This window comes from Setaria viridis, chromosome 8 (genome assembly GCF_005286985.2).
Source record: "Setaria viridis chromosome 8, Setaria_viridis_v4.0, whole genome shotgun sequence".
In the NCBI taxonomy this organism is placed as follows: domain Eukaryota; kingdom Viridiplantae; phylum Streptophyta; class Magnoliopsida; order Poales; family Poaceae; genus Setaria; species Setaria viridis.
This window is the reverse complement of record NC_048270.2, coordinates 34,525,170-34,660,938: the sequence shown is the minus strand read 5'-3', so window position 1 is coordinate 34,660,938 and position 135,769 is coordinate 34,525,170. Positions and strand designations below refer to the sequence as shown.

At 44.1% G+C, this 135,769-nt stretch overlaps 7 protein-coding genes, 2 long non-coding RNA genes and 2 pseudogenes across 12 annotated transcripts; 3 read left to right on the top strand and 8 right to left on the bottom strand.

Annotated features, from left to right (window-relative positions):
• Positions 1-28,782: 28,782 nt before the first annotated feature.
• LOC117833354 (disease resistance protein Pik-2) lies at positions 28,783-33,112 on the bottom strand. Of its 4 annotated transcripts, none has more exons than XM_034712812.2 (4): positions 32,774-33,099; positions 31,723-32,544; positions 29,444-31,392; positions 28,783-29,258 (listed from the first exon to the last, which is right to left on the bottom strand). In XM_034712812.2, exons 2-4 carry the CDS (start codon positions 32,529-32,531, stop codon positions 29,206-29,208), a joined length of 2,811 nt encoding a protein of 936 aa, XP_034568703.1. In that variant the 5' UTR covers positions 32,532-32,544; positions 32,774-33,099; the 3' UTR covers positions 28,783-29,205. The 4 variants fall into 4 exon arrangements, with proteins under 4 accessions (XP_034568703.1, XP_034568702.1, XP_034568705.1 ...); XM_034712811.2 differs by having other exon boundaries at positions 32,911-33,098; XM_034712814.2 differs by lacking the exon at positions 28,783-29,258 and having other exon boundaries at positions 29,477-29,648; positions 29,753-31,392; positions 32,911-33,111.
• A 3,967-nt stretch (positions 33,113-37,079) lies between these two features.
• On the bottom strand, positions 37,080-40,275 carry LOC117833555 (eudesmanediol synthase). Its single transcript, XM_034713103.2, has 7 exons — positions 40,089-40,275; positions 39,736-40,009; positions 39,098-39,470; positions 38,792-39,010; positions 38,384-38,519; positions 37,999-38,247; positions 37,080-37,538 (listed from the first exon to the last, which is right to left on the bottom strand). The coding sequence occupies exons 1-7, from the start codon at positions 40,191-40,193 to the stop codon at positions 37,245-37,247; spliced, it is 1,650 nt and encodes a 549-aa protein (XP_034568994.1). The 5' UTR covers positions 40,194-40,275; the 3' UTR covers positions 37,080-37,244.
• Positions 40,276-44,253: 3,978 nt separating this feature from the next.
• On the bottom strand, positions 44,254-45,428 carry LOC117834765 (uncharacterized). Its single transcript, XR_004635760.2, has 3 exons — positions 44,950-45,428; positions 44,784-44,872; positions 44,254-44,693 (listed from the first exon to the last, which is right to left on the bottom strand). It is a non-coding gene; the product is annotated as an uncharacterized lncRNA (long non-coding RNA).
• Positions 45,429-49,287: 3,859 nt separating this feature from the next.
• Positions 49,288-51,653, top strand: LOC140223642 (uncharacterized). The gene is made up of 3 exons (XR_011899006.1): positions 49,288-49,753; positions 50,247-50,296; positions 51,306-51,653. It is a non-coding gene; the product is annotated as an uncharacterized lncRNA (long non-coding RNA).
• A 558-nt stretch (positions 51,654-52,211) lies between these two features.
• Positions 52,212-56,057, bottom strand: LOC117866366 (disease resistance protein RGA5-like; annotated as a pseudogene).
• Positions 56,058-75,349: 19,292 nt separating this feature from the next.
• LOC117866454 (BTB/POZ and MATH domain-containing protein 1) lies at positions 75,350-76,719 on the bottom strand. Its single transcript, XM_034750660.2, has one exon. The coding sequence runs from the start codon at positions 76,598-76,600 to the stop codon at positions 75,548-75,550; it is 1,053 nt and encodes a 350-aa protein (XP_034606551.1). The 5' UTR covers positions 76,601-76,719; the 3' UTR covers positions 75,350-75,547.
• A 6,249-nt stretch (positions 76,720-82,968) lies between these two features.
• On the top strand, positions 82,969-86,589 carry LOC117866363 (uncharacterized). Its single transcript, XM_034750563.2, has 2 exons — positions 82,969-83,222; positions 85,627-86,589. The coding sequence occupies exons 1-2, from the start codon at positions 83,141-83,143 to the stop codon at positions 86,400-86,402; spliced, it is 858 nt and encodes a 285-aa protein (XP_034606454.1). The 5' UTR covers positions 82,969-83,140; the 3' UTR covers positions 86,403-86,589.
• Positions 86,590-101,970: 15,381 nt separating this feature from the next.
• Positions 101,971-104,564, bottom strand: LOC117866409 (uncharacterized). The gene has a single exon (XM_072295779.1). The coding sequence runs from the start codon at positions 104,458-104,460 to the stop codon at positions 102,328-102,330; it is 2,133 nt and encodes a 710-aa protein (XP_072151880.1). The 5' UTR covers positions 104,461-104,564; the 3' UTR covers positions 101,971-102,327.
• A 4,236-nt stretch (positions 104,565-108,800) lies between these two features.
• Positions 108,801-109,912, bottom strand: LOC117834563 (putative wall-associated receptor kinase-like 16). Its single transcript, XM_034714112.2, has one exon. It carries the CDS (start codon positions 109,872-109,874, stop codon positions 108,819-108,821), a length of 1,056 nt encoding a protein of 351 aa, XP_034570003.2. The 5' UTR covers positions 109,875-109,912; the 3' UTR covers positions 108,801-108,818.
• Positions 109,913-116,643: 6,731 nt separating this feature from the next.
• LOC117834562 (BTB/POZ and MATH domain-containing protein 2) lies at positions 116,644-117,240 on the top strand. Its single transcript, XM_034714111.1, has one exon. It carries the CDS (start codon positions 116,644-116,646, stop codon positions 117,238-117,240), a length of 597 nt encoding a protein of 198 aa, XP_034570002.1.
• Positions 117,241-132,468: 15,228 nt separating this feature from the next.
• On the bottom strand, positions 132,469-135,412 carry LOC140220295 (uncharacterized; annotated as a pseudogene).
• Positions 135,413-135,769: the final 357 nt, after the last annotated feature.

Below are 135,769 nucleotides of genomic sequence, written 5' to 3'. Positions count from 1 at the left end.
GCTCGACTTTCACCACCTCAGTAGCCGACACCTTCACCACGCCAGCAGCCGCCTTCGTCGCCACGCCAGCAGCCGCATCCTTGACAGGCGGCGCTTCGACAACATCTACCCCCCCCTCGAAGCCTGCACCCTCGACGATCATGTCTTGGCTTGGTGACCCCGAGACAAGGCCAGAGCAGGTGGATTGCTTGATTCAAGCAACGGGGGACATCAACGCCGATCTGCGCGAGTGGGAGATGACGGCGGCAGTCACCTGGGCTGTGCGAGGCTAGGAACCAGTGGATCCTCGCGATGTCGAGCGCGCCATCAAGGAGGAGTTCAGGCTGCAGCACGGTGAGGTAACGGTCTCACGCCATTTCCCTGAGACTTGATCAAATTTAAGCATAGCCGCCACTGCGCCGAAGCATTCCAGAAGGGGAAGGTTGCAGGCTCTGGTGTCGAAGTCTTCTTCACCAAGTGGAGGAGCCTCCGTGACGCGGAAGGGGCGGCGCTGCTCTTCCGGGTCAAACTCTGTCTCGACGGGGTGCCGATGCATGCATGGCAAGCCGACATCACGGAGCAGATCATCGGTGGCACCTACGCCCTCGAAGCCATCGACACCAACCTCGAACAGTCGCTAGAGACGAAGACGATCAACCTTTGGGCTTGGACAGCTAACCCAAGTTCCATCCCCAAGTGCATCTGGCTCACGTTCACCGGCCGGGCGCGCAATGCTAGGCTGGAGGACGTGCTGGTGACCAAGACACCGCCTGGACAGTGGCAACATGGCGTCAAGCACTGCGTCATCCTCCACCTGGAAGAGATCTAGGACTACACCCTGGCGTCCGTCAACCTTGACGATAGGATGTCCTGCACGCCGTCAATCCGCCGGCTTGCTCCTTGGCACCTTGGGTGCATTGATGGGGAGTCGAGGCCTCGTCCGGCGGTGGAAGGTGCTGCACGCCAACAGTTGCCCCCGCGCTCTGACCATTCTCACCATGGCCGGAGCAGTGCGGCGGGGGAGACTGAGCGGCGCGATAGCAAGGAGGAACGCCAGCGGAAGAGCTACAACAACGATCACTCTTCGAGCAGGTGGAATGTCTGGCGTCGCAGGAAGGATGACAACGACGATAGTGGCCATCACGGGCGAGGCGACCGTGCTCGACGTGCTCACGACGCCCTGAAGGGCACGGGTGGGGAATCCAGCCGCGAGTGCAACCGCTCACCCAGGCGCTGGACCTGGGGCGGCGGGAGCAATTGTGGAGAGCTGCAGCACAGCACCACACATCATCAGCCCAGCAACACCAGGCCTCATCAGCTCTCTCTGTTCGGCCCCACCCACGACGCGAGAGCAGTTGAGATGCAGTTCCTGTTCGCTAACCACGCTTCCACTATGAAGGAGGCTGCTGCAAATTATCTCTGCAGGAAATCCGGGAATGCCAAGCCCGACGACAACACCCCCCAGCTGCCCAGCCTGCACGACTACATCAACAAAGCGATCAACTTGACCAATGCTCTCCGCCTTCCGTATGAAGGGGATGAAGCCTGGTCCGGGGAGTGTGGCAAGGACAGATTCAGCCTGCCGACGGTAAAGGTTTCAAAGGTGTTCGACCGCATCAAAGCTGACTTGTCTTCCTCCTGCAACCTAGAATATTCACTGCTGCCTTCTTCCTCGCCTGCATCTGCTGCTCACACACCAAGTTGCCTTCCTTTCACTGACCTGGTTCCTCAACAGATGGCGCTCAATTCCACCGACGACACAGGGGGTGCAAACAACGGTGTTGCTGATCCTATCTCCGTCCAGGAGGTGGAGTCTGCACTGAATAATCTCCAGGTGCACCTGCAGAGCCTAAGCCAAGAAGTGACGCTGCCAACCTCGGTGGACAGCGATGTTTTCTTATCTAACATTCCCCAGGTTGAACAGGTGACGGCCGTTCAAGGTGCTGAAACTAACGTCAACAGCACAACTTCGGGAGATGCCTTCTTCACCAGGCCGGCACTGATGCTCCAGTTATCACCGATGGGAGCAGGCCAGAAGGACAACACGCAGCAGCTGGAGGACCACACACACTGCCAACAGGCCAATCCGGCCAAGATTCGCCACCCAAGGCGTGTTTTTGACATGTCGACGGTACGTCGCAGTGCAAGGCTCTCCAATCGCAGGCCGATGCCGATGATTCAAAGAGCGCAACACAATGTCTGTCGCAAATTGGGGCTTCTAACTGATGAACTCCAGCCCATCGAGGCTGCTTTGCAGGATTATCTGGCCATGTTCCAAGGCCCGGTGCCCCAAGACATCATTGCAGCACTGACGGTGGCGTTTAACCTTGATGATCCGGTGGCCCAGTAGCTTGACGAGGCCATGGCTAGGGTTGCAGGTGAAGCCATCGAGGACATCCAGGGAGAATTTGCTCAGGAAGGAGGAGGGGAAGGCGCTAACAGTAACCATGTGGAGGTGGTTGCTGCCACCACTGCACCGGCGCTGGCGGCCAACTGATGATCACCCTGCAGCCACCTAGAGCTTTGCAAGCTATCATGTTATCCACATCATCTATGTTCGCTACTCGCGGCTTCTCAGCCGTCATCCCATTTATGCTTCGCCTCAACTGGAATGTAACCTGTGAACCTGAACAGTGTTATGTTACTTCTTGAATGTCTGCAATCTACCCGGTCTATGCTTTGTCCAAGCTCTGGCTGCCTCTGTTGCTATTATTCTACCTGCTGTGTGCTGCTTGCAGCTCCTGTGTGAGATGCCTCCCTTGCTGTGCTGCCTGCACCTGTGTCACTGCAAGCATCCAGGAGGCAAACAGCCTTGGGACAAGCACGGGGACAAGAGATTTACAAGCTAACCATGAATCTTGAAATCATCTGCTGGAATGTGCGGGGCCTGAACCAAAGAGTGAGAAGAGATACAGTAAGAGAGACCATCTCCTCTACTTTGTGCCATATTGCGTGCCTTCAAGAAACAAAAATTATGCAATATCGACTACTTCACGGCCAGCTACTTAGGAGGCTCTGTACTTGACAGCCATTCACACAAGCTGGCAGGGGGACCCAATGGAACTAGGGGCGGCATCCTGCTGCTATGGAACAGCTCCCACGTTGCACTCACAAACATTGTCATAGGTACTTTCCACATAACAGCAACAGTTGCAATGCAAGAAATGGAAAACACGTTCACACTAACCGTAGTTTACGGCCCGACACATCATAGTGAGAAACCTCAGTTCCTAACAGAAATTCAAGTGCAGCAACCGCAACGCGGCTCTCAATGGTTAGTCCTTGGCGACTTCAACCTCATTTACAAAGCGAGTGACAAGAACAATAGCAAATTGAATTTGAGGCTTATGAACCTGTTCAAACAAGCACTAGATGACAGCGATCTACGAGAGATACATCTCCAAAATAGGCAATTCACCTGGAGTAACGAGAGGCAACGCCCGACACTTGTTAGATTAGACAGAGTATTTGCTAATGCGGAATGGGAAAGTGCTTTCTGCTCACACATCCTGCACGCACTGTCAACTTCCCTTTCCGACCATTGCCCTCTCCTTCTCTCTAATTAGAGCAGCCCCAGACGTCCCAGGTCCTTCAAGTTTGAGAACTTTTGGACAATGCTCCCGGGGTTCCAGGAAACAGTAGCACGAGCATGGAACACACAGTCCCCTCATCATGAACCTTTTCACAGACTTTACCACAAGCTTCATACCACTGCGGTAGCTCTTAGAGAGTGGAGCGGACGTCTCATATCAGATGCGAGAATGCAACTGCACATGGCCCTAGATGTGATTCTACGTTTTGACATAGCACAGGAACATCGTCAGCTTTCGGAGGCGGAGCAAACCCTGCGGAGCCGTCTAAAGCTAAGGGTCATGGGGCTGGCGATAATTGAGTGCGTGTAAGTATCAAGCTAGCAGAATCTCTAATCTTAAATTAGGAGATGCCAACACACGTTTTTTCCACCGGTGACTTAATTCGAGGAGGCGCAAGAATTACATTCAGAAGCTTAAAAGAGAGAACGGTTGGGCATGCACGCACGAGGAAAAAGCAGCCGACATACAAAACTTCTATACAACAACCTTGCAGCAGCCCCAGCCACACGTGGTGGATCTTAGATGGGATCTTCTTCATCTCAACCATCAGGACCTGTCATCCCTTGACTCCCCGTTCTCCGAAGATGAAATCAAACAAGCAGTCCGCAATATGCCAGGGGACAAAGCCCCTAGCCTAGACGGTTTTACAGGCCTTTTCCTAAGAACATGCTGGGACACCATCAAGCTGGACCTCATGGCCGCAGTTAATGCGTCCTACTGTCTCCGATGCAATAGCCTTCAAATCATTAACACAGCGAGCATTCTACTCATCCTGAAGAAAGAGGGAGCGAACACCGTCCAAGACTTACGATCCATAAGCCTCGTACACTCGTTCATTAAGATCATCACAAAGGCTATGGCACTCAGGCTGCAGCCCCATATGAATTCAATTGTCTCCAAATGCCAAAGTGCATTCATTAAGAAGTGGAGTATCCATGACAACTTCATGTCAGTACGGAACACGGCCAGAACATATCATAGGAACAAGGTGCTGGCGGTTTTTCTGAAGTTGGACATCGCTAAAGCCTTCGACTCCATTCGGTGGGACTACCTTTTACTGCTACTGCATCGACTAGGATTCCCTACTCGCTGGTGTGATTGGACTGCGGCGATCCTCTCTACTTCTTCCTCGCGCGTTCTCCTTAATGGCGTCCCAAACCCACCAATAAAGCATGGCCGAGGGTTGAGGCAAGGTGACCCGCTGTCACCACTGTTCTTCATTATTGCGATCAACCTGCTGCAAAGAATTCTGGAATTGGCGACGGACATGAACATCTTTACAAAGCTGCGCGGAAGAGTGCCTTTGTGTTGTATCTCAATGTATGCGGACGATGCAGCTTTATTCATGGTGCCAAGAAAAGAGGAATTTGATGCTCTTGCCAACATTTTGGAACTATTTGGGGAAGCGACGGGGCTCAAAACGAACTTCCACAAATTGACCGCCATCCCCATATGTTGTGAAGGTGTCCAACTAAGTGGAATTCTTGAAAACTTGCCAGTAAGAAGGGACGTCTTCCTGATTAAATACCTAGGGCTTCCGTTGTCCACCGTGCGACTTAAGGCGGTAGATTTCCAACCACTATTAGACAAGATTGCGGCGAAGTTAAGTGGTTGGAGTGGAAGAAACATGATGACAGCAGGGTAACTATGGTGAAATCGGTCCTGACTGCTCAACCTGTCTATTTATTGTCAGCCCTCAAAGCGCCAAAGGAAATAATGAAGAGTATCGACGCTAAACGAAGAAGCTTTCTATGGGCAGGGACAGAGCAGCTCACAGGTGGCAAAAGCAAAGTGAATTGGACGCGGACAGCTAGGCATAGAAAGGGAGGCGGACTTGGCATTTTGCACCTAGGAAAATTCTCCAGGGCCTTGCGCTTAAGGTGGCTTTGGCAGGAATGGATGAATGAAGGTCCACACTGGGCGACTCAGGAGATCCCGTGCTCCCAAGTGGATCGCAAACTCTTTGCAGTGGCAACACAAATCACTGTGGGAGACGGCAACAAGATTTCTTTTTGGGACAGCGGCTGGGTAGGTGGACAAAGGCTAAGGGACTTAGCGCCAAATTTATATCACATCTCAAAAAGGAAAAATAGGACACTTCATGATGCAATCAACAACCACACGTGGATAAGAGATATAAACCTGCTACATCAAGGGTTTACTGCTGAACACTTCATGGAGTATCATCGGCTTTGGGTTGAGACCTCCCGGCTCCACCTTACACCGGGTATACCGAATACCATTACATGGAAGTTCACGCAGAGCGGGAAGTACACTGCACAGTCAGCCTACAGAGTGCAATTCATAGGGTCCATGACTACTAACCTAGATGACCTTATCTGGAAAGCTTGGGCGCCACCAAAGTGTAAATTCTTTAGCTGGCTAGCCATTCAAGATAGAATATGGACAGCAGACAGACTGCAATGTCGGGGATGGACTAACAACCCAACTTGCGCCCTTTGTAACACAGTTCAGGAGACTGGATACCACCTATTCGCCGATTGCAGCTTTTCACGCGCGGGTCTGGGGTGAAATCAATATTTGGACTCAATGCCCTAACATTGAGCCAAGCCGATGGGACAGGTACGAGTCTCTACATAGTTGGTGGGCTGCTACTCTTGCTACCCCGAGGGGTGGTGGAAAAGGGTTGCGGACCCTTATCATGCTGGTCTTCTGGGAGATTTGGCTAGAGAGGAACCGCGGGATCTTTCAACGGCAAGAAATGACACTTGCTCAGATAACTGATGGCATCAAGAGCCAAACAGCACTGTGGGTCGCTGCGGGGGCTAAACACTTGCAGGAGCTACTCCCTCCTTCTCCTTAGTTTTTTTAGTTGACATAGCGGAGTTTTGGCTCCCCTTGTTCTGGGATGCGAGTGTACAGTTTGTATAGAACCTTTTTTTCCTACCCGTCAGGCTCTTCCTCTATATTAATATAGCGGCAGCTCTCTTGCTGGCTCGTTTAAAAAAAAAGAAAATATTTATCATCGTTTGAAAAGGATTTAGGCATTTGGCAGGAGTTTGGAGATATCAAAATGTAAAATAATTGCGGTTTTTCTTCAGACGCATAACCATTGAGTTAACTGAACTATATATATGACTGAACTCTGAAGATCAGATCAAAGGTGATGGTTGATACTCCGCCGCACAGTCCCTCCCAAGTTTGTGCTGCCGCCGGCGCCGCTCTTCAAAGCGTTCTCGTGCTGAACACCAGCGGGGGATGAGGGAGGAGGCCAGCCAGTAGCATGCAGGAGGGTACAGGCCTACGGATAGGCAACGTGCGCTGTTATTTAGATTTTTGTTGTGACCTCCTATATTCAAAATATCAAATTAATATACTCAACATTTTAAATATTAGATTCAACATTTGATTAATCCATTTCAATATTTGATTAAAAATGTTGAAGTAGCGTACTTAAAATGTTGAGATAGATCATCCAAAATGTTGATTTTTTAAAAATAGTAAAAATATATTCATATTAGATCTCATTATGTTACATTAATTCTCAGCAAGATAGTGGTTCAAACGGATTCAAAAATAAATTTTTGATTTGGGAGAAAAAGTAGTTTGAAGTTTGAAATCCCAAAGAAAGACCCAGCAACTAGTAAACCATGCCTCCTTGGTCATCCTGCACCATCAGTTGCGCGCATGCGTGAACTGGTGAACCATGCTAATGGCAATGGTGACTGCGTGAACTGGTGGTCTTGTGTTGTGTGTACACGCAGCAAGGAATCCCTCCAGCGATCAGAAGATCACCATGTTACTGAGAAGAAGAAACGCATGGCACATCTGTGCATGTAAATGATTCACACAAAATTCAACCGATCTTGGAATTAATTCCATTTTCTTGCGTTATCTTTATTTTCTTTTTTATGACACGAAATAAGAAAAGACCACCTGTAAGGTTTAGCTTGTCGAAAATCATGAGACCACGCTGAGAAGAAACACATGGCACGTGTAATATAATGATTCACAGAAAAGTCGACCAATCTTGAAAACAATTTCATTTTTTTTGTGTTTTGGTATTGTACCCTAGCTATTAGAAATTATGCTGCCAATTCACGTAAAAATCATGAGAGCACATGGACCATGAAATATAATGATTCACGCAAAATTTGAATGTTCTTGAAATTAATTTCAATTTCTCGTGTTATTTTTATTTTCTTTTTTATGATGGGAAACATGAAAACACCACATGCAGGGCTTAGTTTTTGAAAAGAAAATGTGCATCCATACTTGCGCTCATCAAATCTTCATTTTTGATGCAAGGTTGTAACATTTAACATTATCCTACGAAAATTATGCTGTTATATCAGAGCACCTCGGAAGTGTGAGTATGAATATCTCCTGTCCATAAGAAGCGGCATCTTCAGACTTCCTGGCTCAAGTCTCTAAAACTTAACCAAACCATACAAGCAGGAGTAAATGCTTAATGGCGGGTTTCTCCTCCAGTTTGTTCGTCAAGCCGTGAGACCAGAAATCCATCATACCCGCCGGCACCAATTAGATACCATGGGCTTCATGCCATTGTTTAATGCAACCTTAGATACAATAAAAGGCACCTGCCATAATGACATGTACCATCATATGTAGAAGTGTCTGATGGCTAAACAGGTTTGTTTACTCTGCTGAGAGTAGATAACTGCGAAAAAATGATTTAAACGGGCGGAAGATGGCCACTAAGAATGCCGAGTTACGGCGGATGCATTTGGCTACACAAGTCAAGACTCATCATAGTAATTTGGTTTCCTCCAACACTTCAGAGTTCTCTGGCTAATGTGCACAGCTGCTTGCAAGAGAAATACATGTTACTCAGTGACATCCAAGACTTTGGGAGTATATATAATAGCCTTATGTCACACCCAATTTTAAGGACAAAATCGAGTGCATTCAATACATGTGCGCCAGGATCAAGTTACACACATGTATGACATAAGTGAATAACAAAGACCGTGCTAAAGCGAATAGAGAGAGTATTAAACATTTATTACATGACCGAAAGTCTCAAATAAGCACGAACTTAAATAAATACGCAGCAAACTCCGAAGACGATGACGACACCACAAGCAGCTGACTGAAGAACCGTACACCTAGAACTCCTCAAAGTTGTCAATGTACTCCACCAAGTTATCTTGGTCTGAACATCGGTTTTGCAAGGGTGAGTATACTTATGGTTGGTACTCAACAAGTCGTGGGGAATAGTGTAGTGTAAGGCCAATTAAGGTATGGTCAAGGCTAAATCAGCGTCAGCTTTTAATTAGGTTGGTCAAATTTTATTAGCAATTAACTAAGTGTAAGTTTATACCACCCGAAATTAAACAAGAACATGAATAAAGTAAACAACATATGCATGAAATGACAACAATTTAAGTCCATCTTTCGGTAGTATTATCATGTGAGGGTCCAGACCGCTCTTAACCGTGAGCACGGCTAATCGATCAGTTTTACACTCTGCAGAGGTCGCACATCGTTACCCACAAGTCGCGTAAAAGTTCAAAGGAACTTTGGACCCAACCATGCGGTGTTTGCAAGGCATCATACCACACTTCTGAGGTGTGATTGCATAGGGACGCTATGAGGCCTTTATAAAGATTCGCTAGTAACTGGTAACCCGCTAAGGTTTCAGGCCGAAGCAGAGCATAACAGTCCCCTAGTGGGTATAGTATCTTAGCAAAGCTCACTTCCCAAGAGAGCGAGTGCTATACCCCATCAACGCCTCCCCTCTTGCCCTTTCGGTAAGATTACCCCATACTAGAGTTTCTAATTATTCAGCCAAGACCAGAGCCATTTAGTCTTGTGGTAGCACTGTTTTTCTGGGTGGTTCTCCATGTTCCGATTAAACATTTGTAATCTTGCATTAATGAAAGGTATAACAGAAGTAAAGCAAGATTAATCATGGAATTCAGTTAAACCACCATATCCCAAGTAAGCGCTAAGCATGAGCTACCCAACATAAAAGTAAACCTGGTTGGTCAAGGCAAAGGTAATTAAAACTAGTCATCCTTAATTGGGACCCATCAATTTAAACTTATCATGTGCATAGCATAGTTGTTGAGTACAAGAAAGAAAAGGTGTATAGGACTGAAGATTAGTGATCAAGGACACGACTTGCCTTCTTGGCCTTGCTCTTTCTGTTCGTACTCCTCGAAAGCTTGATCTTCAAATCCCTCGAACTGCTGAACGTCTACACACGTCACACGAGCACATACAAGCAAACAAAGGCATAAAGTAAGAAAACAGTACTCCAAACACAATTAAACATCGAAAACAAGCTCAAAAGATTAATCTATGCTTTAAAACAAACACTTGGATATGAAGAACGCGAAAAACGGAGTTAAGATGCAAAAGATATGATTAAAACAAGATCCAGGGGTTTTTCTACGAGAACACAAAACTTCTAGGGTTAAACTGCGAAAAATCAAGGACTTATACATAATTACGCATATAAACCGAAGGTTTAACATGCAAAAACGCAACTTAGGATGGAGGGTTGATTTTAGAGGAACTCAGGGGCTTAAGCAAAAGAAAATAGGACCAAAACACAATCACTTTTGAACTAGGTTGGACTGCGGGTTGATTTGCGGAAAAGGTGAGGGCTTAAGTACAAAAGAGCAGCAGTGCGGCGCGGTTGACCGGTACGCTACCCGATCGGTTGACTGAGGGCCGTCGGATCTAGATCCGACAGTCGCGATCGCCGGCGGCAGCGGAACGGGCGGCGAGCGGCGGTGGTTCAGGCTGCAAGCGGCGGCGATTCGCTGGAGTTGCTCGAAAACGAGCTTCCGGCCACGGTTCGACACGCGAGGAACACGGGTAGCATGAGGGGCACGCGGCGAACTCGTTTGGGGCTTCGGCGAGAGACATGGCGTGGCGGAGCTCACCTTTTGGTGACGGGTTTGCGGCGGCGAGCTCGCGAAGCTTGGGTGGCGGCGCTACTAGGGTTCGGGGTTGTTGCTGATAGATGCCTGAGGCCGGGGGGGGCGCTTATATAGGGGCGAATAGGCAGTGGCTTGCGCGTCAAGGGATAGGGACTGGGTGCGTTCAAATCGGCCGGGAGGCGGCTCCCAAGTGGAGACCTCACGCGGCAGTTGCGGGGCGAAGCAGGAGTCCCGGCCGGAGGTGGGAGACGATGGTGGGGCCCACCTGTCGGTGCCCACGGGCGGAAGACGTGCTGGCGCAGCTGTTGGGCCAGCGCAGCTTCGCGGGCCGAGGAAAAAGGTGGAGTGGGTCGGTGGAAAAGGTAGAGCAGGCTGGTGGAGCTGATGGCGCTGGGCTGCAGGGGATTGGAGCCGGGCTGAAAGAGGAGGAGGAGGAAGAATGCAGCCCAAGAGGAGAAAGAGAAAGGAGAAAAAGAAAGGTTTTGAAAATGGAAATTGAACTTGAGGATTAAATTTGATTCAAACACAAGCAACCAAAAATTATGCACCATGCACAATAAACTCCTATGGTGAATTCACTTAATTTGAGAAAATGCAAATTTAAATGCCTAGAAATTTAAATGACATCCTAATCGAGCAAATTTTAGTGAATTTAAATTCTTTAAATTTTTGGGTGTTACACCTTGTAAGCATGCATTTGTTGGTGCGGGTCATCCAACAAGTTTTCTTCACCATTCATCCATCATGAGTACACACCAGATTCATGCGTGAGCTCGTTTTGCATGGCATCAGCGTGTTTGTTGGCGACACCGAAACGTGAAATGGTGGTGTTTCTTGTTCAGATGCGTTGATGGCAACCATGACGGCGGCGCATGACGCACGGCGGGGGTCGCCGACGGCAGCCGGGCATCGGCGGCGGCCATGTCGCCGGCACGATGTTTTACAAACCAAGGGGGTTTGGATCGCAACTATTAATCGCGATCGAATACTACAAAATGCTTCTAGATTGGATTGCGATTGTTTGGCAGAAAAGCCCCTACTACTTTACAAAGACGTGCCTTTCTTCTCCGTAGCCGTTCATCTCCGGTCCGTCTCCTCACGCCCGTCCTCCGCCACCCGACTCCGGCGTCCTTCCTGCCTTCCGAACCGACTGGCCCGTCCCCGCTCAATCCCTAGCACCAGTTTCCTAACCGCCTCCTCTCTATCACGCCGCAAGGAGCGGAGGCACGCCCGTGATTCACCGCGTCCAAGTGCAGTGATAGGCGACGGCAGCGACGCAGCGCCCTCCGGCACCTCCCGCCACCAGGACGCACCTTTTGATCGTCCACCTCCCACCGTCACGATCGCAGCTAGGACGTGCCTTTTCATCGTCCACCTCCCTTAGCCATCGTCCGGCTATCCGCCATGGCCGGCTGCAGAGTAGGCCACTGTCATGGTTTGTTGAGTGATTGCAGGCGGAAGATGCCCAGGCTGCACTTCCTCAAAGCCCTCTTCGCGCTACCACAGGAGGCGCCACCATTGCTGCTGATTGCCTTGCTTGCACCCGCAGCAGATTCCCAAGGCACTGCCCTGGCTTCTTGCTTGTCAGATTCCCAAGGCTCTTGCTCCAATTCTCTGTAGGAGCAAGCATTCCTGCACATACAGTCCAATACTCCAATGCATCAAGCAATGTGTCATCAGTTGATTGAAGGTTACAACTGCTACTGCTAAATATATAGGAAATCTACATCATCACAATCAGCTAACATTCTGCCAGAACCAAATTCATTTGTACAACATTACAAGTGCAGAGAACATGCACAACTATGTGAGTGTGGCACACAGATATGCCATTTTCAGTTTTTGCTCTAGAAGTTGACGGAAAAGCTGGACAATGTCCAGCCAACATTACAGCCCGTATGATGTTTGATCACCTTCCATGAGATGTAGGCTTCCTTGCTCACTTGCACCAGATTGGAATCGAGCTGCTCCATTTGCCTTCAGTTCATAGAAATCACAAGTCAATTTCACCGCAAAAGTAGTGAAAATGTGAGATCGAGCATCTTCAGCTTTTTGCGGCCCTGAAATGGAAAGATTTATCATGTTTGAATGGGACTAATTTTGCTAGGAGTTTGCAATATCAAAATGTGAAATAGTGGCGTTTTTTCTTCAGATGGGTATTGTATGACAACCATGAGTTTCAATTTAATTTTTGTCTTTCAAAAAAAAAATCAACAGAGTCTGTCTAAGTTTGAGCTGCTTCTTCAAACAGCTCATCCGATCATACAGTTACAAGCTAGAAAAGAGAAAAAACAATGAACATGTAAACTAGACTGCCTATGTGCTTGGTAAAAAACTTCTTAGCCATCTATGGCAACTGTTGTGACGCCGCTGCGACCAAGTGTTAGTTTGATCTCAACCCCGACTCGGTCCAACGACCGAGTCGGAGCCCTTATCTCGCGCCCTGGTCGCAGCGCACAACCAACTCGTGGTTGTGGGCCCCCGTCGCGCAGCACATATAAAAGAGAGGTGGGGGCTGGGGGCACGCACACACAAGTCCGTCGCCGTGCCCACCAGACCCACCTACAAACATAGAACCCGATCTACTTTATGCTGTCACCGGCGGGAAGCTCCACCAACTCCTTGCGCCGCCGCCGCCCACCTCGTCATCACCGCCATGGCGAGCTCCTCCTCCAAGCCTGATGGTTGGTGACCCGCGCACTCTACCTCTCTCTCTTTCTCCCTCTGTTGCTCTTGGTTATACATGAATCACATTGTTTTAATCTTAGTTTAAGCTGTAGACCCGCTAGTTTTTCATCTAGAGATCCTACGAATCTATCAATGGCATCAGAACCATACTAGAATGTAGATCTAGTCAGGGAAGATTGGTAACCAAAAGAATTTAGAAGGAGGTGATTTCGAATCGAATCAATGGGCGACGGCCGCCGGATACAACTCGCTGGCCGCCGCCGTTGATACCCTAACCCTAGGGCGAGTGCGCGCACCGGCGAGGGGATCGGCGGCGGCACCGCCACCTCCCTGAGGGACCACCGAAGGGAAGCTGTGGGCCGGGGCTGCACTTGTCGGCGCTCACTCGTGCTCCGCTGCTCGCCGGCGGTTACTAGCGCACTCGCTCGCACGCGCATGGTTGCGGTGGATAAAGGAACGCACGGATGCTAGGGTTGCGGCCGGGAGCTAGCGATGAGCGGTTTTGAGCGGCCAAAAACGTCGGACGACCGTCCGATCGAGATCAACGACGCAGATCATTTGGGCCGCGATTTGGCCCAGGCAGGAAGGCAGATTCCCAGCCCAGGCCTAGGTTGCGGCCTGGGACACGGGAGCGTGATGAGCGCGCAGGTAGGCCGGGTCGTTTTGCTTCGAAGATCGGACCAATAGTAAAGTTTCGGCCCAGGGAGTCGAGAAGACTGGGCCGCGACGCGTGCTAGGCCGCTTTTTTGCGTCGTGCATGCTGGGCCGGTTTTGCCAGGCGTGGGCCAAGACGGACCAGGCCACTGTGCGGTTAGGCCGGAAGCACAGAAGAATTTGAGCCCTCTGTTTTTTTTCTTTTTCCAGTGAATTTTGCCGTGTTCTTGGAAATTGAATTAGTGGCTCAAATAAAATTAGTTTTAAGGTGTTTTTCCTGTGGGTAAAATTCACAAATTAAGTTTAAGCTTTTTCTGTATTAAGATTAAGTTAATTTGAATTTTTGGCTTTATTTTGCCAATTTTATGCATTAAGTTGAAGTTTTTAGTCTATTATCTAATTAAATCGGAATCAACGAGAAAATTAATCAGAAAATAAGTAATTTCTGAGTATGATAATTTTATCTACTGACCAACATTGTTGATAAAATTGTTGTACTAATAAGTTTTTTCTTATCATTGTTGACTCTATTTCTACCCAACGGTGATATGGAACTAATAATGAGAAGTTTTATGTTTTAATTTAACCAACGTTGAATTGACTCAATTTTTTCTGAATTTTTGTTTTCAGGTAATCTTTTGAGCTACATCTCATCCATAGAGCCGCTCAATGGAGGGAATTACAGCTCATGACGAGAGAAGGTTGAGATAGCGCTTGCACTATCTTATATTGATCTAGCACTGACTGATCGTATAGCTCCTAAGGACCCCGTGAGGGCTGAGAATGAGAGCGAAGATGTTTTCAATGCTCAGGTGCGTGATCATGCAAATTAGAATGCAGTACGATCTTGATCGTGTGAAGTGGGACCAATGAAATATAAAGTACATGATAGTGATTAAGAGCTCCATTTTGGAGGCAATAAGGGGAGCAATACCAGAGTATGAAGTATACTAGCTCTTCAAAGGCATGTGCAAGCACTCTTATTAATTAGGAGGCTTATTACTATGAAGTATAATAGCGATGGAATAAGGGATCACATATTGAGAATGAGTAATATGGCTTCCAAGCCTAAGCCTATGGACATGGAGCTCCCAGATGAGTTTGTAGTCCATCTGATCTTTACCTCCCTACCCAAAGAGTTTGAGACTTTTGCTGTTAATTACAACTCACGGCCAGACTTCCAATGAAGAGGTGGTGGATAAAGACACTTGCAAGTGGTGTAAGAAGAAGGGACACTACCAAAAGGATTGTGTAGAATTCCTAAGGTTTCTATGTAAGAAAGGTGAGGACCTTATTACATTCGTAGATGAGTCCTTATATTTAAGTTATGCAACATCTACTTGGTGGATTGATTCAGGTGCAATTGTTCATGTTGCAAATTCATTGCAGGTATTCCATATGAGGAGGATCCTGCAAAGAGGAGAAAGAAGCATTAACGTTGCAAATGACGTCTAAGCTGAAGCCGAAGCCATTGGAGAACTCCCATTAGAATTAGCAAATGGTTCTGTACTTCATCTGAGAGATGTTCTTTATGTACCCTCTTTGAGTAGAAACTTAATAAGTGTATTGCGCTTAGACGATGATGGTTTTATTTGTCATTTCGGTAATGGACAATGTAAAAACAAGTTTAATAATAAGATTGTTGGTCTTGCCTTCAGACAAGACGAGCTTTATTTGTTATCACTTTGTGATAATGTGAATGTTGTAAGCGCTGAGAATGTGAATGCCTCCTCATCTATGAATGTAAGAAATAAGCGGAAAAGAATTGATAATATATCTTCGAAATTATGGCACTTCCATTTAGGCCATATTTCAAGGGGTCGAATTGAACGGTTGATTAAAGAATCAATTCTTCTGCTTTTAGAATTTTCAGATTTAGAGCAATGCATCGACTGCATTAAGGGAAAGTTTGTTAAGATAATTAAGAAACACACCAAACGAAGCACAAAAATTTTAGAAATAATTCATACAGATATCTGTTGTCCTTTTCTGTGACATCTGTGGATGGTTATGATTGTTTAATAACATTCACAGATGATTATTCATGTTATGGTTACATTTATCCAATTAAGAAACGTTCAGAAACGTTGGATAAATTCAAGATATTCAAGGTTAAAATAGAAAATCAGCATAGTTTGAAGATTAAAATAGTAAGATCCGACCGTGGGGAGGAGTACTACGGTGGACATACCCCATACGGCCAAGTTCCTGGACCTTTTACAAGGTTTCTGCAGTAAAATAGCATAGTTGCCGAGTACTCTACACCGAGTGAGTGTCACACCCGGTTTTAAGGACAAAACCAAGTGCTACCTATATGTATGCCAGAATCTAGTTTCATATATATAGTGACATCATCAGTGAATAACAGTAATAGTATCACGTAAAAGAACAAATAAAGACTTACGAAACCATCAGAGATACATAGCTTAAATACTAGAAACGGAGGCTCCAAACTTCACAGGCAATCGACTGGGGTTGCGTACGACTAAAACTCAGCATCATCTTTGGAATGCTTCATACAACTTCTTCTTCTGAGCAGCAGTAAGCAAGGGTGAGTACACTTATGGTTGGTACTCAGCAAGGCCACAAGAAATAACTAGAATTTATGATTTAAGTCCATCTTTAAGTTTAATTAATCATGTGAGGGTCCAGGCCGCTCTTGACCGTGAGCACGGCTGATCGATCAGTTTTACACTTTGCAGAGGTGGCACATCTTTACCCACAAGTCGCGTAAAAATTCAAAGAACTTTGAACCTAACCATGCGGTGCTAGCTAGGCACCATACCACACTTCCGAGGTGTGATTGCATAGGGACGCTACGAGGCCTTTACAAAGATTCGCTAGTAAGTGGTAACCCGCTAAGGTTTAAGGTCGAAGCAGAGCATAACAGTCCCCTAGTGGGTACAGTGTCTTAGCAAAGCCCACTTCCCAAGAGAGCGAGTGTTATACCCCATCAACGCCTCCCCTCTTGCCCTTTCGGTAAGCTTACCCCAGACTAGAGTTTCTAATTATTCAGCCAAGATCAGAGCCATTTAGTCTTGTGGTAGCACTATTTTCCTAGGTGCTCGCTCCATGTTCTGATTAAACATTATCATGATATTATTAACAAAGCATAGGTAGAGGAATGGTTAGGGATACTTGCCTTTCTCCAACGAAAAGTTACTCTTACTACTCTTTAGCTTCTTGCTTTCTTGAAACTCTTACTCTTCAAAACTTCGGAACAACGATCCTTCTACTTGGAGCAAACATCGGCACAAACATACAAGCAACAAACAAGTACAACTAAGAACAATGCACCAAAACAAAAGACAGGCTTTAAAAGAGCGTACTAAAGGACATGGCTCGATTCTAGGATTACGCGGACGCAGGAACGCTTACAACGGAACTATGGTTGAAAAGATAAAACTATCGAAAGATTTGAATTTTAAAAGAAAGGTGAGAGTTACAAGCTTCATTTATTTTAGTTGAGAAAAACAATGTAAAGATATTTCAGAGAAATATCCTTAGTTAGAATTAATCAAGTCATATTTATATTTTCATAAGAAAAGATGGTGTAAAGCTTAGCCCAATTTTATTTAGAAATATTTAAGTATAATTTATGCAAATTAAACATTTATTTTAAACATATAGTACACATAAACATCTAAGCGCATAGCTTTATGATTCGGGTTGAACTAACCAAATTATAATTTAAAAACACATTTATATTCATATTAGCCAAATTAACATTTAATTACGAAACTCGAGATATAACCTATGTAGCTTTTATTTAGAAAACAAATTGAATAAACATTAATCAAATTGAATTTAATTTATGAAACGCCGAGGTATAACTCTAAGTGGCTTTTAATTGGAAGAATTATTTAGATAGGCATTAATCAAATTAAGTTTAGTTTATGAAAAACCGATATATAACCTAATTGACTTTTATTTAGAAGAGGGTATGAAGTAGGCATTAATAAAATTAACAATTATTATGAAAAATAGTGTATAACACTAAATATATTTTATTTAGAGAAGAACTCGTTTTTCAAACATTAATCAATTTAACATAAAATTTATTTTCAAAAAAATGCATGGAGGTAAACATTACCACTATCGTGTGATTTACATTATTATGCATCTAACGTAACTTGAACGAGGTTAAACGAAGCTCAAACGTGGAATCTAAGGGTTAAACGAGGTTGTAGGGGCCTAAACGTAATTAACCATAGACCTTAGGGGTGAGCAAGAAAAATTTGCAAGACACCAAGAATAGTGCTCACAAATAACAGAAATAGAAAGGTTAGATCCATAAAAGTGTGAGGCTCGGCTTAGATTGAAAAGAATCGAAAAGATTGAGGGGTTTCATGTAAAGTTGCCAAGACACAAGAAAAGTTTAACTAATTACATATTTCTCCGGGGATCCATCTGCAAACTCAGCTTATCTTCTTCATCCTCCCATCCGGTCAATCTCGTGACCGAGCCTGGGACCTCCGACCGGCGGCCAGGCCTGACGGCGGCGGCGGCTGGCCCCAGCGGTGGCGCTCGCATGAGGCGCGGGCGGCAGCTCGGCCAAGAGCCAGGCGGCGGACAGTGCGGCACCTGCGAGCAGAAACAGAAGGGGCAGGGCGATCAGAGCACGGTCTGTTACGGTTGCAGAAACAAGAAAAAGAGAGAAAGAGGGGATCACCGAAAACGAAGCCCGATCTCGCGCATGAACGGCAAAATGGAACGAGAACGACGAGACGAACAAGATACTGTGCTCACCTTCGGCTAGAGATGAACAATGGCGGCGGAAAAGCTCACCGGAGTTGGGGAAGATGACGGAGCCGACATTGGATTCACGCAATCCACCACACCACGGCGTAGAGCTCGAAGATAGGAACTCCATGGTGGTCTCGGTTTTCGCCGGAAGTCCACGGTTTCGCCAGAAAAGGAGTTTGACGAAGATCGATCTTTGACTTCAGATCTACGGAGTTAGGAGAGGCAACTCGTGAAAAGGTTTGTAGATCTGAAATCCTCGCGTCGTGACGAACGCGGTGATATATATATATATATAGGCCAGACTCGAAAAAAGATATTTTCGGGTTGACTTTTCTATTTTCAGAATTTCTAACATAATTTTATCTGCGTGAAAACAAATCCAGAAATAGGCGAACTTGTTTTCTAAAGCGAGAAAAATATCTAGGAAATTCCAAAAAATCTGAGATAAATCTCATAGGTAGATTGGGATGCAAGGAATCCAAATAAAATACTTGGAGCTCGTGAAAAGGATTTTAGAACCTTCCAACAATTGGATTTAGCTCTAGGAAAAGGAGAATAAATTTCAGAAAAAGCTGGAAAATTCTCAAAAGAATCTAGACAACGTCTAAACGCATTTTTAAAACTTTTTGCACTCAAGAAACACCAAGATGCATCAACATGAATGCACAGACATAGAACAACATTATTTAATTTAGAAAAGCAAACAGTTATTTTTCCTATATTAAATTTTCTGTAAAGAAAAATAAATATTGGGAAAATTTTAAAATTATGAGAAAATCGTTGTTCAATTACTCTTTTTAATCACATCCTGAAATTTGAAAAATTTAGGGTGTGACAGTGAGCCTTAGCAGAATGGAGTAGTTGAAGGACGTAAACGTACCTTAATGGATATGGTGAGGAGTTTGATAAGTTACTCCACTTTGCCGATCAGTATGTGGATGGAGGCGTTAAAAGCTGCCGTTCACATTCTTAATCGAGTTCTCAGTAAGTCAGTGTCCAAAACACAGTATGAATTGTGGACTCAACGACAGCCCTCACTAAATTATTTGCATGTGTGGGGCTGTCCAACTGAGGCTAAAGTGTTTAACAAAAATATTGGGAAATTAGATCCTAAGCATTCAGTTGCTATTCCATTGGCTACCCAGATAAGTCAAATGTTATCGTTTCTACTATCCTGATAGACATACTAAGTTTGTAGAAATGAGACACAATATCTTTTTGGAGGATGAGATGATCAGGGGGAGCACGATACCCTAAGAAATTAGCCTTGAGGAGAAGTGGTTATACATACCTACTCTGATGATTCAGGAACATTTTTTCTTGAAACCAGTTGCTGCTGCACCGACAGTGCAGGACACTACGGTGACAACACCTGTTGTTAGTTCTCCCGTGGCAACAACAAATGAAGATGAGGAACCAGTCCTTCAGGATCCTATAGAACCTGTTGTCACACATGAGGAAGAGCTGCAACAGCCCCACATGGAAGATGTGCCAAATGTTGAGGCCCCCAGAAGGTCTCAAAGAGTTAGAAAACTAGCTATTCTTAATGACTATGAAGTCTATGTCAGTGAAAAAGTTCAAATGGAGGGAGATCCCATCTCATTTGAAGAAGCCACGAGAAGCGCTCACTCATCGAAATAGCTTGAAACCATGGAAGATGAGATGAGAAGTGCTCACTCAAATTAATATATCAAATTTTTGGAATATTACACACAGTCACAGCCCGAGAAAGAGGGCACCATTGCAGTGCAGCTGTTCTCTACTCTGTTCTATTCCTCCCTGCACTTGGAGGAGAAAGCTTCAAATAGCTCTGGAGCAGCTCTTTTCCTTGATGCAATTGGACATACACAAGTAGATCTAAGTCGCATCATGATTCATGCATGCCAACTCTAGTTCTGTGATTAACTCTTTTCCCAAACTTCGTGCTCAACATTCTAGTCCATCAATTTGGGCATTTCCACAAGCCAGCCGTTTTTTGAATAAACATGATGAAATTAGTTGGTTTCTTATTGTTGAACAACTGCACGATTTATAGAAATAGAGGAAATTAATGTTCAGAGGTTCATCTGTAGTAGAGCGACCAGGCTACCTGATCCGGCTAGCTGTCTTGTGTTGGTACTGAATCAAGCAGGGTTCGAAGAAAACAGAGTAGCTGCAAAGAGAACAGAGTTTCAGTAGATGCTCATCAGAACTGCAGCTACCTAAGTATTGACTAATGACAACTCGTGCCTCCTCTAGCTGCACGAATTTGAACGGGAATTTGCTCGTGCAAATCTAGTCCTATGAACGGAAGTTTTTTTTAGAACAGAACGGAATAAATTGATTGCACCCAACAAAATGTAATCGTATCACAGTGAAAGGACATGTGACAAATTGACGACAGAGCAGCGGCATAGGCAAGTGAGAGCAGATCAAGAGCTAAACACGTAATAAGTCTGACAGTAAATGAGAGCAGATCACAATATCATATATGTAAAAGATTAAGTTCAGAAGATAAGCCAATGGCAGGCTGAACCGAGTGACGAGGCTCGACCAGTTAGCTAGGTTGGCACCATTGTTTTTATTATTCTCGACACAAGCATCACATTTAACAATTGCATATATGCAGTACATTATATGTCGTACTGATGCAAATAACAAACTTAGACATGGACATCCTTTAGGAAGAGGAAGGTGATGAGCTCCTTGAGGTCACGGCCATAGGTGAGGCCGTCCCTGCCATGAAGGTAGTAGGCCTCTAGCACCCTCGTCGTGTTCAACAAACATTGCACTACCGGCTCTACTGCAGGTTTCACCTCTATGCAAGCTTTGTTTATCCTCCTCCACGCATGTTCCACCATCCCGGTGATCGCTGCCACCGCCTCTTCCCCAGTCGTGCCGTATTCCCTCATGTAGCACTCCACAGTGCTGGCCACATCCTTCTCGCACTTCCCTTGCTGCGCGCAAAGATATGTGTATTTGTGATGTTAGGTGCGTGCATATGCAGTAACATAGAGATCCATCCGGGCACTGAATGTCATATTTTTCCGATACAAGCAGGTAGTAGATCATTTTGCTGTTTATGATGTCAGAGGGGTTTGGAATGTACTGCATGTCTGTCCATTGCTTTTCTAATATTTGTTATCAATAAAAATAACAACAATGGTCTTATAAATACCTCCATGATTGAAATACCTTCTAAGGTGACTTTTTCTCAAACTTTGACCAATAATGGTTATTGAATTAATTCATTAAGTAAAGCGAAATAAGTAACACTAGACCTCTCATCAAAAGTGCTTTAAATCGTGCATCATATGTTTATGTTTATACAAAAGATGAATAGCCAAAAGAATGAAAAGGTAATGGCGTCAAATATTTAAAAATAGATAGACTATTATTTGAACTCGATATAGTACCTTGTAAGAAGCGATGTCATTGAGGAAGCAACCCACTTCTATATTGGCATAAAACATGTCAGGCATGTCAAGTGCCCACTCGAATGCCTCATTGCTTATCACTTGGCCTGCACTCATCAGAGCTGTGAAGAACAGCAACGGCAAACCCGTCGCCATAAGTGACACGTCCAGATGTTCTTTGAAGCTGGGCGTGCAGTTTTCATTGAACCATTTAGCCTGTTGGATGGAATTTTTTGATTGCAATTTGTACTGCAAAATCAAAAACGTTGTACGCAAATAAGTTTGGGATTAATAAAATTGAGAGGATCTAAACCACTGTTCATGTTTGTCAGGTTTCTACAGAAGTTACGTAGTTGTTAGTTGACTATTTGACTATAAAGCCACACCTCTTTTTTGACATAATCCATGCGGTACTTCTCGTGCGGTTCCAAAGTATCCTCAATTTCATTGAAGTTACTCAATGTTTTGATGTAGAACATGCGTAGGTATTGTGGTAGAAGCGAAACAGTGCTCTCATCCCATCTACATATAATTATGACAGAAATACACTAATTAGTTTGGCTGTTTTATTTTGACCAGCGAACAACATATATAACCACATACAAGTATAAAACCATCTTGTAGTACGACTTCCTTACAATAATGATTTTAGGTTCTTTTCATATGCGAGTCAACATTCCAGTAATCGAGTCCCTTGTTATTTTTATAAGTGAGCTGTACGATAAAACTTGATTTTTCATTTACAAAAAGCATATAATAGAGGAAGTAGTTGTAGTGGTAGTGAATTATCCAAATCGTTAGTTTAGTTTGAGTTGGCTAATAATTAGTCCACCTTTAGCCCCACCGTTTAAATCGTTAAGGACTAATTTTTAGCCGGCTAAAATTTAGCATCGGATCCAAATAGATTTTTACTAATATTGTAAAACTCGTAGCAGTATAAATGTAAATTAGTTGTCCCATGTCATATATAGTCAAGGAAACATGCATGCATGCCATCTTTGTTGACATCCGTTGCCTTCTTCGGCTGTTACACTACGGGAAACAGAAGCTTTGCCGAGTGCCAGAGGCACTCGGCGAAAGCCCAAAAACACTCGGCAAAGGCTTTGCCGAGTGTAACACTCGGCAAAGAGCACACGACAAATTTTGTGTCGGCAAAGACTAGTTTGCCGAGTGTCAAAACTCGAGCACTCGGCAAACATTTTGCCGACGGCCAAAAAACACTCGGCGAAAAGATGTACTCGGCGAAATACGCACTGACGGCGTCGGGGGTAACGGCGGGTTTGCCGAGTGCCAGACGGGAGGCACTCGGCAAAGACCGAGTCTTTGCCGAGTGTCACGGCCCACACTCGGCAAAGCCGACTTTTTTTGCCGAGTGCCGTGTCCCGGGCACTCGGCAAAGACGGGCCCTTTGCCGAGTGCTAGGATGGGCACTCGGCAAAGACCCCTGCCCGCGTGGCTGGGAATTAGGGCCTTTGCCGAGTGCCTCGCGCCTGGCACTCGGCAAAGACCCCTTGTTTGCCGAGTGCCTAGTCCCTAGCACTCGGCAAACAAGCCTTCATACACCTGGGAAATGCCCCTTTGCCGAGTGTTAAAGCCAAAACACTCGGCAAAGGCCCCTCTTTGCCGAGTGTAACACTCGGCAAAGTGACCAGAACCCCCCCTTTTTCGACATTTTGCCACGTATAACGGACCCCTCTCAATTCACAATACACATATCACAGGCATTTGTAATAAACAATCACATGCATAATTCACAACCACAGGCATAATTCATAAACACCACAGGCATAATTCAACATAAGCACGAAATAATCCATAAATCCAAGTTCTTGTCACAATTTAGTTTCCACATTGTTCACAACCAAGTCTACTTCCGTGGAGGCCAAGGAGACCACTGCGACAAATCTTGATCTTCATTATTCGAAGCAGTCGATTGATTCTGCACATAGGATAGGACATTCTGAGCTAACATCTAAAGTTGTCAAATTTAAAGTATTAAATCTTAAGCACAATGTGTCAAGTGACTCACAGGAGTAGTCGTGGGTGGCTGAGGCACAATGTCGGGATTAGCTGGATCATAAGTCTCATCATCACTATCACGCGTGTCGATATAGTCAAGCTCGTGCTCCGAACAAGGAATGTCGTCATCACTGTCATTAGCTAATTGTAATCGTTGAAGTAATTCTAAGTCCTTCACATTCTGAACCTCGTCTCCACCATCCTCTGCAGCAACCCTCTCGTTGTCTACTTCCATTCCGATCGCTTCGGTTAAATCTATCACAAAACTCCCTTCGAGCCCATCTTCTTGGAATAACTCTCCTTCGTACGTGTCGGGGTCTATATTGTAATCTTCATTGTTTGGTACAGGTAGTTTACCGTGTGGCGATACCTTATACACAACATCCCAACCCTTAAGACGGCTGTCGGTTTGGCACGGGTATGACAAATAATAAACTTGCGTGGCCTGTTGAGCCACAATATAGACATCGTCTCCTGGTAACCTGGATGACTGTCGAATTTCGACTAGCCCAAGGTTAGGGGCCCGTCTCACGACAGATGGATCAAACCAATGGCATTTGAATATAACTGGATTAAGAGGTTTGCACCCATGAAAAGTGAGTTCGTATATTTCTTCAATTCTTCCTTAGTACTCGAGCCCATCGGAGCCTGGCGTGAAAACTCCGGTATTTGTGGTTCTTCGATTGGGCCGACTCTGCTCGTGCCTTGTTGTGTGAAACCTATATCCGTTGACGTCATAACCAGCAAATGACCTGACCCTATAGTCATAGCCATCGGCAACCTGTCTCAACTCGACATTCATAGACGCATCGGTTCGGCCCTGCAAGTTCAAACAGGGCGGTTCGTTATATTAATCGTATGTACGAGAACGAGAATGTTCGAAGAAATGAAATTGTACCTTCTGTTTGAACCAAGAAATGAAATCGGGCATTCCATTTCCCGCACCCTCTTTAAGAAGAGTCTCAGCTTCGTGCGGATACGGTTGCCTTGATTTACGCCAGAATTGACGATGAAATTGCCTATACCAACGAGAAAGATACATTTAGGCAAGAGATACCATGACTACGTCGAAACAAGTTTGTCGATGACTTACATCATGTACGGCTCCACTTCAGATAGGTTGGTCAACACATACAGCATGATAGAGCACCACTCTTCATGGTTAAGGGTCTTGCGGGTCGCACCACTTGCACTTCCGAGTTGCCCTCGGAAAATGCTAAGGCTTAATTCATCTTCGCTGGCATTGTAACGAGGAGGTGGATTATGCACGCTAGGAAGGTTGTCAGCGTAGTATTTCGATGTGAAGTTTGACACCTCCTCCAGAATGTATGCCTCTGCAATGGATGCTTCAATTTTGCACTTATTCTTACATTTAGTTCGAAGAACCTTTTGACATCTCTCAATTGAGTAGCACCAACGACCCTGCACAGGCCCCCCATTCGTGCTTCATACGGGAGGTGTAGAATCATATGCTGCATTGGATTGAAGAAGCCTGGAGGAAAGATCTTTTCCAACTTACAGAGCAACACAGGCGCCATTGTTTCCATTTCTGCAACCACGGTACGAGATAACTCCTTCGCACAAAGCCGGCGGAAGAAATTGCTCAACTCCGCTAGCACCTGCCACACATGCTCAGGGACATAGCCTCGAACCATCACCGGAAGTAGGCGCTCAAGCCATATATGGTAATCATGACTCTTGAGCCCGTTGATTCGCATAGTTGCTAAATTCACTCCCCTCTTCAAGTTCGCTGCATAGCCATCAGGGAACATTAAAGTTTGGAACCATTCTAGGACCTCCCTCCTTTGGGCCCTTGTCAGAACGAAATCGGCCTTAGGCTTCCTCCATGACTTGCCAGCTCTTGGAGGTGCCATGTTTAGCTGTGGTCTATTGCACAATGTTGCTTGATCCACTCTAGCCTTAACGTTATCCTTTGTCTTGTCAGGAATGTCCATTATTGTACCAAAAATTGCCTCGGCGATATTTTTTTCCGTGTGCATTACATCAATGTTATGTGGAACAAGGAGATCATCAAAATAGGGAAGCTTCCACAAGCACGACTTCTGCGTCCAAGCATGTTGCTCGCCATATCCCAAAAAACCACCTTCTTCATTATTGACCTCAAGAGCGTCTAACAGAGCACGAACTGCAGCCCCTGTCATCATCGGCGGTGCGGGGGCTGTAACTACAACATCTTTGGTAAAGTTCTTGATGTCTCGTCTAAATGGATGGTCAGGAGGGAGGAATTGTCGATGTTTGTCGAACGAAGAATATTTGCCACCTTTCGACAACCAAATGAACTTCAAAGATGCTTTACATACTGGGCATGGGAACTTCCCGTGAACACACCATCCGGAGAAAATCCCATATGCCGGCAAGTCATGCAGTGAGTACTGGTACCAAACATGCATCTTGAAGTTTGTCTTTGTGGATCGGTCATAGGTCCATACCCCTTCCTCCCAAGCACGGAGCAAATCATCAATCAGAGGCTCCATAAACACACTCATATTATTCCCCGGATGCTCTGGAATTATCAACGACAAGAATATATTATGTCGTTGAAATAGGACGCCGGGTGGGAGATTCAGGTGGATAACGAAAATGGGCCAACAGGTGTACGGGGCGGCCGCCATTCCATAAGGATTGAACCCATCAGTTGCCAACGCAACGCGTACGTTACGGGCCTCTAGAGCTTTTGCAGGATAAATCGCATCAAAGCTTCTCCAGGCTTCAACATCGGATGGGTCTCAAAATCGCATCAATTTGTCTCAAAATCTTACCGGATCCTTCCAACTTCTACGAATCCTCTCCGGAGATGCTTCGAATTCTAAACATCATATGTCAAAACTTGTGCGAAACCTTGTCAATTTTTTACCACAGCCTCTGCATATGAAATCATAGCATCTTGCACAATCTCATGATTTTCAAACTTCATTTGTATTTTTGAGAATTAAACAATCATTTGGCCGCACGTTCGTAGTCGTGTTTCCTTAGCAAAATGTTCAAAATTTCTTTTCATTTTCTGGGTGAGACCTCAATTTGGACTCACTAATATGAATATGATTTTTCCACTCATATTATTCCATTATTCCAACCACCTGCTGTTCAAATTTGACTTAAATCAAAAAATTACTCTAAATTAAATTAATTAATTAAATATAGCAAACAGGTCAAAAAATAGTCCACCTTCTACCATGCAGTGCCAAATGCCATACATGTGGAGTGTAAAAAGTTTGGAGGGTGGAGGAGGGAAAAAAGATTATTTTTGCCGAGTGTGTCAAAAGACACTCGGCAAACCCTATAGTATGCCGAGTGTTCCCCCCTAGCACTCGGCATACTTGTCACTTTGCCGAGTGTGCCATCACGACACTCGGCAAACTAATAGGTTTGCCGAGTGTCCCATCATAACACTCGGCAAACTAGTGGCTTTGCCGAGTGCCCCCCGTCGACACTCGGCAAAGCCTAACGTCCGTCACGGCGCCGGCCCGTCGCGGCACGGGGAAGTCACGTGCCCATCAGTTTGCCGAGTGCTCCATCTTTGCCGAGTGCCCCGTGGGTGTTTGCCGAGTGTTTTTTTGGTGGCACTCGGCAAATAGGCTCTTTGCCGAGTGTATTATGTTTGCCGAGTGTTTTTAGTATTGCACTCGGCAAACCGGTCCTTCGCCGAGTGCCCGCAATAATACACTCGGCGAAGTATTTACACTCGGCGACTTTGAGGTTTCCCGTAGGGTTAGCTTTTATTTGGTGTGTGATCACTACTTAGTAGCGAGATGCGTGACGATAAGGCCACCAGGCCTTGGCCTCTTTGCTGTGTGGTCAGTTCAGTAGAAGTCGTTCCTTTTGTCCTTGGTGATAAAAAAATTACAGTATGCTCTATCTATCGTTCAATTAATTCAGTTAGGTGATTGCAACCAACCATGGAGACCATAGGAGGCATCTGAGTACGTTTCTTTTGCAAAGAAATGAATGCAAAACTGACCAAAGCTTCCGATCCTCTAGAATGGAGAAAACATGAAAGTGGCCCTTTGGACCTTACAAATTCCATCTGAGGCCGAACCTCATGTTTTCTTAGTCAACAATAATTGTTCTTTTAGCGGACCGAATGAGAGGTCCAACCTCATGCCTTCCTAGTCAACAATCGTTCACCTTAGCTCCCCTAGTCTAAAGTCCAACCACATGTTTTCTCAGTCCAATCAGTCTTCCTAGGAGTGCAGAGAGCGCTTTTGCAGTGCAGCTGTTCTCTGCTCTGTTCTATTCCTCCCTGCGCTTGGAGGAGAAAGCTTCAAGATAGCTCTGGAGGAAGACCGAGGGTTCGAGTTCTCAAAAGAGTTGGAGTTATTTATCTGCCACAACTCCACGGATACATCATGGCCACCAATGCCAATTAGACACCATTTGTAGCACCCTACAATTCAATGCGACCTTTGCTATAATAAAAGGTAGCCGGCGTAATAGCTCGTACCAACTATGTAGAAGTGTTTATTGGCTAAGAGTGTTTGTTGGCTCTAATTTGAGTAGAGGATTGTGAAAGAAATATATGAAGGGACGGAAGGTGTCCATGCAACCTCCCAAGTTGTATGTGTATTTGTATTTACAAGTGGCGTGAAGGGATAGAGGGTGGTGCTGCAGAGATGCTCTAGAAGATCATGGACTAGAAGTCTAGCCAGCTAGAATCTCTTCAGAGAGATGCAGAATGAATGTGGTCTTGGGCATCGTAGCTGCAACGAGATGCCATAACAGTTGGCCTAGTATATCAGAAACCGCGCAACAATGAATACGTACTGCCGTCCATGCTTACGGTTCACAAGATGATTACGGTCACAAGCTGCAACATTAACCCAAAAATACCTTGTTTTTATTTTTCATCACTTAATCTGAAAAAGATTCATCAAAATAAACAGCCAAGGCCCTGAACCACTGAGACGATACAAGGCAACTAGATCAGGGGCGCAGGAGATAGCTCAGTCCCTTCGCAATGAGTAAAATAAAACGGCAATATGAGTACAGAGGGGGAAGTTAGTCAGGGATTACAATCATATCCACTGACAATGTCATCCTACACTCTTGCAACGAAATGCCATAACAGTTGATGCACAGCAGAAACGATCATGTGTGCAGCATTCATTGTTTACTCACATGTTGAGGGTGTCTGGTAAAGCTCATGGCCGAGCAGTTTAACCTCTGCATGCGTGGCGAAACAGAGGGACTTTGTCATCTGCTCTGCTCCAGCTTCACCTTCCAGCGTAAAGTCTTATATTACTCGTCATCATCATCGTCATACTCGTCATCATCATCATCGTCATCGTCAACTGTATATCAGACCGAAATATACAAAAGGAAGATTAGAAGAATTGAGGCAAAAGGGCTAGAAGAAAGGCGTGGTGAAAGATCAGCTGGAGATCCCACCATCTCAAACAGAGGAATAAACGCAAATATAGTTTAGAAGAAAGGGGGAAGGAGACAAGTAAGGAATAACAATCAGGAGCTGGCGCACCTATAATATGGATCTGACGTGAGGGATGATTGGGATGCATTTCAGCTTCATGCATCAGCGCAGCCTTGGCTTGCTCTGCCTCCTCCTTGCCAGCACCATCACATTTCAGGTAAGCCTCGACAAACTGCAGCGATGGCAGGTTTCCCAGGCCCAAGTCAAGACTACCATCATTGCAGGCAATTCCTCTTGCCTCCCCCACATAAAACTGCGAGAACATAAGCTCTCTGAGCCTTGGCATAGCTCCCTGTTGAAATACCACTGGCCACACAAATTGGCAGAAGTAACATCTTACAAGGCACGGGAACGCACCAGCACCAACAACGAATCCTGCAAGGATACCGAGGTTCTTATTGTCCAGCTTCAGAGATAGAAAGCGGAGAGCTGGCAACCTCCCGAGGATTTCGAGATCGGCCTGATGTAGCTCCCTCACAGGGATGTTTAGATTGGTGAGGTCCAGAAGAAGTGATGGATTCACCCAAGCCGGCAGTGTTGAAAACCAACCTCTGCATATCGTATTCAATACGCGGAGATGTCGAGGGGCGACCCAGGCATCCAATCCGCCGATGTTGCATTCATGAGAGAACATGATATATAGTTCCTGTATCTTTTGTAGCTTGCATAGGCACTCCAACAGCTTGTCATTCCACTTGTCCAACCAAAAGGACAGCTGCCTCAGTTCAGTTAGCTGGCCCAACTCTTCTATAATGTTTATGTCAGAGTCAGCAATGCGTAACACTGATAGCTGTTCAAGGCATGTCAGGTTTCCAATTCCGTTTGGAACTCTTGTAGAATCGTCAATGTATAGGAACATCAACTTTGTTAGCTGGACAACACTTGAAGGTAACCTGGAAATTTTGTTGCGCCATACATTCAATGTTTGTAGAAGCTGCAGGTTTCCTATTTCTTCTGGGAGCTGAGAAATACCTGTCAAACATAGTCCCAAGTACCTCAAGTGATGCAGATTCCCAAGGTACTTAAGGCTACTATTAGCTTGTGAAAGATTGCAGTTCTCTAAATCCAAAACACGTAAAACTCGGCAGCAAGCAAGAGGCGGCACTAGAGAAGCAGCAGCTAGAAAGACAACAACTGACCTTGCATGTTGCAAGCTCCATGTAGCTTGAGCCATCACGTGACTTTCCTGGCCATTCTGAAGGGACAACCTTCGCATCGTATTTGACGGAGATGTGCCTCCCATATCACTTAGTACAGTAACAAAGTTTTCTTCACTTGATAAGGAGCGGATAAGATCAAGCACCATATCATGTACACGACAAGCTCGTATCATACCATTTACAATACTATGTATTGGTTGGATCATGCTTCTGTTTATAAGCTCATTGAAATAACTCTCTCCGAGTTCAAATAGGCTCTTCCCTGCTTTTTCACATTGGATAAAACCTTCACCTATCCATATCCTTATCAAACGATCCTTCTCAATTTCATAATCTTCAGGAAACATGCTCAAATATAACAAGCAAGCTCTTAAATGGCATGGTAGCTCATAATAGCTAAATGACAATATCTTTCTCATATTCTCCACATCTAGATTGTTTTCCAGACCAGTACGAACAGAATTGCACACCTCGTACCACTCCATTTTATCTCTTGCTTTGCAAGCTAGCAAACTAGCCATCGTAATAATAGCCAAGGGCACACCAGCACATTTCTTCAGTATTCTGTCAGATACTTCGGCCAGCTCCTCAGGAGGACATTTTTCTTCTTCTTCATTGTTGTCTTTGTTCTCATTACCAAATATTCTTCTATACAGTAGTTTTCGGGAGTTATTCAAAGAAAGAGGTTTCATGTTGTAAGCACCCCCAGCTTGTTCAGCAACATCAGAAATACGGGTTGTTGTAATAATAGTATATCCAACATCATTATCAGGCAAAGCACATCTAATCATTTTCCAAACTGATATATCCCATACGTCATCAACAACAACAAAATACCTACACATATGCCAAGGTATTAGCCAAAAAATACTGGTTTAAGGACCGAAGAAAGCTCTAATGTTGTTCATATACCAGCTACAAGAAAATTAAGCAAACTAGACCACTGCTAATGGTTTAATGATTAAATTTTGGTACAGTGAGGAAATTATTTGCACTTAATAATGTTTTGGTAAAGCTTAAGTGGTTGTAGTTTGTAATTTAATAAGTGCCACGTGCATGAACATTTAATTAACCCTATGTAGACTTTAGTATTGTGAACAGAGGGCATAAATCATGATTCCAAAAAAATTTCATATGTATAAATTGGCGAAAGGAATGCTTTTGTACCTTTTGTCTTCAAGGAATTCTCTGAGTACTTCTATGAGCCGCCTTTCACCCAATGTTTCTTCATTGATGCTCTTGCCAAGATCATATAGCAAGCCGTTGTACAGTTTCTTCAGGTTAGGAGTTTGAGAAACAGAAACAAAAGCATAGCAATCAAACTGTGCTCTAATCTTTTTGTACACTGCATTGGCAAGAGTTGTCTTTCCTAGGCCTCCAAATCCAACAATTGAAACTATCTTGCCTTGCTTCTTGGGAACTTCATTCTCTTGTATCATAATCTTGTTGATTAACTCATCCCTTGCCTCATCCATGCCAACAAGCTCTTTGACCTCTGTGTACTGAGCGAATAAACGAGGGTCCACAGTTACAGGCTTATCAACACCAAGGCTGACCTCATACCTGCGACGCCGTTCATGCACCTCGATGACACGGCTCTTGATCTCTCTGATTTCTGTAGCAATCTTACGACGAATCTTAGGCTGCCTGAACCATTTGAGGGTCCTATCAATGGCTTCCTTGATGCTATGCTGTTCGCCCGTCTTCCTCCCCTTGCACTGCAGGATATATTTGTCAATATTGTCCTCTATATCGTAGGACATCTCTCTCACTTTCCTAGCCCAGATCTTGTCCTGGTCGTCAATCTTGTCTGCTGGTGTCCTCGAGATCTTCTCGAGGGCACCTTGCATGCTCTCGAGCTCAGCTTGGAGGAAGATGATGCCTCCTTTCACCTCCTTTTGCAGATTGTACTCGCCTACTAGCAGCTCAGCAAGCTTGGGGAGGAGGCTCGGCAGTGCCCCCGCCACGATCTCCATGGATTTGTTGTCCCTGGGCAAGACCAATGAGTAAGGTTGTATGCTAGTACTAAAATGAAACTGAATGATGTGTGATTGATGTTTTTCTCGACATTTGAGTTGTTGACGATCTACCATTAAAATTCAAATCATTAATCAAATTGTGACATCGTTTGAACAGCTTAATTCAGATGGAGAGAAGCTAACAACAGAAATCATATTAACTGATGAGAGAAGCTAACGATAGGGTCTCGTGACTTTACGTCTTTGTGGATGGCCGCTTGGGCTCCTTCGGATGGGGGTGCTCGACCTGCCTTTTCGTAGGCTGTAGCTATTGCCTAATGGGAATGGATGGGCATGAAGAAGATTGAAGGACAAGGGTGCGACAGCTAGGACTCACTGGTTTGCCGGATCGCGCCGCCAGCCGCTCGTCGCCGGACCGAGGTTGCTTGATTCAAGCTTGCTCGGCCGCAACACAGCTCACCGCTCGCAACAGCCTTGGAATCGCACGAAGCAGAGGTCGATGGGATGCGGATGCAGGGGAAGGGGAAGGCAATTAATAATTGAAGGTAATAATGCACCACCGCTCAGTGGCCCCGCTGCTCAAACACCAAACTCAATGATTGCTGGTCGCTGCACGTCCTGCTCCTGGCCCCGCTGCTTGTCCAGGAGGGCCACGCTCACGTGCTGACTCCAGTCTCCAGTCGACGACTCCAGGTCAAGGCCAAGGTCTCCCCATCGTTTCCGGTTCCGTTTTTGAAAGTGATCGTGAGTTCTTGACATACTAATGCAATTTGAAAGTGATTCTCTACGATTCTTTGAGCAATTCTACGGAGAAAGGTTTTCTTTGCGAGAACTCTGATTCCCTGCACTGTGTCCTGGGCCCCTGCCGCTAAACTATATATTCCCCACGCGCTGATGCCGCTAAACTATTCTCAATGCCATCCAGCAAACTGCTAATCAATCATTCATTCATCATGGGTGATTGAGTGCACTCATCAAGTCAAGGAGTGAACTGAATTATTACATGACCGAATTCTGAAGATCGGATAAAGAATGACATTTGGTGCTCGGCAACAGTCTTGCTGCTGCCGCTTCAAAGTAGCCCATACGAGCATTTGTGATTGGGCTGCACAAATGGATACACTCCTTGCCGGCGGCGACAGCTCAGATGTTAGGCCTTGTTTAGTTTCCAATTTGGGATAGGCAAAATTGACATTTTGCTATAAATGCGCAACTGTACCGTTTCGTTTGTATTTGTGAATTATTATCCAAATATTGACTAATTAGGCTCAAAAGATTCGTCTCGCAAAGTACAACAAAACTGTACAATTAGTTTTTGATTTCGTCTACATTTAGTACTCCATGCATGTACCGCAAGTTTGATATGATGGGGAATCTTTTTTTTGCATAGCGTCAAAGTTGGGAGTTTGGAGGGAACTAAACATGACCGGCATGTTCCCTTCCATTCAGTCATGTATCAAGTGAATCGTGTGACCTGCAGTTTGCAGGCTGTAGCTTTGCTTGCAGCCAAGATTCAGTCACACTAAAAAAAGACTGACTCTTGCATGGTTGACGGAGGAACTTTGGAACAAAGCCATGCAAATACATTTTCGAGCATAATGATCTGCTTCGATCCCATCTTGCAACATTTTCGAGCAGGGCCAACAATGTGACCTCGGGCCTGCCTGAACCGACTACAAGACAACGGCCTCGATCTCGACTACTTCTCCGGTCTCTTTACACTAACGCTTCAGGAACTAGTAACGACTGAACGACAGAGCCACAGAGGATCTATTTGTTCCTGCAATGTACTTTTATCTGTCACAGATACAGCATTGGCGATGACCATAAGATTTTATTGGTAAACGGCAAACGTCTCTTTCACTAAGGATGTGAATGAAATATTTTTTTATAGAACTTGCCTGTACAAACATTGATGTGAATAAAAAACTCGTGTTTCGCAAACAGAGGCATGCATCTTATATAAACTCTGCTCGAAAGAAACTGCTGAAGAATTTGAGCGGATGGAAACATCATAAACCATACCCGGATCCCCATATGGCTTTTCGAGCTAGCTCCAACATGCTTGTAATGTTAGTTTGGTTACCTCCAATAGCTGAATACTTTAGAGTACATCTTAACAGCAAGATACACAGGTTGTTCTACAGTTCTACCTCTTGAAACATTTTGAATGGTAAATGATAGTGTGATAGTCTTTGGTATTGTTGCTTTAAGCATGCATCCATTGATCATTGATGCAAGTCATGCAACAATTATTCATGGATCATTCATCTACCATGATCATGTCATGCTAGCACCACAGTTAGACACCACACTACACTTGTGTTCTCATCCACATCCAGGTAGCAAACTCATGTCATTGATCAACTATTCAAGAACCAGAGCAAAGTTGTAAGTGAGGTTGCGAGAGCAAAGTTGAAGATTTCCAGCCTCGAGGCCCTTAAAAAGAAAGAAAGACTTGGTCAAAGTTCTTCGGGCGAAGCTACAAAGAGCTATGCGTCTTTTGTCTCGAGGGTTGAGCCAGCTACAACCAAACCTGAGCTTGAGGCTACTGGTCCGCTTGCTGGCATGAAGGTCAAAAACTCTGCGAAGAATTCCCACATTGCCAGGGCTGTGACTGAGGATGCAGTCCGTGTTGTAGATGAAGTGGCGAAGGCAATCCCAGGGAAAGTTGAGGGTGACGGGGGCGAGGCTCGAAAAAAGGGGGATACAGAGAAAAAAGAGGACCTCTAGGCCTCTGGAAAGGCCAAGGCTCGTGCTGAGGAATGAATGCGAGGATAAAGCTTTCGACCCTGAAAGTTATTTCTTCTTATTTCCTTTTTTGTTTACCTCAACTGCACTTATCCTTAGTTTGCTTGTTTTTCTAACATGTCTCATTCCGATAGAGTATGAGAAAGCTGTTCGTGACCTCGAACCTGACGATCTTGCCAGGCCGTTGGCTAACCTCGGTTACAAGGTATTGTATTTGATATGTGTATTTTCCTTGCTTCTTATTATTTGATAGCATTTAATTTGCCTTTCTCTGTTTGCTGCCTGCGCAGTCTGTGATCCTCGGCAAGATCGCTGTGAAGAAGCTAGCAGAGAAAGAGAAGGATATGCTCAGTCAGAGCGCCAAGATGCTAAATCTTGAGGCTAAGGTGGCGAGGCTCGAGAAGGAAAATAGCATTTTAGTAAGTCTAAAGAATGAGCTTTTCGAGGCTAACGCCAAGCTTCAAAGAAACAAGGTGCTGCTTACCAACACTTGCAGCGACCTCGTTCAGAAAGTCAAAAGCCTGGAAAAGAGTTCTGCAGACAATCTTGGTGTTTATTGTCTTGGTGTTTTGGAGAAGCCTGGAAAAGAGTTCTGCAGACAATCTTGGTGTTTATTGTCTTGGTGTTTTGGAGAAACTCCGGGACACTATAGAAAAAGTTATGAGGACCATCGCTGATAAAGATAAAGTGATCCATACTCTCAGCCAAAAGCTTCAGGAGCAAAAACATTTTGTAGAGAAGGCGGATCTGGCTCTTAAGAAATGATTTACAGAAATTTAGGAGGGATACATTTTAGTTTGAATTTTGAATTATATTCAAAATTCAAACACACTTATATTTGAGATCCAAATAAAATCCATGAAAATCCACACAAGTTTTCAAGAGATTTGTGATTTGACCATTAGGGAATTTGGATGAGAAGAGAATTTGTCTTTCATTTTTAAACAAGCACACAATTTGAACAAAAAGTTTTGAATTTTTGGAAATTTCACTCAAATTAATATTTCAAATTTTTGGAATATTACACAGTCACAGCCCGAGAAGGAGGGCACCTTTGCAGTGCAGCTGTTCTCTGCTCTGTTCTATTCCTCCCTGCACTTGGAGGAGAAAGCTTCAAGATAACTCTGGAGCAGCTCTTTTCCTTGATGCAATTGGACATACACAAGTAGATCTAAGTCGCATCATGATTCATGCATGCCAACTCTAGTTCTGAGATTAACTCTTTTCCCAAACTTCGTGTTCAACATTATAGTCCATCAATTCGGGCATTTCCACAAGCCAGCCATTTTTTGAATAAACATGATGAAATTAGTTGGTTTCTTATTGTTGAACAACTGCACGATTTATAGAAACAGAGGAAATTAATGTTCAGAGGTTCATCTGTAGTAGAGCGACCACGCTACCTGATCCGGCTAGCTGTGTTGTGTTGGTACTGAATCAAGCAGGGTTCGAAGAAAACAGAGGAGATGCAAAGAGAACAGAGTTTCAGTAGATGCTCAGAACTGCAGCTACCTAAGTATTGACTAATGACGACTCGTGCCTCCTCTAGCTGCACGAATTTGAACGGAAATTTGTTCGTGCAAATCTAGTCCTATGAACGGAAGATTTTTTTTTTGAGAACAGAACCGAAGAAATTGATTGCACCCAACAAATGTAATCGCATCACAGTGAAAGGACATATGACAAATTGACGAGAGAGCAGCGGCATAGGCAAATGAGAGCAGACCAAGAGCTAAACACACAAAAAGTCTGACAGTAAATGAGAGCAGATAACAATATCATATATGTAAAAGATTAAGTTCAGAAGATAAGCCAATGGCAGGCTGAACCGAGTGACGAGGCTCGACCATCAGTTAGCTAGGTTGGCACCATTGTTTTTATTTTTCTCGACACAATCATCACATTTAACAATTGCACATATGCAGTACAGTATATGTCGTACTGATGCAAATAACAAACTTAGACATGGACATCCTTCAGGAAGAGGAAGGTGATGAGCTCCTTGAGGTCACGGCCATAGGTGAGGCCGTCCCTGCCATGAAGGTAGTAGGCCTCTAGCACCCTCGTCGTGTTCAACAAACATTGCACTACCGGCTCTACTGCAGGTTTCACCTCTATGCCAGCTTTGTTTATCCTCCTCCACGCATGTTCCACCATCCCGGTGATCGCTGCCACCGCCTCTTCCCCAGTCGTGCCGTATTCCCTCATGTAGCACTCCACAGTGCTGGCCACATCCTTCTCGCACTTCCCTTGCTGCGCGCAAAGATATGTGTATTTGTGATGTTAGGTGCGTGCATATGCAGTAACATAGAGATCCATCCGGGCACTGAATGTCATATTTTTCCGATACAAGCAGGTAGTAGATCATTTTGCTGTTTATGATGTCAGAGGGGTTTGGAATGTACTGCATGTCTGTCCATTGCTTTTCTAATATTTGTTATCAATAAAAATAACAACAATGGTCTTATAAATACCTCCATGATTGAAATACCTTCTAAGGTGACTTTTTCTCAAACTTTGACCAATAATGGTTATTGAATTAATTCATTAAGTAAAGCGAAATAAGTAACACTAGACCTCTCATCAAAAGTGCTTTAAATCGTGCATCATATGTTTATGTTTATACAAAAGATGAATAGTCAAAAGAATGAAAAAGGTAATGGCGTCAAATATTTAAAAATAGATAGACTATTATTTGACCTCGATATAGTACCTTGTAAGAAGCGATGTCATTGAGGAAGCGACCCACTTCTATATTGGCATAAAACATGTCAGGCATGTCAAGTGCCCACTCGAATGCCTCATTGCTTATCACTTGGCCTGCACTCATCAGAGCTGTGAAGAACAGCAACGGCAAACCCGTCGCCATAAGTGACACGTCTAGATGTTCTTTGAAGCTGGGCGTGCAGTTTTCATTGAACCATTTAGCCTGTTGGATGGAATTTTTTGATTGCAATTTGTACTGCAAAATCAAAAACATTGTACGCAAATAAGTTTGGATTAATAAAATTGAGAGGATCTAAACCACTGTTCATGTTTGTCAGGTTTCTACAGAAGTTACGTAGCTGTTAGTTGACTATTTGACTATAAAGCCACACCTCTTTTTTGACATAATCCATGCGGTACTTCTCGTGCGGTTCCAAAGTATCCTCAATTTCATTGAAGTTACTCAATGTTTTGATGTAGAACATGCGTAGGTATTGTGGTAGAAGCGAAACAGTGCTCTCATCCCATCTACATATAATTATGACAGAAATACACTAATTAGTTTGGCTGTTTTATTTTGACCAGCGAACAACATATATAACCACATACAAGTATGCAACCATCTTGTAGTACGACTTCCTTACAATAATGAGTTTAGGTTCTTTTCATATGTGAGTCAGCATTCCAGTTATCGAGTCCCTTGTTATTTTTATAAGTGAGCTGTACGATAAAACTTGATTTTTCATTTACAAAAAGCATATAATAGAGGAAGTAGTTGTAGTGGTAGTGAATTATCCTACCTTTGCAAGGCATCATCTAACATTTGGGACTCCTCAAAGGTGGCGCGCACATCAAATGTGTCATCAATCAGGACCAACAACCCAAACACCTTGGTAAGTATGATCCGCGCAGCAGAGCTTTCCTCCCCATGGAACACTCCAAAGCTGTAGAAGTAAGACTCCACGATGCGGTCCCGACAGTAGGTTAGCTTCACACTGTCATAGAGATCCCTCCACCATCTTCACATGGAATTGGTTAACCCACCTTGTTAGTGAAGACAATGAACAATGAACAAATAGGGTGAAAGAACTAGAATATCAACTTACAGTGAGAGGTCCTTAAGCTCCTTGAGGTGGACACTCCTAAGAAGGTTGAGGTTAATCTTTGCAAGCTCTAGCATCATGATGTCGTGTGGCTCTTCTTTCTCATACTCAGTAATATAATGCATGGTCTCTAGTTGCCGCATAAAACGAGGGAGCGGAATCTCTAGGGCACGGGAAACTTGTTCCTTTATAGGAGATGTAAGCTTGCCTTTTGCAGCCTCAAGATGGCGCCTAGTGAAGGCGATAGCATCATCTAAGATCGTCTCACCAGGTACCGCCATGTGAGCAGCATTGTACAAGCTAAGCAGGCCCCTCGGGTCATTGCTTAGATTTACGTTGAAACTACCGGTGTCATCTCTGAATTTGTCGAATACATCTGTATGCATGCACGTATGTACATATTCATCACTAGAAGCTCATATAGTAATGATATGGCGTTTTCTATAACTCCTAGTACATAATATTACACACGCATTCAAATCAAATCTAAACAAAAAAAATTGTATGAATGATAAACAGTTTTCAGCGTATATAGGTTATGTGGTGGCAACAGGAAAAAAGAGAAAAACAGAGAAACATGTGTGAAAGAATAATGATCGAGCATAACTGATCAGCTTTTGTTAGCTTCTGATTTCTATTACCTGCGGATACCCAAAAGCCATGTTGCCTAAGAAGACGAAACCGGAGGGCAACAACATGCAAGTCATTGGAGCTACCAAAGTCCAGCTCCTCATCGTGGACACCCTCCAAGGCCTTCTCAACCTCCTTGACGAAATGGTTATCTATACCAAGGCGTTCAAGCGTGTCCACCAACCTCACCGCGTCGGCCACGCTCATGGCTTTTCCAACCTCAAACTTCCGGCACACTTCCCCTTTGAGTTGCTCACTCCTCTCTCTCATCCACTCCTCCGACCTCTGCTTGTTATGCAATACAATATAACTAAAGAACTAAACATTATAACATGCTGAGTACAATGAAATCATAAATTCATGCCTGTGATGAGGTAGGAGTGTAATTCACAAAGAAGTCGCCCCATAAACAAGGTTCAAAGGCGCCGCAGGTCTCCTTGTTAGCACCAATATCCTTTCTTGCAGCCATCCTACGCGCTGGATGTTCAGTAGTCACTAGTTGCTAGTAACTGGCTGCAATGCTTAGTTAACTACTTGTGGTCTTGTGCAGATTGCTGATCTGTTCCGGTATTGATCTCCTTTTATAGAGGTTGCTGCTGGTGAAGCGAGTGCGCTAGCTAACAATGGATCAACGTGTAACGGCCCATCTTGGCTGCGTCAACTGGACCGCATCTTCCTGGGCACGTCATTGTTGCACAGGACACGTCATTGTTGACTCCATTCCTGCTCGGTTGATTTCTGCACTATCATAATCATGTAGGTTAACCTTCCATTTTTATAGATAATTTAGTAATTTTTATCTAATTATTATTTTCCCAAGAACTCCCGTATATGCATACGTTGTTCCGGATCTCCTCCGGCGCATGCATTCATGGACCTTCCCTGTTCTTCAAGCTGCAGATTTCGTCAAGTAACGCAGTAACGTTGCAATCAGACTTTTTAATTTCTTCCACTCGATGCACACCATAACACAGCCCGTCATTCAATTCCACATTGACTACTACTCCGAATGGGTCGTCCCACATGCCTTGGTTCACTCTCCGTGCGTGCTAGAAACGCCAACTCTTCCACGGTGAACAACAAGAACTCAACACAAGAACTCTGCTTCGAAAGATGAAACGAATCTAGAAACACCACGATGACCTTGACGAATCTACAAACAGTCAGGCTCGGCACGTACTTCTTGAAGGTGGAATTCCAGTTTCCGGGCCGCAATGGACAGGGACAGCTGAGCTACTCCCACGCGTACCAGGGGTAATTTGGATCTTTAGTCCGGATTAAAATTTATGTCACATCGAATATTTGTCTAATTAGAAGGAATAAAGATGAGTTAATTATAAAACTAATTACACAGACGGAAGCTAATTCGCGAGACGAATCTATTAAGCCTAATTAATCCATCATTAACACATGTTTACTGTAGTATCACATTGTCAAATCATGGACTAATTAGGCTTAATAGATTCGTCTCGCAATTAGCCTCCATCTGTGCAATTAGGCTTAATAGATTCGTCTCGCAAATTAGCCTCCATCTGTGCAATTGATTTTATAATTAGTCTATATTTAATACTTCTAATTAGTATCTAAACATTCGATGTGATAGGAATTCTAATTACTATCTAAACATTCGATGTGATAGGAATTTTAGGAGGTTCTGAAGAACCAAACACCCCTTACGTGACGCGTGCTATTCTCAAGTACGTCGCGGCCTGCAGGCGGAACACATCCAACACGCGCCGCCGTCTCAGTCCATCACGTTTTCAGTTTGATGATGCTGGTCCCTGCATCTTGACGAATCGTGCAACAGCGAAATCACGAGACGTCTCTTGCTACTTGTATCATACATGCATGCATTCATGAATCGTGCAACAGCGAAATTACGTACGAGACATCTCTCCCTACTTGTATCATAGTTCCGTACCAACGGGGATCCAATTTTCTTCAAGTTGCACCTATGCATCTTACATTCTACTCCCTTCGTTTCAAAATGTAGGTTGATTTGGTTTTTCTAGATACATGGACCAGCGCTAAAATTTTTATTTTATCTAGATAAATACTTCCGAACCAAAATCAAGGTGGTGGTATCAATCATTCTAAGAGTCTGTTTGGATGGACTAAAACTAAAGTTTAGACATCAAAACTTTCGTTGGCTAAAATAACTCTGTCTTCTTTGGAGGTAGAGCTAATTTTTAACCTATTTATTGGGAAATGTCTATTCTATCCTTAGGGGGTGTAGGAGAGAAAATCTTAAGATTTTAGTGGAGGGTATTTTTAATCTTTTACCATTCGTTTGTAAAATTAGCCCCATTAGCTGGGTTTGGAGGGCTAATGAACTAAAGTTTAGTTTGAGTTGGCTAATAATTAGTCCACCTTTAGCCCCACCATTTAAATCGTTAAGGACTAATTTTTAGCCCGCTAAAATTTAGCATCGGATCCAAATAGATTTTTACTAATATTGTAAAACTCGTAGCAGTATAAATGTAAATTAGTTGTCCCATGTCATATATAGTCAAGGAAACATGCATGCATGCCATCTTTGTTGACATCCGTTGCCTTCTTCGGCTGTTAGCTTTTATTTGGTGTGTGATCACTACTTAGTAGCGAGATGCGTGACGATAAGGCCACCAGGCCTTGGCCTCTTTGCTGTGTGGTCAGTTCAGTAGAAGTCGTTCCTTTTGTCCTTGGTCATAAAAAATTTACAGTATGCTCTATCTATCGTTCAATTAATTCAGTTAGGTGATTGCAACCAACCATGGAGACCATAGGAGGCATCTGAGTACGTTTCTTTTGCAAAGAAATGAATACAAAACTGACCAAAGCTTCCGATCCTCTAGAATGGAGAAGATATGAAAGTGGCCCTTTGGACCTTACAAATTCCATCTGAGGCCGAACCTCATGTTTTCTTAGTCAACAATAATTGTTCTTTTAGCGGACCGAATGAGAGGTCCAACCTCATGCCTTCCTAGTCAACAATCGTTCACCTTAGCTCCCCTAGTCAAAAGTCCAACCACATGTTTTCTCAGTCCAATCAGTCTTCCTAGGAGTGCAGAGAGCGCCTTTGCAGTGCAGCTGTTCTCTGCTCTGTTCTATTCCTCCCTGCGCTTGGAGGAGAAAGCTTCAAGATAGCTCTGGAGCAGCTCTTTTCCTTGATGCAATTGGATATACACAAGTAGATCTAAGTCGCATCATGATCCATGCATGCCAACTCTAATTCTGAGATTAACTCTTTTCCCAAACTTTGTGTTCAACATTCTAGTCCATCAATTCGGGCATTTCCACAAGCCAGCCATTTTTTGAATAAACATGATGAAATTAGTTGGTTTCTTATTGTTGAACAGCTGCACGATTTATAGAAACAGAGGAAATTAATGTTCAGAGGTTCATCTGTAGTAGAGCGACCACGCTACCTGATCCGGCTAGCTGTCTTGTGTTGGTACTGAATCAAGCAGGGTTCGAAGAAAACAGAGTAGATGCAAAGAGAACAGAGTTTCAGTAGATGCTCAGAACTGCAGCTACCTAAGTATCGACTAATGACGACTCGTGCCTCATCTAGCTGCACGAATTTGAGCGGAAATTTGCTCGTGCAAATCTAGTCCTATGAATGGAAGATTTTTTTTTTGAGAACAGAACCGAAGAAATTGATTGCACCCAACAAAATGTAATCGCATCACAGTGAAAGGACAGGTGACAAATTGATGGCAGAGCAGTGGCATAGGCACCAGCCAAGATATGATTTTTAGAGCTAACCCGCATTTCACCATTCACGGGATGACTTGATTGTTTGACATAAGATGCATTAGGGAACTAAGCAGGGGAACGAGTAACAGAAGTTCTATTAGAGTAAAAATTAATAGCAGTGGTAACAAAACAGGAGCTCAGTTGGCAACAGAAAGCATGCAACAGCAGATGAAGTTGACATTACAAGTTCACGAAGTACAAGGAATACAAGCCATCACACAGATTGAATTAATCGAGAGACTCAAGTAGCACACAATTTATTCAGATATGCACACAAGGATACCCAAACACTTGAACAACATTAAACAAGCCTTCCCATGGGCCAAAGAAGAGAAGGAGCCTTCTCCGAGTTCCGACATCAGTGCATCTTGATGGCTGTGATTCTCCAAGTTCTGACATTTTTTTGAGAACAGAACGGAAGAAATTGATTGCACCCAACAAATTGTAATCGCATCACAGTGAAAGAGCAGGTGACAAATTGACGACGGAGCAGCAGCATAGGCACCAGCCAAGATATGATTACAAGTTCGCTAAGTACAAGGAATAGAAGCCCATCTTAGGGGGCGTTTGGTTCCCTTTGCTTATTTTTAAGCAAGTGTCACATCAATGTTTAGATACTAATTAGGAGTATTAAACGTAGGCTATTTATAAAACCCATTACATAAGTGGAGGCTAAACAGCGAGACGAACCTATTAAACCTAATTAATCCATCATTAGCAAATGTTTACTGTAGCAACACATTGTCAAATCATGGACTAATTAGGCTTAATAGATTCGTCTCGCCGTTTAGCCTCCACTTATGTAATGGATTTTGTAAATAGTCTACGTTTAATACTCCTAATCAGTATCTAAACATTCGATATGACGGATGCTTAAAAATAAGCAAACGAACCAAACCAGGCCTTACAGAATGAATTAATCGAGAAACTCAAGTAAGTAGCACACATTTTGTTTAGACATGCACACAACAATAGCAAACACTTGAACAAGATTAAACAAGGCTTCCAATGGGCCAAAGAAGAGAGGAAGCCTTCTCCCTGTGTTGCCTGTGTTCTCATAGAACCAACCTTAGAGCAAGAATCGATGCATCGCATGCAGCTGCTCTTGATTTCCATCTCTCAGTTCCCACCCTTCGACCTCAGTTCATCTTGATCGTTGCACTTTATCATCAGTCCTCCTTCCTACAGAAGACTAATATCCACAAATTCAAGATGCTAGTGTCGGTTGAAACTACAAAATTCAGAGAGAAAACAACATTAATTAGATGGACAACCAAACAAATTAAGGAGCAACTAAATTAATGCCCAGTTTTTCTCGTACCTCAGTCACCATGTGTAGATATCCAGGTCTTCCCCATGGAGTTATTGGCGCTGTTGTTTAAGCCCAGGCACCCACTGAGAAGCGAGGTCCTGCAAATCCACATTCAGCCACAGCTGCTCCAAACTGCCCAACTCATCCACACGCCTTAAACTTGACAGCAACTTACCCACAGCTGACGCACCTTGGGAAGATTCAAGACTCTGTAGGCTTTCACACCTAGCGATAGAGAACTCCTCAAGGAGACTCGAACACAACAATGTAGAGTTAGCACTCGTGATTCAGTTCTCAAAAAAGATCATCCCTTTACACCAGGGTAGTGCTCCTCTTTTATAGTGATCCGAGGGACACTTTACATTCTAAGATCACCCTATCTCAACTACTGTACATAAAGGTTGGAGGTACCTTGTTCGACTTGGTCTCTTCTATTGGGTCACGCTTCTCACGCTAGCGGGTAGTCACGTTAATCACGCCACCGGGGGTTCACGTTTCCAACGCCTCCATGCAATCATGCTTTTCACGCCTTTGTGCCTTTAGCATCTTTCCAGCGAACCTCTTTACCTCGTGCTTGAAGTTCTCTCATCCTCGTGCCGAGAAAGATGCCTAGCCTCGTGCCTTGAGCCTTAGCGTCCTCATTCCGGTAACCCTGAATAAAACACAGTAAAAAACTTGTCACTCGAGGTTAGCTTCGAGCATCCGAGGGTAAGCTTTGTCACATTTTAGCCATTAGCAATTATGCCTTAGCTTCGAGACCCGAGCTACAGAGACAGCGCGAGGCTAACATGGTTTTTATGCCAAATTGGTCTCACGATGTTAGCAACCTTCGCCTGAAGCCAAAAGATTTCACGATGCAAGTTGGCTCATGCCGAAGAAGATGACCTCGAGGGTGGCTGTCTTTTAGAGTGATCTCCAACAAGTCATACGGTTACTGTTCATGAATCATTTCATTTCACAGCACATAGGTGATCATCTGATCGATCAGTATTCTGTTTTTGACCGGTGCCAGTTTCGTCTAATTTAAGGGTGCGTTGGGCAACTAATGGGAAGGGGCTTCGGAATTAGCGGTGGGAGTTGGTGGAGGGAATTTATTTGGGAATATGATTTTTAGTGCCATTTCCTTGTTTGTCTTTTGGAGGGAATTAAGAGTGGGAGTTTAAGTGAAACTAGATATCCGTTGTTTGGTGTGAGGGTTTAGCAGTGGGAAATTATATCTTAAGTTATGATAAACGGTGTAGATGCATTCATCTTCCATTTAAAACAAATTCTTACCTAATTCCCACCCCTCCCCTGGGGAAATGATAAGTGGGAGTTGCCTCTCTAAACTCCCATTCCTTATCCCATTAAACTCCTATTCCTCATCCCATTAAAACTCCCATTCCCACCAAACAAACAATGTAATTTTAATCTCTTCTATCTAAACTCCCTTTCAGGACCTCCCACTGATGTGATGAACAGATGGCACTATGCGTACATGCTTCAGTGAGTCTAGTCAGTTTTTGCCTCCCGGAAATACCTGACAACCAAGAAGTGAACTGAACCATATGACTGAATTCTGAACAACATGTAAACGATGATGGTTGACGCTCGATAACAGAGTCCGTCCCTCGCCCGAGTTTGTGCTGCCGTCGCTTCAATCATATAGCTATCAGCCTAATCAGCTTATATGACCGGTGATCGCCGGCCGGGATGGACGTGGATGCGTGCGTCGAGGGAGCATGAGGAGCACGCGGACAAATTCATTCGACGGGCCTTAAGGAAAAGCTCAGGTGACCTTCCGAGGATCACCTGTAACCGGTTCTTCATCCATTATAGAATCACAGGACAAAAAACATAAACGCCATGTAGAAGGCTGCTGGGTGCAATGCCGTAGCGGAGATGAAGAGAAGCTCAGACAAATATCTGTCGATGAGATGTGATTCATTGTATGTGATATGATGTTAACTGAGTTTCTATTTCTTCTTTACAGTTCTTGTAAGTTGTAACACGCCTAACAAAGGAAGGTAGCATTCTGAAGTCCGGTCACGATCGACACATCCAAATAGCGAACCTGATCGTGTTATCAATGAAGTCAGCAAGAACAGGATGCTCTTTTCACAAATACATCATGGCCACTTGTACCAATAAATTGAACTTCTGTATACCATTAGCAACATGGACCACGATAACGATACGCACCATTATGGCTTATACCATCGTATATACAAAGTCTTCACTGGTTCTTCGTGTTTGGAATTGTGTGAAAGAGAAAAGATTTGTACAGGCCGAAAGTGATCAAGATCAAAGATTGTCTGAATGTGCCCATATGCCTCACCAAATTTGTGGATGCGTTCAGCTACAAAAGTCAAAGCTCGTAATTTGGTTTCCTCCAATGCTTCATATAGTTCAAAGACTAGCTAACTGCTTGAAAGAGAAAACGCAGGTTACTCTGTACTTAAGGCATGGCAGAGTGTATATATAACACGCCTACAAGCGGTGCCAAGCGATCCCAACAACTGTTCAAAAATCATCCATGTATCATGAATGCCTCCCGGAGTCATGAGCTTTTTTCACGATGCATCAGTGATTTTGTTTGCCGGGTGCCAATGTCGCGCATGAAGGAAATGGAGAAGGGGATGAACTGAATTGAAGGCACCTTGTAGTAAAAAGATTTCGACCTGGACGCGTTCGTTCCGGCCCACCACCAGCGTCTCGCTCGGTGTTAGCGTCACCGGAATTCGCCTCCTCCATTGCGTCCCCCTTTTTCCCTTGCATCCTCTAGCTTCCCCCGAATGGCCTGTGAGGTTTAGCTTGTTATTCTTTTGTGAAAAGAAAATGTTTCACTTTAAAATGTTTTGATGTTACTTTTTCCTTCAAGCATCGCTACTGGCAAATGACGAAAGCACGCTGAAAATCTGATTTTGAAGCTCTGAGGTCTGTCAGAACTGGCCTGTTCAGACTTCATAGTTCAGTCTGTCAGGTAGTCACTAAACAGGAAGAAAATGATCTAGTTCTTGATCGGCGACTCTGTAGCCACACCCATTGAAGCTGTTAAATGTGTATGTATACATATACACTTCGGAGGAAGACAGAGGGTTGGAGTTCTCGAAAGAGTTGGAGTTATTTATCTGCCACAATTAGACACCACTAGTCCATCAACCCGTGCTCCCGCACGGGTTAATATTTTTAGAAGCTATTGTATTTGAAAATTATTTACAAATTAAACTCCTAGCTAATAATCAAAATTGATTACCTACTACTCTCTTATTTTTTTCAATACGTCAACATAATACTTATATAGATATGTACCTATCTTTATCCGATTGTGATTGATTTTTAATTAATAATTACTCTATGCACTTTTTCATCCATATTCATACTTTTTCCATTTTGTATCGCACCTCCAATCCTCCATACATTATGTTTAGCATACAAATCAATATTTTTCATCGATTCCTCACGTACATGTATAAATGGTCTAAATGGTGACACTCATCGTGTGTATATACTTTAACTTAGTATTTTTATATTAATAATGACATAAATAGGTAATTTAGAATCATATATTAGTTTATTTTTGACATTTATGTATGATGCACATGAATATAATTAGATTAAGATTTAGATGTTTAATTTAGGTTATTTTTAAAAACAACTTACGTGGGTAGTATAGATAAAATTTTAGAATGACATTTTAATTTATGCTTTATAATGATATGTATTAGTAAATTGGATGAAGATTATGGGATTACTTTAGATTATTTTTTATAATAGCTGAGCTCGGTAATTTAGATATAGGTTTAGAGCTCATTTTTGAATATTTTCACAATGATAGTGGTGGGTAACTTTTTAGAAAATATAATAGATCAATGGCTATGATTATTAGATTTTACAGGATTGGTGTTTGATGTTTTTGATTTTTATGAGAATTTGTCTCTTTTTTTTTCTAGCTTGTCTGATGGGAACTAATGCGGAGTCTCCAATGGAAAAAAAAATGGGACTACATTGCTAAAAAATATTACCATAAGCTACCTCTCATTTGTTAAATATTCAAACACAATAGATATATATACTTATTATCTTCATCCAATTGTGATAGATTTAGTTAGTAATTACTCTATAATATTTTCATCCACATTTATAATCTTTAACTTTTCTGTCACACCCTGAAATTTCTGAATTTCAGGATGTGAATAAAAAGAATAAATAAACAATAATTTTCTCATAATTTTAAAATTTTCCCAACATTTATTTTTTTTTCTTTACAGGAAATTTAGTATAGGAAAAAAATAATTGTTTGCTTTTCTAAATTAAATAATGTTGTTCTATGTCTGTGCATTCATGTCGTTGCATCTTGGTGTTTCTTAAGCGCAAAAGTTTGAAAAATGCGTTTAGACGTTGCCCAGACCCTTGGGAGGATTTTCCATCTTTTTTTGGAATTTATTCTCCTTTTCCTAGAGCTAAATCCAATTTTTGGAAGGTTCTAAAATCCTTTTCACGAGCTCCAAGTATTTTATTTGGATTCCTTGCATCCCAATCCATCTCTGAGATTTATCTCAGATTTTTCGGAATTTTCTAGGTATCTTTCTCGCTCTAGAAAACGAGTCCAGCTATTTCTGGAATTGTTTTCGCGCAGATAAATAAAATCAGAAATTCCGAAAATAAAAAGTCAACTCGAAAATATCTTTTTCCGAGTGTGGCCTATATATATATATCACCGCGTTCGTCTCGACGCGAGGATTTCAGATCTGAAAACCTTTTCACGAGTTGCATCTCCTAACTCCGTAGATCTGAAGTCAAAGTTCGGTCTTCGTCAAACTCCGGCGAGCTTTTCCGGCGAAACCGTGGACTTCCGGCGAAAACCGACACCACCATGGAGTTCCTCTCTTCGAGCTCTACGCCATGGTGTGGTGGATTGCATGAATCCGATGTCGGCTCCGTCGTCTTCCCCAACTCCGGCGAGCTTTTCCACCGCCATTGTTCATCTCTGGCCGAAGGTGAGCACACCATCTTGTTCGTCTCGTCGATATCGTTCCATTTTGCCGTTCATGCGCGAGATCGGGCTTCGTTTCCGGCTATCCACTCTTTCTCTCTCTCCATCCATCCTGTTTCTGTACGCAACTTGGGCCAGCACGCCTGGTCCGTTCGTCCGCCCGCCGCCTGCACGCTGCGCCGCCGCCTGCGCCGCCGCCTGCGCCGCCGGAGCCGCCGGCCGAGCCTCCCTGCTGGCGCATCCACCCGCCGCTCGCGCAAGCCGCCCCAGCCACGGCCGTCGCCGCCGGCAGGACCGGCCTAGACCACGGTCTATGGCCAACATGTTACCAGTCAGTTGGAGTGCGTTGGAAGGTTGAAGATGATGGTGATTTTGCTCTTAGGCCCCTGAGGAAAACTCAAATTTTCAGCTTATTTCTTGTGTCTTTCAAACCTTGTAGAAAACCCCCTGTAACTTTCAGCTCCTTGCAATCTGATCCAAGCCATCCTCTTTTGCAGATCTAACCCCGAAGATCCATCTATTCGCAGTGACTATTCTCTGAGTCTTGGTAATTTTCCTTGCTAACCCTCCAAGTCTACGGTTAATTACGTTTAGACCCCTGCAACGTTGTTTAACCCATAGATTCTACGTTTTAATTCCGTTTTCGTCCGTTCAAGTTGCGTTAGATTCATAATGATGTAAATTACACGTTAGTGGTAATGTTTTCCTTCACACATGTTTTTGAAAATAAAATTTATATTAAAATTGATTAATGCCTGACAAACGAGTTCTTCTCTAAATAAAATCTATTTAGTGTTAAACATCGTTTTTCATAATAATTGTTAATTTGATTAATGCCTACTTCATACCCTCTTCTAAATAAAAGCCAATTAGGTTATATATCGGTTTTTCATAAACTAAAGTTAATTGGATTAATGCCTATCTAAATAATTCTTCCAATTAAAAGCCACTAAGAGTTATACCTCGGCGTTTCATAAATTAAATTCAATTTGATTAATGTTTATTCAATTTGTTTTCTAAATAAAATCTGTATAGGTTATATCTCGAGTTTTCATAATTAAATATTAATTTGGCTTATATAAATATAAATGTGTTTTTAATTTAATCTACTTAGTTGAACTCGAGATGTAAAGCTATACGCTTAGATGTCTACATGTATCTTATTTTTAAATTAAATGTTTAATTTGCATAAATTGTACTCAAATATTTATAAATAAAATTGGAGTAAGCTTTACACCGTCTTTTCTCATGAAAATATAAATATGACTTGATTAATTCTAACTAAGGATATTTCTCTGAAATATCTTTACATTGCTTTTCTCAACTAAAATAAATAAAGCTTGTAGCTCTTATCTTTCTTTTATAATTCAAAACTCTCGATAGCTTTATCTTTTCAACCATAGTTCCGTTTTAAGCGTTCCTTACGTTCGCGTGACCTTAGATCGAGCCTTGTCGTTAGTACGCTCTTTTAAAGCTTTCCTTTTGTTTTGGTGTACTGCTCTTAGTTGTATTTGTTTGTTTACTTGTATGATTGTGCCGGTGATTGCTTCGAGTAGAAGGATCGCTGTTCGAAAGCTTTGAAGATTAAGAGTTTCAAGAGAGCAAGAGCCGAAGAGCAGTAAGAAGTAACTTGTCGCTGGAGAAAGGCAAGTGTGTCCTTGTACTTTTGTCCTAATAACTTTATTTAATCACTATTGCACATGCTTGCATTAAATTTGTTGGGTCCTATTAAGGTTTGCCTAGTTTTTATGATTATTCCTTGCCAACCTGGGTTTACCTTTCTGTTGGGTAGCTATGCTTAGCTGCTATACTTGGGTTATGGTGGTTCTAATGAACAACATGGTGAACTTATTCTATTTATGATATACCTTTTGTTAATACAAGATTACAATATTTAATTGGAACATGGAGCGACCACCCAGGAAAACAGTGCTACCACAAGACTAAATGGCTCTGGTCTTGGCTGAATAATTAGAAACCTTAGTCTGGGGTGACCTTACTCGTGATGAGGCAAGAGGGGGGACTGAGTCGTTGCATTTTACCTGGGATGGGTGGTGCACGCCAGACACCGAAACCTTAGCGGGTTACCACTGACTAATGAATCTTTGTAAAGGCCTCGTAGCGTCCCTATGCAATCACACCTCGGAAGTGTGGTATTGTGCCTGATCAGCACAAGCGTGGTTGGGTCTAAAGTTCTTTTGAGCTTTTACGCGAATTGTGGGTAAAGATGTGCGACCTCTGCAGAGTGTAAAACTGATCGATCAGCCGTGCTCACGGTTAAGAGCGGCCTGGACCCTCACATGAGTAATATACTTGAAGATGGATTTAAATTGTGGTTTATGCTATGGTTATGGTTGTGCCATATGCTTATGGCTTATGTTTATGTTTCTATTAATTGTGGGTTGGTATATACTTATACCTTAGTAATCTGGTGCTAATAAAATTTGACCAACTAAAAATGCTTAATGCAGTCAACCAGTCAGCCTTTCCTTGTTTAACCCTTGCATTCATATTCTCCTCACACTTGCTGAGTACGACAAGTGCTCACCCTTGCTATAAACAACATTGCTCAGAAGAAGAAGCTGCTATGAAGTTGTTCCGAAGATGATGCTGAGTTCTAGGCGTACGCAACCCCCAGTCGATTGCCTGTGAAGTTTGGAGCCTCCGTTTCCATAATTAAGCTGTATATCTCTGATGGTTTCGTAAGTCTTTGTATCTTTTTACGTGATACTGTTGCTGTTATTCACTAATGATGTCACTATATGTATGAAACTTGATCCTGGCATACATATAGGTAGCACTTGGTTTTGTCCTTAAAACCGGGTGTGACAGAAGTGGTATCAGAGCCGTATCGACTGTAGGACGTAAGCCTAGGTAGCAATGGTCACTTCCTAAGGTCTGCTTTACTATATAAACAATTCCTGCCTTATCCTTGACCTTTCTGGAAAATATTCTCACTCCTTGATCATTTTCTTTTCTCAATCCTCCTTGATAACTTGAGCTCTTTTCATTTGCACTTCTTATCTTGCAAATGTTAGACCCTCAATCCTTGTCTGTTTATTTCCTCTCTCCTTGATCACTGCTTGATCTTGATCATGCATCTCCTTCTTGATGAATGATCTTACTTGTTTGATGCAATACACCTCCTTGATTTCTTAGTGATATTGCTACTCTCTCATCACCTGTTCATTTATCTCCTTAATACTGCGTTGTGTATCCAATTCACGGAGATGTTGAGGGGCGACCCAAGCATCCAATCCGCCGATGCTGCGTTGACCAGGATAGACCGTGATAGTTAGTTCCTGCATCTTTTGTAGCTTGCATAGGCATTCCAACAGCTTATCGTTCCACTCGTCCAATTGAATGGACAGCTGCCTCAGTTCAGTTAGCTGGTCCAACTCTTCTATAATGTTTCTGGTGGAGTCATTAATGCGTAACCTTGACAGCTGTTCAAGGCATGTTAGGTTTCCAATTCCATTTGGAACTATTGTAGTCCAGTTAATGTATAGGCACATCAACTTTCTTAGCTGGACAATACTCGAAGGCAACCTGGAAATTTTGTTGTGCTTTACATCCAATGTCTGTAGAAACTGCAGGTTTACTATTTCTTCCGGGAGCTGAGAAATACCTGTCTTAAATAGTCCCAAGTACCTCAAGTGATGTAGATTCCCAAGGTACTTAAGGCTACTATTAGCTTGTGAAAGATTGCAATCCTCTAAATCCAGAACACGTAAAACTCGGCAGCAGTCAAGAGGTGGCACTAGAGAAGCAGCAGCTGGAAAGACAACAACCGACCTTGCATGTTTCATGCTGAAAGTAGCTTGAGCTATCACATGACTTTCTTGGCCATTCTGAAGGGACAACCTCCGAATCGTATTTGACGGAGATGTGCCTCCCATATCACTTAGTACAGTAGCAAAGTTTTCTTCACTTGACAAGGAGCGGATAAGATCAAGCACCATATCATGTACACGACAACCTTGTATCATTATGTCATCAAGATCATATTCTGGTTGGATCATGCTCCTGTTTATAAGCTCATTGAAATAACTCTCTCCAAGTTCAAATAGGCTCTTCCCTACTTTTTCACATTGGATAAAACCTTCACCTAACCACATCCTTATCAAACGATCCTTCTCAATTATATAATCTTCAGGAAACATGCTCAAATATAACAAGCAAGCCCTTAAATGGCATGGTAGCTCATAATAGCTAAATGACAAAATCTTTCTCATATTCTCCACATCTAGATTATTTTCCAGACCAGTACCAACAGAATTGCACACCTCATACCACTCCATTTTATCTCTTGCTTTGCAAGCTAGCAAACTAGCCATCGTAATTATAGCTAATGGCACACCGGCACATTTCTTCAGTATTCTGTCAGATACTTCGGCTAGCTCCTCATGAGGACATTTTTCTTCTTCTTCATTGTTGTCTTTGTTCCCATTACCAAATATTCTTCTATACAATAGTTGTCAGGAGTTATTCAAACAAAGAGGTTTCATGTTGTAAGCACCCCAGCTTGTTCAGCAACATCAGAAATACGGGTTGTTGTAATAATAGTATATCCAACATCATTATCAGGCAAAGCACATCTAATCATTTTCCAAACTGATATATCCCATACATCATCAACAACAACAAAATACCTACACATATGCCAAGTTATTAGCAAAAATAGTGGTTTAAGGACTGAAGAAAGCTCTAATGTTGTTCATATACCAGCTACAAGAAAATTAAGCAAACTAGACCACTGCTAATGGTTTAATGATTAAATTAAAATAGCTCGGGAGCAGCTGGATTGGCAAGTCTGTGGATAAAATAAGTCCAGTGAGGAAATTATTTGCACTTAATAATGTTGTGGTAAAGCTTAAGTGGTTGTATTTTGTAATTTAATAGGTGCCACGTGCATGAACATTTAATTAACCCTATGTAGACTTATAGTATTGTGAACAGAGGGCATAAATTATCAGTCCAAAAAAGTTCATATGTATAAATTGGCGAAAGGAATGCTTTCGTACCTTTTGTCTTCAAGGAATTCTCTGAGTGCTTCTATGAGTCGCCTCTCATCCAATGTTTCTTCGTTGATGCTCTTGCCAAGATCATATAGCAAGCATTTGTATAGTTTCTTCAGGTCAGGAGTTTGAGAAACAGAAACAAAAGCATAGCAATCAAATTGTGCTCTAATCTTTTTGTACACTGCATTGGCAAGAGTTGTCTTTCCCAGACCTCCAAATCCAACAATTGAAACTATCCTGCCTTGCTTCTTGGGAACTTCATTCTCTTCTATCATAATCTTGCTGATTAACTCATCCCTTGCCTCATCAATTCCAACAAGCTCTTTCACCTCCGTGTACTGAGCGAATAAACGAGGGTCCACAGTTACAGGCTTATCAACACCAAGGCTGACCTCATACCTGCGGCGCCGTTCATGCACCTCTATGACACGGCTCTTGATCTCTCTGATTTCTGTAGCAATCTTACGACGAATCTTAGGCTGCCTGAACCATTTGAGGGTCCTATCAATGGCTTCCCTGAAGCTATGCTGTTCGGCCGTCTTCCTCCCCTTGCACTGCACGATATATTTGTCAATATTGTCCTCGATATCGTAGGACATCTCTCTCACTTTTCTAGCCCAGATCTTGTCCTGGTCGTCAATCTTGTCTGCCGGTGTTCTCGAAATCTTCTCGAGGGCACCTTGCATGCTCTCGAGCTCAGCTTGGAGGAAGATGATCCCTCCCTTCACCTCCTTTTGCAGATTGTACTCGCCAACTAGCAACTCACCGAGCTTGTGCAGGAGGCTTGGAATTGCCCCGGTCACGATCTCCATGGATTTGTCCCTGGGGAAGACCAATGTGTAAGGTTAATTGGAGAGAAGCTAACGACAGAAATCATATTAATATATCTTCTTTACCTTCGGATGCGGGTGCTCGCCCTGCCTTTTTGTAGGTTGTAGCTATTGCCTATTGGGAATGGATGGGCATGAAGAAGATTGAAGATTGAAGAGCACGAAGCAGAGGTCGATGGGATGCAGATGCCCGGGGGGAAGGTTGAAGAGGGTGCTCCACCGACAGTTGAAGAGGGTGCGTGAGAGGTGGAGGACGAGACGCACATGGTGGGGCCCGCTCGCATGTCGAATGACGCGTAGCGGCTCTCGCCAGCTTACCAACCCAATTAATGCTTCGTTTAGGAGAAAGTTTAGTTGGGATACGTTAATTGAGTAGTATAAACTTGTCGGTGAGTAGTTATCACCGAGTTTTTTTATGACGCATGGCAGTGCCCCAGCCATGACCTCCATTTCTCCGATGAGCACTCCTGGATGAGCGCAAGAAAGTGAGATGCATGTATGTGTGTGCACAGGCTTGCGAATCGAGTTGAAGACGTATTCTTGCTTAGGCTAGTTTAATACTAGAAAAGATCCTGGCCTAGTAGCTGTAAAGAACGAGAATGCGTGAGACGTACTGGTCGCAATGGAGCCTTGTCGCCGCCGGTGCAGGCTCCCCGCCGCTCGTCGCCGGACCAAGCTCCCTTGATTCGAAGTCGCTGCTGCAGCCACCCAGCTCAATGCTCTGTGGAAGCGGACGGTGAAGGTAATAATGCACCACCGCTCACCTACTGGTACAACCACCAAACTCAATGCTTGCTGGTCGCTGAATACTTTAGAGTACAGCTTGACGGCAAGATACACAGGTTGTTCTACAGGTCTACCTCTTGAAACATTTTGAATGGTAAATGATAGTGTGATAGTCTTTGGTATTGTTGCTTTATGCATGCATCCATTGATCATTGATGCAAGTCATGCAACAATTATTCATGGATCATTCATCTACCATGATCATGTCATGCTAGCACCACAGTTAGACACCACACTACACTTGTGTTCTCAACCACATCCAGGTAGCAAACTCATGTAATTGATCAACTATTCAAGAACCAGAGGATCTTTTAACAAATAATACATCATGTCTATCCATATCAGTTACAAACACGTATACTATTAGCACCATATATAGGACGTATTCCAGTGTTCAGTGCAATCTATGATAGAGCAACCATGTCCGCTATTATCACTCATGCCATCTTGTTGACTCTGATTTTTGTAGTGGATCGTGAGAGAAATGATTGAATAGGCAAAAGTAAAGAACAATATGCCCACATGCCTCGCCGAGTCGTTGTGGATGCATTCAGCTACACAAGTGAAAGCTCTATGAATGCAAGCAAATTCGGTGCCTAGCGAAGGAATACGCGCAGGCACAACAACCAAGCCACCTGTGAAGTCTAGCTTTTTATTTTTAAAAAGAAAGAAAATATAGTCTCTTCATACATAGTTCAGTCTGTCAGGCAAAAGTCGCTAACCACACCATCGAGGCATCGGATCAAGTCATAAAGGACAGTTCTTGACCCCTAACCAGGAAGCACATCATGGAGACATTGGCGGAATAAATTTGGGCTCAGCAGCTTGGTGTTTAGGCCTGTGCTAGGCCCAGAGAGTCCTGCTTCGTGGAAGTCCTTAATTTTTCTTTCACCGAGAGTTTAGTCAGTTTTGCATCAGGCAGAAAAAAAAAGATTGGCTAAACTAGAGAAGACCAGCGCAAAGCACAGAGGTTGGCAAGTGTTAGCAGAGACGGGCTCTGTCCCTCTCTGTTCCTGCAATGTCCTTTATCTATCATGAGTCGGTTCCACGACTGAACGACAGATGATATCTCTGTTCCTGCAAAGTCCTTTATCTGTCACAGTATCATTTTTCTTTTTTCTGTTCAATTTGAAAAGGAAGGAATTTTTGCTACTGGTATGCTATCTCCAAGAGTTCAATCAGAATGAGAGAGGATCGACCGCTTCAATACACTGTGTCAGACGTTTTACATCAGTTGTACTCGACAAAGACCATGAGAAGATAACTTATCGTGAATCCAGTAAAACGTCCGAACAAGCAGAAGTACCAGATACCACAGCCATATGCCCACGTCGCCCGCTGAGTTACCTAGAATGAACTAAGCCACACAAGTCAAAGCTGAGGATGATATTTTGGTTACCTCCAATAACCACTACGGGAAACAGTAAGTTGGCCAAGTGCTCTAGGCACTTGGCGAAAACCTAAAAATACTCGGCAAAGCGTTTGTCGAGTGTAACACTCGGCAAAAAGGACTCGGCAAATTTTTCCTCGTCAAACAGTATCTTTGCCGAGTGCCGAGTGTCAAACGTCGGGCACTCGGCAAAGACTTTGCTGAGTGTCAAAAAACACTCGGCGAAACCAAACACTCGGCAAAAAGGTGTTCACGGAATGTCACGGTAACGGAGTTGTTGCCGAGTGTCAGATGGAAGAACACTCAGTAAAGATTTATATTTTGCCGAGTGCCTCCTCCCCGACACTCGGCGAATATTTCCATGTTGCCGAGTGCCGTCTGCTCGACACTCGGCGAAGATTTATATTTTACCGAGTGTTGTACTCATGACACTCGGCAAACTTTTAAACTTTGCCAAGTGTCGTTGGCATGGCACTCGGCAAAGAAGCCGCTACCGCCAGCATTTTATGGCGCCTTGTCGAGTGTTGTAACAAAAACACTCGGCAAAGTAGTCCGAGAATAATAGAAATAACACTCGGCAAAGTGTCCTTCCTCTATCTGCAAAACAGATTCGTTACATATAAAGGACTCCTCTCAAATAACAACTACAGAAGCATCACATGCATATAAATTGCATCACAGGCATATAGATTGCATCACAAGCATCACAAGCACACAAATAACATTCACAAGTACATATAGGTTCTAGTCTAAACAAGTAATTCACAAGTTTGCTTAACACACTAGCCATTCAAACAAGTCACTAAGGAGGATGTGTAGGTGGCCACTGCGACCAAGATGATGGCTCCGAGAAAGCATTGGATGCTGCCGATTGATTCTGCACAAAGTTAAAGAGATTGCATTAGTAGCTTTTCTATTGTAAGTTTCTAGTACCCGTACTTTCTAGTTTAATTATAGATTGATTGTATGGTTGAAAAGTGCCTCATAGGAGTAGCTTCATGACATCTTGACAAATCTTGTGATTTTCACACTTCGTTTGCTTTTTTTAGAATTTAAAAACCATTCAACCACACGTTCGTGGTAGTGTTTTTTAAAACAAATGTTCAAAATTTCTTTTCATTTCCGGTTGAGACCTCAATCCGGATTCAATAACATGAATATGATTTTTTCACAGATTTTATTCCATTATTTCAATCACTTGCAGTTAAAATTTGACTTAAATCAATAAATTCCTATTAATGATATTAATTCATTAAAAATAGCAAACAGACCAAAAAATAGACCAACTTTTAACATGCAGTACCAAATGCCGTATGTAGGGAGTAGAAAAAGTGTGGAGGGCAGAGGTGAAAAAAAGTTTTGTCTTTGCCGAGTGCCAACAGAAACACTCGGCAAAACTCTATGTTTGCGGAGTGGTGGCGGAAAACACTCGGCAAAACTCTAAGTTTGCCGAGTGTCTAGAGGAAGCACTCGGCAACCTCTAACTTTGCCGAGTGTCGGTAACGGACACTCAGCAAAGTACTAATGGCCAGCACACTGCCCTAACGGACGGCGCACGTGCAATCCACGTGCTGGAGAGTTACCGAGTGTCAAATTATTGCCGAGTGTCAGTTGGATTTTTGCCGAGTGTATTTTCCGCAACACTCGGCAAATCTGTTGTTTGCCGAGTGCATTGTGTATGTTGAGTGTCCGCACCTATACACTCGGCAAACGAGGTGTTTGCCGAGTGCCCGACAAAAATTACTCGGCAAAGATTTTACGCTCGGTAACTTTCCTATTTCCGGTAGTGATCCCAACATTTCAGAGCTCCCTCCCAATATACACAGCTCGTTTACACCTCGACAGAGAACTACAAGTTGCTCTACCTCTTGCAGCATTTTTGAATGGCATCCAAGCCACGGGAGTATATATATGATAGTATGACAGTCTTGAGCATTGTTCTGGCTTGTAATATAAGCATGCATCCGTTGATGCAAAGTCATCCAACAATTGTTCATGGATCATTCACCAGCCATGAGTTGATCTGACGATGCGTAAGTGTTTTGATTGCTGGTGCTAATGTGGTGTGACCTCAAGGAAATGAAGAAGGTGCTGAACTTGATAGTAGCACTAAAGTACAATATACAGTGAGCCTCTTCAGATTTTGCCGCCCTGAAATGAAAATATTTATCATCGTTTGAAAAGGATTAGGCATTTGGCAGGAGTTTGGCGATATCAAAATGTAAAATAATTGCGGTTTTTCTTCAGACGCATAACCATTAAGTTAACTGAACTATATATATGACTGAACTCTGAAGATCAGATCAAAGGTGATGGTTGATGCTCCGCCGCAGAGTCCCTCCCAAATTTGTGCTGCCGCCGGTAAAAAAGTTCAGATCAAAGGTGATGGTTGACCAAAGATCAGATCAAAAAAAGTTCATAGTTCTTAGTTCTTACAAGTTGCAAAAAAAAAGATCCTGCACACAAGTTACTCTTAATACTATACTACCGTGTAACATTTGAACGGCAACAAAGGCATGAGAGTATATATGGCAGTCTTTGGTATTTATCTAGCTTGCAAGCATGTAACCGTTGCTGCACGTCGTCCAATAACTGTTCATGCATCCTTCATCTATCATGAGTGCACTCCGGATCGTGAGTTCACTTTACAATGTTCATCTATTAGTTATCAGGTGTTCTATTTGCTTGGTGCCAGCAATGTCGTGTGAGACATGAAGCGAAGAAAACCAAGAAGTGGCTAAACTTATGCCACTATATATGTATAAACGTGATCATATTTTATATTTTATTTTTATGTGAATTTCAAGGATTTATCTTTTTTTTCTAGCGCATCTCATGAGTATTGACATGGAGGCTCCAAAACGAGTCTGATTAGTAATAATATAGAAGATTGCATTATCTAGTTTGCATGTGTAGCTGGTTGTGATGTATAGTGAAGATGAACAAGGTCAGACAGATACAAAAGTTCTTGTATCCGACATTTTTTTAAAAAAAAACCATGATTGATGGCTAATTGGTTGACAACGAGCACCACACTTTGGTGCCGCACCACCACATTACACATGTGCTCTTATCCAGATCCAGCTAGGTAGCAAACTTGATCATGTCATTGATCATGCCATCGATCGAAGTCAGCAAGAACCAGACGCTCTTTTCTCAAATACATCATGACCATCCGTACCCGTCACGATCATGTATACTATTAGCACCATGGGCCAAATTCCAGCGTTTAGTGCAAGCTTTGATACAGTTACCACACCAACTGTTATGGCTCGCGCCATCTTATATAGAAGTGTTTGTTGGCCCTAATTTTTTAGCAGACTGTGAGAGAAATATTTCAATAGGGCAGAGTAAGGAAGTAAGGAAGAATATGCTAATATGACTCGTCGAATTGTCATGGATGCATTCAGCTACACAAGTGAAAGCATGTAATTTGGTTTCCTCCAATACTTCGTAAATACCTGCTTGAAAGAGAAACGCAGGTTACTCTACATATGTTTGGTAACATTTTGAATGGCATCCAAGGCATGGGAGTGTTTATTCATAACACTCTTGTAAGCAGTGCAAGTCATCCAACAAACTGCTCATTCCGGAACCATGAGCTCTTTTCACGATGCATCAGTGTTTCATTGTACCGGGTGCCAACGTCATGTGACCTGAAGGAAATTGAGAAATGAGATTAACTGATGGTATACACACGGATGCTTTAGTAAGCCTCGTCGGGCTTTGCCAGTTGCCACCCTGGAATAATTAAAAGGATTCTTCGTCGTCAACGTGGTGGGTAAGTCTACAACTAACATCCGTGACCCTGACCCTCCTTATGAGTCATGATCACCCTGTCTTGCGTTCACGTCGCAAAGGACGGCGCTAATGGCAATGGTGACTGCGTGAACTGGTGGTCTTGTGTTGTGTGTACACGCAGCAAGGAATCCCTCCAGCGATCAGAAGATCACCATGTTACTGAGAAGAAGAAACGCATGCATGGCACATCTGTGCATGTAAATGATTCACACAAAAGTCAACCGATCTTGGAATTAATTCCATTTTCTTGGGTTATCTTTATTTTCTTTTTTAGACACGAAATAAGAAAAGACCACCTGTAAGGTTTAGCTTTTTGAAAATCATGAGACCACGCTGAGAAGAAACACATGGCACGTGTAATTGATTCACAGAAAAGTAACAAATCTTGAAATCAATTTCATTTTTTCGTGTTTTGGTATTTTACCCTAGTTATTAGAAATTATGCTGCCAATGTTGGAATTAGAGACAATTTGCGGTTCAGTTTAATCCGAATATAAAATGAAACATGACAATAAAGATAGCATACTATTTTATTTGCAGTGAACATAAAGCATGCAATGGATACTACGAACTGTAAGAATTGAACCAAGAAGTTCATAAAGAAGTACCCTTAGGCGGAGCCAGTTCGGGAGGAACCAGATGCGCCATTACCCAACATTGCTAGTTGAGCTTATTCGATGTAGTCGATCAGAACTCGATGCCGTGCAGATGTTTGCAGTGCAGTTGTGCCTCTAGGAAGTAGTCGTAGACGAACGATGAGCAGTGGCACAGACACGCTCCCTAAAAACTTGATCACCCTTCTACTCCTCGGGTGCAGAGTCTCTGGTGAAAGACGCAGCTTCGGAGGCCTGCTCTTCCAGCGAAGTCTGTGCACACAGATTGCCGGAATGGAAAATAGATCATGAGACGATATCAGAAAAGACCACCTGTAAGGTTTAGCTTGTCGAAAATCATGAGACCACGCTGAGAAGAAACACATGGCACGTGTAATATAATGATTCACAGAAAAGTCGACTAATCTTGAAATCAATTTCATTTTTTCCGTGTTTTGGTATTTTACCCTAGCTATTAGAAATTATGCTGCCAATTCACGTAAAAATCATGTGAGCACATGGACCGTGAAACATGATGATTCACGCAAAATTCGAATGTTCTTGAAATTAATTTCAATTTGTCTTGTTATTTTTATTTTCTTTTTTATGACAGGAAACAAGAAAACGCCACATGCAATGCTTAGTTTCTAAAAAGAAAATGTGCATCCATACTTGCGCTCATCAAATCTTCGTTTTGGATGCAATGTTGTAACATTTAACATTATCCTATGAAGATATCAGAGCACCTCAAGAATGTGAGTATGAATCCCTCCTATCCGTAAGAACCGGCATCTTCAGACATCCAGGCTCAAGTCTCTAAAACTTAAACCAAACCATACAAGCAGGAGTAAATGCTTAATGGCGGGTTTCTCCTCCAGTTTATTCGTCAAGCCGTGAGACCAGAAATCCATCATACCCGCCGGCACCAATTACATACCATGGGCTTGGTGCCGTTGTTTAATGCAACTTTAGATACAATAAAAGGCACCCGCCATAATGACACGTACCATCGTATGTAGAAGTGTTTGTGGGCTAAACAGGTTTGTTTACTCTGCTGAGAGTAGATAATTGCGAAAAAATGATTTAAACGGGCGGAAGATGGCCATCAAGCTTGCCGAGTTACGGCGGATGCATTTGGCTACACAACTCAAGACTCATCATAGTAATTTGGTTTCCTCCAACACTTCAGAGTTCTCTGGCTAATGTGCACAGCTGCTTGCAAGAGAAATACATGTTACTCAGTGACATCCAAGACTTTGGGAGTATATATAATAGCCTTGTAAGCATGCATTTGTTGGTGCAGGTCATCCAACAAGTTTTCTTCACCATTCATCCATCATGAGTACACACCAGAATCATGAGCTAGCTCGTTTTGTATGGCATCAGCGTGTTTGTTGGCGACACCGAAACGTGAAATGGTGGTGTTTCTTGTTCAGATGCGTTGATGGCAACCATGACGGTGGCGCGTGACGCACGACGGCGGGGGTCACCGACGACAGCGATGTCGCCGCCGGCACAATGTTTTACAAACAACCCCTAATTTGGATCACGACAATTAATCGCGATCGAATACTTTACAAAGTGCCCCTAGATTGGATGGCGATTACGCGATCCGATTTTTGGCAGAAAAGCCCCTACTGATTTACAAAGACGTGCCTTTCTTCTCCGTAGCCGGTTCATCCCCGCTCCGTCTCCTCGCGCCTGTCCTCCCAAGGCTCTTTCTCCAATTCTCTGTTGGAGCAAGCCTTCCTGCACATACAGTTCAATACTCCAATGCATCAAGCAATGTGTCATCAGTTGATTGAAGGTTACAACTGCTACTGCTAAATATATAGGAAATCAGGTACATCATCACAATCAGCTAACATTCTGCCAGAACCAAATTCATTTGTACAACATTACAAGTGCAGAGAACATGCACAACCATATTAGTGTGGCACACAGATATGCAATTTTCAGTTTTGCTCTAGAAGTTGACGGAAAAGCTGGACAATGTCCCAACAACATTACAGACCGTATGATGTATGATCGCCTTCCATGAGAGGTAGGCTTCCTTGCTCACTTGCACCAGATTGGAATCGAGCTGCTCCATTTGCCTTCAATTCATAGAAATCACAAGGAAATTTCACCGCAAAAGTAGTGAAAATGTGAAATCGAGCCTCTTCAGCTTTTTGCGGCCCTGAAATGGAAAGATTTATCATGTTTGAATGGGACTAATTTTGCTCAGAGTTTGCAATATCCAAATGTGAAATAGTGGCGTTTCTTCTTCAGATGCGTATTGTATGACAACCATGAGTTTCAATTTAATTTTTGTCTTTCAAAAAAGTCAACAGAGTCTTCAAACAACTCATCCGATCATACAGTTACAAGCCAGAAAAGAGAAAAAAACAATAATGAACAAGTAAACTAGACTGCCACTATGTGAATAGGTAAAAAACTTCTTAGCCATCTATGGCAATTGTTGCGACGCCGCTGCAACCAAGTTCAGTAAAACTGGTTTTTTTAGTAAAACCAAAGCATTTGTGCATAAATATATCATAGCCACCGGCATCAATTAATCATCATCAACAGGCATTATTCATTGAACTAGTAGCCATGACAACAATGATTGCTAGCACTATCCTATTCCTGGATAAAGACTTCCATTGTTGGCTCTGATCTGAGTAGCGAATTGTGAAAAAAAGATATGAACCGACGGAAGCATAGACAACCATGCCCATAAGGCTGGCGTAGTTGCTTATCATCCAGCTATACAAGTCAAATCTCAGCAGGCTAGTTTGGTTTCCTCCAATACTTCCGAGTTCTCTAGTACATCTGCTTGAAAGAGAAATGCAGGCTGTTCTTCTGGCTCAATTTTGCCTCATGTCATTTCATTTTTGATCCATTGTATTTATCCAGTCTGGATTCCTCCTTTTTAATATAATCGGCAGCTCTCCTGCCAGGTTCGTTTCAAAAAAAGAAATGCAGGCTGTTCTATCTCTTTGTAACATTTTAAATGACATTCAAGCCAAGAGAGTATATTTTTTAGAAAAAGAGCCAACAGAGTATATATAACAGTCTTGTAAGCATGCATCCATCGGTGCCAGTCATCCGACGATCCAACAGACTGTAAATGCATCATTCATCGGTCCTGAGTGCATCCATCGTTTGCCGGCTGCCAATGTGGTGTGACCTAAGGAAATTAAGAAGGGGCTGAACTGATGGTGGTTTAGCGAATCTCGTCAGTTTTTTGCCGCACTAGGACGAACGTAGTCGACGGGTGGTGGTAGACTGGTAGGCTAACACACCCATCTCCTATATTATTGTACATTTGTACTCATTCTAGCTGGGTTGTAACCATGCGACTGTTGCTTCAAGGCATCCAAGAAATGTTTCCCATTCAGTTATGTGACCGGCCTGCAAGTCTGCAGAAAATAGGGGCTGAGCTAATGCTGCTATTGGTTTTTAGTTTCGTCAATTTTGGTTGCAGCCAAGAGAAGACCCAGCCACACTAAAAAAAGAGATTGGCTACACCGGATAAGAAAAGATGGATGCTCTGTCTCTTCCATGCCTGAGTGAGGAACTCCGGAAGGAAGCCTTGCAGATATCATATATTTTCTACAGTGTATGGCTGCATCGGCTTAATGCTCTGCGGTTAACATCAGTGGCTCTACAGGGACCAATTTGGGGTTGGTCAGATTTGGTAGGCAACCCCTGAAGATTTCCTAAGATTTGTAAGATGAATGTCCGTGAGCTATCGGGATCGAGCCATCGCCAACAGTTACTGCTGTCAAACACATTGCAGAAGAATTAGAATAAGCATCTTTGTATACCAAGCAAAGTTCCAACGCCTGAAATCACCCTATCAGAAATCATGCTATCAGTCGAGATAAAAATCACTGAAAGCACTCTGAAAATTGAATCTGGAGCTCTGTTGTCCGTCACAAGTGTCATGTTCAGACTTCAGAGCTCGGTCTGTCAGGCACGAGTGCCTGCCTGACGATCTCCGTCGATCTCTGTCAGGCACGAGTTCTTGTTCGTAAGCTTTTAAGAATGGTTTGAACGGGTGGACGCATGGAATAAGATGGCTACATGCTTGGTTGTGCTACCCGCACACAGCTAAACAAGTCAATGCTCTTCGTGGTATTTTTGGTTTCCTCTAATGCTTCAGTGTTAGAAGAGGAACACAAATTACTCTTACTACCCATGCAACATTATGTTTTGAATGCCATCGAAGGCATAGGGGAGTAGTGTGTGTGTGTATATGATAGTCTTTGGTCTTGGTAAGCATGCATCCGTTGCCTTAAGTCATCCGGTTACCGTCCAATTCATGCATCATTCATGTATCGATCATCCCAGTCCAGGCACCGCCAGGGGCTGCATCGATGCGCCCGAGCTAACCGGACGACGGCATCTTCATCTCTTGGGGGGATCTCGAGCCATGAGCGACGGGGGACACAGAGGGCGACCCATGACGCACGGCAGCGGCCGGCGGGAGTCGCCGACGTACGGCAGCCGAGAACGATTGGCGGCCATGTCGACGGCGCAAACCTTTACAAACAACCCCTGGTTTAGATCGCGACTATTAATCGCGATCCATCCTACACAAAAGCCTCATAGCGCCCATTGCCTTCACAGAAGAACAAGTGCACAGAATCAGCAACTTCGTGCCGGCCAGGATTGCTGAATTCCCCGTTCAGTACCTGGGACTCCCCCTGACTGTTGACCATCTGAAGAAAGCACACTTACAACCATTGGTGGACAAAGTGGCAAGCAGCATACCAACCTGGAAAGCATCTCTAATGAACAAAGCCGGAAGAATGACAATGGTCAAGGTGGTCATGAGTTCAATTTGCACTCACACACTCATTTCTCTAAAGATACCGGAGTGAGTGTTCTAATAATAATGATCCTTTTGTTTGGTTGGGTGAATTGTACCAGCTCATCTAGGATGAGACCATCCCACTTAATACATTATTCTACTAATTAGAGTGAACCATATGGTACAAGTAAATTAGTTGAACCACCCCATCCAGGATCATCCATGCATGCATCATGTGGTGCATGCAACAAAACACACCCTAAGAGATCGACAAACACCGTCAGGGCTTCCTTTGGGCAGTACAACAAAAGGCACATGGAGGACAGTGTCTCGTCGCTTGGACTGCATCATGCACACCAATGGAACTAGGAGGGCTTGGAATCACCGATCTCAAAATTGCCTACTATGCCCTGAGATTGCGATGGCTGCGGTTAAAGAAAAACAGGCCATGGAGGCACCTGCCATCTCAGTTTGGTAACGACGATGTACTCCAGCATATGTTCCAAGCATCTATCCAAGTGCACCTTGGGGATGGAAATCTTGTCTTGTTCTGGTTTGATAGGTGGAATAACAACTCATCACCATGCAATGTAGGCATGTACCGTCGCCCCAGATCTATGCAACTCGTTAGAGCAAGAACAAGGAACAGACGCATGGTTGCTGAAGCAATGCAGCACAATGTACTAGCCCCAGATCTATGCAAACTCGTTAGAGCAAGAACAAGGAACAGACGCATGGTTGCTGAAGCAATGCAGCACAAGCAATGGATTTTGGATGTTGTCGGACCGTTAGCAGTAAATGCCATTCATCAGTATGTTCAGCTATGGCACGAAATGCAGCAAATTCAGTTAAGGCCAGGCATCGAAGACACTGTCACTTGGAGATGGAAGCCATCTGGTGTCTATTCAGCAAAATCTGCCTATAGAACATTCTTCACCGGGGCTGCAAGCTTTGCTGCGGGCAAGCTGATTTGGAAGGCGTGGGCACCACTGAAAGTTCGTTTCTTCATGTGGTTGGCCTGCAAAGAGCGCCTCTGAACGGCTGACAGACGACATCGCCGGGGCTTGCAAGACAACACTGCTTGTGCTCTATGCGATCAGGAGCTGGAAAACGCTGACCACCTATTTGCCCAATACTCATACTCACAGCAGATTTGGTACTTCGTCTCTTCTCTCCTGCAGCTGCCCAATCTGGCACCAGGTCAAGGAATGGGTTTCGTTGATTAGTGGCTTCAGATGCGACAAGGATTAAACGCTCAACAGAGAAAAGGATTTGATTCCAGCTTCATGCTTGTCTCCTGGAAATTTGGAAGGAGCGTAACAATAGAGTGTTTAACAGAACATCTCCCATGCAACCGGCACAGCTACTACAACAAATGATAGAGGCAATACTATGGTCTGCTGCAGGCGCCAAGCATCTTTCCATCCTAGGATGGCCGGTGCAATCAGACGCTGAGCGATCTGTTTAGTCTGATAGTGGGTTTCGAACTGCTTCATCGGTTGTTGATCATATATGTAATAACCTACAAACTCTGAACCGTATGCGTGCGTCCGGGAGGCTGCGTTGTATTAACTTTAATCTTCTTCTTAATACAAAGATACGCAACTCTCCTGTATATTCACGAAAAGAAAATTAATCGTGATCCCATAGTTTACAAAATGCCCCCTGATATTATGGATGAAACACCCTAATTTGGATAGTGATCACTAGTCGCGATCCAATATTTTGCAGCAAGGCCCCTACAAATTTACAAATACGCCCCTTTCGTATGGATCCTCAGTTCATCCGTCGCCACTGCTCCTCCGCCGCCGCTGACTCCGGCGTACTCCCCGCATTTCGAACTGACTGGCTAATCCGCAGCTCGCTCGTTGAGCGGAGGGCATCAGGCGCAGCGACGGCGGCGAGCCGACGACCGCGCGCCTTTTGGTCGTCCTCCGGTGGCACGCACGGGCTAGTGCGGATGAGCCGAAACAGCCGCGCTTATCCGCCATGGGTAGCTACAGATCGAGTAAGCAGAGAGGGCAGCTACGTGCGCTCCGGGCAGAGCCTCCCGGAATCGATTACGACGACGGCCTTGCCGCTTGTCCTCAACAGACTGAACAACGATAGGGATCTCTCTATCTCTGCACTTGATCTGTCGCAGCATCACAACGAAGGCAGCAATATATCCATTCAAAAAAAGTAAAGAATTTGTATTGCTCTTCACATCATAAACCATCCCTCTCTTTTCACTCAGTTTACTGTGAACAACAGACTCATTTGGCTCGCTGCGTTACCTGGGATGAACTAAGCTACACGGGTCAAAGCTCACCATGGTATTTTGGTTATCTCCAATAGCCCAATCTTATCACGGTATTTCGGTTACACCCAATAGCTCAATACTTAGTTTGCTCCCAATGCATACAGCTCCTTTACACCTCGACAGAGCCACAGAGAGATACAAGTGCTCTACCTCTCTTTGCAACGGTTTGAATAGCATCCAAGGCATGAAGGTATGATGGTGTTTGGTATTGTTATGGCTTGTAAGCATGCATCCGTTGATGGCAATGCAAGTCAGCCATCAGTAATTGCTCATGCATCATTCATCTACAATGAGTTCGTTTCACGATGCATGAGTTTTTTGTTTACCCGGTGCTAAGGTCATGTGACCCGAAGGAAAAGAAGAAGGTGCTGAACTGATAGCAGTATGAGAATTGCTGCAATACTCCCCCTTTTAGTTTGTTGCACAAATCTTAAAGCAACTCACTAATTAACTAATATTTTTATTAACAATTTCCTACCTATGGGCCCAGCCCTACCTATGGCCAGCCCATACCCAGGTCGTTTCCCTTCATCTCATATGATTGATGAGAATTTGTGTTTTTGACATCCCAAACACATAGCTTCGCATATTCGACACTTTAAAGGTTGGCTTTGCAAAATTGACACCCACAACATTGACACATGAATTTATTTGACATTATACCTCTTTAATTATTTTATTTCCTCCTTTTTTATTTACTGGATTGTGAAGGACTAAACTACCCCTCGCTTTACGTACGTACCTATGGTTCAATCAAAATCATTTGCCGCCCGCCTAGATCGCTCGGACGCGCCGCCGCCAACCAACGCATCGATCGGGATTGAAGGCAGTGGGGACGCCGGGCGCGCGCTCTGCCGACGGCCCGCGGCGGAGCCTTCACCTGATTCACCAGCGGGGTGCACGCCGGCGTAGATGCTGCCGACAGGCCCTCTGTTGCGATCCAGGTAGTGCTGCACGGTGAATCGTGATCGGTATGTCGTGTCTTTATCCGGAGATGATCAAGCATCCGAAAATGGCAAGCGGACCTGGTAGCGGCCGCGAGCGAGTGGGAGTGAGGGACCTAGGCTCGTTTTTGAGCCGCACGGTGATGTCACTGGGATGCTGCGGCCGGAAGCACTAGGATCCAACCTCGACGCCGACTCACAGCGCGAGAGCTCGTTCAGCGCCGCCGTGAACGAGCTACGTGAGGGGAGCGCGCGACGAGCGAGGCGGGCGGGCGGCGGCGTGTCCGAGCGATGTGGGTGGGCAGCAAATAATGATTTGATCGAACTAGAGGTACAGAGGTACTTACGTAAAGGGGTAGTTTAGTCCTTTCACAATCCAATAAATGAAAAAGGAGAAAATAAAATTATTATGAGGCATAATGTCAAGTAAATCAAAGTGTTAATGTCGTGGGTATCAAATTTGCGAAGCCAAAACCTTTAAAGTGTCAAATACACGAAGCCACGTGTTTCTCTATGATTGATCTCATCTGCTTTCCCGTGTTCCTTTCCGCGAGCGGAACTACGGCGGCGGGTGGCAGCTGTGACGAACCACCACGGAGGACGGGAGGAGCGATCTATCGGTTCGCTTGCTGTTGTTTCATTTCTGCGAGTGGAACGATGGCGGCGGCGCTCCACAACGGTGACAGTGGCGGCAATCCACAGCGGTGACCACTCCCACCCATCCTGAGCGACAATGGTGTCATGTTGATCTTGAAAATGAGGAGGAATTTTTTTTTTGATCTTGGGAGTGGTGATGATCCATCGATGGAAAACCATCTTGTTGGCTGTGATGATTGATGAACCGAACGATGCAATGATAAATTCCTAATTTCACTCCCCTGCATGTTAGGTCACACGATATTACGAAGCCCATTTGAATGGCCGTAGCATACGACGAGGCCTGACGACGTGTCAGTTTTACAACTCGGGCCGTAGGTTCTTCAAATATGGCCACGCGTCCCAACCATTTCATCGAGCCTGTAGCGGTAGCACGGCCCGTGATCAGCCCGCCCGACAGTGATCTGTAGCCCGCTTTGCTTGCCGATGCAGGCCGCACAATTTGCAGGTAACGAGCGCTAAAAGCCCATTGCTTCTCGATATGGTCGCGGTGGGAGACGCCCCCTGATAGCCACGGTGATGGCCGGCGCAGGCAGCCGCCTGTGTTCGACCTCCCCGACGACCTTCAGCGCCGCCGCCTCCTCTCCGTCTCACCCGCTACTGAAGGCGCCGCCACCGTCGTGCTCTCGCGCCGGCGGTGGAGCACGCACCATAGCCCCTACCTAGCTAGGCATCGATTTTCTGAACCTCACCTAGTTCCCAGTCGCATACCACCATGCATGAGTGCCTGATGGATTGAAATCAACATGGAAATTAGGTTGACGTGTATTGACGGTCTTGCTTCGCAGATGAACAAGAACAAGCAGCAAGATGTCGCATGCCACAGTGAGTGGGAGTATGCGTTGTTTTATCAATTCAACAATAATTACTTTTGTCAAGTGCCAGCACTGATGCGGACTGGCTTACACGTTGGTAACAACATCAGCTGCCATAACAAGCAGGCTAGCTGCTGTGCTTCTTGGTTTGGGAATATTTCAGTTTTCTATTATTTAAATGAAAATAGCTTGTCAAATATTGCTAGTTCAGCTCAATCCAGAGGTTCGACGGCTTCTTTCATAGAAACATGTTACTTATGCCACGGCATCTCCTTTTCATATTAAATATAGATGCTATGATAAATTGCTTCAGTAGTAGAAGAAGACACTGGTTACTTCTGTTAGAACATCATTTTGGTCTTAGACATTGCTTGGTGCACTATCCACCTACCGAGAACTACTACTATAGCTGCACCGAGGAACATAATCAATCCACTTCTTGGATATGCATGATAAATCATCCATCTGACTATTTTGAGACCAAGAAAAGGGGATGGAACATGCATTGCATTCAGCGTTCTATGGTTTATTCTAATGTTTACTGCTAGTGACACTGCAGGTAGCCCAATTCGAATGAGAAGACAGAGCAGAGTAGTAGAGAAGGAGATGAACAGCCAAGCCATAATTTTTTTTCCGCAAATGCACTTGCATACTGAGCAGAGAAGCCACTGGAGCTGCTTCATATCAATCTATGTGGGCCAATCACTCCATCATCGATTGCCGGTAACAAGTATTTCATGTTAATTGTTGATGATTGCTCAAGATGGATGTGGGTGTACATGTTGAAGTTGAAGGACCAGGCATGCGCTGAGTTTGTCAAGTTCAAAGCACAGGTTGAAAACATTAGTGGATACTGCATAAAAACGGTGTGCTTAGATCATGGCGGCAAATTCCTATCGGTAGTGTTCGCCAATGTCTGTGATGAGGTAGGCATCATAAGGCATTTCACAGTGCCCTACATGCCACAACAAAATGGTGTTGTGGAACGCAGGAATAGGACAGTCATGGCGATGGCGCGGTCCTTCTCAAGAGCATGAACGTCCCGGCAATGTTCTGGGGCGAGGCCGTGCGGCACGTAGTATTCTTATTGCACCGCCTGCCGACCAAAGCAATGGAGGAGCGCATCCCGTTTTAGGCCTGGAACGGGAGGAAGCTGCACCTGCCGCACCTGCGGGTGTTCTGGTGCACAGCACATGTAAAGACGGTGGCCTTTTGTAGGAGCGGGTGATCTTATGAGCCGCCCATATAAAAAAAAATTGGGACACGCCAAAAAATCTTTTTTATGCCCAATATTCGTCCTTACAACAAATATGTTGAGTTTCACTCCAAATGCTATGCTTTCTTTGTTAACCTGTACTAGGAGGTTACTTTTGCCGTGCTTATTATTATCTTGTATTGCTCCAGTTATAAGCTACGCAGAGGGTGTTCCCTGCTATGTTAACCAAGTTGTGGATCCGAGAGCGGGGGTCAGCGTTTTCACAAACTTTGCATGTCCGACTCTGAAAAAAGAGAGAAAACAGACATGTATAATGTCAGTGATATCAGGCTAGCACTACCGGACACAGGTTTTATGCCGAGTGCCAGGGGCACTCGGCAAAACCCGAAATACTCTCGGCAACGACTTCGCCGAGTGTTACACTCGGCATCTGGCACTCGGGAAATTTTGTGTCGGCAAAGTAATATTCGCCGAGTGTTTTCGGTCGGGCACTCGGCACAGCTTTCGCCGAGTGCCCCGAAAACACTCGGCAAACCTTTTTTTGGAAAAAAAATAAAAAAAGTACGCCGACACCCGTCGGCCGTACCACAGCACGCCGCCGCCGCCAGCCACCATCCCCGCCCGCAAAGAGCCGACACCCGTCGGCCGTACCACCAGCACGCCACCGCCGCCGCCGCCGCCGCCATCCACGCCCGCCGCACGCCGACACCCGTACCACCAGCACGCCGCCGCCGCCGCCAGCTGCCATCCACGCCCGCCGGCCACCATCCACGCCCGCCGCGGCCGTCATCTTCTCCGGAGGCGCCGGGGCGTCAGGGGCCGGGTCGTCGTCGTCCGGCGCGGCGGCGCTCGGATCCTCGGTGGGGGGAGGAGGCGGGCCGTCGCCGTCGAGCTCGTCGCCGTCGCTGAGCCGGTACGAGTCCCAGAAGCGGCGCCATCCACTGCCAGCCAGCCGCCGCCATCCACCATCCACGCCCGCCGCCGCCGCCATCCACGCCCGCCGGATCCGGGGCCCCCGACGCGAGACTCCGGCGGATCCGGGGCCGGGGGCGGCGGGCGGCGGCGGATCCGGGGCCGGCGGCGTCGGGCGGCGGCGGATCCGGGGGCGGCGGGGCCGGGGGCGGCGGGCGGCGGCGGATCCGGGGCCGGGGGCGCCGGGCGGCGGCGGCGGCGGCGGCCGGAGGCGGGCGGCGGCGGCGGCGGCAGGAGGCATAAGGAGCAGGAAGGGGAAGAGGCAGGGGAAGAGAGGAGAGTGGGGGGAGGCCGGGAGGGGGCCGGGCCGGAGGGGTTTTATTTGGTGGTGGCCGGCTGTTTGCCGAGTGTCCTACGTGGACACTCGGTAAACGGTTTATTTGCCGAGTGTCCACCATAGGACACTCGGCAAATGTTTTTTAAAAAAAATTTAAAAAATATCTAACAGTTTTAAAAAAATACCAAATGTTCACACAAACCAATATAGGTTCTCTACTGACTATACAAAAAGTTTTGTAGTCAAACCGAACTCGACCGTCACTTCGACTCTAAATTTTATCGAATCCTTCTCAAAGTTACTATTCTTCTTCTGAGATGCTTCGGTTTGTAATCATCGTACATGATGAAATGTGCAAAACCTTCTCAATTTTTTTCCACAGCCTCCACGTATTATATCATCACATCATGGCAAATCTCATAATTTTCAGACTTTGATTGTTTTTTTTACAATTTAAAAATACTACTGCCACACGTTCATGGTCGTGTTTCCTGAACAAGATGTTCGAAATTTCTTTTCATTTCATGGGTCAGGTCTCAAATTGGTCCAAATAACATGAATATCATTTTTCTACTCATTTTATTCCATAATTTGAATCACTTGCAGTTCAAATTTGACTTATACTAAAAATTCCCTTGAAATGCAATTAATTAAATAAATATAGCAAATAAATTCAAAAATATACCAAATTTTAACATGGAGTACCACATGTTGTATGTGGGGAGTAGAAAAAATTTCATGGTGAAAAGAGGAAAAAAAATTATTTTTTTGCCGAGTGTAAAAAAAACACTAGGCAAACCCCCCTCTTTGCCGAGTGTTTTTTTTTTGACACTCGGCAAACCCCCCTCTTTGCCGAGTGTTTTTTTTGACACTCGGCAAAGAGGGGGCTTTGCCGAGTGTATTTTATTTGACACTCGGCAAAGTCCCAATTTGCCGAGTGTTTTTTTTTTGCCGAGTGTTTTTGTCTTCGCACTCGGCAAAGAGCTTGTTTGCCGAGTGTCCGAGAAAAAACACTCGGCAAATTTAAAGTTTCCTGTAGTGTAGACCCCTACACGTGGTTACCTTTGAATGCAACAAACTTCTCCGAAGCTGCCAAGACAAGAATCATATGGCTTATCTGCAACTTAAAGAGCTGTATGTAATTACACATATGCAAACTTACATTTGGAAATAGTCATATGAGAGACATTTCAACTTGCAATCCATTGAAGGCCAGTGGCGAAATGGTTTATTTAAACTTTCCACACACAGGAAGGTACAAAGGACACGGGAAATACAGCAGCAGAGGTCGCACCTTTCAGAGCAGTGCCTACGGAAATAAGTGTCCCAATACAAGAAGAACAAACAAGTTGATTACCCTTCTATGAAACTGGGAAATCATTGCCGCCCATGGTTACTCGAAGATCAAGACGGTAGCAAGCTTGTCAAGCAATCCCTTGAGAACAGCAGGGCAGGTATCGGTTAGCTCCTCAAATCCATCTGTTTCGATGAACTCCTCAAGATTGGTGCTAGAACTGAGGAAATCGAAGCACGCTTCCTTCAGACCGGGGCAGTGGTGCCGGTCAGCTAAAGCCAGCATCCTCGCCACGGAGTCTGCACGTATGCGCCTGCACAGCTTCTCCTGGCAAATCAGCTTCATCCTCTCGAGGCCATACCTGTCGGCCGCGACAAGAAGATCCTTGTAGTGCGCCGTCATCATGTATCCGTCACCATCATGTTGCTCCAACTCCTCATCGGTCTCCGTCAACGAGTCGGTGTAGACGAAGTGAAGGAGGGATCTGAACACGTGTGCTTCCATGTCGTCAACAGCTATGACAACACCGCCTGTGGCGGCCTCCTTGCCCTCCTTCATTTCACCGAAGAGCTGTGCCCGGAACACCGGTGACCGCGCCGCGAGAACGCACCGGTGCGCAGAGAACGTGCCAGTGCCGCCTCCTCCTGCTACCTTGAAGGTCACGTCCGTGCCATCTTCGCACGCCAGCAGGTTGCCGAGGTGCTGGTGCAGATCAGAAGGGGGCACCGTAACAAATGCATCGGTGGCCTTTGCCGTGAAGGGCTTGATAGCGATGTCGCAGCTGACGGTGAAGGAGCCATCGTCGAGATACTTCTGGCGATCCAAGTCTTCCCTGGTGATGAAGTCAGAACAGACCCACTCCCAGCCCTCGTGGGGTGACCAGTTCTGGAACGAGCAGGCTCGAGTCCTGCAAGGCACCGGTCGGACTTCGCGGTCGAGTAGGCTGAACTTGAACCGTGCGTTGAGGGGCGCACGGGTGTTGCCGGAAGAAAGGCAGAGGATAAGGGACACCGTACCAGCAGAGGAATTAGTGGTGTAGTCACATTCGCAGCGACAGCCTCCTATGTTGGAAGACCAGCATGAACGCCTAAAACTCATCTGGCAGCCGATCTGGGAGGCCGCAATCTCGATCAGGTGGTGCTCACTCGCCATGAGGATGGATGGATGGATGGATGGTGGAGGCAGATGGTTGGAAGAGGGAAATGGAAGAAGAGACTATGAGAGGGAAGTGGTATGAGCTGCAATGGTGATAACCATGTGAAGCAAGGGCCCAAAGCGCTTCCATAGCTGACGATGCAAAGGTGCTTTGGTTAGCAAATCTCAGTAATTAAAGTCGCTTTATTCAGAAAAGGAAAAGGAGATGCGTGTATGTGGCCAGTTCTCTTTTCCTTCAGAGATTCTTCTTCCTTAAGTTTTTTTACAATAGTACTATTACTAATTGGAGGCTCCTTTTGAGACCTCCAGGTGAAGCCACCTAAGATTCCTAGGTGGACAGTCTAGAAAAAGAGAGAAATCCTAGAAATTCTCACAAAAAAGCAAAACATCCGACCATCAATCGATAGATTGAAATCATCATAGCCTTTGGATCTACTATGTTTTCTAAACAATTACCCACCTATGCCATTATGTAAATAGCCTAAAGTAACCCTCTAAATCTACATATAAATTACCCACCTATGCCATTATGTAAATAGCCTAAAGTAACCCCCTAAATCTACATATAAATTACCCACCTCTGCCATTATATAAAATAAACTAAAGTAACCCCCTAATCTTCATCCAAATTACCCACTTATACCATTATAAATAATATTTAAAATAAATCCTAATTTGCAATTGAATTGCCTACCAGTATTACTTAAAAAACTTAAAGGAAACCTTAAATTTGCATCTATATTACCCACACATGCCATTATTAACAATAACATGGGGTAACCCTACGTTTGAATCAAATAACCTTAATTAAAAATATACAGCAATATATGATTCTAAATCGTCTATATCTTTCACTATTGGTATAGGATATAATAATTAAGGTCTATACGCATGATGTGTGTCACCATTTATAAGGATATAAAGTGATGAGAATATAGATTTCTATGCTAAAATTGTATCTCAAACTTAGGGTTCATTAAACAAATTCAAGCGCATACCTACGATGCAAAGTGAAAAGTTGAAGATTATAAATGTGGTTGAAAATATTATAGAGTAATTACTAACCATTTATAAGGATATAAGGTGATAAGGATATATATTTCTATGCTAAAATTGTATCTCAAACTTAGGATTCATTAAACAAATTCAAGCGCATACCTGCGATGCAAAGTGAAAAGTTAAAGATTATAAATGTGGTTGAAAATATTATAGAGTAATTACTATCTAAAATCTATCACAATTGGATGAAGATATTAAGTATATATCTACATAAGTATTGTGTTCAAATATTTAACAAACGAGAGGTAGCTTATGGTAATAGTTTTGTAGCAATGTAGTCTCATTTTTTTCCATTGGAGACTCCGCATTAGTTCCCACGAGACAAGCTAGAAAAAAGAGATAAATTCTCATAAAAATTAAAAATATCAAACACCAATCCTGTAAACTCTAATAATCATAGCCATTGATCTATTATATTTTCTAAAAAGCTACCCTCCACTGTCATTGTGAAAATATTCAAAAATGATCTCTAAACCTATATCTAAATTACCAAGCTCAGCTATTATAAAAAATAATCTAAAGGAACCCCATAATCTTCATCCAATTTACTAATACACATCATTATAAAGCATAACTTAAAATGTCATTCTAAAATTTTATCTATATTACCATGTGTGTCATTATTAAAAATAACCTAAAGTAAACACCTAAATATTAATCTAATTATGTTCGTGTGCATCATACAGAAATGTCAAAAAGTAAACTAATATATGATTCTAAATTACCTATTCATATCATTGTTAATATAAAAATACTAAGTTAAAGTATATACACATGATGAGTGCCACCATTTAGACCATTTATACATGTATGTGAGGAATCGATGAAAAATATTGATTTGTATGCTAAACATAATGTATGGAGGATTGGAGGTATCATACAAAATGGAATAAGTATGAATATGGATGAAAACGTGCATAGAGTAATTATTAATTAAAAATCAATCACAACTGGACAAAGATAGGTACATATCTATATAAGTATTATGTTGAAGTATTGAAAATTAAGAGAGTAGTAGGTAAACAATTTTGATTATTAGTTAGGAGTTTAATTTTTAAATACAATAGCTTCTAAAAACATTAGCCCGTGCGGGAGCACGGGTTGATGGACTAGTTATTTCTAAATGCATCTAGCATGGAAGTTCTCATGCCATTATTCCTTAACTGTGTGTTACTGTGTCCCTGCTCTATACCTGTGCAGATTCAGACTTTAGGAACTTCCGGTCCCTCTCTAAGAGCAATTACATTGCTACACATCATCAGTATAATAAGTCATCTCATGCAGTGTCACGTAGAATTTTTTATGTTGTGGAGGAGAGAGAGTGAAAAGAGAGAAAGAGATTGTTGTTCGGCGAAACATCCACCTCATGTGCTCAATTTAAGGACTACGAGTCAACTCTATAACCATTGTACGAGTTGTCATGCAACTCATAATATTTTTTTCTGTACGCACAAATTAAAGAATTATATAGCTCTACCTTACAACATATAAGATAACTATTGTACGAGGAAGCTTCCGAGCGTAGCAGTTGGCTTCTCCCACCTTGAACAGAGGATATAGCAATCCTTTGGATTGGTATATTTGGGTCAAGAGAGAGAAATTTAGGTTGTAGTCTAAAAAAATTTAGGAATAGCAATTCATATAGCAAATCTGTTGGAGCTGAGTTTTTATGCTTTTGGTAGTTTTCTAGTATAGTATAGCAAATGGGTTTACGTAAACTGTTGGAGATGCTTGGCAATGAAACCGCTGAAGAAGGAATGAGATTACTAGAATGGAAGGTGGTCCACATGAAAAGAGAGTGTAATGGTGCGCATGAGATTGCACAGTTGGCAAGGCGAACGAGGCATTCAGTAGTTTGGCATTTCCCCGCTCCAGGGCACGCGGAGCAAGTTATTGCTCGCGAATGTACTTTTATTTTCTGAGTAATAAAGAAGCTCTCTTTTTCTTGAAAAAAACTCATTCTGTCCTAAATTAAATTCATGGACTTCTTAATTTTGAGGACAGCTAAAATCGAAAGTGAAGTAGCAGTCATGGTCGGGGCAAGCCGCCGTATCCATCTTGCCGAGGATGCCGGTAGCACTACCGGAAACACCCCGAGTGCTAGGCGGTTTGCCGAGTACAATCCTTCAAGCACTAGGCAAACAAGCTCTTTGCCAAGTGCTGCACAAACAACACTCGGCAAAATCTAGACACTCGGCAAACAACCTCTTTGTCAAGTGCTAAAAAAAAACCACTCGGCAAACTAGGCGAAAAACACTCGGCAAAATCTAGACACTCGGCAAAAACTAGCCACGTGGACATCCGTCACTTCATGTGCCGGCCATTAGTACTTTGGCGAGTGTCCGTTAGTGGCACTCGGCAAAGAAGTAAGTTTGCCGAGTATTTTCTTGGGCACTCAGCAAAGAGATACGTTTGCCGAGTGTTTTTTATTGGCACTTGGCAAAGAAATAAGTTTTTTTTCTCTCTAAACTTTTTCTACTCTCCACATACAACATATGGTACTCCATGTTAAAATTTGGTATATTTCTGAATTTGTTTGCTATATTTAATTAATTTATTGTATTTCAAGGAATTTTTTGGTATAAGTCAAATTTGAACTACAAGTGATTTGAATAAAAGAATAAAATGAGTAGAAAAATGATATTCATGTTATTGAGTCCAGTGTGAGGCCTTACCTGAGAAATGAAAAGAAATTTCGAACATCTTGTTCAAGAAACACGACCACGAACGTGTGGCTAAATGGTTTTTTAAATTCTAAAAAAAGAAACGAAGTCTGAAAATCATGAGATTTTTCATGATCTCATGATATCATACGTGGAGGTTATGGTAAAAAATTAAGAAGATTTCGCACAATTTGTCACATACGATGCTAACAAACCGAAGCATCTCAGAAGAAAAATCGTAGCGTTGAGAAAGATTCAGTAAGATTTGGAATCAAAGTGACAGTCGAATTGAGGTTTGACTTCAAAACTTTTTGTATAGGCAATAGAGAACATAGATTGTTTTATGTGAAATTTTGGTAATTTTTTGGATCCATTTGATAATTTTAATTTATTAAGTGCAATTATAGAATTTTAATTGATATAAATTGAATTTGAGCTGTAACGGCATGAAATAACAAAATAATATTCGTAGAAAAAAATCAAATATAAATCGTTGAGCGAATTTGACAAGGTATTTTCAAAGTACATCAGAATAAATTTAGAAAAACATGTCATGAAAAAGAAGGAAAAGACTGAAAATAAAAAAAACTTATTTTGCCGAGTGCTCCGGATCTGGCACTCCAAAGCTGGTGTACGTGCATATGCAGGCCTTGCCTTCAATATGAGTGTTGCATATGCATGCTCACGAAATTTAGATGTCCGTATGGGAAATTTTCACGCGAATGTGAAGTTTAAAGTTCACTTAAACGTTAATATATTATCAATGATGTGCAATAATAAATCAGGACATAATGCCGGCCGGGGCCTTGTCCGTGTCAGGTCGGACAAGCTGCAAGATGCGAGTCCTGGTAGAACACGTCTCTTTGTTTCCGCTTTTGTCGCCGACCGTCCCACTGCCATTGACGCTGGCTCCCGGGTGCCCATATGCAAACACACCGGCGGTGAGGAGGGTGACAAAAAGACGGCGAGCTCTTCGGCGTGGCCGGTGGACCCTGCACGTAGCCTCCCTGTGACTTATATTGTACATATATCCCTTTTCTTCTAAAACTCTAATCTGTAGCTGTTTCATTGTTGACTGACGACGTCGCCTATCACTGGAAATATTGCAATGTTAAATCCAAGGAATGCGAGTCACGGACAACTCGAATAAAACCTTGCAGCCCTAATTCACTTAATCTATTGTAATTATTATCCTTCAATTTGCAGCACACATTTAATTTCCTTAATTCACGGACTCGCAACGGGCCACTAAGTGTCACTGGTTCTGGCGAGAGCTGATAGCACGGCTCCCCACTCCAAGCGGGCCTCTGATGTGCCTCTGCTTCATCCGCTCCACCTCCCTGGGCTTGGCTGCGACCAACGGCGGCGTGGGGTCGGGGAGGAGAAGTGCCCTGCCTGATGACGCGGCATGGCCACGGGCACGGATGGAGGGGAGGGGCCGCCGGCGCATGCAAAGACGGAGGGGAAGGGTGCAGCCGCTAGAGGGGTGCGAGCGCTGTCGTGGGGGTGGAGGTGGGCTAGAGAGCCGGGCGGCCGCCAGGTAGTGCGTTTCACTGTCTAAGTTTCTATTTTGATCTTGGGTGATGTAGGTGATGGATTAACTACTGATTCCGGGCCTATTTATATGTATCAGGTCTCATGTTTCTCTAGCAAGATTTTTACTTTTGCCAAATATACTATTTGGTAGATAAGATAGAGATGATATGGTAGCTAGTCAATTTTGACATCTAGTGATAAATCTACTTGCTTGTATCGACATGTGCTTGTGTTGGGAAAACAATTTGCACTCCATGGTAGCAAAAAGTGACACTCTTTTGTTTGTTTTTTCCTAGAAATTTGGTTCACTTTTACACATGTAAATAAAAGACTCTTAGTCATATCATACATGTTCCACTTTATTAAAGTGCTTGTAAAGTGGTGATTTGAGATAAGCTAGAGATGACATGGCATCTAGTCAGTTTTGACATTTATTGATCAATCTTTTTGGATTATACGGTACGTGTAGGCAAAACAATTTGTACTCAATGTATAAAAAAAGTGACTTTTCTTGTTTGCATTTTCTTGATACATGATTGGCAACGATATATATGATGGGTTCACCTGTACACATGTATAAACCACAGACACGTCGTACATATATGTTCCTCTTTATTAAAGTAACTTTGTACAGTTGTTATCACCTGATGTCGATCTATCTTTTTTAACTGAATTTGTCGATAACTTGAGACATAATTTGACCTTGCAGTCCAACTCAATTGTGGGATGCCGTTTTCCCTGTTTTTGATGACTCAGCTCACCTACGCCTCTTCCATCACCCTCATTGCCTCCTTCGCGCCACCACTATCCTTGTCTCCTGCATCCTGCCGCTGTCCAACAGAACTGGACTCGTGCCTGAGCAGGAAGGACTTCTCACGGGCCCATCAGAACATGTGTGTATTCCTGGACTCCTGGCCTGGGCCGAGTAGACGATGGGCCTCGACGGGAAAGGCCCAAAAATTGCCCTCCCGGTGGGTACGTTTCGGACTCCGCGGCAGTTTCCTCTTTGCCACCGTCGTCGTCTATCCCTTCTCGTTGCTCGTGCCTCGCGCGCAGCTCTCTTCCTCACTGCTTGCCTTTTCCGCTCCCGGCTGCGTCGCCCCTGCACGCAACGTCGCCGGCGCCGCAGGCGGCTCTCGCGCGATCCGGCATCGCCATGGACTCGTAGTAGTAGCCGCATCAGGAGCTAGTTCTTGGCTTGCTGGGAGTTCGGAGCTCCGGCGAGACATCCCCTGAGTTGGGGGACTGGGTGCTCCTCCTGATCCTCTTCCTCCTCTGGATGGGGGATCGGAATCGGTCGCGGTACGGGAGGAGGCAGCGCGGCGGACCTTGGCGCCCTCCTCTCCCTCCGCCTGATCACGGTAAGGACGGATGCCTCTCGCTCTCAGGCTCTCGGGCCATGCTCGATTTGCGTTCTATCATCCCGTAATCTCGCTCTAGGGCTAGGATCGGTTTGCATCTTGTTTGACCTCAAAGTTTACTTCTTGATTCTTGTGAACTTTGTCACTGGTTCGAGCTTAAAATCAGAGATGCTGATGCAGCTAGCTTGTTCCTTCAGCCTCTGTCTAAACTGTTTTCTGAAATTGCTAACTTGGCCTGACTATCACTCCTACTAGACATGGCCATTCCTGTTTGAGGAAATAAGAACCGGTAGGGTACCGGCGTACTGAATTGCAGCCGTACCATTTTGTAACAATTAGGACAAATCTCTTGAAGATACATGGAAGTACAGATCTATCCTATCATGCAGTGCTCTGTTTTCTAGATATATTTTGAATGTTTCCCCCTTCCAGTTGGATACAATACAACCGTTGATTTCGCACTTCACGTAGATGCAACGGCTAGGATCTTCTAGATCCGTAGCTTATTTCGCGCCTTCAGCGGAACCTTTGAATTCTTTGTCGTTTTGTGGACTTCATCAAAACGCCTAGTCATTAACCCTACTTGATTTAGCAACTCATCCAACGCTCTGGAGTGGTGGACGAGCATAACCATGACACCAGAATCCCCCCCCCCCCCAAAGCCCAGAGAAGCCTAACACTTCTAGTTATGCAAGAGATATGAAAGAAACGAAATGCGCGTGTTCATTAGACGATAGAGCTCAATGACGATGCTTATGGAGAAAATCAAATAAGAGGCGTCAACTTGGCTGGTGGCAGGAGCCATGGACCTAGCGTTACTTCTAGTGCGAGAGTAGTACTTTTGTTTCGCCGTGCGTCTTCTTGTTCGTTCTTTTTTTGGCTCTTGTATCTCCTGCTCTATCAATGAAATAGGTAAACTCTTGTGCCCGTTTGTGTCCATACACTTACTAACGGAAACTATGATATGCTTGAGGTCATATACATGTTCGCTTTTCTTCTTGTATTACTACTCATTACCTTTATAAACAAATGACACCATGAGTCCAACCATGTAGGAGATAAATACTTATTACCTTAATATGGAATGGTGCCATTTTAGGATGGAACCCTTTTTTTTAACAAGAATAATTGTGATCCCTTTATTTAGCATGCTATGTGTATAACTGCCCAATCCTTCCTCCATGCAATTTATCTTCTTCAATATGAATGAGTTTATATCCTAGCTCGAGTTTTGTGCGAGGGCATATTATGGTGACTTTGGCTTATGAAAGAAACACCTTATAGCTGTAGCTCAAAAACAAGTAATCCTATAATATTGGGTGATGTATGAATAAGCTAATACAATATTTTCTTTAGGTAGGTTTAGGATTAGAGTAAGGTTGTGCTTTAGCGATATGGTTTTGGTTCTAAGTTGGGGTTTTCCATTCTTGGTACTAACAAAATTCATAGGGATCTAACAAAAAATGAAATTTAATGAAAAATAACAGAAAATACTCCTGTAATTGTCTGCAAAGCAATTGTCAAGTTAGCGCACAAACTCCATTAATTGTCAGGAAGCCTTATTGATTTAGCCATGAAACATAAGGATGCAGCGTTCATCATGCGAAATAGGATGTTCCTTGCCCACTATGTTTTTTCCTTTTTTTACCAAGCAGCGAGCAAGTAGGATTGTGCCCTACATTATGTGCTGGAACCAAAATAAAGTTACAGAACAATATCAGCACATAGCAGCTGGACATCCAAATAATGAAAATTGCTCTTCTAATAATGGAACCAGCGGGAAACAAAGAACCTGGGCTTTCTTTCTTGAGCATCGTCGCTTTTGTCCTTGTATTGATATTCTTCCTTTTGGCTTGCATTTCAGCTTTCCAGTATCAGTGTTGTCAACTTCTCGTAGTCATGTATTTCTTACATCATGGTTGGGTATCATTAGTTATTTCAGTAAAATGCTCATCTAACAGAATGCGCAGGATTTCATTGCCACGTATTTAAGGACTTAATTTGGAGATGTATCTGTCCACAAGGCACCTTCAATGGGCACATAATAGCTTCTAAATTTATCTTTCCTTTATGTCTTCTAATGTTCTAAATTTATCTTTCCGGTCAGACACATGGATGATTGTAACAAGTATCTGCTCAGATTCTACACTTATCAATAATTTGAAATAAATAGTTGTCGTTTCTCCTCCAAGGTTAATGACAGTAAACTCATTCTAAAGTTTCAATCTGGTCTCTACCAAATTTGCATGGCAATGTCTTGATTAATCTAGCTATAAGATAATTTTGTTCATGTTTTGTTTTGTTACAGTTTCTTGAATGAAGTAGGTTAGCAGAATTAACCAGTATCATCCTGCTTTACTGTGATGGTTCCATAAAATTTTAACATTTGTTTTCACATGTGCAGGACACAAACACTGTCCAGTCCCACTATGGGAAAGGGAATTCTGCAGTTATGTTGGCAACATTTCCTGGCAAAGGTTCTGCGAAAACAAGAAATATGTCTCAATATACAATAATTTTGAGCATTGGGATGATTCAGGAGCCTTCGAGAATTTTCAGAATGCAAAGGCAAGGTTCTGGGCTGACTATCATGGCCAGCCTTCTGATATTCCTTTGCCCGATCCTGATATGTACATTGATGAGGTCGACCACCACTGCACAGTTGACCCTGAGTTGGCAGCTGACGTGGAGAAGGTACTGCTACCAATTGACTCGGATTATGATTATAGTTCGATCCCGGTTATGGGATGGGTCAATACCTGGGAATATAACAACTTTACTATGAACCAGTCTGCTGGAAACTGTACAGAAAAGCCAGCTGAAGTGCATGATTGGGGCTGGGAGCCAAGCCATGGATCCAATGCGACATGGGGTGGGAATAATGAATCTTCCAGTAAATGGGATAACAACAACTCCGGTTGGTGTGCCGAACCGGAGAAGCCTAGTTGGGGCAGCTTGAGCAACAACCAGTATGCATCAAACAACAGGTATAGTAACTTCTATGGTGGATCCAACAATAACTGGTACTTCAACCAGAGGAACAATAAACAGAAGGACCATCATGAGGGTTTTCAAAGGAGCAGCTTGCAGGATCCTAGTAGAGGAAAAAAGATGGAATGGCGTCCAGTGGCCAAAAAAGCCAGCCAACAAGATGGGCAGGGAATAGAAGGTGGCTCTTGATCCATTGCCAAAATCGCCGTGTGTTGTATCTTTTCCTTTGAGCAGCAGCCAGTAGGTTGCTGATAAAATGTGTACCTGTAAGATGTTTGAGTTGTACTGCTGCTACTCCGGAGCTGTTGTCTTGGTTTTCTTGATGTTGTAACTGGAGCATGCCATTTCCGGGCAAAGATCGTTCACCTGGCTATATTTATCCATTAGCTCTATTCATCCTCTCAGAAACATTATAAAGTAGTTTAGTTTCTTGAAGTTGAACCTACTGGTTTCATGCTGTTTCATCCTTTTGTACAATATCACCGCATTCCGAACAGCTTCCCAGAATTAGCTTGCTGTGGCCACCCAAAGCTTACACACTTGCTCATGTGTGGCCGTGTCCCAGCCACAACTGCCAGCGTACAACCATTTTTGGTTTAAGGAATACTCCATTCGTCCCAAATTACTATTCATTTTGGTTTTTATAGGTACATAAATTTTGTTATGTATCTGGACATAATATATATCTATGTGCATAGTAAAAGTTATGTACGTAGAAAAGTAAAAACGAATAGTAATTTGGAACAGAGGAAATATATTTTAGCAAGTAAAAAGGAAGAAAAACTTTGGGGTTCTGCAATGATGTTAGAGTTAGGGTCTAAGGTTTACGACTTTGGGGGTAGGCTTCATTGGAAACATACACTTTTAACTCTAACGAAAGATATTTTAATACTTTTGGGAAAAAAGTTTACTCTTGGAACATTATTTTTTCACAGCTACCTCTGCTCTCGTTGTGAATCTCTCCTCCCCCTTAATTGATCTTCTTCCCTTCGCTTGGAACAGTTTTGATACTTGGGGAACATTACTTTTCCACACCTAAAACACGAAGCAAAAATGTTTCCATAAGACAAGAATTTCAAAAACTAAAAAAAAATGATCCACTAGGATTGAATTAGGTGTGGTGAAAGCTCCACCCGTGGAGAATAATGTCACAAGTAATGTAATGAACTCCATTCGCTATTTTTCTTCTTATAATGCAAAGATATACGACTCTCCTATGTTATTTTTTTTAAATAAGAATAGCTTTGCCGATGAATAAACAACCTCATGTTACAACTTAGCTGCCAGGTGCCATGTCACAAACATAGCTACAAACATAAGAAAGTGTTCAAAGTTCGGATAGAGTTAAAAAATCTCATCATGCAAATGTCAGTTGGTGATTTGGATTTCAAATTACTTTTCTCCTCTTAGGATCCTCCTTGCCGTCGTTGACGGCACACAAGCCAGTGTAGTTGCCGGAATCGAATTCATCAGAGAAATCAATACGCTCGAGCATCTCGTTAAGCTCTTGCTCCATCCACTCCCTGGCCTGCTCTCTTCTCCGCGATCAACTTGTCAGGCACCTCAACATAACCCTTCTCCTTCAACTCGCCACGGACCCAGTCCTGGAACTCGATGAACTTCGTCTTTCTCGCCTGCGGCTTGAACTCTGCAGCCTCACGAATCGACTCCCTGGTCTCATCGATTGCCATCGTATCCTCCTGCAAAAGGAGCTGCAAGCTCCCGTCATCGTCGTCGGGCATAGTGGGGTGCTCCCAGGACAGGATCAACTCGACCTCCTCCTTCGGCAGACGCGTCATCCCCTTCACATGAGGTGAACGGTCTCTCTCTCAATCGGAGAAACCCGGCTTGGCCATGGCCATGGCCATAAATAACCGTCAGCAGACACGGCGCTGCGCGTCGGCGGCGGCGGCGGCGGCGACACGATGACTCGAGTTGGATCTGGACTTTTCCTCCGACGAGGCCGGAGCTTTCGGGTAAGTAGGCCAGCGTTGTGGGCCTGGGGTGATAATTGAACAGGTAAGCATGGGCCTCCAACTCTAAGCCCATAATATAGATTGGCGAAACCAACGGGCATTTATTTACTCAAAAAAAGAATCAACGGGCATTGTATGTAGCCGTGACGGAATGTACGTAGAATTCGTGATTTTTCACGGTTTTTTCACACGTATGATCTTTACATTATACAAAAATGGAACATTTCTTAGATGAGAAAGACCTACTTTTACCCCCAAAAAATATATACTTTATGAATTGGAGCTACGAGTTTGCTACATTCAGGAATTTTTTTCCGGAAGAAAATGTGCATAATAAAGAAATGTGTAGTGGAGCCGGCTCCCTTGTATATTCCTCGCGTTTAAGAACTTTAGAAAAAAGGTGGCCCGTCATGAGTCCATCCCATTATAAGGGTGTTTCATCAACTCCAGCAAAGACGCCCAAAATCAAGACCATCAATCAAATGTCTAATGGGGGCTGGTTGCATTTTTTTTATCTCAAAACTTGCTCCTACTCCAAGAATAATAGCTCTCTATTTTTTTTTCTCATAACATGTGGGACCCGTTCGTCAGTGAATCAGCATTGTTATTTTCTTGCTCTTTTTCTTCCATCTCCTTCTCTCCACGCCCCTGCTATCTCTTTTTCTTACATTATACGCCTCTGCTCGAGTCCGATGGCGCGCTGAGCAGAGAGCATCCGCTCATGTTTCGGTGGGGCAAGGTGGAGCAGCGTGCGGGTGGCTCTTCCTCGCATCCAGCATGGCGAGCGTCGGTCCGGCGTGGTGTGCATGGAACTGGAGGGGAAGCAGCGGTGGCAGCGGCGTTGAGGCGCGGTAGGAGTGTGAGGTACGGTTGCAATGGAGCTCAAGGCTGTCGCGGCTGAAACTCAGGTTTGGGTTTGGGTTGGGTCGGACCAAAGTGAAACCTATGATTTGTGTGTACTCTTCGGATTAGGTTGGATTTTTTTTCTAAGAAAAATTAACTTGTGTCATAAATATCGGCTAGCCGCCATTACAAAAATAAATGAACAAGATCACTTAAGCCGATCCACATCGGAAACAAAGAAATATAATATTAATATTGCTTGAAATAATGATTATTCGCTGTTTCGTGGAAGGGGCAGCTCACAGTTGTGGACATTGAAAACACGAGCTGCTATTGACCCTTTTTCAGAACGCGAAACATACAGTTCAGATCTGAGAACATATCACGCTTTTACAATCAATTCCGCGATCCACATAGAACATTTAGCAGCGACATCCCATTTGATGTTACATTTGCAAAAAAAAACCCTCCTCTGTCTTCTCCTCCACACCTCCTCTACCTTCCCCTCCACTCCTCCGAGTCCGTCCGCCGGGCAAGATCACTTAAGCCGATCCACATCGGAAACAAAGAAATATAATATTAATATTGCTTGAAATAATGATTATTCGCTGTTTCGTGCTCACAGTTGTGGACTGAAAACACGAGCTGCTATTGACCCTTTTTCAGAACGCGAAACATACAGTTCAGATCTGAGAACATATCACGCTTTTACAATCAATTCCGCGATCCACATAGAACATTTAGCAGCGACATCCCATTTGATGTTACATTTGCAAAAAAAAACCCTCCTCTGTCTTCTCCTCCACACCTCCTCTACCTTCCCCTCCACTCCTCCGAGTCCGTAGTAGGTGGCGTATTTGCAACTCGGAATGTAGGCAAATTGCAACTCAAATGATTGGCTATATACAACTCCAGTTGCAAATTGCGGGATGGTATTTATTGAACTGAGTTAGGAACATCCCAATTTAATGCGAGGAGGGTAGTAGGTGTCTTACAGTATTTGCAACTAAGAGTATGAGTGTACGACCGATTGTAATTCGAACCATTGGCTGGTTCCGAAAGTAACTGGCAGAACGACTTGTCCTAGTGGTATGGCTGCGTTTCCTAGTACGATTCCGTAGAAGGGTGAGTCTGTTGGAGTGAGCATGTCCGTGAGGTCAAGACACATTTTTCTTAGTGTTTTAGCGAAAATGACGTTGAGTCCGCTTCCGCCGTCGATGAGTGCTTTTGTCAGTTTTGAGCCTGCAACGACAGGATCGAGTACTAGGGGAAATCAGCCTGATTCTGAGAAGTTTGTCCATTGGTCCCATCTGCTGAAGGTTATGGGTACCCCTGACCATTTAGCGGTGTTGGATCTGTTGGTTCGATAGCCATGATTTCCCTGAGTACTAGTTTACTGGATCACTTGGATGCGATACCCGAGATTCCGCTAAAGATGACATTGACTATTTTGGAGGCGGTCTGGAAGTCGCCTTCTCCTTCTTCATCTTTATGGATTTTGTTTTTGCCTTTATCTTTTTTCTTTGCAGTGATGTTACCCCATTCGTCAGGTGTTCGTTGCTTGCTAGTAGGGAATCAATGATGGCTTTCTTCACATCTTTGGACAGCTTCACTAATTTCTTGCTTCCCTTCATGGCCTTGTCCACCATGCACAATGTACCATAATGGAGACAACTCATAACCTTACTTTTGCGCCCAAGATTCTCGAGGAAACAGTACTGCCCAAGTCTGCCCTTCCATGGGCGAAACGGCTTCAACATCAAGAGAAGACGTATGATCATCTCAGAACAACAGCTTGTTTGCAAAAATGGTGCGGTGACGTAGCTCCGTAGCAGAGCCACCTTGAACCAACCTGAGGCCATGTACAGGTACAGCTGGTATGCCTCCAGGAGTGCCAGGACAACAGTTGTGACTATGGTGGGGTAACCCAGTTCGCCACGTGCGAATAAGTGGGTTTTTGCGCCTGTCGTGCAGACTGGTCACTGTGAGCCACGAGCATAGGGCAATCATGATGACAGGCAGACAGAGAGCCAGGTATTTACCCTTTTGGTAGAGGTAAGAGTACCTTGTGTAATACATGTCATGGACAAAAACAAGCTCCTCCTCAATGACCCTGAAGACCCGCTGCTCATCCCCGGCGAGCAGGCCTTTGAATACGAAGTCATGGGTTTTCTCAAGCTCTGCCTCTGAGAGCTTGAAGCCAGCAAACCTGCGGTTGAGCATCTTGGAGAGAGCCATAGAGAGGCACAAGTCCTTGAGCACCTTGCCCTGATCACCAATGCGCAGATTCCCCTCGCACTGCCAGATCTGCTCCACGGTGGTAAGCTTCAAGTCGTCCGGCTTCTTGTACCATGGTGTGTGCCCAGGCTGGTTAACGCAGTGTTTCTCACCAGCGACCATGTACCGGTAGCCTTCCATGGTCACAGGATCGAAGGCCACCAGCTTGTTGTCTATATGCTGGATGTATTCGGCGATCACCTTCACGTCCTTGCCGTGGTAGGACTTGCTCACCATCCTCATGGAAGCTATCATCAGATATGACTTGAGGACGATAGCAACCAGGATGGCTAAGAGCGGGTACCACAGGTAGTTCGAATTCGAATCCCACTCCATGTAAATGCAAAACTTTAGAACGATAAACACCACGATGAATCCCTTAAAGAGTTGTTTGACGTAGATGCTCTTCCAGTTGTCGATGTCATTGAGGCGGCAAGCCGTGAGGCTGTCCGTGCTGGTGAGGAGCAGAAGCAGGCCCACACGGTGAAGTCGTTCAAGAACAAATAATTGGTAGACTGCATCAGCCTAATGGTAGACTCCCAACACGATGTGATGGAGGAGACCGTGGCTCAACCACCGGCGTAACGGACCCAATATATGCAAGAGGAACATGGCCACCACGGCCACGAAGAACAAAGCTACCACGTAGTCCAAAGATAGCATATCATGACGTAGCGAACGTCGTAGCAAAGCATCAACTTGGGGAGTGGGACTTGGTGCCAAAGCCATGTCGGCAGTAGCCACGGTTTTCTCCACCAGAGGAATCTTATCAGGGTGGGAGCCCTAGTTCTCTACCTCACCACACAATGAAGAGAGTACACAGTTTGGAGTCCTGGAGAGCCCGGCCTGAGGCTGTATATATATAGCGCATAGAATGAAATCCTACTGGTAAAATCACGGTAGACCACAGTTTGATTGCTACTTTTATTTCTAGCAAACTAGCAAGGTGGCTCCCGCAAATTTCCCACAGTTTGACTTGTTTTAAGATTTATTCCATTTGCACAGAAATATCAAGCAAAAGGACTAATTATGTGCATTACTGCATACCAGCTTGAATGTAAAACTTGATTTGTTTTTTTTGTTTGATTTCATGCTTTTTTTTTTACTTCCTGGTTGTGCATACTGATATTGTGAGTTAGATTTTGCTATGCTATTTGGCTAACAAGGAATGGTGTCTTTTTTTTGACAAATAGCAATCAAAAAGTTCTATATACATTCTGGTTATGTAAATATTTAGTCTTTGGCTTCGAATTTTAGTTGAAATGAAATAAATGTTAAAACAAGTCTAGCATTGGTATCACTGGTAGAGAACTCATCTTCCATGCGCCTCCTTTTATCCCGGTTTAAAGGTGGCCTGTGACGAAGGGGTCTTAATCCCGGGTCAAATACCAATCGAGATTAAAACTCTCCTTTAGTCCCGAGTCAAAAATCAGCCACCCGTAACAGACCCTTTAGTCCCGGGTGAAAAAATCACACCAACCGGGACTAAAGAGTCCCCCACGGGTGGGTGAAAAAGGACAAAAGCCCTCAGATCCTTTAGTCTCGGTTTGTATTCAGAAGTACTTGATCAAGTTCATTGAGGAACACGATTTTGAATACGTACTACCACTACGGGAAACATTTAAAATGCCGAGTATTTTTTATTTGCCGAGTGCATTATATGGGGCACTCGGCAAAGGAGGTATTTGCTGAGTGTTTTAGGGGCTTCGCCAAGTGCCCCCAGGCACTCGGCAAAGTTGTTGTTTCCCATAGTGTACCCCTGTCCAAATATAACTCATTTAGACTTGAACATTCTACAAAGGTGGCCAGATGGGCAAGAAAATGACCATGCTTCATTACTCTTCACTCATGGAAAAAAAGAACACATTTATTTGTGCAATTTAGCAAGGGAAAAATAGACAAAAATTTGGCATAGAATGAGGATGACTGAGACGTGGTTTTGCACTACAATTTTTTGTGGTAGCGTGGGGAAGAAAACACAACTGTACTTGATATATGCTGACTTGGTGAAGTCATGCAGGGATTGCATGCTTACGTCACCCAATGCATGCGTAATAAAGTTGTGTTGTTCTTTATCCTTCCATCTCAAAATCACGGGGCTGCCACGACACACGAACAACGAACGCGGGTAAACTTTAACAAGTGTGTACTGGGCCAATTAGAAACATGGTCATTACCATCTTTGTATTTGAAGAATATTCTTCGATTCTTCTTAGAGAAAGTTTCTTATTTCACACTCGAAGATGAGTTAATTCATTTCTTGAGCGTGGAAAAATTTTCCTTCCAAATATGTCACCAACTTCGAACTTTCATTCCTTATTTGACATTTCCATCACTTATGTTAGTTAGTTAGGTGAAACAATCTCCAAATCACCTCCAGAAATCACGAAACTTTTTGTAGGGATACAACAAACGAATATTAACCCATTTTGATATGAAGGACACATAAACCTTTACAGTTTTAAAACTAAAATTCACCAAATTAGGCTGCTTCTAAAATTATCTGAATTTTGATGGCATCAACACACTTTTGAAAATTATAAGAAAATAACTAATATTTCTCACATCAGATGCTAGAACTTATTAAACTATTTCCTAGCAAAACTTACATAGCGAATTTAAGCAAAATGGATTTATCTTCATTTGTTCTATTACCAAAAAAAAATTTCATGAATTTTGGAGATGATTTGATGGTTGTTTCGTTCGACTGAAGTGACACAAGTGTTAAAAATATCAAATAAGGAATAAAAGATAGGACTCGGTGTCATATAAGGAACACAAAACTTTTCAGTAACAAACAAGTGTGAATACATGAATGAACTGGGTAGTCGTCGAGATTTTGAGGATTGCTACACTTTTGTATTTTCTTAGATGAAGAAATGTCAAAGCAAGGAAATTTACATATATACACCCGAATCTCCTACAACAACTTGAAGTTGTGCTCTACTTCAAAAGCTTAGAGAAATTAAGAGAGTTAGGCTTCTTTCCCCACTAATATACTTCCTTACAAATTGTAAGTTGTTTTGACTTTTTAAAATACATAGGTTTACTATATATATTGATATAACGTATATCTAGGTGCATCATAAAATATATATACAATGTCAAAACAACTTACAATTTGAATCGGAGGGAGTCAGATTTAGTTTATGGAAACCAAGACAAAGCAGGATATCCCAAGTTTATGATATTGTTTGGATCAGGGATTGCTAGGATTGTGCGTCACCCCACCCAAGGAATTAATCGGGTTCTTAAAAAAAATTTAACAACTCATCCTACTTTGGCGTCGTTAAATGTGTACCATCTTCATGTTCTGGCGTCAATGGCGGCTGTCCATGGCTGAGGTACGAGTCAGATCAACGGTGAGGTGGCGAGTGTAGCATGGAAGAGAATGGTGGATTGAATTGACATTGCGGTAGCTCTGACCGACGGCGAGCAGCTCGGGTTGATGGTAAATGGTGGGTGAATGAAGCACAGACGGGCGCCCATGGTGGTACTGCCTCCCATCTTCTCTTGCGATGGCCAAGGCCACATTCCTCCACTACTGAGTCCGCGTGCCGGTCTCCCTCCTCATCGCTAACCTCCACTGTTGGAGCTAACAGCTAAGGCCCATGCTAATGGTGGTTCACGGATTGAAAACAGCTATCCATCCTCTCTCTCCTTATCCCCACTATGAAATATATAAAATAGAGGTGACACGGTTCCCTTAACCAAGCAAAAAGAAGGGATCATCCCATCCTAAAAAACTAGAACAAACAAACCATCTTGCTAAGAGTTTAATTAAATATGTATTTTCTCTATCTATTTGTCACACGGTATCTGACAAGTATTTTTATGGTGGCGAAAACAACAGTGCTACTGTTATCTTGACTCATGAAGTCAACTGAACACTAGGACAAAGAGAACCATCTCGTTCGCAAACCAAATACAAACTAAGAGTTTAAATAAATATGTGTTTCCTTTATTTATTTGTCACACGGTATGTGACTAGTATATTTCTGTGGTGGCAAAAAAAACAGTGTCATTGTTATCTTGACTCGTGAAGTCAACAGAGATCATGTATATTATTATAATGTAATAATCATTTAGAGACATTTCGCTAAATGTAAATCCACGATCTCGCTAGCTAGTGGTCGACATTTCATGAATATTGCTGCCTTTTATATTTACACACATATACAATTCACTGAACGGAGACTGTGTGCATGCGGCCTTCTTGGACGTTGCCAGCTTGTGCGGAGACTAGAATATTGGCGGTCGTCGGATGGCAAATTCCTGTCAGGTCAGTACGTGTTAGACAAGACGTGAAGACGACGATGGGTTGATTCTCTAGTACCTTGAATGTTGGGTTGCATATGAGAAAGTCTATTCAATGACAATGAGTACATTTTCTGATGTTGATTGGGATGGTATTGTCGATAGTGGAAAATCTACTGGAAGGTTTGCAATATTGCAATATTCTTTGGTCCTAATGTTGTATCTTGGAGTGCTAGAAAGCAAGCTACAGTTTTAAGATCTAGTACTGAAGCAGAATATAAGTCTATGGAAAATGTTACTGCATAATTGATTTGGTTAGAACCTTTGTTGCTTCAACTTGGAGTAAAGTGTTGGGGTGCGCTTTAGGTAGACTAAGGTTAGAAATCCCATGCATGTGTAAAAGAGGACCAAAATGTGGTCAATGGACTTCTTGGTAAGGGTTAGGGACTCGGTTATGACACCTAGGTGCATCGTTGTAATATTCCAGGGACCCCATTGTAATATTCAACCCTACTGATGGAAAATGTATAAACAACCTCCTCCTCCTCCCTATTAATAGAACAAAGGGGTGGGAGGAGAGGACTTTTGGCCATTTGCTCACTTGGCTTGTTCTTTCCTTCTCCTCTCTACAACCTGTTCGGGGTTCCAAATCCCAACGTTGGCGCCCACCGTGTTTCGGTACGAAATAAAATTCACGATCACCATAAGAGACAAAGAGATTATAAGTTATCGGAGCAAAGCTAACAGCCCAATTTGTGTTTTGCCCAAAGCTACCCCGATATCCCAAAGTGCCTTAAGCTGGCAAACTCTCCCGAAGTTGCTCGGCACCCCTACTGAACAAGAACAGCCGAGCCAAGCTAACAAGAACAGCCGAATGAAGCTATTATAAGAACCAGCTAGTGCCGAGCGAAGCTATTTGTCAACCGCTTGCTGCCTCGCGAGGGTCCGAGGGCCATGCAGTTCAGCCTGCCCGAAGTCAAGTGCTGGTCCAGTACTCGTCAATTGCACCCCCGAGGTCACAAGCATCTCCGCATGCAACCACATGGCACCGTACCATCTACAAGCACTGCATCGGCTCTACCATCGCATGCAACAGCAGGCAACAGGCACATGCAACAGGCATGCAACAAGCGCACCATACTGGAACCATGCATGTGCCTTCCCGAAGCTAGCTGCCCACCAAAACTGTCGGGCTGCTCCACCCTCGCAGCAGCAACCATCGAAGTTGCCAAGAACCTCGCAGCAACCACTTCGCAGGAAGAACCTCGCAGCAGCAACCCTCGAGGTTGCCAACAAGAACCTCTCGGCTCGTGGCAAGAATCCTCGTGGAGACATGTATGGCGATTACAGGTGCAAAACAACCATCGAAGGTCGCGTTCCTCCTTTCCGTTCAAAATGCTTTATCAAGGCACCAAGCCAAAACCTTCGGAGGCTGATTAAGGCGATTTAGGGCTCTATTCTGTTGCGTGCTCAAGTTTCAATCAAAACCACCCACAAGTTGGCATTTTCTACAACCATGAGACATATCATTGCATATGCAAGCACTTCATTCATATGCATCAAAGCATGCATCGAATCATTGCATTGCATGGATGCATTACTTTCATGCATGAATCGTATCGATAACAAGTCGCAGCATGAGTAACAAAGCCAGATACAACAACAAGTTGCAACATTAGTAACAAACTCAGATGCAACAACAAGTTGCGGCATGAGTAACAAAGCTAGAAGCAACAACAAATTGCGGCATCACTCACAAACCTAGAGGCAACAAGAAGTTGCCAAATCGAATTTACATTTCTATAATCTTCCATTAACCTCGCAAAATTCTTATAGTAAAAAATAACCAAGAGTTGTGAATAAGAGACCCTACTCTCTCATTTATTTTTCTAAACTCGAACCAAGGTTTTGTCAACTTCCTTCCCTGTGCTTACCTCTGAATTACTAAGGTTCGATGGAACCAAAACCATTATGTCAAACGTCAGAGTCAAGCAATATGACAGCAAAGTTCTGAGGCCGGCCAAAATATTTTCTACTCAAACAGCAAAAGGTCAAGGCTCGCCACCTCAAGAAGGAAAGCAGCTGGACTTCGTTCATAATTTTCAGTGTGCACAAGAAAGCCAACCTCGCATGCGTGCACAAGAAAGCTAGGCGTCCAGGATTGAAGTTGTTCCTTGGAACAGAAGTTGTTCATAAGCAAGAATGCAAGAACATCAGGCGCCAGACAACAACGGTAGGTGCTTATCACCTTTGCACAGCGGCCACGCAAGGATGTCGGATCGCAAGTCAATTTGCATTCGTAGCCTCGGCATGCTAGTGAGGCTCCAAAACAAGATCGTGAAAAGGCTTTTACACCGGCAAAAGCAAATGAGCAGGTAACTGATCAAAGTTGTGCAGCGGTCGCGCCGCTTTATCTCCAAACGAAGCTAAAAAGTCGAGACCCGGCATCAAACCAAGCATCAAGAAGCATGAAGCCAAAACTACGAAGAGCCAAGCACCATGCAGTTTCTGCTTGCCCATACCTGACGCGAGGTTGCAAGCCAACTTTGCTCACACCAGCTTCGCACGCGGCAGCTTCGCTTGCGCCAGTCTGGCTCGAGCCGGCCTCACGGCACGCGGCAACCTCGCTCACACCAGCTTTGCACGCGGCAGCTTTGATCGCGCCAATCTCGCTCGCAATGGCCTCGCGGCACGCAACAACTTCGCTCACACCAACTTCGCACGAGGCAGCTTCGCTCGCACCAGCCACGTGGCAGCGGCAACCTCGCTCGTGACAGCCTCGCTCGTGCCAACTTCGTTGCAACCTCGTGTTCGCAAACAGGTTAAGAAGCCCGTGAGCCGATCCCTTGCAAGCTTGCGGCCATCACGGACCTCAACGCACTAGTAGAGAATTGGCCTTTAGTCCCGGTTGGTAGGGTGCAAATCTTCCAAAAATCCATCCGGGATAAACCAACCGGGACAAAAGACCCCCTTTTATCCCGGTTGGTAATACCAACCGGGATAAAACGAGTCACCACGTCAGGTGCTGCAAAAAAAAAAAGAAATCCTAGGCTTCCAGGAGGCCCCCCACACGCGAAATATGCACGTGCGCGCTGCGTGGGATTCGAACCCACAACCTCCAGCCTCGCGTGTAGCTTCCTTGCCATCCCACCTACACACCACATCTAACTATATAGGGGATGCTATCCTTTTGTATTAACTCGTGGGGATCCTTTTATCCCGGTTGGAAACACCAACCGGGATAAAAGACCCCCTTTTATCCCGGTTGGTATTACAAACCGGGATAAAAGGGTTCGAGGAATTTAGTCCTCTTTCAGTCACCTCGTTGGGGACCCTTTTATCCCAGTTTGAAACACCAACCGGGATAAATGACCCCCTTTTATCCCGGTTGGTATTACAAACCGGGATAAAAGGCTCTCAACCCTTTTATCCCGATTGGTGTTACCAACCGGGATAAAAGGGGGATCTTTTATCCCGGTTGGTATTTCAAACCAGGATAAAAGGCCTCTCAGGGTCTTTTTTTCCCACTAGCCTTTGCAACCGGGATAAAAGGTCCCGGTTGGTGAGCCCCCCCCCCCACCAGTGACCGAGCTTTAGTCCCGGTTGGTGAACCTTTTGTCTCGGGTCAACTTTAAACCGGAACAAAAGGGGCGCATCGAAAGCCAATTCTCTACTAGTGACGGATGGCTCAAGTTCCCGAAGCTAACGAACACTCGAGGCTTCTGAACTGCATGGCAACGTACATTTGCATGCGTCAAGCAAAACGCGTTCACACTTGTACAAACTATGCATGCATGCGCTAAAACTACTACTGCCAGAACAATCCGGCTAACTCTCGCGAAGCTAATAACGGCCTGCCAAACTGGCGAAAGCAAGTATCTAGAGGCATCGGGATGCAGCTAACATGCTAAGTTAATTTGTCACATTGACATGCGAATCCGATTACCCAACCCACTGTTAATGATATCCCTGCTATACTAACCTATCTCAAAGGTTTGGGTTTTCCGAAAGGATTAGGACAATCAAGGGGCTCAACCTTGGCATCACCCTCAACTTCGCCTCCACTACATCGACTTGAGGGGCTCACCCTCGGCATCGCCATCAACATCGAGGTAATCACCAACTTCATGCACAACTTAACCTCGGCCCTCGCTACTACATCAACTACTTCGACTACTTCCACTACATGCGGAGCTTCTCCCACTAACACCAGCCAAGAGGGGCTGGGGGTGTACTGGAAGACCGGTCCATCCTAGTTGCATTGCTTGGTGCCCGCGAGAGAAGGTCCAAAGGTGTTGCACTACTATCGACGATGACTACTTCGACAACATCGGCTTTTGAAGCAAGCCCCGATGATCGAGGTTTAGAAGTAAAGCCACATGCAGATCAAAGCTCATCGCAGCCAAGAGCCTTAGTTGTAATTGGGTCGCTTTTAACAGGAGCAACTATTAGGTCTTGTTGTGCCGACCAAGACCGAATAGTTGAGGGGCTACTATTGGGGGTGTGCCTTAGGTAGACTAAGGCTAGAAACCCCCTACCTGTGTAAAAGAGGTCCAAAATGTGGTTCAGGGGCTTGTTTGTAAGGGTAGGGACTCGGTTATGACACCTAGGGGTATCATTGTAATAGTCTAGGGACCTTATTGTAATATTCAACCCCACAGATGGAAAAAGTATAAACAGACTCCTCCTCCTCCTTATAAATAGAACCAAGGGGTGGGACGAGAGGATTTTTGGCCATTTGCTCACTTGGCTTGTTCTTTCTTTATCCTCTCTACAACCTGTTCAGGGATCCAAATCCCAACATAAAGTTGACACAACCACCTATCTTATTGTGTGATAATTTGGGGGCCACATATCTTTCAGCAAATCCAGTCTTTTATGCTCGTACAAAATATATAGATATTGATCTTCACTTTGTACAAGAGAGGGCTGCCAAGAAGCAATTACAAGTCAGATTAGTATCCATTCATGATCAAGTTGCGGATGGTTTTACTAAAGCTTTGACAGCCGGCAAGTTAGAAGACTTTCAAGCACAATCTAAATCTGAAGAAGAAGAGAAGTTTAGATTGAGGGAGGATGTTAGAATAGAATATCTTGTGTAAATAGTTCCAACTACTTTGTCATCCTTAGTTGATTCGGATACTTAGAGGTAGATTTGAGATAAGTCTTTGGTAAACAGTATCCGAGTCACGTACGATGACGAGATCTTGTATATCACTTGAGCGGTTGCTCCTATATAAACATGTCCCCGTGGTGAGCGAAGATAGGCAACCATATTTCCTCCTTTTCTTACAGAACTGAGACGCACCCCATAACATCAGCCAACCTATCATCAACACAAATAAAAAAATTAAAGCAGTACACGCGTACGACTCTTCGTCATATGCGTGCAAGTTGTTGTTCCATTTGCCACTTGTGCCCAAGGTAAAGATGTTGATGTGGCGGCCCTGAATGAACGAAGGACATACGACATGGCCCCACCTATATATGTTCCAAGCTGCAACCACATGCTTTTAATGTTGTCCAGTAGTGAACAAAAGGCAGATATTCCTTAATATATTAAATAAGGACTCCCCTTCAACGCTGGGAAATTGACATCTTTGGTCTCTTGCTTGGCCTACTTTTGGTAGTTCGCTGGCAACATGGTTTCAAGGAAACCTCAGTTTATATTTTATTCGACCCGAATTTTCTGAGGTACATGGCAAGTAGACCGAACACTCATCTTTCCACGCAGTTTTAGCGTACTTCCAAGATGGTGTTTTCAGTGGTACATGCCCGGTCGAGTTCAGCAAGGTACATATGATATTAAAAATACGTTCTCCCCGGCTCCAAAAGCAACTCATTTGATGAAAAAGACCATGCTTAATGTCTCACTCGATTCTTTTAACAACTATAATACATAAAGTTGATTTCAGCTGAATGCATGCAGGTCGATCTAGGTTGATTTCAGCTGAATTGATTCCGTAGCAACCTTGCTCTGTGGTTGCGACCGCCTCTGATCATGATACGATATCCTTTTGCATGAGTGCATATAGGGCTGTACTTAGGTGCCACTTTAGGAAGTAGTGTTAGGGTCTCTAAGTGGGCCACCACATTATAGTGTTAGGGTCCCAGCATCGTGTAATACCTATTTTACCTATGCCTGAAATGGGGATCCAATATACTCAACAAAGAATAAAGGCTTCCCTTCCGCAAAGAGGGAAGAGGGAGGAGACCATATTTTCCCATAACACTCGGTCTCGTTACAAACATGAACGCAAGAATTCCTATCATGGCGTCTTCCTCAAGGTTGAATCCTCAAGAGGGGATCCCCGACCCTTCTGTAGTAGTAGGGTCAATCTCTCTGCTGCAACAGGACCTGCTCAATTGACACACGAACAGATGCAAACTGAGAGAATAGTGGATTTATGCTGCAATGGAGCTGCAGCGTTTTTGGTTTTCTTCCCCTTTATTTATGTAACATAACTAGCGATCCTAAGCCATGTGGTCACCGGATAACCTAAGACGCGCGCGCGCGCGTCCAACAACCTGAACACGCGCTCTTCTCAACGAAACTTGCAGAAATTACAGACTCCGACCCTGACCAAAATCCTACAAGATCACACAACATCCTTTGGCAATATACATGAAAAGAGATACAGACTCGACAGGCTAACTCACACATGGTATACATGACTGTAGGCAATATACATAGGATGTTACAACTTACAAGCACAGGTTGATATATATATGGAGTGTTACTTGTGCACTGGTTGGACAGATCACACAACATCCTTTGGCTCTATAGGTCCTCGCTTCACCACACCGGCATGCGTGAGCAGCGCCCAAAGGTGCGTGATGAACTCCCCTCCTTTTGCAAGAACTTCCAGGTGCTCCCGAGCATCGTCGGATGGCGAGACATACAGCATCATCTCCGCCCAGAAATGAGATAGCACCTTCCACCGTGTATTGAAGTCTTGTATGTTATCAATCAGTTGCCTTGCAAGGTGAACGCCCTGCACAACAAGCTTTTTTTCATCACCAACACAACCATGGGTGTTAATTTCCATTAGTATCTCACACCTGCCCTCGATCTTCTTGTTCTTGCCCTTGATCTTCTTGTCCTTGGCGTCTTTGAGTAACTTGCTTGCTTCGTCGATTGACTGATCAAGTATGGATTCTGATATGAAGATGTGGTCGGGCATGAGGTTAGGTGCAAAAGCAAGGAGATGCATGCAGTACTTGGATAAAGTGGAGGCCGTTTTGACAGCGTCTTCTTCTTTGACTTGCTTATTCAGCTTCTGCTCGCACAGGGTTGTAGCAATGTGCCAGACCACAATGGTGCGAGCCACCGCTCCGTCAGTAGTACTAGCATCGCATGCCCATGAGAGAAAATTGACGCCATTGTTTTGCAGCGATGTTACCCCATTCGTCAAGTTGCCGTTGCTTCCTAACAGGGAATCAACGATGGCTTTCTTCACATTTTCGGACACCTTTTCTGATTTTTTAAGTCCATTCTTACTAGCCTTGTCCAGCAGGCGCAGCGTAGCATAATGGAGACAATTCCTAACCCTATGTTTGCGGCCAACCTCCTGGAGGATACAGTACTGCCCAAGATTGCGTTTCCATGGTGCAAACGCCTTCAACCTCAAAAGAAGGCCTATGATCAACTCAAGGCAACGGCTTCTTCGCAAAAATGGTGTGTTTATGTAGCTCTGTATTAGTGCCACCTTGAACCAACCTGAGGATATGTACAGGTAGAGCTGGCATGCCTCCAGGAATCCCACGACAACAGTTACAAATGAGGTGGCAGCCTGCACAGAGTTACTCTCGGAGTACTTGACGAGCAGATAGGTGAGCCACGAGCATAAGCCAAGCATGACGATGGGCAGACAGAGGGCAATGTATCGACCCTTTTGGTAAAGGTAAGAATACCTTGTGTAATATAAGTCATGGACAAAAACAAGCTCTTCCTCGATGACCCTGAAGGCCCTCTGATGTGGCTTGTCCCCGGCGAGCAGGCCTTTGAACACAAAGTCATGGGCTTTCTCATGCCCCGCCTCTGAGAGTCTGAAGCCAATAAACCTTCGGTTGAGCATCTTGGAGAGTGCCATAGAGAGGCACAAGTCCTTGAGCACCTTGCCCCGCTCATGGACCAGCAGCCTCCCTGTGCACTGCCAGATCTTCTCCACGGTGATAACCATTAAGTCGCCCCCCTTGTAACATGGTGTGCAACCAGACCACCGCTTGATGCAGTACTTCTCGCCAGCGACGATGTACCGGTAGCCTTCCATGGTCACAGGATCGAAGGGCACCGCCAGGTTGTCCTTGTGCTGCTGCTGCATATATTCGGCGATCACCTTAACCTTCTTGCAGACATAGGATTTGCTCACCATCCTCATGGAAGCGATCCTCACATACCCCTTGAGGATGACGACCAACACGATGGCATACAACGGATACCTGTAGAGAAGTTTGTTGCCGTAGATGTTATTCTCAAAATTTGTAATCCTCATAATGATTACCACCAGCCAGAATCCCTTAAGGATGTGTTTGAAGTGGATGCTCTTCCAGTTGTCGTTGTCGCTAAGGCGGCAAACCGTGAGGTTGTCCGTGCTGCCGAGGAGCAGAAGAAGGAACACTGCCCACACAGTGAAGTCTTCGTAGTAGAAATTGGAAGATTTCATCAGCCCAACGGTATAGCCCACCAGCGGATAGGAGAGCGTGTAGACTCCCATCACGATAGAATGGAGGAGCGTGTGGCTCGACCGCCGGCGTAAGGAACCCAGTACGTGCAGGAGGAACATGGCGAGAACGGCCAGGATGACATAAAATTTTACGCTATCTGCATTATCTTTAAGGCACTGATCTTTGGTATAGGGACTGGGTGTGGGAGGACTCGGTGCCACATCCATGTTGGCTGCAGATTTGGTTTCTGAAGGCTCTGTACACTTCTCTACCTAGCTCACTCCAATGGAATGTACACAGTTTGTGTCCTTGAGAACCCTGAGGCTGTATGTATATGTAGGGAAAAAGCAACGCCCGGTGGTTGTTGAGAGCTATAGAATGTGTGAAGTTAAGCAACACGGAAAAGTATACGGATAGTTTCGTTAGAGTGACCATGACTAGACATGCCTTTTGGAGGCTATATGGAAGCGTGGAAAAAATTAAACACAGCGTGAATTATTACCTTATATACATTGATTTGGTGACGGCATATATGCTTACATCACGAAACACATGTGCATGTGTAGTATTTTGTGGTAAGTACTTATCTTGCTTCGAGGGTATCATAAAAACTGCTATGTGATGGTGACTCGTACACTTGAGCACTTAATTTCGTTCTACTGCGCCGGCGACTGGAAAGCCCAGAACTCCCATCCGCCATAGCCAGCTTTGAGGTTTTGCAGATAGACACCCGGTCTATTCTGTAATCCTTAGTTTCTTCTTTGTGTCTTGGTAAATTTGCTGATAACCCCTAGAAGCTTAAGATTCTTTGCAAACTAATCGAAGCCGTGACTTTTAGTAGATCTAACCCTGAGCCTTATCAATTTTGTGAGCACTATTTATAGTGTCTTATAAAACTTCCTTGTTGGCCCCTGTCACCTTCGGTTAATCACGTTTAGACACCTGCGGCTTGTTTAGCAAATAGATTCTACGTTTTAGCTCCGTTTCAATCGGTTCTTGTTGTGTTAGATTCATATCAACTTAAAATACGTGTTAGAAGCAATTTCAATCATATTCCCTATTTTGTAATTTCTTTTAAATACTAAATATGATTAAGTACTTGCATAGTTGTTTTTCTAATTAAAATCTAATTAGAGTTTAACCCCGTGTTTTCATACTAATGTTAATTTGACTAATGTTGTTGGATTTATAAGCCCAACAGTCCACCAGGGAGTTACCCAAGTGGTTGATTTGTAGGTGGAGGAGGTTGCGAAACCAAGAACTCGAATGTGATCGTGAGAACATAAGAGACAATAGGATTTAAGATAAGTTCAAACCTCCGGAGAGCAATACCCTACATCATGTATGCTTGGTGGCTTGTATTGCTTCGCGTTGGTGTGTGGTTTGTAAATTGATTGGGTTCAGATGCTAATAAAATTTGACCAACTAAAAATACCTAATGCAGTCAACTAATCAACCTTTTCCTTGTTTAAGCCTTGCATTCATATGTTCCCCACACTCACTGAGTATTACAAATGCTCACCCTTGCTATAACCAACAAATGCTCACCCTTGCTATAACCAACGTTACTCAGAAGAAGCTGCTATGAAGTTGTTGTGAAGATCGTGTTGAGTTCTAGGCATACGCAAGCCCCGATCGATTGCCTGTGAAGTTTGGAACCTTCGTTTCCCGGATTAAGCTGTAAATCTCTGATAGACTCTATATCTTTTCACGTGATATAGTTACTGTTGTTCACTAATGATGTCACTATATGTATGAAACTAGATCCTGACATAAATATAGGTAGCACTTGGTTTTGTTTCAAAACCGGGTGTGACATGCCCAAACCATGTCGGCAGCAGCTATGGTTTCCTCGCCCACAATCTTATCAGAGTGGGAGAGCCCTAGTTCTCTTTCTCTACCTCACTCTAATGAAGGTATCAGGGTACAGTTTGGAGTCCCGGAGAGCCCTGAGACCGTGTATATATATAGCTTTAGAAAAAGCATCACTTGGTGGTTGTTGATCCGGGGTGGGGTGGGATGGGCGAGCTGTGTAGATAAAACCATATGGTCTGTAGGCCATTGAACTGTATAGGATGAAATCCTTCTAGTAAAATCACGGTAAACCACTAAAATTAATTGCTACTTTATTTTTGAGCTCTTGCTAGTTTGCTCAGTGGAAGAAATTAACATTTATTCCATTTGTTTGACTTGTTTTAACATTTATTCCATTTGTTTTCTTCTAATGGAAGAAATTATATTCAGTGAACTCAAATGCCTAATGCATGCATCATCAGGGCACAATGGAGGCGTACTACCGAGACAATCGGTCGTGGCATGACAAGTCTAACTCTCCAGGGCTGTACAAGCAAGACGACTACCGCAATTGACTAGCTTTGGTCATAGGGCCCGCCATGATTTGTTGCTTTTGTCGAGGAGAACGACTCTTACAGAGTTGGCCGCCATTCTATGGCAGTTTGTGTGCGGGTTGCTACCAATCAAAATAAGTGTGCCCCTTTCAAGCTTTGCAAGATTCTATGCTAGGTGGGGATTTAGCTACTGTACGCTTTACTGCAGTGTTGTACTCTAGCACAAACTGGTCTCTTCCTTTAATGTTAATTGTCTGTTCCGTTGACCGACCTGGAGGCTAATTCAAGCTTTCGATTCTTGCAAATGGAAATAATCACACAAAGTTGATGTGCATTTTTCACATAACTGTATCATCAGATCTACATTTGTTTGGAGGGTTAAGTGGCAAAGTGGGTTATTTGGTGTAAAAAAGACTTTCTGAATACAAGGCTTCTTTTGATTTTTCCAATGCAAAATGTGTTGATTCTTCTTGTATACCTCTAATATATAATTACTTCAGCTTTAAATTTGCAGACACTTACGTGCATGCGTTAAATGTTCAATTTTATAGAAATCCAGTCATGTTAATAGTTAGTTTTTTCTTGTATTTGGATGATAAGTAGTTTTTTTTTCTTGTTCATTATGCCAAGGTGAAATATATCCTATGAAAAGAGAATGGAAGGAATACTTTCTCGGTGAAGTCACGAGAGATATTTTTAGTGAAAGAATAATCATTAAGCTTACATGCCTTACGGCCTTAGTAATTATTCTTTGGAAAGTGGTCGAAGAGATTGCTACATTTTTAGACAAGTGCGAATCCACGTCCTGGGTAGTAGCTACATTTTTAGACAAGTGCGAATCTGGTTTTGTTTCTTCCTTAGCCGAAGAATGAAATTCCAAGGAAGTCTGTATCGGTGCTGTGGACATCGTCGTCAAGACGTCGACCGTACGGTACCTGTCAGAATCTTGTACTGCTTGTAAGTATTCGCCACTTGACAGAGTTTTGCGCTGGTCGTCGCCCGGCAAATAACCTGTCTGATTCGTCCTTTATTTTGTCCAGTTACAGTCGATCGGATTGTGGCTATAGTACAAGCTACACTACAGCATCACAGAAACAGACTTGTTGCTTCAAAATTTAATATTGTTGACTTCTTCCCATTGACTAGGGCGCATTATGATTCCAGAAACTTGAAATTTAATTTGTAGGTTTCAATCAAAGTTTTAAATCACCAGCTATAGCCGGAGATAACTGCTAGACAAGGTAGAAGCTAGGATATGCAATTTTTAGCGCTATGCAATCGCATCAGCTATTTGTCGGCGATATCCAGCGATAGCCTCTATAGCTGGCACAGTTTAGCTCGTATAGCCGCTATAGCTGTCCTTTGAACTGGTTGTGTATCAAATTTGAACTCGTATGTGTCTATGTGATGAAGAATATCATATCATGTATGAACTATTAAGCATTTAAGCTATGATCTGATGTGGTTTAGTAAGACTTTGAACTATCTGTCACTGGTTATTTGGTAATTGGTATTTGTAATGTCTTCATCTTCTATATTTATTATGTGTAAAATTACCTAATGCTTGATATTTTTTTTCTCAGCCGCTAAATGGCTTAGGCCTGCTATAGCCTTTCTTAGCCTTTAGGAGAGGCATCCTCTAAGAGGCTTAGCCCGCTATTTAAAAACATTGGTTTCAATATGCATGTCTAGCATTCAAAAGTAATAGCAATATTTTTCTATTTTACGTATCTTTCAATATGTTCTTAATTTGCAACAGTACACCGTAAGAAAAATTAATGCTTCAAATTTATTTTTTTTAAAGACATTTTCAAACCTGTAAATTTAGAAGAAAATGGCGAAGGAAGTGTATTCATAGGGACAGTGCAGGGCCATGGTAGCACTCGCTAGTGTAGTACTATCGGCAGCAGCCGCTATGCCCTGCCGGCCGGCGAGACAGCTGTGCGGCTCGGCCTTTTGGGCCTTGTTGCACAGTTCGGTCAGCCCTTCTGTATTTTTTTACTTTTATCCATTTCTTTATTTCCAAATTAGAAAATAAGAGAAACACCCCCCACAAATGGACAACAATAGGTTGCGCTACACAAATATACATAGAAGATAAGCAGCTTAACACCGACACAAGAGAGAGTACCACACTACATGCACATTTCATAGTACAATCAACTCAACAATGGTAACAGTGAATATACACAGGGATAGACTAATCTTGACACTGACCATGCTCCATGCATGCTTAATTAGCTTGCAACAGAACTTAAGTCTCCGCTGGCTATTGCCTTCACTTCCTTAAGTTCCTCCACCACCTCAGCCATGGTCGGTCTCTCATCCACGTCTTCCTTGAGGCATTGGACCGGGAGCCTACTGATCCTGTCAAGACATTCCATGTGATGATGTGATCGGGCATCATCATCACCAGACAAGATCTCTTCGTCGTACAACTTCCTTCCATTGCCCTCCTCCTTGGACCTGATGAAGTCTATGTAGAGGCTATTGTCCCCGTACTTGGCCGGCTTCCTGGTGACGAGCTCCAAGAGCACCACACCAAAGCTGTAGACGTCGCTCTTCTCCGTGAAGCGGCCAGACTTTATGTATATTGGGTCTATGTAGCTCATGTCCCCTGACACACACCACTTGGAGTACCTGCTGGCGACGGACACGAGCTTCGCCGACCCGAAATCAGAGACCTTGGGTGTGAGGTTATCGTCGAGGAGGATGTTGCCGGACTTGATATCGCCATGGACGTGGTTGTGGCAACCGTGCGAGTGCATGTAGGTAAGAGCTTCCGCTGAGCCAATGGCAATGTCCAGGCGCACTGGCAAGGACAGAGGGAGCGTCTTGCCGGCGCCATGGAGGACGCTGTGTAGGCTGCCTCTGGGGACAAACTCGAAGACAAGCATGGGAACGTCTGTCTCGAGGCAGCACCCGACGAGGCGGACAAGGTTTGCATGGCTGATGCGGAACTGGAAGGTGATCTCGTTAACGAACTCCTCCTGTGGAAGAACATCGCCTTTCGCAGTGGAGCACTTAACGGCAACCTGTTGGGAGTCATCGGTTACCCCTATGTAGACCTTGCCAAAGGCACCTTCTCCGATAGATTTTTTGTAGCCGTTTGTGATTTTCTTCAGTTGACCCTCCGTGAAGATGTTAATGCCCATGCTCTTGAGTATGTCACCGCCGTTTCTGTCGAAAAACCTCCTGTGCTTTCGCCTCTTTACCTCGAAAATTGCGAAAGTTGCTACGACGGCGACAACAATTATTACTGCAGGCATTACACAGGATCTGTCGTCAGCCATACAGTTACATGAAGACCATTTGTTCCTTAGTTTTATTGGAAATTATCTTATGAATCCATTCCTCATTTTTCTTGCATATATAAATTATGTGGCCGTTTTTTTCTATTAAGAATTTCACCTAAGAATTTGTACGTCATAACACTCCTAGAGAACTGACTTTAGATCCCACCCCCTTTAGCCTCGGTTTAATTTCGGCCCGGGAGAAAAGGGGCTGCGCCACGGTAGGCTGGAATGGGACGCACGTTTACTCTCGGTTCCTTTTTTGCAACCGGGAATACAGGCCATCCTTTAGTCTCGGTTAAAACGGCTAGTTTTCGGGCACCGACAGCACCACCCTTTACCCCCGGTTAGAGCCACCAACCGGGACAAAAGATCCAACCTTTTTGTCCCGGTTGGAGTTACCAACCGGGATAACCGTTTTACTCCCGGTTGGTAATTCAAATCGGGACAAAAGGTTATAGCTTTTGTCCTGGATGGATTACCAACCAGGAGTAAACACCAACCGGGACAAAAGCTCTAATCTTTTGTCCCGGTTGGATTTACCAACCGGGATAAAATCTTATCTATAGGAGGGACCACTCCTTTAGCCCGAGCCACTCCACTCTACAAAGACAGAGAAGCTCATCCTCTCCATGGCACCGAAGCAAGTCTAGGGGAGGTGCTGCTAAATATTTTTCCTCATTTCCATGGGGATTTCACTCATCCAAAGTATTGTGAAGGTTAGCTACTTCATGCTCCATTCATTTATTGTTGTTAAGCTTTGTTTTATACTTTATAGAGGGAGAAAAATGACTTTGTTTGTTGTTAAGCATGTAGAGGATTTGTATTTATACATGTTTTTGAGCTACAATGTGATGGATATTTATAAATTAGCCATATAATTTGTAGGTGTAATTTCATACTTTAGTACTTTTCAGATAGAGGTATGGAATTAGCCATTTTTAGAATAAGTAAATATGTGGGAAATATTGAATTTTTTAATAATTTAGTTATTTGTAAATTAAATATGAGCTAAATAATTTATGTATTTATATGTAAACTTTCAGCAATATTTGAGTTTGCGATACTGATGTTGGAAATTATCAAGAAGATTCTTCCCAAGAATAATGAATTGCTATCCACAACACATGAAGCTAAACAGATTGTTTGCCCTCTCGGATTAATGATAGATGATAGTGATGCAGTAAAATAATTATTTAAGAAGGTAATATAACTAGTGTAGAATTAATGAGTCATTCAAACTTATTGTAAATATAATTGCTAATTAAACATATTTTTGCATGTTTGAAATATGTAAAGTTTTAATTTTTGCTTCATGAAATCCAGTGAAACCCGGCGAGATCCGATGCCTACAAGTTCCACCCGGTAAGAATAAATTTCCAAATAGAAGCAAAAAGAAATAGTATAGAATTTATGACTAGTTAAAACTTACTGTAAACAAACTTGCTAATTTAATATATTTTTGCATGTTTGAAATATGTAAATTTCTTATTTTTCGCTTCCTGAAATCTAGTCAAAACATAAATAGAATAAATTTTCAAATAGAAGCAAAAAGAAATAGTATAGAATTTATGACTAGTTACAACTTATTGTAAAAGAATTTGCTACTTTAATATATTTTTGCATGTTTGAAATATGTAAATTTCTTATTTTTCACTTCCTGAAATCCAGTGAAAACATAAATAGAATCAATTTCCAAAAACCGGTAGGGAGATGAAAAACAGGAGAAGGCCCCCATTTATCTCGGTTATAAAGTAAAACCGGGACAAAAGGGGACTTTTCGATTCCCGCCTGGAAGTACACATTTATCCCGGTTGATCAGAAACCGAGATAAAAGGAGGGCCTTTTATCGCGGGTGATCATAAACCGAGATAAAAGGGGGGCTTTTATCTCGGTTTGTATAAGAAACCGGGGTTAAATTGCCTTTAATCCCAGTTTCATTTACAAACCGGGATAAAAAGTGGGGTCCAGTTTAAAAGTTATAGCGTTTTCTACACCCCCCCCAACACTTAGCAAAATTTCACTCGCCGTCCTCGTCCCGCCCATCGCCAGCCTCCGCCGTCGCCGCTCCCCGTTGCCGCCGTCGGCCCATCCTATTCGCTCGCCTCTTCCATCTCTGTCACCGCTGCCATCATCTTCGCCCGCAATCATCGCTGGCCTCCTCCTCCGTCCCCATCGCCGCCGGTGGCGCGTCCATCCCCATCGCCGCGACCTCCGCGCGTGCCCCTCATCGCGTGCCGGCGCCACCTCCGCCCCGTCGTCGTAGCCGTCCCCGTCGCCGCGACTGCCGTCGCCGCGACTGCCGTCGCCAGCCGGCCGGTCGCCTCCACCATCGTCGCCGCGCGTCCTCATCGCCGTTGCGCCCCCCTCCAACTCTGTCCGTCCCCGAATTAATTTTTGAAATTTGGTAGATTACATAAACAATAAATTTTGTATACATTTAAGCCTTGTTTGGATCATTGCAATTGTTTGTGGAATATAGTTGTATACTTCTAATTAATACTTAGAAATTAGTTGAAATTTAGTACATTTTGTATATTACATTTTGTATGTTACATTTTTTATATTACATTTTGCATAGTACATTTTGTATATTACATTTTGTATGTTACATTTTTTATATTACATTTTGCATAGTACATTTGTATATTACATTTTGTATATTTCAAAAAAAATTGTTGAAATGAATTTTTTTCATGGTTGTTCTATATATGATTTTATGTAAAAAGTAGTTGAGAACGATGGCCGACGACGAGGCCAGAAGGTATCTAATGGAGTGGATTATTGCTGGTGATAGTAGTTCCAACCTTCCCATAGTGTACACCAATGAAGAGGGTAGCCAAGCAGACATGTTTCTCAACCTGTCTACCGATGGCAATGAAGAGCCCGAGCCCCAGCAAAATGTTACCATGGCAGAAGGTTCCAACGAGGTATATATCATATTTAAACCCTCTCTATATATAATATATGATGTTATTCATTATTACTATGTACTATTAATTAATGAATCTTGAACTGTTAGTCCTCTGGATCGACGAACCCAAAGCCCCGAGGTCCTTCCAAGGTGAAGACTGGAACAAAAAAGGCTATCATCACGGAAGTCACAGAAGAGGGCAGGCCGGTTGCTCTCCAAAAAGTGGCAACACAATACGTGAGTCAGATCCGGGCAATCATAAGGGAGAACGAGCCCATCAGCATAAGGGAATGGAAGGGCAAAATGATGAATCCATACGCGCTCCAGGATACAGAAAAGAATATGTTGTGGGAAGAAGTTAAGAAACATTTCACATTTCCCGACGGATATATTGAAAATGATGTGAAAGCGTGGACACTAAAGAAGATGGCCACACACTGCCAGACATTCAAGAAGATGTTGGATACCACCTACATTAAGAAGGGCCAAACTCTAGATTTTACTGTGTTCCACAGTGTAGGGACCACTGGGAGGCATTTGTAAAATACAAGAGCACCAAAGACAGTACGAACAAGGTCGCCCAGAACACAGGCAATGCTGGGGGGAAGGAGTACCATCATAAGCTAGGGCGAGGTCGTTACACCAAAGCAATTCCCAAATGGAATCAGATGGAAAAAGATCTGATTGAGCTGGGTATCGTACCATGAACAATTGATTGGCCCGAACGATCGAAAAATTGGTATTACGCTCATGGAGGTGAGATAAACCCAAATGATGGGATGCTGGTCTTCGATGACCTATTACGTGAAGCGACCACAAAGCTTGACAAGATTATTAAAGATGTTAAGGTTGGGACATTGACGGTGTACCGAGAGAATGATGAGCTCACAATGGCCCTCGGGAATCCCGAACACCTAGGACGTACCCGAGGGTTCGGGCTTGTTCCGTGGAAGTTCGCATTCCGAGGCGACTTGGACATGTACACAAGCCAGAACTGAAGAAAGGAGAAAGAGGATGAGAGGTGGCGGCACACGATAGAATCCAAACTGCAATCTGTAGAAGTAAGAATGTAGGAGGGAGGCAGTAGATGAATGGCCGATGCAGTTGCTAGCCCTTCTCAACACCACGGGAGCAGCTGTGTGTCCACAGGGCTCCCTGAGCCACATACGCCAGGATTACCCGTGGAAGAGCAACTATTCCCTGTGGATGCCACCATGCAACGCACCACATGTGAGTTGCATACACCGATCGGCAACCTCAGCATTAAGCTACGTATATATACATAATATTCATGCACCGGAGCCTCGGGAGTGCTTTGGCAATTTGAAGTTTAAGAGCTTCATTTCTTTTATATATCCAGGTGGCGTACGGGAGTGCATTGCCAATCCTGCCAAATCATACATGCCATGGCATGGAGCTTCCACTTGGCTATGCCAGTGTTGGCGTAGAGAGAATCCCTGATAGCCAATTTCAAGGCCTAGAGCTCAACTTCCCAGTAGGCGATGGGTCAACAACACTAGGAGAAGTGGTTCACGGGGTCATTCTATGGCGCAAACGCTACATCATCATCCCCGGCATGGAGGCACCTCCTCAGAGCTCAAGACCACTCTCCGCAAATCCACAGCAGCGACCATCTCCTCAAACATCCAGACCATCATCTCCACCACAACCTGCTCCACGATCAAGGTCTCCATCTCCACCACAACCTAGTGGTTAGAGCGACGACGACGACAACAACACCCCTCCACGATCACCTTCGCCAGGACTAAGAGCACCATTTAAGAAGTCGCGACTACTGCCTCCCAAGCCAAGACAGTGTAAGAAGAAAACAAAGGAGTCTGAGGTGACTCCTGAGGAACGCTAGGAGGCAATGACTCATGAGGAACATTGGACCGAAATCCAAGTGCAAGCTAGTGAGTGGTTGAGGGAATAGAGGGAATTAAGAAAAGCAAGGGAGATGGAGCCACCGCCAGTAGATCGAAGAGAATTATATAAATTCATCAAGATGCAAGAACAAGCCAAGAAGAGTCAACCACTACTATCGAACTATGAACGTTCATTAGTAAAGGTTGATGCGAAGGAAAAAAGGAAAAAAGTCGAGCTGCCAGCTGCACTGCCAAGTGAACCGAAATGGACCTTTGAGCTAGGCAAGCCTATGGTTAGCCCTGATTCGCTAAAGAAGCTATCAACAAAGATGTACGAATTTCATCAATGGTACATGAAGTTGTCTGCCGACAAGAGGGAGATGTTGGGCCTTAAGATAAAACCGATAGATTTTCACGGCGAAGGCAAGGCAGTCCTGTGGGTACGATTCAAGGATACATACGAAGTGTACCATCATGGTGCCCTAGACATCTCTCTGATGAGCTCCTGGACTCTGTAAATGTCCGTTTATATGTACATGTAAATTTTGGCTCATATCATTTTTTTGTGCATGTGTCGCCGTAATAATTAACTTCGTCTTACATTTTATGTAGGACGCTAATTCGGACGTGCTGACATGAATCGTACCTCCATATTGGCTTCATGGATCCATCCATAGTGAACCAAGCCCAGATACGAGATTTTCCAGACAAAATATTATTGGCAGTATACAATTCCTTAGATAGACAAAAATTAAAGGATCACACACTACTTCCATACAACTTCAAGTAAGCGTGTGTATGCCATCTATATTCGTTTTCTTTTTACTTACCTGATTAATGTTAGTTACCTCTAATATATATGAATATTTACGTATGCAGCTCCCACTAGATCCTCATTATTATTAACATTAATCGAAGTCATGTCACTGTCTTCGATTCGTTGAGGAGAGATCCGAAGGAGTACCAAGACGTGCAACACACGCTAGACATGTAATAATTCTGGACCTCTATCTCTATACAAAATTTTGTTTCTTAAATTTTCACCTAACACTATATCATTCATTATTTTAATCCGCAAAGCATGGAGAGAATTCATCAAGACAGACAGATCAGGTCAATTCAAAGAAAAACTTACATGGAGAACAGACTTCCTAGTACGTATGAAGTCTGCACATTTTGTACATTCTATAGCACGAATATTTAATAACTTAATTATTTTTCCCACTACAGTGCTTAAGACAGGAACCTGAGAATGATAATCTATGTGGCTACTATGTCTGTGAGCACATGCACAATTTATTGGGACCCAAGACCACCAAGGCCACGGAGCATGAATTTAAAGTATGTAAAATAAAACTATTAATAGTTATTTATTTTCTACAATTGTTGGTGTAAAATTCACATATATGTATTCAAATTACAGATGTGGAATATTCAATTGGGACTCTTGAAGAAGGAAAGAGTAGCGGCAATATGTGAAGGTCTCATTGGATTCCTGGTGGATGAGGTGGTAAATCCATAAGGAGACTTTCATTACGATGGACAAAAATTAGACGCTCCTAGCACCTCGACGGGAAGATCATCGTAGATATATATATATATATATATATATATATATATATATATATATATATATATATATATATATATATAGTTTGATTTAGCTTGTATATATATGTAATACGTACGCTAATTAGATTTATATATATATATAGTATGCTAAAAATTGTATAGTATTTGTATAAATACTTGTTTGATTCGTTTAAATACTTGTTTGATTAATTTTATTATAAAAAAAGTTCTCAACTATCAAAGGTTAACTAAAGGGGTACGTGAGATATGCACGAAATTATAGACGCCATGCAGGCTTGCATGGCGCTGTACGCACGCACTTTAGTCCCGGTTTATTTTACAAACCGTGACTAAAGAGGCAACCTTTAGTCCCAGTTTGTAACCTAACCGGGACTAAAGGTCTATCCATCGCCCCGGCATGTCGTCGTCGTCCCCAGCGCTGCGGGCGCTCGGCGGCGCGTGGCGGCGCGCGCGGGAGGCGGTCTCCTTCTCCTCCACCCGCGTGCGTCACAAGACCGGCGCGCACCTCCACCGGATCGACAACTACTCCGGGACGATGTCGGCAGCCCTCCCCGGCCACCACATCGAGTCGGCGCCGTTCGTCGTCGGCGGCCACGAGTGGAAGCTCCACTTCTACCCCAACGGCGCCGACGAGTCGGCGTCGGCGTCACCCGGCCGCGCCTCCGTGAAGCTCGTCTATAGGGGCTACCCCTGGTGGCGGCCGGCGCTCCTCCACTTGTTGAGGCCGCCGGACGTGACGGCGGCGTACAAGGTGAGCGTCCTCGACAGCGAGGGGAACCGGGTGTTGAGCAGGGCATGCCGGCCGCGCCGCTTCTCCGCCTGGTGGCACGAAGACGCTGAGAACGTGGCCACGGCGAAAGAGCTGAGGTCGGCGGCGATGCGGGGCGGGAAGGAGGACGGTGGGATTGTCGTCCGGTGCGACGTCACCGTGATGAAGCTCGAGAAGGAATCAAGCGTCAGGTGGTACCTTCGTCAGTTAGTTAGCAAATTTTAAGTTGAATTATAAATTTTAAGTTGAATAATAACTTAGGTTAGACTGCCTGCTGCTTGTTATCTACGGATTACGGGGGATGTTGTTAACAAAAGCTACTGCGCCGCGTGAAGTTTTTTTACTCGACAGAGCCGTGCAAAATTATGTTGTTTTTTACCTGACGAGATCTTCGCTGGTTCTGTGTTCTTCACTGAGTCACCCATGAGATCTGAATCATGAAATTAGCTGAAATCCAATCTAGAGAAAAAATGACTTTCTTGCACGCTCAATCTGCCAACAGGGTACAGGATGCCTGCCTGCCTAATCGGGTTCATCTCGAGTTAAGGAATTCTGTCATCAAGTTGAATGCTGATAATGCAGATGTTCCAGTGGCTAAGAAAGCTCACCATGGCAGACGGTCGGACAGATTTACTCAACACATCATTGTCCGTGCTGCATATAAGCATACTATGTAATGTATAGAAGCAAGAGGTTCTCACATTGCAACACGATCTTAGATTTGGTTTGCTCCAAAATCTCAGGGGTGGTGGAGTAACACCAAAGAGAAGGATGCTTCTGTTCTAAGAAGATCCCAAAGGTGTGATCGATCCTATTTTATTTGTTTGTCATGCAATTCTCTGCGGAACCAATCTGTATATCCGCAACGAGGGGAAATATGTGCATGCACGCTTTGAGCAATTCAGTTTTGCCTGGGTGTAATCTTACCGAAAAAAATTATATATGCTCCAGGCCTAGTGTATCATCATATGAATTATATGTGCATGACTGACGACCTAGTGTATCATGCATCCTTGGTTAGAGCTGCTCGGGTCTAGTTTTTCATACACAACTCATGCATATTTCCTGCAGCTAGCATAATATAAGGCCTATATTTTCCTTAATAAGTAATATCACAAATTTAAATTGTCAAGTGACCGAAATTTGGAATGAATTTAGCTGATGCTCAAAAAAATGGAAAAGGGAATAAAGAAACCCTCCTCAAGAATTCCTTTGTTTCATTGGGGCTCGCTTAACAAAAGCATGCTGCCACCAGATATATCAAACACAGCTCTCTTTTTGAAAGATCAAAACACCAATCTTGCCAGTTTTTCTTTGAATACAGCTTCTAGATGACGACAGTAGCCAGCACACCAAGGAACAACGGCCTGATTGACAGAACAGCACCATCAATAATGAAATGTTTAACACTTAAATGGTACAAGAAACAAAAGTGAAAGCAAAGTCGTTCATTTTGCATGTTCAGACCAAGAATCTGCCATGCAAAGTAATTTAAACAGCACAACATAGGCAAAAGGGAAACAAGGTCACTTTGCAGCTCAAGACCAATCCACTATGTTCAGGCATACTCATGTTGGCATGTTGCACACTGACTGCAGTATCCAAGAATCCTGATCATGGAAATACTAAAAATTTGAAGAATCCAAGATAAGAAGGAAAAAAACAGTTATCTGTCAAAGTTTTTGGAGATAGCAGGTTAATGAACCACCATGCGAGAGGTCCGAATTCGGTGGTATCACTCTGTCAGGTGGAGTGTGGTGTTGCTGCAGCACTACAGCGAAGGGTCCCATATGACAGTGGCCTTAGTGCGATGCAGTCTGTTTCTATCGGTTCCCTGTGACCGCAGGGCCACGCTCGGATGTTTCGGCGAATACATGAGGGTGGATGTTGGTGGGTGCCGCCGTGGTGAGTGGAGTGGTAAGATCGTGTTGATGTCCCAATCCAACCGGTCAGGTGTGGCAGTTTTGAGTTGAGTAGCTACCCGTGTTAATATCCCAATCTAACCGAGCGAGTCTATTTTATTTTTCTTTCTTTTCCTTTTCTTGTATCTTTCTAGTCTGGAATTCCTTTTTTAATATAATCGGCAGCTCTCCTGGCGTTCAAAAAAAAATGAACCACCATGCACAGCCAACAAGAAATTTACACACTCAACTTTCTGCTGCCCAGGTTAGCTGATCCTTTTAAGGTTAGGAAAAAATTATTGAAACGATGGAAAACTTCGGTGTCAGCTGGATCGATACATCGAATGAAATAATCAACATAATGTAGAATAAAACAGAGTGACAGGAATAAACAAAAACCCAACAATCTTAAGGCACAGCTTCAAACAAGGCAAACCTACACTGTGACATACAAATCGTATAGATCCTTAATCAGAGGTGGATTTTGTCAACAGCACAAAATAAGAATATTGTAACAGGTAATGTCAAAACACTAGTGCTCGGATCCTCCAGGAGTATAGCAACTTATGTTTTTTAGTTCTAAAATAGAAAGCATGAAGATAACAGTGACTGATGGGCATTAATTTATTAAATAAGTGACATCAGGACAACCTACCTACCACAAGCATAGAACTTTCTGTTGCTCGGTTAAGTCAATCATTCCATGAATAAAAAACCATGTGTTTTGGAAAAACCAAAACACTTCATGCAACGCAGTGAAACTTGGCATGTACAATACAATTTTGCTGGATAGAGAGGAATAAACAAACTAACCTACCACATAAGATCAGACAGCATTGCTTGATGTATGACAAATATATGCAACAGAGTGACAAGAATAAGCAGAAACCAACAATAATACGAGCTTTACATAATGCAGACATTGACTGGTGATATACAAAAAAATATGCACAGTGATCTTGCATTCCCAGGTTTCAGGTGGAATCTGGCAACAAATAATATAACAATATTCCAATCAGTCACAGCAACAGGCCACCCCGTGCTGGAATTAATATAATGCCTTGATACATCTATGCATACAAGAGGTTATAAAAAATTAACAATGTGTTGGTGATCAGTTTTTATCAGTGTCATGTGAACAGCATGTGGCGATGCAGTTGGATCGGAGCATCCTCACAATCAGGGGCGGATCCAGGGCCCGGGCTGCCGGGGCGGATCCAGGGCCCGGGCTGCCCGGGCTGCAGCCCGGGGCGAGACCATGGAGTCCCTTTAACCTATGTGCTGTTTAGCCTAATAAAATGAGGCTTAGGAGACAAAATTAGACTATTTTAGGTGTGATTCAACAGCTTAGCCCGGGGCGCAACCCCGTTCTGGATCCGCCCCTGCTGACAATCACCACTCATTGTCCATTGCAAAATCGATAGATGCACATGCAAGAAGTCAAATTAATAAACGAAACCAATGCAACTCAGAGTCAAGTACATTAAGCATTATGTATTGCAGACAGAAAGAATACGGCCAGCAAGATTTAAGCATGCATCCACAAAGATACAATCAGATTGCAATGGTAGATGGTGGACTATAACTAGAAGGTCATGCATTTAGGTCCTTGATATAATGACCGCATCCTGTCAATGCGATGCATATGTTATAGGTTTTTAACTAAAAGCACATAATGGCCTAGTTAGGTGCAACATAGATAACATGCCGATGGACTGATAACTTTAGCCAAACATTGTTAGATCATGGACTTAACTACGGCCAACATATAACATAATTAATAGAGAAAGCATGTACACCAAACAAGAAAATAAAATTCACTACACTTTGTGCTACCCAGTTCAGCTGATGGTTCTAAGGATAAGAAAAGGCCATATGCTTTGGAACAACAGAAACCTAAGTTACCTGCTGGAGCGATACAAGAAAGAAATGAAGCATGACGAATAAAAGAGTGAGAGTAATAAACAAAGACTTGATATATAAATATATAATATGCGTGCTTGATAGAGCATTCACATGAAAGGTAGATTTTGGCAATGGAACAGTATACCAATATTCTAACAGGCTAATTGCAAAGTTATCAAAAATTGTTGCAGTAGTAACTGAAAAGATCAAACATAGCATAGGTTAATAGATTGACCGATAGTAGATAACATGTTTCGACGACTAGTAGATAGATTGACAGATATAGTAGATACATTGGTTCGACGACTAGTAGATAGGTAGGTAGGTAGATAGATAAATAGCAAAATGCTGATAAGCTAAGGGTCTGTTTGGATACTTTTGCTAAACTTTAGATGTTAAAAGTTGCTAAACTTTAGTCATGGCTGTTTGGTTCCATGAGCTAAAGAGCATTTAATGAGGTGGACAAAGACCTATTTGCCCTTAATGAGGGGGGAGAGAGAGCGGGGGTATCTACAGGCATTAATGGGGAAAAAGGTGTTCACCCCACCTTTTAGTCCTGTTTAGCAACAAAAACTTGCTTATGGACTAAACTTTAGCAATCAAAGTTAGTCCTGTTTAGCAAGGGTGTTTGGCTATTTAGGATTAAATGGAACTAAACTTTAGTTGCAAGGTGGAACCAAACAACCCCTAAAACATCTAAGAGTCCACAGCAGCCTCCTCGTCATCAGTGTCGGTGGCATATACTGTTGGAGATGCCCAGGAAGGTCTGCCCCAATTGGTAAGTGCAGGCCCAATTAGCAAGCTATATATTGCTAATCACTGGCCACAAAACGATTAACCTAGGGGGCTAATAAATCCTGCCGCAGGGCTCCTGCCAGTGCTGCTGCCGGCCAGGTCTCCTGCCGCATGCAAGTGCTGCTGCCGGCCAGGCTCCTGCCGCATGCTGCCGCACGCAAGTTGTGCCGCACGCCAGGTTCCTGCCGCCGCCGCAGCACCTGCAGTTTTCCCTCCCGGATCAAAGGTTGATCGTAGGGATCTTTAAGTACGTGCCATGGAGTGCTAGCATGCTTCGGTTCGTCATCCCATCCTCGTCATCCCATCCTGTACATGTGAATTGTTGTAGAGGTGTCGCTAGGTTGCGCACTTCGTCAAATCGTACGACTACTTCCTCGATGTCGATCGGATCGACTACTCGCGCTTCATCAAGACTTCCATTGTGATGCGCGAAGGTATAATTTATGATCATCTACTCGCAAGTGATCCTGTTTACGTAGTTATATTTTTGTGTGCTAGCGAGTAACATACCGTGTTTCCTAACCTATACATGTCGGAAAAATCACCAAAGTCGGATGGGGAGAACATGGACGTCTCCTCGAATACCTCCCTTGCCGACTGCCGGACCTGCTCCTTACCAGCGAGGAACTCATCATCAACGGCAACGCAGCTCTTGGTGTCGTACTCGGTGCGTGCCCAGGCCTGGAAAGCCAGGAACTTGTCCCTCATCAAGGATGCTACCTCAACCCCCTGGCGCATTGGCTAGAAATGGTTTTTGCTGGCAGGTAAGTAGGCTCTGTGATGGCGGGCGGAGCACCCACAAGTAACTTTAAGCTAGCACAAATGGCGGTCTGTGCTAGCGAGTGCTCGTTCACCAGCACAGACCACTCTGTCTTGGCGGGTGGCATAACCACCCGCCAACACAGACGTCACCTGCCAGCACAGCTATTTTTGGAAAATAAAAAAGCCTGCTTGCCATGCCTGCCGCCCATCGCGGACCGCCATGGTCCGTACCAGTGGTCACTCGATGTCCAAGAAGCGCGCGCCGGTGGCCGCGATGACGGCCCCAGAACGCACTGGCGCCGCCGCGTCCTGGTGTTCCCGCTGCCGTTCCAGGGCCATATCAACCCGCTGCTGCAGCTCGCCGACGTGATCCACACACGGGGCCTCGTTATCACCGTGCTCCACACGCACATTGAGTCACCGTGCTCCACACGCACTTCAATGTGCTGGGCCCCATGCACCGCCTAGAGTTCCGGTTCGTGCCCGTGCCCGACAACGTCCCCGTCGACGTTGCCGCATCCGGGGACGTCATCGGCATCCTCGACGCCATGAACACCGCCATGGAGGCGGAGGACGTGACAGCCCTCCAGGACGTCCTCGTGTCCATGCTTGCGAATGACGAACAGGCCCCTCCCGCCGCTTGGCCGTGCCTCGCTCCAGCCGCCCACACGCCTGTAGCGGCCGCCGCTCCCTCCGCTCCTGTCGCCCGCACCGCCTTGCCCGCCCGCCACGGCCTCGGATCCAAGGGCGCCGTGGCCGCCTCCTGCCGCCATGCCACGTCGCCAACCGCCGGCCGGTGTCCCGCGCTTGCCGCCCTCCTAGCCCTTGGCCCTTGGAAGATGAGGTGAGAGGAATGGATAAGAAGAGAGGGAGAGGGAAGGGATAAGAGGGGATGGATCCAGGGAGTGGAGGTTCGGACCAATGGGAGAGCTTGATTTTGGATACACGGATCGCTGACGTGGCGGAACGTGTTTCTTTCGTAACCTTATAACAAAGTTTTGGGCAGCTAAACGATTTTAAACGAAACATTTATCATCTACAAAATTTTATCTCATTAAGCACTACAACTTTGATATAGAGCTTGTTTGCATACGACATCATTTGAAAATTTTAAAATTCAAGATTTCAAAATTAGAGAGCTTACAATGATATTTTGAGCAATTAAACAACTTTAAATGAAAAGGTTATCAACTACAAAATTTTAAATCTAATCTAAATCTACAACTTTGATATAAAGTCCTCTTATTTGAATAAAAAAATATTTTAATTTAATGGGTATTTGAATTGAAGGAAATAATTAAGTCAAAATTCAAAAATATTATTTAAATACTTGGAAAATGATTTCAAAATTGTTTCAAACTTTTACACATGGATATAAATGTTATTTAGAAAATTTAAAAATACTATTTCAAAGATAACACAAATGTTAATGAGTAGTTAGTTCACTTGTCACAAACAATTTCGAATTTTTTTGAAAGCACTCCGCTAGCCGCCCGCTAGCACAGTGGCCTCTGTGCTGGTGGGCCACATAAGCGCTCGCCAGTATAGATGGGACAATCTGTGCTGGCGGGTGCTGGCGGGCGCTCCCCCAGCCTAACAAATCTTTGTACTGGTGGTTGCCAATCACGTCCGCCAGCACAGTGATTTGCGTGTGTCAACACAAATCATTTCTAGCGTAGTGGTTATAACATAAAGTCAGTACAGAGCACAACATCAAACTACATATTATTTGAATATTGCTTCAACAGATCAAAACTGATTTATTGTGTTGCCGTGGCAGAATCTAATAGGTTCTAGCATGCATGGTATAGAATTTTTTGTCATTCAACATATTGAAGAAAAAGAATAAGGAACTGTTATATATGCATTGCCTGTCAAACAGCATGTGTACATAAATATTAAACAGTCCATTCACATTTTTTGTCATGACTATAGAAAAAGATAAACTAACCTATGCATTTCAGTAAAGATATAACATGTTGAAGGAACCATTAAAGCATCTCATCCCTGAATTATATCATTGACTAGAAAGAACAACATTCAGTACGTGGCACGTAATGTAGCAATCAAAATATGCAGTACGTGGCAAGTACTCTGTCATTAATATGCAGTACGTGGCAAGTATTCTGTCATTGACTAGAAGGAACAACATTTGTTAACCATGAAAAGGCAATTATCTGAATTAAAAAAGAACAGCGACCACATAATATTCGAGGAAAAAAAGAATAGCCACATATAAAAAGAACAGGAAGATAGGGAATAGGTTGGGTATGTAATCGGTGCTCGTAGCCTATTTACTACTTGCACTACTATCTGTTTGCACATAATATTACTTTTCCGATGACATCTATATATCAAGCTTAGTCTTTGCTATCCTTAGGAATCAGGATAGTAGTTGCTACTTGCCTGTGTAGGTATACAACTCACTTGCTAATAGACTCAAGAGAAAACAGAGGGCGATGGAATCAAGGCACTCTTAATTAGTGATGATGATGCAGTGGGTTGGAATCTAAGACTAGGAGGCATCAGGAACCACACCTCCCTTAAGCATAGTACTTGGTGTAAGATAAACATCCTCAACTGGTGCCGGCACCTATCTGGACTGCACCAACCGTGGTCCTCAATGAGCACATGTTCGGAGCTGCCCTAGAGGAGGCGGCGACGAAGCTAGCCAGCATCTCCCACCGTGCTCTCACGATCGCCTTGCCATGTCGGTGTCGTGGTGCGGCCTGCAACATGTATCGGTTGGAAAAAGTCGATGAAATGGTCGGTTTGCGGTGACACACACAAGGCCTCCACGTCGACCTTTTGTGAAACATTGTGCTATCTTGCATGATGGTGTCCTGGACGACGATGTCTTTTCATTGACCTCGCAAGCACTGTCAATATGCACTGCCGGTTCCAAATATTCCAGCAATGGTCCAAGTTTGGAACCAGCAATGATAACTTGCTGTGTGCTAGTGCATGGAAGTTTAATTAGTGTTGTGTAAATCTGTTTGCACAGCAGGGCTAGAAGTAAAAAAGTTTGAAATTAACCGAGTCAAACATCAGTTTAATTTGTCCAAAAAACCCTGTACTATCTGTGTTTGCGCATGTCCAGTGATTCATGGGTAATATATGGGAAATGCCATCCACAGACGTGGTATAACCAACAATCTATTGCAGTGGTATCAGCATATGAGGATTTGAATGTGGTTGTTGCAGAACCTGATTGAGTGTCCGTGCTATCAGCTCATGATGACTTTGGTACTATATGAGTAACAAATTTCAGCATTGAGATTTTTTACTTGTTCAATTACTACTGTCACCTATATCAACGAAAGATATCTTTGAAATTTGAAGACATGGATGTGACTGTTGAAGTGCATAAATGATGTAGACCTCACGTAGTACAGGATACCATCATGTGAGCTAAGTGGAGCTGTGCACCCATCAATAACTCTCCTTTCCTGAAAAAGTGTCTCTTCTAGTATATATGAATGCTTCTTCTCTGTTACCACTTCATATCATCTTGCAGTTACCTTCTCTGATCCTATTTCAGTTTAGGATAGCAACGAGTCATGGAGAAACATACACCACGTATAACGGAGTCAGGGGAAAGGGAGAATGTGCAATAGCAGCATGAAAATACTAGTGGAGCATTGGATTCATGTTTTTCATCTGGGATTAGAAGGCAGCAGGAATCACATCTCCTCGAGGTCAGAGATTTGAACCAGTTCACGTTGTCGAGATTGCATTGGTAGGATAGCTATCAACCTTTGGCGGCAACGATCAGCTGTATTCGGAGCAAATTAGCAAAGGGAAGCCAAATTAAAGCACTTGACTAGGAGGTGGTTTTGTCCTAATGTCAGCCTCTGTAGCGTAGGAAGGCTTCTCATGCAGTAGAGACTGAGATTAGGTCAAAAGTAGGTTCTAAGTATGCATGGTATAGAATTTGCTCGAGTTAACCAGGTGGACGAATAAAAACTCAAACTCGACTGAAGATCACCTTCTGGTTATCGAAGTGAGGTGGGACTGGAATGGCCTTCCCGTTTAACTTCTCAATCCTCTCCTTGCTAATAGCAATCTGATTCATCTTTATCTGGTACAGTTCCTTCAGCTTTACCATCTCTGCTTTTGTGATTGAGTTCTTATGAACGCTCTCGAAGGTTGACGGAAAGCCTGAACCTCATTGTACAACTTCACCAACTCCATGTTGACATTTTCACTTTTGGAGATGAACTTCTTAAGGATTATTTCCTCAAATTCCTGCATCAAAACTTCAAAGAATACCATGGTAAATATAAAAACAATAAGGAACCGTTATGCATTGCCTGTCAACACAGCATGTGTATATAAATATTAAACAGTCCATTCACATTTTTTGTCATGACTAAAGAAAAAGATAAACTAACCTATGCATTTCAGTAAAGATATAACATGTTGAAGGAACCATTAAAGCATCTCATCCCTGTATTCTATCATTGACTAGAAAGAACAACATTTAGTACGTGGCACGTTATGTAGCGATCAAAACACGTGCGGCACCAGAGCGCCGCACGCAGGGCATCGCTTCCGGCAGCTACAGCTCGCCCATGCCGCGCGACAGGGCGGTGCTGACCGGTCGCCCAGCAGCTGCTTTACGAGATCAAGGTCGTCGTCGCCGGTTCCGCACACCGCCACCGGCACACACGCGGCTTGAAGAGGAGATGCTACCATTAGATGATGCTGTGTCGAGATGCCTCAGTTGCAATTTGCTTACCATAAAAAATGCCTTGGGAAGCATTGCACTACATTATGTTCAAGCCGTTGTTGCTGCAACCGGACATTCACAAACACTTCAGTTTGATGCATAGTTACAGGAAATTGTGTTTAAGTTGTTGTGGATATTACTGGCTGGCGTTGATTTGGCTCTCAAATTAGTCGACCATTCTTTTGCAAGCAAGCTGGTTCAGTTATTCTTTGGATGAAAACTGGAGCGCTCTCAACAGTTACATGGTGCGGGAATGGATAATGGCCGAAGCCGCTCTATGGATCTGGTTGACTGTTAGCAGCCGAGTAGTGGGAGGGAATCGGCAACGAGGAAGAAGAAGAAGATAGGAGGAACGACGAAGCTTTAGATGAGTTCTGTTCTTGTTCTTGCATACATGCGCACAACGGCACCGCGCTGCTGATTTATCTTCAGCTGAGCACATCACGCACGCAACTCACACGAACACTTACATGGGCCTTTTCCACTCTGGACCTGAGATTCGGACATTGGGGATGATGGGCCGAAGGGAACGACGAGGCCCAGCTTGGACCTTCTCCGTTGGCTTGTCCGTGGCAGGCGCAGCATGATCACGCGCCCTAACACTCCCCCCCTGTTTAGGACCTGCTTGTCCCCAAGCAGGTGCTGCTGGGAAACGTTGATGCAAAGCTTCCATGTCTTCCCAAGTAGCAAGAGACTGAAGGGGTTGGTTATTGCCAATCCACACTCGACCTTTGAATTTGAGAAGACCATCTTGTAAGGAGAAATGAGGTACAGAATCTTTAGCAACAACCAGTTTAGCAATAATGTCTTGAGAGGCACTGTCCTTGTGCTATAGAGGTAGTCCAGGTTGGTGCACAACTGGAGACTGCATAAAGTTGAGAAGTAGGGTGAGGTCTTCGAGATAAGGCATCAGCCACCCTATTAGATGTTCCTTGTTTATACACTATTTTGTATTGTAAGCCCAATAACTTGCAGAAAACCTTTTGCTGCCATGGTGTGTTCAGCCTTTGGTCAGACAAGTGGATCAAACTTTTTTGATCAGTATATATTATAAATTCCCCATGTTGCAGGTAAGACCTCCACTGTTCCACAGCCATCAGGATTGCTAAGTATTCTTTCTCATAGGTGGATAAACCTGCTGACTTGGGCCCAAGGGGTTTGCTGATATAGGCTAAGGGATGTCCATTTTGAACCAAAACTGCTCCAATCCCAGAAGCACAGGCATCTGTTTCTAGACAGAATGGTTTGGAGAAATCTGGGGCTGCCAATACAGGTGCTGTACTGAGCGCTGTCTTAAGGGCATCAAATGCATCTTGATGAAGAGAAGTCCACACAAAAATAGTGTGTTTCTTAAGCAGGGAAGTTAAAGGTTTGGCGATGATAGCAAAATGTCTGACGAACTTCCTGTAGTAACCAGCAAGACCCAAGAAGCTCCTCAATTCTTTGGCATTAGTTGGTTGTGGCCAATTTGTAATGGAGGTGATCTTGCTGTTGTCAGTGGAAATCCCTTCAGAGCTAACGATGTGGCCCAGATAAGATATCTGTCTTTGGCCAAAAGAACACTTGGATAGTTTAACTTGCCATTGATCAGCAGCCAGCAGTTGGAGTACAGCTCTGAGATGGGCCAGATGCTCATCGAAGGTTTTGCTATATATTAAGATGTCATCAAAGAAGACCAGAACACATTTCCTGAGTAAAGGCTTGAGAGTCGAGTTCATAGCGCCCTGGAAGGAAGCAGGAGCCCCACATAATCCAAATGACATCACCATGAATTCAAAATGACCGAAGTGAGTTTGGAAGGCTGTTTTGAATTCCTCTCCCGATTTCATTCGGATTTGGTGAAAACCAGAATTAAGGTCCAGGGAAGAAAACCAACTTGCTCCAGACAGCTCATCAACAAGTTCATCAAAAACAGGAATGGGAAATTGACCACGAATTGTCAGTGCATTAAGGTATCTGTAATCCACACATGGTCGCCAGGAACCATCCTTTTTCTTGACTAGCAACAGTGGAGATGAAAAGGGGCTAGTACTGGGTCTAATAATTCCCTTGTCGAGCATCTCTTGAATTTGTTTTTCAATTTCATCTTTAAGTGCTGGTGGGTAGCGGTATGGCCGAATAAAAACAGGTTTGGCACCAGGCACCAAAGGAATGGAATGATCACATAGTCTAGGCGGTGGCAAGCCATCTATAGGGGCAAAGACTGCAGCAAACTCTGAAAGTAGGGCAGCAATTTGTGGGGGAAGGTCTTGAGTATTGGGAGCTGGTTGGTGAGAAGTGTCAATGGAGCAGACTTGAATCATGAGGGTATCTGGATCAGAAGAAAGACCATGCAGAACTGCTGAAGACCCATTGTAAGGTATGGACATCCATTTGAGTTTCCAGTGCACTTTCATTGGGCTGAACTTCTCAAGCCAATCCATTCCTAATATAAGATCATAGTGGTCCAAGGGAATAATCTTGATGTCAGAAACAAAACTGAACTCCTGAATAAACCATGTCCCATTTGGGATATGGGCCACACATTGTAAGACAGCACCATTAGCAACCTGAACCCGAACAGAGTTAGACAGGGGAACTACTCCATCCAGTTTATGAGCAATGTGGTGACTGAGGAAAGTATGGGAGCTGCCTGAGTCAACTAAAATTTTCAGAGGTAGATTCTGGATTGATCCTTCCAATTGCATGGTGCGAGGACCCTCGGTACCAGCTGATGCATCTTTGGAGAGTGCCAGAAATAACTGTTCCTGAAAATGATGCTCAGAGCCAGCATAATTGACACCATCAGGCACCTGGGAGACTTCTTCGACAGAGAACAAGTCAAAAACCTCTTGAATGGCGTTGAGCTGGACAGTAGCTGAACACTTGTGGCCGTGGTGCCATTTTTCAGCACATTTGTCACACAGTCCGCGAGCCCGCCGATAAGCTCGAAGGGAAGCAAACTTGTCCAGCTGAGACTTGTTGAAATCCGGAGGATGAGAGGCCACAACAGTATTAGAAGAGGACATCACAGCCTTGTCAAGACGAGGAGGGGGTGGCAGAGGTAATGGTCCCCTTGGCGGAGGTCTTGGAGGAAATCCTGGTTCAGGGCGACGCCAATCCCGTCGTTTGTAAGGATCCGCCACTTCTTCCTGCAGCAAGGCAAGAGTGCAAGCAGTATCGAGAGTAGAAGGACGCTGAACAAGAACAGTGGAGCGGATATCATCACGTAAGCCATCAATAAAGCGAGTGATGTAATACAGTTGATCAGTAGAGTGGCCATAAGCTATGAGCTGATCTAGCAATTCAGTAAACTTGGCAACATATTCGGCAACAGTGCCCGTTTGCTTAATGTGAAACAATTGTCGGATTAGGAGCTCTTGCTGGTCTCGCCCAAATCTATCAATTAACATAACACTGAATTCAGTCCAGGGAACCCGTTTTAACTGTCGGTCCACTAATAAAGCCCAACGAGCGGCGGCACTAGATACCTCAAACTGCATGACAGCAACCTTAACCCAGATTTTAGGATCGACGCGGTACATCTCAAAGTAGTCCTCACATCTAGATAGCCACAATTTAGGATTGTCGCCCTCAAAAACAGGAAATTGTAGTTTGGGTAACTTGCCAAGATGCACACTATCCTGATAGAAATCATCCTGATGATTGCCATAAGGACGCGAATGCGAACGAGGAAAAGTAGGGTTAGGGATGGGAGACGCACCCTTGACCGGGATTGAGGTATGGGTGAATACTGACCCATACCCGTCATCCCGGTGTATGTGATCGACGCGGTGCCCATGAGGGCCGTCGGTGGTGAGATCCGGAGCAGATGGGCGCTCGGACGCCGACTGAGGCGTGGGGAAGATGCCGGGTTCCGCGGACGCCGAGTCGCGTACGGAACGGTCCCAATGGCGAGTCAGCTTGCCGAGTTCAAGCTTGACGTCATCGACGGCGGCGTCGACCTGGGGGCGCCATTCTTCGAACACCTTGGCTGCGGCCTCGAGCTTGACGATGCGGTCACCATGGAGGCGCTCCGCTTCCAGGAAACGATGCTCCCACTTGAGGTCGCTCTCCGCAAAACGCTTGTGGAGTTCGTCGGAGAAGCACTTGTGGATTTCGTCGAGGAGGATTTTGGTGTTGGGATCCATCGCTCCTGCGCGTTTCTGCAGACGCGTGAAGTGGTGGTGGGGAGGAAGGGGATCCAGGATCGTGGCTCTGATACCAGGATGTTAGCAGCCGAGTAGTGGGAGGGAATCGGCAACGAGGAAGAAGAAGAAGATAGGAGGAACGACGAAGCTTTAGATGAGTTCTGTTCTTGTTCTTGCATACATGCGCACAACGGCACCGCGCTGCTGATTTATCTTCAGCTGAGCACATCACGCACGCAACTCACACGAACACTTACATGGGCCTTTTCCACTCTGGACCTGAGATTCGGACATTGGGGATGATGGGCCGAAGGGAACGACGAGGCCCAGCTTGGACCTTCTCCGTTGGCTTGTCCGTGGCAGGCGCAGCATGATCACGCGCCCTAACATGACCAACACAGCAGAACTCCATGAATCTGAACACAATCGGTGCTTGCCTCTGCAAACCACTCAGAGTCAGATAGCATCAGCCATCATAGTACTGGAAGGTCCATGGGGTCCTGGTGAGTCAAAAGTAACCAAAGATAATGAAGCAACGGCCTACAAGGTCTTCTTCATGGATTGAGGAAACGTCATGACTCATGAAGAAGATCTTACAAGTTAAAAGAATCTTCTCCACTTCACTCCTTCATCCTCGTTCAGTTTCAGTTTCTTCAGAACATCATCCTACCGCTGCCCCTGGTTCTTCAGTTTCGTCAGAGCTTTCGTCGACGGTGACGGCTCATCCTCATTCAGTTTCAGTTTCGTCAAAAGTTCAGAACATGCCTCTCCTGATTAAAAAAAATACTACTACTAGCAGATTGTTGTTGATTTTTTAGGACACAAATTGCTGTTGTTTAAAATTCCGGTAAGCGAAACGATTTCTATCTGGACGACTAGTTGGGCTGGGCCGCTTCCTACGCTGGCCCAACCAATTTGGAGGTTGGAACACAACCCGACTCCAACACTGATGCTGATTGAGGTCAAACTGGGTTCAAATCTATCTTATGTGGTCTTTCTTTACAGGCCCGTACAGGAGATTTTGAGGCCCTAAAGCAAACGGCCCTATCGTAGTGAAAAGATATATTTGGATTCCAGTACAAGTACGTGTGCTTTTTTGCATACAAAGAACTGCAATATGAAATTAGGTACTCATGTTATAGGATTAAAGGGCGAATATTACATACCAATATCTTCTTAACCTCTAGTAAAAAGCACCATTCGTCTTGTGTTCTTCGAAATAAAATCTTCAATTATATCCATATTTAATCTTCTCCAAAACACCATTTTCAAGTGCAATTGTTGCCAACTCATTGGGTCTTTCTTGTGCCATTGTACTACGCATGTAGGATTTTAATAACTTCAATTTTGAAAAGCTCCGCTCCGCGAATGCAACTGTTACAGAAATAGTTAACAAAATTCTGTATGCAATAAGGGCATTTGGGAAACAGCCCATCCGAACTTCAGAATATCAAGAGGGCCCATGTCTTCCTTAGGGATGAAATCTTTGAGGAACATTAACTCCACAAGTAATTCTTTGCCATCAATATCAGAATGTTCACCACTCTTAAGTGCTTCCTCAAGACGAGCACAAGAAGATAACAAACTCTTATCATCTAAGTAGCACAATTTACATGAAGTGAACAAAAAATCACAAGTCTTTTCATACCCTGGTATTGCTCAAACCTCCTAGTTAGTGAAGCAATTGCTTGATCAACAACAGGCAAAAAATACTTGAGCCTAAATGATTCCTCTTCGGACTGTGAAGCAATAGATGCATCATCAGGTGTCCCATCAAATTGCCTTTTCCTTTTGATTTTATGCTTGGTACAAAATGCTGGCTCAATATCCATCTCGTGTGCTATTTCTTTTGCAGATTCTAATGCTTTTGCAAAACCAGTTTCTCTGTACTTACTGAAGAAGGAAATCAGCCCCTGCACTTTCTCTATTGCAATATCAATAAGCATATCCTTTGCTTGTAACCGTTTGTTCACCAAATTAATAGCAGATAATACTTCGTACCAAATAATTATTGCCACAAAAAATTCAAAGTCACCAAGCTCATTGGTTGCCAAGGATTTAGCTTCACTGCTTATTGTTGCATCATTATCCGTATCTGATACTTGGAGTAAAGCTTCTCTCATTTCCTGCATTTGGAACCTTATAGCCTTAACGCTATCAACACTACTCTCCCAACAAGTGGTTGACATTGGCTTAAGAGTCAATCCTGATATGTTATCTTTCAAAAATTTTCATCTCTTTGTGGACTTAGCAAATATTGTATAGATACGTTGTATGATTGCAAAGAAATCTTTAGCCTTACCACAACTCTTTGACTTGACAGCAGCAGCAAGCAAATTAATCAACTCATTCTGGATGCCATGACCAAGGTAATGTTTGTGAATATCATCATTTGTTATGCGTTGAACGTGCTCCCGAATAACTAGATCAAATTCAGCCATCATTTCAACCATGCCTAAGAAATTCCCATTGCTATCTTGGTATAGCTTGCTATTAATGCCACGAAATTCTAAATTACGTTTGGCAAGGAATTTAACAATCTAAATAATTCTGAACAAAACCCTCCTCCAATGCTCCTTTTCTTTCTCTAGTTCTCTCTGAGCGACTTTATCGATAGTCTAATTTTTATCAAACCTGAGACGATTGTCGTACCAAGATGCCATATTTGTAATATGGTCTGCACTAGTTTCATGTTCTTTAAGTCTAATGTTAACATGTGACCTATCATTGAAACCCTCATTTGCCAGCTGACTTCTTAAATGCCTCTTTCTTAATAATTTGCAGCAAAAACAAAATACTCTGTCAAGCTCTTTGGAATATACCAACCATTCTCTACCGCTCTTTTCTCCATTTGATAGAACTCTAGTATATAGTGATGCAGAAAACCTTCTGAATAATCTGTCATTTGGACCTTTTTGAATAGACAAGTCCCTTTTAGGACCCTTTTGGATCAAAGTATCAATCATTTTTTGATCAAGTCCATCCCAATATCTTGGATCAAATATATCAGGCTGAAAAGGAACCCTCAAATCTTTTTCACTTTCAATATTAGGTGATCTATCAAGGGTAGCATCGCCAACATTGACATTTTCCTGAGTTTGATTTTCAGGAGTGTGAGCCTCAACATTGTTAGGATCAATTGTAGGTGAACCAAGTTCAAAAGTGTGAGCCTCAACATTATTTGTGTTACCACCACGATTCCCATCGTTGTCTTCCTGAGTTTGATTCCCATCAACTCCGACACCGACGATGTTTCCGTTTGCTCCTCGCGGCGTCCTTCGTACCGCGAGATCCTCCTCCGCGCACCCCCGCGCCGAAGGAGGTCCACGCCGCTACCCGCGCCGCTCCTACTTCGCCACCTGCCGCTGCACCGCCGTCCCCGCGTACTGGGGGGGCACCATCGTCCCTGCGTTCGAAGGAGGATCCGGGTGACGGCCACGGGGTGCAGGCTGCTGGACGTGATGGCCGCCGTCCCCTGCGACGCCGCGGCCACACTACTCTTGTCCACGGCCTGCCGCACCGCCGGTCTCCCCATGCTACGGACCGCCGCTCGGTACCGTCCGTTCTGGTTCGCCCAGAGCCGACTCAACAACCGGCAGAGGAGGGCTGGACAACGGCCGAAGGCCGGCGCTCTCGTTCCAGGCGACGGCGCCGGCAGAGGCTTGCTCAATGACAGTTCATGGCGGCGCAGGCTCCCAGGCCGGCGAAGGGTATCCCAGAGGAGCTCACGGGCAGGTGCCTCAATTGCTTATCCTTCACCCACTTCATTGCGCAATGCCGACGGCCGACTAGGTGTTTCCGTTGCCATGGCTTTTGGCATCTTGCTCGTGACTGCAAGCGGCCGCGAAGCCCCGTCATTTCGGCTTCCTCCGGTGAGGGCGGTGGGCGGCGCATCGTCCGACAGCGAAACAACTCCCCGCCTACCCCTCGCGCGAGCGACGCCCGCGGCCGCACACCGTCGCCTTCGGCATCCGGCTCCATCCACGGCAGGCGGGGTCGCTCCCCACCACGCGTCGCAGGCCACGTTCGCTCTCGCCCGGTCTCAGGAGGCTCTTCGCGTTCGCGGGTGCCACCGCCGGCGCTCCAGAGACAGAACCTGCCGCGGCCACCCCTACGGGAAGGGCCGTCGGGTTCGCGTTCTTCTGGGAGCGACGATCATGGTCCGGCGTCATACCTCCTGGACGACGAGACACCGCCTGGACACCCGGCGTATCGCCCGGGTGAAGAGATCTGCTTCTTGGCGCGCGACGCGGCGATGGACGCGGAGGAGGGATGCCTCCGTCTCTCCCTTCTTGCAGTGGCGCCTGGCGCGTCCGCCTGTGCACCGCTTGAAGAGTTCCGCCGTGCAGTATCGAAGCTGCCCGTCGCCGGTGCGGATAACTTTACGGTGCAGCTGTTCTGGCCTGAGCAGTATCTGGTTACCTTCACCACACAAAGAGCCCGCGACGCCGCCATGAACGTGGGAAGCGTCCCGGTCGGCGATGCACGCTATGTCCTACGGCCATGGACGCGGCTAGTACGGGCGGATG

Coding starts and splice junctions, on each gene's coding strand:
- LOC117866363 (XM_034750563.2), top strand. CDS start 83,141: ATGGGGGATCGGAATCGGTCGCGGTACGGGAGGAGGCAGCGCGGCGGA. Junction 83,223..85,626: donor TCTCCCTCCGCCTGATCACG/GTAAGGACGGAT, acceptor TCACATGTGCAG/GACACAAACACTGTCCAGTC.
- LOC117833354 (XM_034712812.2), bottom strand. CDS start 32,531: ATGGAGATCGTGGCGGGGGCACTGCCGAGCCTCCTCCCCAAGCTTGCT. Junction 31,393..31,722: donor GAATTCCTTGAAGACAAAAG/GTACAAAAGCAT, acceptor GCATATGTGTAG/GTATTTTGTTGTTGTTGATG. Junction 29,259..29,443: donor ACGTCAGATCCATATTATAG/GTGCGCCAGCTC, acceptor TCTGATATACAG/TTGACGATGACGATGATGAT.
- LOC117866454 (XM_034750660.2), bottom strand. CDS start 76,600: ATGGCGAGTGAGCACCACCTGATCGAGATTGCGGCCTCCCAGATCGGC.
- LOC117866409 (XM_072295779.1), bottom strand. CDS start 104,460: ATGGATGTGGCACCGAGTCCTCCCACACCCAGTCCCTATACCAAAGAT.
- LOC117834562 (XM_034714111.1), top strand. CDS start 116,644: ATGTCGTCGTCGTCCCCAGCGCTGCGGGCGCTCGGCGGCGCGTGGCGG.
- LOC117833555 (XM_034713103.2), bottom strand. CDS start 40,193: ATGGCTGCAAGAAAGGATATTGGTGCTAACAAGGAGACCTGCGGCGCC. Junction 39,471..39,735: donor TGGCTTTTGGGTATCCGCAG/GTAATAGAAATC, acceptor GCATGCATACAG/ATGTATTCGACAAATTCAGA. Junction 39,011..39,097: donor GAGCTTAAGGACCTCTCACT/GTAAGTTGATAT, acceptor TTCCATGTGAAG/ATGGTGGAGGGATCTCTATG.
- LOC117834563 (XM_034714112.2), bottom strand. CDS start 109,874: ATGGCTGACGACAGATCCTGTGTAATGCCTGCAGTAATAATTGTTGTC.